Source organism: Peromyscus eremicus, chromosome 4, assembly GCF_949786415.1.
Source record: "Peromyscus eremicus chromosome 4, PerEre_H2_v1, whole genome shotgun sequence".
Lineage (NCBI taxonomy): Eukaryota > Metazoa > Chordata > Mammalia > Rodentia > Cricetidae > Peromyscus > Peromyscus eremicus.
In genome coordinates this window covers 106,642,937-106,779,966 of record NC_081419.1, presented here as the reverse complement: position 1 = coordinate 106,779,966, position 137,030 = coordinate 106,642,937, and the positions used below count along the sequence as shown (strand labels likewise).

At 45.0% G+C, this 137,030-nt stretch overlaps 1 protein-coding gene and 1 pseudogene across 3 annotated transcripts; one reads left to right on the top strand and one right to left on the bottom strand.

Annotated features, from left to right (window-relative positions):
• Window positions 1–21,545: 21,545 nt before the first annotated feature.
• Shld1 (shieldin complex subunit 1) lies at window positions 21,546–96,927 on the bottom strand. 3 transcript variants are annotated; one of them, XM_059261479.1, is made up of 3 exons: window positions 96,587–96,927; window positions 89,328–89,500; window positions 21,546–22,300 (listed from the first exon to the last, which is right to left on the bottom strand). In XM_059261479.1, exons 2-3 carry the CDS (start codon window positions 89,494–89,496, stop codon window positions 21,858–21,860), a joined length of 612 nt encoding a protein of 203 aa, XP_059117462.1. In that variant the 5' UTR covers window positions 89,497–89,500; window positions 96,587–96,927; the 3' UTR covers window positions 21,546–21,857. The 3 variants fall into 3 exon arrangements, with proteins under 3 accessions (XP_059117462.1, XP_059117461.1, XP_059117463.1); XM_059261478.1 differs by having other exon boundaries at window positions 96,674–96,927; XM_059261480.1 differs by lacking the exon at window positions 96,587–96,927 and adding an exon at window positions 94,481–94,521.
• Window positions 96,928–107,262: 10,335 nt separating this feature from the next.
• LOC131907870 (ubiquitin-conjugating enzyme E2 S-like) lies at window positions 107,263–116,320 on the top strand (annotated as a pseudogene).
• The last annotated feature ends 20,710 nt before the right edge of the window (window positions 116,321–137,030 follow it).

Sequence of the window (137,030 nt, the reverse complement as noted above, 5' to 3'; positions counted from 1 at the left end):
GCCTCCCAAGTGCTGGGATTAAAGGCATGCACCCCCACCGCCTGGCCTTCATCTTTCCTTCTTGCAAACCTAATGGTTAAGTCATTACCTTCTTTTACACGTAAGGACACCAAGGGACTGGGAAGTTAAGCACCTTGTTTAAGACCTCCCCCCAGGTTTAAACAAGAAAGCTGATATTTCAAAGAACCCATTAGCTTGCAGCACCCACATCCGTCTTTCTGTTTCCTCACCTGGATGGTATGCTTTCCTGTGTGGTAAGGAGCCACCTCAACAATGCAATGGAATAGATAATAGGACAGTAATTGAATATTAAAACAACCTGCTCCTCCTCCTCCTCCTCCTCCTCCTCCTCCTCCTCCTCCTTCTTTATAGACAGGGTTTCTCTGTGTAGCCCTGGCTGTCCTGGAACTCACTAGGTAGACTAAGATGGCCTCCTCACAAAGATCTGCCTGTCTGCCTCCTGAGTGCTAGGATTAAAGGTGTACCATTAAACCTGGCCAAAATGCCCACTATAAATGTACTAGTTGAAGTGAGGAGTGATTTTAATTTGTGAATTCCTTATTCTTCCTGTTTACAAAACATAGCTTACTTACAGGATATGATTTTCTCCTTTTATTACTAAATCTTTTAATTTCTAACATAAAATGCTACTATTTTGCCTGTTTGTTTTTTCTTTTGACAGAGTCTCCCTGTGTCTCGGGTGTCTTTTCTGTTTCTGTAATAACATAAAGAAAACAGGAAGAGGACATTTGAGGACTTTAGATGTTCAATGTCCCTCAAAGATGATGTGATAAAGACTGGTAAATGAATCACTTAGGAGGTAGCACTAGTGGGTCCTACCAAAAGGAACCTGCTGTGGGATGTTCTGTATGGCAAATGTGTTGCTAATTAGTCAATAAATAAAACACTGATTGGCCATTGGCTAGGCAGGAAGTATAGGCGGGACAAGGAAGAGAATAAAGCTGGGAAGTGGAAGGCTGAGTCAGGAGACACTGCCAGCCACCACCATGACAAGCCACATATGAAGATCCTGGTAAGCCACGAGCCACGTGGCAAGGTATAGATTAATGGAAATGGATTAATATAAGCTGTAAGAACAGTTAGCAAGAAGCCTGCCACGGCCATACAGTTTGTAAGTAATATTTGGGTCTGAGTGGCTGTGGGACTGGCGGGTGACAGAGATTTGTCCTGACTGTGGGCCAGGCAGGAAAACTCAAGCTACTAAGAAAGAAAGGGCTTATTCTATCTCACAGCTCCAGGCTGCAGTCCATCATGGGGGAAGTCAACAAAGACACCGGGAGCTTGAGGCTGCCAGTCACATCACCTCCAGTCCGAAGAGGCCAGCGAGTGCATACATGCTTGCTGCTCAGCTCTCCATCCTTTATTCAGTCCAGGCCCCAGTTCATGAAATGGCTCCACCCACATCCAGAGTGGGTCTTCCCACCTCAATTAATCCAATAAAAAAGTTCTTCACAGGCACTGCCCATCTCCCGGGTGAATCTAAATTTTGTCACACCGATGACACTAACCATCATGCAGGCTCTCTTTGAACTAGAAATCCTCCTGCCTCTGCCTCCCAAATGCTGAGATTACGGGAGGATGCCAACATACTCAGCTTTTAATTCTTTCTTCTAAATTGCAGTATTAGAATCCTTTGATTTGTGATTTTTAAGTCTCTGGGGCCTGAAGTTGAAGCTCCTGGGAACAAGAATTCCTGGAAAGAAGCTGTGTCTGACAAGGCTGATTGATTAAAACCACAGTGATGTAGAGAGGGTGGAATATTCCTAATCCAGAGCCAAATTATCTGGGGGCATTTTTAGCCCCCTCAGCCATTTATTGGCCTCCTTTGTACATGACCTAACATCTTTTGTGACCATTAGTACATCCTTTGTAATGTGTGAACAGACCCTTAGTTCCTACAAGTCAAAGGGCTAAGAATGTTGTCAGGCAGCGTCTCACCAACGAAACACCTGACAGCAATGACATTGCTGTTTCATTGGAACATGGTTTGGGGACACTCAGTTCTTGTTCTTGGGCCACTGTCGCTCAGATTTAGCTCCAAACTAAACCATCCCTTTTTATCCATTTGCAGTGAGCTGTTTCTGTCACCGATGGTGCTTAGCAACAGGAATCGATTTCTCTTTGGTCTGTACCATATTGTAGCGTTCGATGTAAAAATGAAAAACTGCCAGCCTGCAGGCCAATCCGGATTCTCCAGTGGGATATGCCTGGCATGTGCTGACTGGCTGTTGCGTTTGAATCCAAGCCTTTGGTTGTGATTTGCACTGGTGTTTTGCCACGCTCAGCCTCTCCACGGCCTTACACCATACAGGTCCTATGGCTACCACTCTCACGCCCTTTCTTCGTGTCTCTGAAGAGAATGTCTGACAATTTTCCTCACTCTTGCAGAAATGCATTTGTTGTTTTGATTTGCTTCGAATCCAGGTAGGAGACATATTAGCTCATGCCTCGGGGTGAGAGAGTTCATTCCGTACAACTGCATTCATCCTCCACCCTAAAGCCAGCACAGAGGTGACTGAAGTTTTGTTGGTGGGAAAGTGGAAATCACTGGGGCTTTATCTGAATCGACCTGCATGGTGTAAGGCCATGGAGAGGCTGAGCACAGCAAAACACCAGTGCAAATCACAACCAAAGGCATGTGGGGGCGGGGGGGGGGGGGGGGGGGGCCTGCGGATTTTGGGCAGTCAGAGCTCAGAACGGGAGAGAGAACATTTCAGGGTTTCCAGGCCCACGAACCACCATCTTAGTTCCTTGTACCTCAAAAGAAATGAGGAAACAGAACTAGGTAAAGGAAAATGAATTTATTTCCAGTTGGTCCATACTGGGGAGAGTAAGACTCTCTCTACCTTTCTTGCAGAAGCATTACAATTTTACAGAAAAGATTAAACAAAAGCTGGAAGTATGTACATGCTTAGTTAACACAAATTGCTGGAGCTGTGTGAGTGACAGCTGTTCCCTCAAGGCCCTTCCCCCAGCCAGGGCTTTAGCCTTTTCCTTCCCCTGTGTGGTTTGAAGGTCCATTGTTTTAGGATCCTTGCTTCAGAAACACTGATGTGCTCATGAGCAGTGACTGTGAGAAAATTCCTTGCAGCACTAATTGGACAAATTTTTTGAAAACTTACCGTTTTTTTAAAATTATGGGTGTGTGTGTGTGTGTGTGTGTGTGTGTGTGTGTGTGTGTGTGTGTGTTGTCTGGTATCCATGGAAACCAGAGGTGTCAGATTACCCTGGAGCTATAGGCAGTTTTGAGCCTTCTGATGGGGGTGCTGTGTAGTGGGTAGCCATTCCAGCTTTGATCTGGAAGTTCCAACCCCCATTGAGGCTTTGGTAACTGTCACGCCTACGTGACAAGGCGGGGCCAAGAGAGGGCCCTGAAGACCCGAGATCTGGATGCGCTGGCTCTCTTGGTCCCTGGAGTCTGGACGCTGTAGGTAGACCGAGCAGAGTTCTCCAGAGAACACCGCCGGACAGCGCCACGCCTTTCCCAGACTCTGTAAACTATCCATTCACTTGTAAGTTACCCCACAAAATAAACCTCCCTTTTAACTACGTGGAGTGGCCTTAATAATTTCACCGATATCTGGTGATAGAATAGAACTTGGGTCCTCTGCAGGAGTGGTACTTGATCTCTGCACCATCTCCTGAACCAGCCCCTGTACAGTTTTTTAATAGACTATCTTCTATCTACTCTTTGACCACTTCATATATGTAAACAATGAATCTTGATCATAGGCAACTCTAATCGCCTTCCACTCCTGAAGGAACCCCAACTCCCTCCTTTGACTCCTCCGGGCACCCTAACCTGTCCCCCATTTCATGTCATCTCCTTTTTGTTGTTGTTGTTAATCACCCTTTGAGTCCAATTATGAAGATAATCAATAAAATCCTAGCTGCCTGTTGGAATGTCGAATGGCCTTGTAGGCTTGGTCTTTTGCAGGTCGGCACTGATAGAGATGTTGTGGGGTCTGTGCATCTTGTTCCGGATGGTACTAATGCTAGGGTTCAAAGGGCATCACTAAAGAGGATCCAGGTTGTTGTGTCCTACAACAAAGACTTGGACAGAGGCACATAGATCATATCCAGCAAAGTGAAAGGGTTGATAAGAACGGATCCACTTCCGAGGGAGAGAGTGGCCCAAAGGGATTTCAGCAGCTCAGCTGGCCCTCTCTACAGAACTGAGGCCTTTCACATGTTTCATGAGTGGAGGCTTTGGACTCATCTGTACAGCCTAGGTTTCTCTGCGCAGGCCATGTCACATGCTGTTCTACATATTTCCCATGACTCACTAACAACTCAAATATCCACCCAGAAGTCTGAGTTTTAGTATTACAATGAGCCAGGTCACCTTCAGATACTGGAGTGCTTCTATGCCTGAGTCAGTGGTGGGTCTCTGTGAGGTTGGGAGCAGTCCAGCCTTCCTCTTTGACAGCTGTAAAAAAACCTCTAATTTAATTGATGTTGTTGTTGTTGTTGGTGGTGGAGGTGGTGGAGGTGGTGGAGGTGGTGGTGGTGGAGGTGGTGGTGGTGGTGGAGGAGGTGGTGGTGGTGGTGGTGGAGGTGGTGGTGGTGGTGGTGGTGGAGGTGGTGGTGGTGGAGGTGGTGGTGGAGGTGGTGGTGGTGGTGGTGGTGGTGGTGGTGGTGGTGGTGGTGGTGGAGGTGGTGGTGGTGGAGGTGGTGGTGGTGGTGGTGGTGGTGGTGGTGGTGGTGGAGGTGGTGGTGGTGGTGGTGGTGGTGGTGGTGGTGGAGGAGGTGGTGGTGGTGGTGGTGTGTGTGTTCAGTGACTTGTGGGGCACTTGTGGAGGTCAGAGGATAACTTTCAGGAGTTGGTTCTCCCCTTTCACTGTGGGTTCCAAGGATCAAACTCAGGTCATCAGGCTGTATGGTCACTGGCCCTGCTGCCTTGTTTTGATCACATGCTAATTTTGTGAGGTTTTGCACAAAGCCTTCCAGACTTCACACTCTGCTCCACTCTTCTGTCTCATCACCGTATTATAAATGCATTTTATTGGTCCTGCTGCTAATTGGGAGTAATTCTTCCAAATAAAGTAAATATTAGTAACTTTATTCTTTACATAGTATAATATAGTAGACCCTAAGAGTGGGTCCTAAGAAATGCCAGCTTTGGAAGCAAAAAACTCCCATAAATGGATTATTTTATGTGATTTTTTTGTATTGCTGTCAAGTTCCTGGGTTAGAGTAAATGTTGGATTATTTAAAATTCCTCAGTAACTTTTGGTGGCATTTGTGATGTTTGGATGTTTGCCATAGACCATAGTTCTTCACAAATACTACCAAACAGAATATTGCTTATTTATATTTTTTAAAAATTAAAAAAAAACATACAGCAATGAAAAAGAATTTCTGAGCTGGGCATGGTAGCGAACAACTTTAATCCCAGCACTCGGGAGACAGAGGCAGTCAGAACTCTGAGTTCGAGGGTAGCCTGGTTTATGTAGTGAGTTTCAGGTCAGGGCTACGAAAAGAGACCCTATCTTTAAAAAAAAAAAAAAAAAAGAAAGAAAGAAAGAAATTAAAGAAAAACCAAAAGAGGAAATAAAGAATTTCTGGCTTCTTCTGAGCCCTAAAGATGAATATTGATTGAGAATTTTGAAAAACAAAAACACAGTAAGGACAAAAAGGGTTAATCTATTTTGAAACTGTGCCTAGAGGCAGCCTTGTCTGGGAGTAAACATGATGGTCTCCAAGAGGCCCCAGGTATCTAAAAGGAAGCAGAGTTACAACACACAGCAGACACCGGTGCAGAAGCCTTGGATCTGCCCCTTTCTGGTCCCTTGTTCTCAGTTTCACCCACAGGCATCACTCTCCTTCTGTCTTGGCTGACAAGTCAGCTCATCAAGGAAGGATGCTTCAGGGGAAGACAGCAACCCTTGGCTGCTGTGCCACGCAGGAAATGCCAGCTTTGGAAGTTTGTTGGTTTTGTTAACTTCTGTGAGGCCCAAGGATTCTAGGTGAAGCTGTGGTTCCTGCAGCTTCCCATACAACCACTGCATGCCTTTAATCCAGGCTACTTTGGGCTAGAGCAAGATCCTTTCCTCCACTGGGACAAACGGTGAGACAATTGTGTCTGCACCAGGTGCACTCTCAGTCCTGAGAGGCTGTCCAGCAAAGAGGATGTGTAAGATGAGCACCTGCACGCTTACGCTCTCACGTCTATCCTGAGATCTGCCTCTCTCCATTGCCTAGCCTGAGATTACAGACCTATGCTACTACACTTGGCTTTTATGCGGACGCACACTGGGGAGCTGAACTCAAGTCCTCCTGCTTTACAGTAACCATTCACCCACTGAGTCAACTCCTCAGTCCCTAGTACAGTTTCCACTCAAAGCATAGGTTAGCTTCATAAAAACTGTGATGATTTAAAAATCCAAGTTATTATAAATAGATGTATGTGGGTTGTCCTGGCTAGTTTTATGTCAACCTGACACATGCTAGAGTCATCTGAAAGGAGGGAACTTCAATTGAGAAAATGCCTGTATAAGATCCATCTGTAGGACATTTTCTTTCTTCTTCTTCTTCTTCTTCTTCTTATTATTATTATTATTATTATTATTATTATATTTATTTTTCTATCATACAATACATCCCAACCTCAGCCTCCCTCCCCTCCTCCCAGCCCCACCCAGAACTCTCCCAGATCCACTGCTTCTGTTTCCATGCAGAAAAAAGAGCAGGTTTCCCAGTGATATCAATTGAACTCAGCATAACAAGATGCAATAACTAGGCATAATACTCTCATATCCAGGTTGGATGAGGCAACCCAGTAGGAGGAAATAGGTCTCACAAGCAGGGAAAAGAGTCAGAAACACCCCCACTCCCATCCCAAGCTGAAGAACAAGCATGTACATAGCGAGCCTGGTGCAGACCCATACAGGCTCCATGGTTGCCGTTTCAGTCTCTGTGAGCCCCTATGAACCCTGCTTAGCTGATTCTGTGGGCCGTGTTCTCCTGGTGTCCTCGACCCCTTTGGCTCCTATGATTCTTCCTGCCCCGCTTCTGTAGAGTTCACTTCTGGCAGACTTCTTGCTAGCTAGCTCTTATAACTTAACCCATTTCTATTAATCTATGTTTTGCCACGTGTTCTGTGGCTTTCCAGCTGGCTGGCATGTTGTTCCTTGGTGGGTAGGCTGGTGTCTCAATCCAGACTCCTCCTTTCTCTTTCCTGTCTCTCTCCTTGGATTTCCTCCCTGCCTCTAAGCTGCCTTGCCATAGGCCAAAGCAGCTTATTTATTAACCAATGGGAACAACATATATTTTCACAGCGTACAGAAAGACATCCCCCAGCACTTTTATGTGGCATTTGTTTAACTCTGTAAAGCTGTGTTACTTTGCCTGTCTAAAACACCTGATTGGTTTAATAAAGAGCTGAACAGCCAATAGCAAGGCAGAGAAAGGATAGGCAGGGCTGCCAGGCAGAAAGAATAAATAGGAGGAGAAATCTAGGCTTAAGGAAAGATCAAGGAGGAGTGAGAAAAGGAGGAGAGAAGGACACTAGGGGCCAGCCACACAGCCACACAGCCACACAGCCACACAGCCACACAGCCACACAGCCAGCCATGGAGTAAGAAGGAAAGATGTATAGAATAAAGAAAGGAGCCCGGCAGTGATGGCGCACGCCTTTAATCCCAGCACTCGAGAGGCAGAGCCAGGTGGATCTCTGTGAGTTTGAGGCCAGCATGGTCTACAGAGCAAGATCCAGGACAGGACAGGCTCCAAAACTACATAGAGAAACCCTGTCTCAAAAAAAAAAAAAAGAAAAAGAAAGAAAGAAAGAAAGAAAGGTAAAAAGCCCAGAGGCAAAACATAGTTAAAGAGAAATGGGGTAATTTAAGTTTCAAAAGCTTGCTAGAAACAAGCCAAGCTATGTCTGGGCATTCATTATTAAGAATAAGTCTCTGTGTATTTATTTGGGAGCTCTGTGGCAGGCCCCCATAGAGTAAAAAAAACAAACAAACCACACACCACCCCACTCCTCCCCACACTGCATGTTCTTACTTTCTGCCCTGGCTGCCAGACTCTCCCAAGAGGATTCATTTCTAGCTCCCACTTGCTTGGTAACATCTTGGCTTCCAGTCCCCATCTCAGTGCCTCATCTCTGTGCGAAGAAAAACTACTTTCATTTGAGTTTGCTCCCTGGGGTCTGTTTCTGAGAGGAACATAAACTGGACTCACTGGCGCTGAAGGTCTTTCTAGTTCATTGTTTTACACCTCGCAATCCACTGAGGCAGTCAGAAAGCAAAGGAGACCGTATCTGCCAAACACTGATCTCAACCCCGGAAATTCAAGGGCACCTTTCCCAGTAACAGCAAAGCTCTGAGCCTTCCAGAACTGCGCTCACAGGGTCAGCTGCGGCCTCATATTACTGAACCACACACCCCTATCTTCCATGATGGAATCTGAGAGCTATCAGAAATACTCTGAAGTGCAGAGGCAGAATCCTTGCCTCAACACATCTAAGTTCCAAGTCTGCCCTGATCCTGTCTGGAGGGGCTAGCAGCCTGTCATACTTTCATGAGCAACTCTGAGCACCAACAGAACCCCGGAGAAGAGATTTTAATGCTCACATTGAGGTTTAAGCGAAGTCAAGTAGATAGATACATTGTGCTTGGGTTTCCTTTAGAATTGGGCCAGGTGACAGTAAGGGTGTCACCAATACACACAAAGAAATTGTTCCCTCTTCAGTGAGGTTACAGCCTTTGCAAACTTGGCATTCAAAAGACTGCTGCTTGTCTGGGGACAGAATGCATCAGGAAAGACGATGATAAGGAATGCCTTAATGGGTAGCGACTGTAGGCTCTGTTCGCCAAATTCAAGTGGCAGGACTTTTCATTTAGTTTACTACTCCACAGAGGAGGGCAAGAGCCAGGGACATCCTATCTGGAGTGTCTCTGAAGTGTGCCTTTGGCTGTGTCCCTGCTGTCCAAGCATTCACGTATCTTACCTGTTTTTAGAAACCTGGCATCCGTCCTTCTGGCTGATTCCTTTAGCAACTCGTGGTCCTTCTATTAAAGTCAGCCAGCGTTAGTTTCTCCCCACAAAACCCAGAACCTCTACTGACAGGGAATCCATAGCCCATAATCCAGCCTCATCTGGGCTCTTGTGCAGGAAGGATGTAGGTAGTGGTGGGGTCCTTTGCTCCCTCTCCTTTAGGGGTCTCTTCTGCTTAGTTTATGTTCCTGTTCTAAAGTTCTCTGATTGCACATGCTATGCTGGCCAGTTGAGATTCACAGCTAACGTAGTCAATGGTGATGGGAAGAATGGGATAGGAAAGAAACATCCTTGTGTAAAAACCAGTGAGATTTGGTCCAGAGCAAACCTTACAGTGTCCTAAGTCATTATGTGTGTGCATAGGGTGAAAGATGTGAATATACCTGGAGAACATTGCTTTGGTGTCAAGGCCAAGAAAGATCTCGGTTCATAAAATGTTCACAGGTGACTACACCATGGAGATGATAACAGTTTGAGAGGGCCCAGCACTCTTACACACATGGCAGTCTATGTTCTGTAGCTCATTTGTTGGGGACCAGCCCCCTCCTTTTACTGGGCTCCTATGAGGAGAAAGGCATAAGGAATGAGTAGATAGAAAGATAGCTTTAGGGGGACCTGGATCAAAGTCCACTAGCCCCTTCTGGCTCTTCAAAAGGGCTCTTCATAGGAATGCCAAGGGGTGGAGCAAAAGGCCTCCCCATGCTAGATCAAAGCACACTGCACATCCGAGTACAGACCCTTCCAAACACCTGAACCTTTCACGTGGTCAATCCATCCCCTTATGCAGTCCTGCTGGGTAAAGCAAGCTCAGATCTCACTAAGAAACCCCTCTGGGCTCCCACACTCATTAACATAAATGGGATGTGGGACTTCATGGACAGGAAGTCATTTGTTTTCTGGTCTTCTCATAAGGGAGGGAAAAAGTCACACTGTAGTAAAATGCAGGGGAAAAAAAGGTTAGAAAAATTATGGATCAGGAAATCTTTTTTGGTTGATGGTAAGCCATTTATTTGGAAAGTGGTTTCAAATAGATTTTTTAAAATGTAAAAATCCAAAGATTTATTTTGTTAAGTATTTATGTGTGTTTCTCTGTGTCTGTGGAGACCAGAGGGGTGGAGATCCCTGAGAGCTGGAGTTATAGGTGGTTGTGAATCATCAGCTATGGGTGCTGGGAACTGAACCCAGGTCCTTTGCAACAGCAGCAAGAGCTCTGAACCACCGAGCCATCTCTCCATCCCTCAGTACAGTTTTGAAAAGAAAGGAAGACTATCTCTGGGGTAATATTCAATTGGGGAAAATTGAATATGGGCAAATGACTAGCTGATGTCAAGGAACTGACTGTTTCCTTGGGAATATTAGTGGTATTGTGGTTGAAAAAGAGAAGGAAACTGGGTGAGGTGGTACACACATGTAATCAGAGCACTCAAGGCAGGGTGGTCAGAAGTTCAAGGATATCTTCAGCTACATACCAAGTTTGAGGCTAGCCTGGGCTATATGAGACCCTATCTTCCACACCCAAAAGCTTTATCATAGGATATATCTGCTAAACTTACTTTGCAAGAGAACAATGCCTCGGATTTGTTACAAAGCACACTGGTGAAGGGCTGCATTATATCTTGGTAGATAACCTGCCTCCAGCCCCACAAGAACCAGGTGTAGTAGTGCAGGCCTGTTATCCCAAATTAGGGGCTAGCCTGGGTTTCATAAGGAGTTCCAGGGCCACTGAGGCTACATGGAGTGACTTTGTATCAAAACACAAAACAAACAAACAAAACAAAACAAAAAGAAACAAACCCTCAACCTGTCAATAAATATATATTAAACATTACATTTCAAATGTATATGTTTTAAATTCATATGTTTACATCTAAACATAGAGTATATGCACACACACACACACGCATATATATATATATATGCGTGTGTGTGTGTGTGTGTGTGTGTGTGTGTGTTTGTATACAGACACATGAAAATTTCAAGTAAAATAGCATAGAAGTGCTCCGTAGAGTCCACAGCTGACATAGCGATTATATTTACTGATTCAAGTCAAGCCTTTGGTTTTACAAAAGAAGTTTTTGGTAAACAAGCAGCAATTTGCTGGAGAATGAGCTTGGTAAGTGCGTATTATATAACTCTCAGATTATACAACCAACTGCTTTAGGCCACAGATCCTGCGAGATGCTGCTTCTGTTTCCATTGCGCTCAACCCAGGGCTGCAGAGTAAATGATGTTTAATAAACGTGGGCTAATGGACTAAACTCAGGAAATGAATTGTTATGAAGAGCAGTTTAATTTTCCATGCACTTACTCCATGCCGTTCAATCAATCTGAAAAAGCAGTCTCCCAGATCCACCCACTCTGGAAATTCATCAGTGGATTTGGAGCTGTGCTGATGTCCTCACTTGGCAAAGGCAGAAACGAGGGCCGGAGGGGTCACAGGACATCCTGTTGTTAATGGCATGTTGCTACCTCACGCCCGCAGTTGGACCACTCCTGCTGCCATGCTGGCATTCAAAGGGCACAAACCTGCTCTAGCTGCTTGCTCTTAGCTTTGAGTGTCTGTGGTCTCAGCTAAGAATAGAAAGAAGTTGTTGGAATGCTTCCCCCATGAGGCTGAACAGGAGACATGAATATAAAATTCATATTCTGATTCACTTTTGCTGTCTCCGGTCCCTGCCTGGTGTTAGCAGGGTAGGGAAGGGAAGAAATGTGCATGAGCTAAGAGCTGAAAGATGCCCTGCCTTGTAGGATCATTGTAGCTAAGCACTTAGGTAGAGCCTTGGTGATGGGGAAGGAAGAGAACGGCTTTGGGGGTTCAGGTCCAAAAGGCAGAGAAAATAGAGAATAACTGGGTTGGATCCGGCATGGCCTTCCCCTTGTTGACGTTCAGGGGCTTGGGAGGCCTCTGTCAGGGAATATTTGGAATGTCCCTGTGTAGGTTGGACAGAGAAGGAGGGAGGATGAGAGAGCCGTGGCGGGCTTAAGGAGATGAAAATTTGAAACAGGTGCTGGTCATTGGAAAGAGAAGGCAAATGCAAGAGTCTGTGGGGTTTCTGTTCTGTTTTCTTTGTTTTTGTTGTTTTAGATTTAAAAAAAAATCCTTCCTATCCTTTATGGAAGATTCTTTCAAAAATGGCATTTGATGAATCATGTCTCTGTATTCATGTTCTTCCATAGTCCTTTCTCACAATGCCTCTGAACTTGACCATGTACCTTATGTCAGCCTATGAGGCATTGGTAAATATGATGCAAGGAGAGGCATAAAGAATGCGTTGTGTGGCCAGGCGGTGGTGGCACATGCCTTTAATCCCAGCACTTGGGAAGTAGAGCCAGGGGGATCTCTGTGAGTTCGAGGCCAGCCTGGTCTACAGAGTGAGATCCAGATGGTTTGGTCAGCAGCTGGACCCAACAGATATAGACATGCATGTAAGGTCATCTCAGAGTGCCCAGCACTAGTGGATCTGCCAGGTGGACAAAACTACCAGAGCAGCCACCAAATAGCTGCTTAGCCAATCCTGACGTAACTTCATGACCCTTAAAAATTTTTTTTTTGAGACAGGGTCTATGTAGCCCAGGTTGGTTTTGAACTCTCCACCTTCCTTCTTCAGACTCCTGAGTGCTGGGGTTGCTGGTGAGCACTACCTAATAATGCCTGGCTCTTCATTGTTAGATTGCATTTATTTATTATTATTACTTTATGTGTGTGTGCACACCCGCCATGTCCTGTGTGTGGAGATCAGAAAACAACTTTGGGAAGTGGCTTCTCTCCTTTCACCTTTATGTGGGCTCCAGGCTTGAACTCAGCCAGCCAGATGTGCACGGCCAGTGCTTACCTACTGAGCCATCTCTCAGGCCTTCTTCAGTTCTTTTTTTTTTTTTTTTTTTGGTTTTTCAAGACAGGGTTTCTCTGTGTAATTTTGGTGCCTGTCCTGGATCTCGCTCTGTAGCCCAGGCTGGCCTTGAACTCACAGAGATCCACCTGTCTCTGCCTCCCAAGTGCTGGGATTAAAGGTGTGCGCCACCACCGCCGCCGGGCTTAGTTCTTTAAACTGAATTTTAAATTTTGTTATACGTGTATGTTATCTGTAGCTGTGAGAAATAACAGATATCCTGCATATTCTTTACTCCATTTCCCTCGCTGGCTTCATCATGCAAAACTATAGTATAATATCACAACTAGGCTATTGCTGTTAGTAGATGACGTGGGTCAGATTTCTCCATTTGCCTTGTGCCCACCCTTTTATCGTACGACAGTTCAACTAGCGCACAGTGATGTTGGTGATTTGAAAGGTTTACTCAATTTTATTTATAATTTTGAAGAATCGACTTCTAGTTTCATTGTCTATTGTTTCCTAGTCTAGTTTCTGTTGCTGGGATAAAAACCCTAACCAAAGGCAGCCTGGGCCAGGAAAGGATTTCCTTAACTTACAGGTCCATCAACACAGGAAGTCAAGGCAGAAACCTGGAGGCAGGAACTGAAGAAGGAACTGTGGAGGGATGCTGCTTCCCTGGCTTGCTTTCTTATACAGCCTAAGCCCCCCTGCCCACAGATGGCACTGTCCACAGTGGGCTGGGTCCTCCCACATCAATCAATAATCGAGAAAATGCCCTGCAGACACGTGCACAGGCCAATCTGATGGAGGCAATTCCTCAATTGAGATCCCCTCTCCTATATATATGGGGAGGTTTGTGTCAAGTTGACCAAAAAATAAATAAATAAATAAAATAAAATAAAAAAATCATGTGCATATGCACACACACACACTCACACTCACACCCCTTGTTGATGTTCATGTTTTTACTGGTTCCTGTCCTTATTTGTAGCTCCGATTCTCTGCTTCCTTTAGATGTATTTTGCTTTTCTGGAGGCACAAACTCAAGATTCTGGTTTTGCTTTCTTCATTTCTAATGTAAGTACTTACTTCTGTGAACTCCCCACTCAGCACTGTGGTAATTGCACCCTACTGTTAATTTTCATTTTCTTCTGTCCTCTTTCTTCCCTTTGAGAATTTGTCCTTGGTTTGTGGGTTACCAGTATCTTGTTTCTTTAGGAGTGGGCTGTCAAATTTCCAATGTTTGAAGATAATCTGATGTCTTCTGTTGGTTCCCAGCTTGACTCCATGATGGAGGCTGTTTAGAAAGTCGTGCTGGGCTTTGAGGATGAAAAAAGTCCAGTTATCAAGGGAGATGGCTGCTGGTCATGGTCATGGCTGAGGCTGTGGAGCTTGGGTAGAAAGGACTATGGAAGTGTTCAGTGTGAAACAAAGGGGTCCCTCACACTTCCACTGCACCGTGTATCTTATAAAGAGTTTGGGGCACTATTTGTAAGCATATACACTGAACATTCATTGAGCTTTAGATGCCTCATGAAGCCTGAGACAAAGCAATGGCCCACTAGTTTGAAAACTTAGACCCCTGGATGCTGAGTGACTTGCACAGTGAGAGGAACAAATCTCAAACCTAGGCCTTCTTCTCTCCATATTCCAATGCCATATTAGATCATACCTCCTTCCTGGGTTTAGACAGTGGAAGCTGAGGGAAGAGGAGGAGGTGGACAGAGAAAACTATGATTAAATGAGGGGCTTGGTGGGGGTCATTTATTTTAATGGATGGGCTGCATGCACAGGCATTTGTTTGTTTGTTTGTTTGTTTGTTTGTTTGTTTGTTTGTTTGTTTTAAGAAGCAGACCTGTAACTGCACAGTAGAAAATGAAGCAGGAAAGCCAGCAGGCTGGGGATGTTGGATGGGAGGCAGAGGCCAAGGCAGGCACTATCACATCCTTGCTACCAGGGATAATAGCACACTTTCCACCAAAATGTTTCCTCACAGCTCCCATAGCACCTTGCAGCGGGCACTGAAGATCTCATGGGAGGACTTGTGAAGGCAACTGGAAGACTCCCATGGTTTAACATGCACGAATTACAGTCTCATGAGCTAGCCCAGGGAGTTCCAGGCATCTGACAGTAGGCTCCAGGGCTGAAGGAAAGCAGGGAGCGGCCAGGGATGCTAAGTCTGTGTCTTCTGCGAATGCACCACCCACGGAGATGACATGTACAAAGATTTGCTTGGAATGATTTGAGAGTTCTTGCAAAAGCACTATCGCTGGTGCACAGCTCCCAGGGACTTGAGGCTAAAGCACTGAGAGAATGAGGCCAACGCGTTCCACACACTCGGGTGGACCTTCCCTGGGCCACAAGCGTATCTTCCAAGAGAATGGTTTATACCAATGTGACCTTACTGACAAGGATGAGTTTTCCCATGCATAGGGAACATGTTTTCCACATGGGAGAAAGCAGAGTCTGAGAGTTGGATGCTATAAATAATTGTGGGGGTGGGGAAGGAAAAGGAAAGCAATAAACAGGTGTGCTGAGCCCAGATGTGGCAGAAGAGAAGCCTCGATGTTTATTGGAGTCTACACAACCCTCCAACATGCTAATGAGGCTGATGTGACCTGCTTCATTTCACTTCTACTAAAATATTTTGAGGTTATTGCGTTCTGACATTTTATACATAAACCCTTTCCAGACACCTCTAAAGCACGGGGACATGTTTCTACATCTCGTTTGGTAAGTAGAAATGTGTGAGCACTGTGTTTTACAGATAGAGTGGGCTAGGCATGGTGAAGGTGAGGTATAGTGACCTTCAAACCATGTTGCCTTATGTGTCTGTGGTGTGATTAAGTCCACAATGCTGTGGTAGTACAGAAAGGAACCCCTCCCAGTGGTTCAGGGAGGTGAAGAGAAGTATAGAAGGAATGAATGGTCTGCAAAGGTCTGCCTTAGGGAAGGACTCTTAAAGGGGAAGTAGTTGCATTTTAGGAAGGCCATTAGGAACAAAGGGCAGCATCCCAGACCAGGGAGTTAAGTATGGACGTGAGACCATCTTAAAAACTGTTAGTTCTCTGTGCTTCTTGAAGCAGACACAGTGAGAACTCAACCATACTATCTTAAACCATGTTGGCCACGGGGGTGGCATGTGGCAGAGGCCACCACTGACTGCCTCTGTTTCTCATGTGTTTATTTAGTTACAAAGGTGATGTACACTTTCATATTAGAGTGTCTGCCCCTCAACTTTTTCCTTTTACTGAAATAATAAGATAAACAAAAATTAACACATCATAATTGGACAAAACAAACAGAAGGAAAAGAGCCCAGGAGAAGGCCCAAGAAAAAGAGACCTGCTCATTTCCATGCACAAGAATCTCATAAAGACAACAAACTGGAAGACATAAAACATAATGCAAAGGACTTATAAGGTTAAAAAGAAGGGGGGGAGAAAATTAATATATAACTAAAATAAAATAAAAACAGTAAGACAAAATTAAAAAAAAAAAAAAGAGCCCTGACCCATTATGAGACAAGTTATCTCCACAGATGCTGTTGAGTTCTTCTGCTGGCATCTACTGCTGCGCACGCAGCCTACACTTCAGAGTAGTTTGTTTCCCCAGTGAGACGCCATTGGAAGAAATTCAATTTTCCATTGTAAGTGGTTACCAATTGGAGATTACTTCTGGGTTAGGGATGGGGCATGTGTTCACTTCTCCTTTCAGCTCTAGGACTCCTACGGAGCAGATCCCTGAAGGCCCTGTGCATGCCGCCTCGGTCTCTGAGTTTGTGTGTGCATGTTCATGTTGATTTTGAAGGCCTTGTTTTCTTGGTGTCCCCCATCCCCTCTGGCTCTTACATTCTTTCTGTCTCCTCTTCCACTACCCCCTCAATTTTTATGTGTGTGACTATAACCTCATGATTTTGCTGTCTTCATAACAAAGTTAGCTTAGAATTGGATTGCTGGCCCCTTTATTCCCGTTTCATCACCTCCCAGTTCAAACTGCAGCAAGTACCTGTTAGAGTGAGAAATCCACAGAGTCTAATAAATGAGCAAAGGAATTTATTAGGGGTTAACTCACTATAGCACGGTATTTATCATAGGGCCTGGGAAAGCCGAGCTATGTCCCACACTGATCTTCTTCCTGGTCCAAGATCTGCCTGGTCAGTCCCAACATCCAAACCACAAGGGAGCAAAGAGAGCTCTGCATATGTACATCCTAGGTCTTAAGGGTCCCTCCCCCTCCCAGCAGTCACGCCCCGGGGGCATATACTTCAAGGTCATAGGCAGATGTAGCAGTTACCTGCTACCTCACTAGGGGTGGTGCCTCAAGGTCATAACTAGAACAGCTACCCCCTACAACCTGTTGAGCCATTCTTGCCCGGCCAGAAGATGTATGGTTTTTAGACAATTTCATCAAAATTTCTTTGAGCTTTTTAGGGTTTTCTTTTTTAAAAGCAATTCTTAGAAAGATTTCCCCATTCCAAGAAATCCCTCTCTCTCCATATGGGTTACATATATATCTCTCACACTTTTATGATTTAGATTTTTTTACCCTGAACCCATCTAGAATACATTTTGATATAAGAAGTAAGATAGGGAACCCATCTTTTTATTTTGACTCTCCCTCTCCCAAAGTAGGGAGTCCATCATTCCAAAACCATTGCTGACAGCTGTCTTTGTCTTACATTTTCTTTTCTTCTTCCTATGTTGGTGATGAACTGTTATAGAATATTATTTTAAGGTGTGTTACTTTAAGGTGTGTTACTTTTGTTTATGTTGCATTTGTTTAACTCTGTGAAGCTGTGTTACTGTGCCTGTCTAAGACACTGAATGGTTTAATGAAGAACTGAATGGCCAATAGCATGGCAGGAGAAAGGATAGGTGGGGCTGGCAGGCAGAGAGAATATATAGGAGGAGAAATCTGAGAGGAGAAGTAGCCAGAGATGGAGGAGGACATCAGGGGCCAGCCACCTAGCTACACAGCAAGCCACAGAGTAAGAGTAAGATTTATAGAAGTAAGAGAACGGGAAAAGTCCAAAGGCAAAAGGCAGATGATAAGTTAAGGAAAGCTGGCAAGAAACAAGGCAAGCTAAGGCTGGGCATTTATAATTAATAAGCCTCCATGTGTGATTTATTTGGGAGCTGGATTGTGGGCCCCACAAAAAAATCTAAAAAACCAACAACAACGATGAACCTAGGACCATGTGCATGTTATGTAAGTGGTCTACACCAAACTACATCCCCAGCCATGCCTAATTTGAAATGCCATCTTCATCTTGTATTTAATTTGCATATCTGCTTATCTTAGTTAGGGTTTCTACTGCTATGAAGAGACACCATGACCACAACTCTAATAAAGAAAATATTTAATTGAGGTGGCAGCTTACAGTTCAGTTACAGTCTGTTATCATCATGGCAGGGAGCTTGGCAGCTTATAGGCAGACATGGTGCTGGCTACATCTTGATCAGAAGGCAACAGAAAGTGGACTGTCTCACTGGGCATGGCTTGAGCATATAGGAGACCTCAAAGTCAGCCTCCACAGTGACACACGAATATAGAATATTAACAAGACCTCTAACAAGACCACACGAACTCCAACAAAGCCACACCTCCTAATAGTGCCACTCCCTATGGGGGCCATTTTCTTCCAAACCACCACACTGCTTATATATATTTACGGATTCAATCCTTTTCTTTGATGTGTCTATTGTTTCATTGGTACTGCTTCAATTACTAGACAGAAATTGTTTTCCTTTTTGATAAGGCTTGTCTTTTAAATTGTCTGGCCCTTTATGCATGCTTTTCTTTTTAAAACAACTTTCACTGTGGCATAGAGAGGCACAGGTAGCTTGAAACATGGATGTATTCTGCACTCCTCTACTCCACCCTGTAGCTGCCCACAACCCCTTTCCTAGAATAGTCTATTCTACTGTATCTTGGACTTCAGTGATTTGGGAGCACACCATATTTTTAACTTCTGATGCATCTGGTATCACCTATTCTATGATTAATTTTTATTAAATCAGCCTTTTACATTTTAAGTACTTATGTTAAACTAACCCAAAGTTATGTAAAACCATGGATTACTTGTAGTATCTGTATTGTGCTAGCATATTGAACAGGATAGGTTAGCAACAAAAGAAACATTGTGTATGTGTTTATTCAGATTGTGTGCTACCAGCACCCTGAGAAAACTGGTCAGTACCAATTGCTCTCAGCAGCTCTATAGATGGAATCCTTCCCTTAGCAGGCACCCCCGGGCTGACGAATCTTGTATCTCAAGGAAGATTCTGGTTGTACAGGTGGGTTCAGCCTGTGAGAATTACTGAGAATTCAGATATAGGATGTATGCACTTTTGTGTGTAACTGTGATCCAATACAACATTAAAAAAAAAACTTTACAAGTTTAAAAAGAATTGCTGTTTTTGTGCTGTTTTGAAATTACTGATAATATAATCGGCCACATGTTCGCTAAAAGAAATCACTGAGGCTTGGGTATAACTTAGTAGAGGATGCAGGCTGAGCAAGTGTGGGCTCCCAGGTTTCAATCCTGAGCATGAGTCATCTGGAGACACAGGCCAATAACCTGAGCACAGGCCATGAACCTCAGATTCAGCTAGCAGTTCTCATCTTCAGGATTTGATGTTTCTGGAACAAAGTGACCCTCACAAAGGCTCTGTGGTTCTGGAAAACATCACAGATGATATCGTAAGTCCCCTCACAATGTTCATGGGATGATAAGATGTCATGAACTTACCCTCAGTGCTGAAATGAGAAATACTGCCAAAGGCCTGGGCTGCAGTATTCTTACCTTAGTCTTTATTAAAGGTTCACAGAGATAAATGGAAAATGCCTCTCTATCCTCACAGAAATCAAATTAAGGGGCAAGACCACAGGGAATCAAATGTCTTGTACTGGCCTGTCACAAACACTTACTCAGATCTAAGCGAACACACACCAGGGCAACCCTGGCTTTTACTCTCCCACGTTCTCGACTGTCAGGGGCTTCCTGTCACCAAACACCTCAGTACTGATCTCAGTGAAGCTCAGACATTCTCTGATATTAAAATCTCCCTTCCAAATAGAAGTCACTACTTCCCAACACAAAGATTCAAATAGCTTTTTTGCTGTCCTTTAAAAACAAGCATAGAATAACCCAGATTCCCTCCGTTGATAGCCATGGAGACGAATTGTGAGTAACCCTGCAGCTGGGTAATTTTCACCCTTCTTCAAGGGTGGCGACTGGTATGCTTCAAGTTAAAACAATAAAACCAGCAACCTTCACATCTAACCTGCAGGTTTGGGTTTGAAATTGCACCAGTTTCATGATTACTGGAAGGACTGTTGAACAGGAGGGAGCATTAGATGATGCCCGTGAGAGGGAAAGCTGAGCCCCGTTTGTGAGCACCTCCCAAGGTCCTATTCACACGATTTCCTACCGTGTGGAACCCCCTCCACATGTGCCTTGACATTTCCATGTAGAAGTCTCTCACCTCAGACCATCCCTGAACCGGAAGCCTGCTCACACCAGTACTTCTTTTTAGGTTTCTTTCCCTTCAAGAGTCCCCAGGAGACTCTCCAATGTACTGACTTTTAGTGTGTACTTGTTGGCTGCCCCATTTGCATAATCCACTTTCTAAAAAGCTTTGGAGTCTCATGCCAATTAAACTTCACCTCAGGTTTCTCAAAGAATCTAACTGCACAGTGTTGCCAACTTTTGCTATTCCTCCAAACGAGGGAAATAAGCCTTTCTACTGATGTAATTTGCTTGAAGAACTCCGTGAGACTTCCAATTACTGTTTCAGAGTTCCTGGTGCCAGCTGACGTCATTCTCAAACTGGGGCTCAGGACGCAACCCGCAGAGTGGAGCATCTGCCAGTGTAAGCCTGAACTGGCTATTTACAGAGCTCCCCGTCAGGCTGTGCACCTGCCTGGAGGACAGGCACAGGTGACAGCAGAGCCCTGCTCTGGGCAAGCATGTGCACTGCAGCTCGGGGTGCTGGAGGCAAGAACAGGGCAGGAATGAGGGGCAAGCCTTCAGGATGACAGGGTGCTGGCGGTGGACGGAGTGCGGAAGTAACACAGAGAGGGAAAAGCTGCCCGGCAAAGCATTCCTTATTCCGTGTAAGCACAAATCGGCAAGGTCACACGGTGCCACCCTTACATGTCAGTCCTGTGCTCCCACATCCTGAGTGGATGGTCCAGCGCTGTCTCCTCACCTTCCACCCTGCAATCTAGTGGAGATGAAAAAGCCCCTTTGTGTGTGAATTTTAGCTTTGTGGATGGTCCAAATGTTCCTTCTCCACTGTCAATATAGACAGGGAATTCTGGTTTTGGAGAGGAGCCAAAGGTATGATTAAGATGTAACATGGAAGTGTTTTTATGTCTGTACATTGCTTCAGGCCAATCACTTGGTCCCCATTTACAACTCTGTATAATTGTTACCCTTGATTCAGCACAGAAATGTGTATCCTCAAAACACTCATCTCCCAGAAGCCTATGCTCTGAGGCTTGTTCTCCCAGGAGTAGACTGGTGCAGATATAAAGGTTTATTAAGAAAAGACCCCAGAGGCACAGGAGGTGAGTGGGAGAAGGGATGAGCCAAGCGAGGAAGTGATTTCCTGCTGAAGTCCCAGCCCTGGCCTGGACCCCAGGAGAGCACTCTGGAACACAGACTGAGGCAAGGAAGTGATTGCCTGCCGAAGTCCCAGCCCTGGCCTGGACCCCAGGAGAGCACTCTGGAACACAGACTGAGGCAAGGAAGCTGGGCTGGGACTCAATCCTAGTTGAGTCAGTAGCAGCCTTGGCCAAGGTGAGTGGTAGGATGGTACATCTATAGGTTTACTGGCTCCATCACCAGGTTGCTGGTGCCAGCCTCTACCTGCAAAGCTTGTAGCTAATGGCTGGAAACAGGAAGCTGCCAGGAGACCCCCTCAGGGACTCTGAGTGCCAAGTTACAGCATTTCCCCTCCAGCCTTGCCGACTTTCACACAGGCATCAGCTATGAGTCTTTCATGATGGTCTGCTTCAAGAGGAAACGAATGACCTCTCTTGACAGTCCTGGGGTGGGCTCTTGGTCCTCCACCGAGCTGCCTTCTTGCTCCAGAGGGTAGAAGCGGGTTTCCCTGGAATGCCGCTGTAAGACAGAGCAGCCATCCCGGTTGAAGATAACTCGGGCCATCTGGAAACTGCGGAGAGCATACTTTTGGCTCTCCTGGCCCTCGAGTTCAGAGATTGTCTGAGACAGGCACTGACACACAGGTACAGAGAGCTGATCCCCAGAGCCCGGCAGTGGATGGGCAAATGCTTCATAGAATCTGTCCAGCGATTTCCGAAGTCCATCCTCCTCTTCCCCGGTCTCCAACTGGCCTTTCACAGAAGGATCAAGCCGGAAGTTCTCAGAGTCCCAGGAGCCCTTTTGCTCAGTGCTTAGAGAACTGCTACCTGCAAGACAAAACGCATCCCAGTGCTCAAACAGGCAGCCAAAGCTACCGGAAACTGGGCTGGTGAGGTGGCTCAGTGGGTAAAGGTCTTTGCTGCACCAACCTAATGACCTGAGGTGGATCTCCAGAACCAAAGTGAAGGTGGAAGGGGAGAACTGACTTCTGCAAGATGTCCTCTGACCGCCACACACACATGGTGGAATGTACTTCCTACAATCTCTCTCTCTCTCTCTCTCTCTCTCTCTCTCTCTCTCTCTCTCTCTCTCTCCTCTCTCTCTCTCTCTCTCTCTCTCTCTCTCTCTCTCTCTCTCTCTCACACACACACACACACACACACACACACACACACACACAAAGTAATTTTTTTAAGACCAGAAAGCAAACCAACAGCACAAACGCCTCTCTTCAGCTCAACACACTTACTACCCCCAAGACACTGATGACCGCAGAATCAACTGATTTCAGAAGCAGTTCCCATCATCCTCAGGTTATGCCACATGTGGATCAGGAGTTCTTTTTCTTTTTCTCTTTTATGTGTGTGTGGGTTGTGTGTGCATGCTTGCCTGTGCAACACCAGCATGCAGTGCCTAATGAGACCAGAGGAGGGCGTCAGACCCCCAGAACTGTGGCTTTGGTGGAGTAGGTGTGGCCTTATTGGAGGAAGTGTGTCACTGGGGGGGTGGGCTTTGAGCTTTCAGAAGCTCAAGCCAGGCCCAGTCTCTCTCTCTCTTGCTGCTGCCTGTGGATCCAGATTAGAACTCTCAGCTACCTCTCTGGCACCATATCTGCCTGTGTACCACCATGCTTCCCACCATGAAGATGATGGACTAAATTTCTGAACTTGTAAGCCAGTCCCAATCAAATGTTTTCCTTTATAAGTCATGTGTCTCTTCACGGCAATAGAAACCCTAACTAAGACATGGAGTTACAGATGGTTATGAGATGCCATGTGGGTGCTAAAAAGTGAACCTGAGTCCTCTGGAAAAGCAGCCAGTGCTCTTAACCACTGAGCCATCTTTCAGCTTAGATCAGTTCTTAGCCTGGGATTCAGACTCGTGGAGACTGAAAAAAAAAAAAAATCCTATCATTACTACCTTCCACCTGAAATTTAGCATTTCCTTCTATGATGAATGTAATTCATAAAGAACAGCATTTGCAGCAGCCTCTGTGGATAAGGGAGTGGGGGCTTCTAAAGACCATGGACTACTCTTTAATCCACCTAATTATGGCATTTCACACCAGCCTCAACAGAGCAAGACACACTGCTTTGACATTACCAGCTATTAACCCCAATACTAGGTGTTGTCTATGCATTTATTTAAAAGTATATTTTGATATAGAAATAAGTTTTTCTGTGTCCTACCCAGCCATGAAGTCCCTCAGCTACTAATAAAATAATCACTCAGAAGCTTATATTAATTATAACTGCTTGGCCATTAGCTCAGGCTTTTTATTGACTAGCTCTTACACTTAATTTAGCCCATAATTCTTATCTATGTTTAGCCACATGGCTTGGTACCTTTTCTCAGTTCTGCCTTGTCATCTTGCTTCCTCTGTGTCTGGCTGGCGACTCCTGACTCAGCCCTTCCTCTTCCCAGAATTTTCTTTGTCTGCTTACCCCACCTATACTTCCTGCCTGACTATTGGCCAATCAGCATTTTATTAAACCAGTGTACAAAAGCATTATCCCACAGCAATATTTCACCATTCATTTGTTTTTTTATAAATGTTTTTATATAGTAGTCACTGATTGTGTGTGTGTATGTGTGTGTGTGTGTGTGTGTGTGTGTGTGTGTGTGTTCACATGTGGAGGTCAGAGGACAACCCACAGAGGTCAATTTTCTCCTTCTAACATGTGGGGCCCAGCGATCGAACCCAGGTTGTCAGGCTTGGTTACCAGTTTTCTTTCCTATTAGTGAATTCAGGCAAAGATTATGCACAAATAACGCTCTATATCCTGCGCTCCTCAGTCACAGAGAAGGGAGGGAGGAAGGAAGACAAGAACAGAAAGTTAAGGAAATGTCCCTTCCCTCTGCTAGGGCCAGCACTTTGGCCAGTCATCCTCCCTGAGTTCCTCCCAGCAACCCCATCCCTGGGCAGAAGCTCGTGGGCGGCTAAAAAGGGAGAGAGGCAGATGCTGGCCTTTCTAGTCCAGATGTCAGAAACACAGGGGGGATGACTTTCCAGCTTGTGTTCTTCGTAAGTGCCAAGTTCATACAAACCAAGAAAAGACTGATAACTACAGGAGACAAGCCAACCGACAGCAACAGGAAGTTTAGACCTGGACACAAAGCACATTTTGGGACAACTGGAGCGTTACGAACGAGGGCTGTGGGTTAGATGGTTTGTTAAGGTGTGGCTGCCAACTTCCCGATAGTGACAGCTTGATTTTGTCATGTAGGAGATTGTCTCAGTTTGTGGGATAATTAGGAATGATAGGCATCAGGTTAGAGTTTACTCCCAAATAATTCCTGAGGGCTAGGGATGTGGCTTGGTTGGTAGAGTGCTTGCCTAACATGTACAAAGACCAGTTCTGTCCTCCACTACCCTAGTCTGATGGTACACCCACGTAATCCCAGCATTTAGAGGTGGAGGCAGGGAGGTTAGAAATTCAGGGTCATCCTCAGCTTCACAGTCAGTCTGAGGTCCGCCTGGAGTACGAGAAACCCCATCTTAGAAAAATCAAAACAACAATAGCAAAAACCAAACAAACAAGAACCCCCAACATAAATAATGCATGACAACAGTTCTCTGTATTCTAAGTTTTAAAGCAAACCTTGAGCGGGAACCACTAACATTTCCTACTTTAAACAACTAAAAAAAATAAAAGGCCAGATATTAGCAAGTCAATGTCCTATAGATGTTTTTGCTATTAAAAGGTAGAGAAGGGAGGTGTGGGAGCCACAGTGGTAGAGTGAGGAGTCCCTTGATGTTTGCCCCCACAGATAATTGCTGCTCGCTGGGAAGGCAGAGGATGCGGGTAAGTGTTGGTGGGAAGGATGGCAGAGCAAGGAGATTCCCAGAAGACACTGGGAAATTCCTGACCCTTCCCACCCGAAGCTTCACTCTCAGAGTGAACATGGCACGTCCTCTCAGTAACTGCCCAGTATACCCGACGTACAGGTTCATGTTTTCACGCGCATTTGTTTTTACTAGTCACACGTGTGGCTGTTTGGTTTGCATATACCGTCTGCATATGTGGGTGGTGATGAGGTCAAAAGGCATTGGAACCCCTGGATCTGGAGTTACAGATGGTTACGAACCAGCATGTGGGTGCTGGGAATTGAACCTGAGTCCTCTGCAAAAGCAGCCAGTGTTCTTAACTGCTGGGCCATCTCTCCAGCCTGGTACTATGAGGTGTCTACAAAAGAACCTAAAGACTGGCTCATCCCCTGTGTTTTTCATGCAAATGTCAAGCAGACTGCGATTTATCTTCAAAGAAACAACCTCTCCTCTCGCAAAGGAACAAAGACATATGGCTGGAGTCTATTCAGCTTGTCAGGTCTGTGAATGCTGCCTCCAGGCTGTCCAGCCTCTGATTCGCCTTCAAATGTGCTTTGGGGCAAACACACCCTTCTCTCTCATCATGCAGCTGCTCTGGCCTTTGGGATGCCACTGGGTCCCTTGGCAGCAAGTGAAGCTGTCACTTCTCTCCTGATGTCCTGGGTGTGGGACAACAGCGATCTTCTTAGCGCCTCTCATTGGTGTACCCTTATGTTCGAACACTACCTCGTCTACTTGTGGATATAGCACAGATTTAGGGCTCTCAATCGGGAACAGTAATACCTGCACTATGGAGAGTCAGGGGCGTAATTACAAAATGTTACTTATATTAAGTGGTTACATCTATATTATTTAAATATAATATTTAGCCATATTACATTTAACCCTGATACTGAGTAGGATCAAGGATATAAACATCCTACAGTGTCTAGGACAGTCCCATGTGGAAAAGGTGCTGGTGATGTCCCCAGTAGCCTGCTCCTTCCAAAGAATGGATTGTGGGATGAATGGACCCACTGTACAACAGCATGTCAATCTGTCTTGAGAACTCTATGTTACCTTTATTATGAATCCCCCTTCCTGTTGGTACACAGTCATATGGTGCATTTTCCTTTCTAGACTATGAACTAGTGATTTTTATTATTGTTGTTAGTCTTAGCAGGAACAAATAATTCTGTGCTATTTAAATTATGTGAAACTTTTTTTATTTTAAAGTCTTAAAAATTTTATTTATTAATTAATTAATTTGTGTGTGTGTGTGTGTGTGTGTGTGTGTGTTTATGTGCAAGAGCAGGACTGAATACACTGTCTCCATGGATAACATCATCATTTGAAGTATATTAGATACTACTGCCGGAAAATGTGGGACCCTGCTCTGGGGTGCTACACCTCTCTGTTCTGGACTTTAAACCCTTTTCTTTTCTTTATTCTCTTACTAGCCACCTCCTGGAGGAGTGACCAGGATCACTGAATGAATGAAACTGGGTGCTATCTCCAGCCGAGCCCTACAAGCCCTGAGGAAGGTCTGATGGACACTCACACTGTCTGCAGCATTACCTGGCTTCTTCCCTGGCCCTGACTGCATCCATCCTCCTTATGACCCCTGCATGTGGGGTTCCTCTGCATGTAAGCTGGTCCATTTGTTCGTTGCTATGACAAGTACCGAAGGAAGATTACTTAAAGGAGAAAAGGTTCGTTTTGGCTCAGAGTTCCAGTCTCCTGGCTCCGTTGCCATGGGCGGAGTATGACAGCAACAAGTGAGTGGCAGAGGAGGCTGCTTACCTCACCACAGCCAGGAACCAGAGGGGAGGTAGGAAGGGACCATGGCCAAGACACACTTAAAGGCATCCCCAGCCCCCACCCACTACAGCAAGTTCCACCTTCCACAGTTCCACTACCAGCCAACAGATGATTCAAAATTTACATTTCTCTACAGATTTAACAGTTCACTGGGTCACAGCTCTCATGATCTAATTGTCTCTGGAAATGCCCTCACAGACACACCCAGAGATGTCTTTCACTAAAGAGGTGTGCTTTACTACTGTGGCTGAATGAGAAATGCCATACATTTAAACACTCGTCCCCAGTTGGTAGCACTGTTCCGGGAGATTATAGACCTTTTAGGGGGTGGAGCCTTGCTGGGGGATAGTGAGAGAATTATCATTTTTAAATCAAAGGTAGTTAGTCTGGCAAAGACAAACTTACTGAACCCAAATCTTCCTCTTTCTCTGTGTTTCTATCAGCCAATCATAACAGATTGTGAAGTCAAGCGCCTGCCAATGGGATGGGAGGCAGTCACCATCCATGTTGTGAGGGGAGGGGAATCTTTGTAAGCACCACGGCCAGCACAGTAATGATCTGTGGGACGCAAAAACGTAGTTCTCTGTTCAACATGACTCAGTAGCTGGTGTTGGCTCAAACTTCGAGAGTCTGACTTCAAGTCGTTTGTTCTAGGCAGATTTAAGCACAGTACAATTTGAAAAAAGTTTCCTGGTGATAACTGACTCAATCCCATGTACACAATAAAGCTTAAGACATGACTACATTGAAACTCTTTGTAAAGTACAAGTGACATCTTCCATAAAGATAGGTTCTGTAGATTGAGAAAATAGTCTCAAGGTAAGGGTCTGGGGGAGGGTCCAGTGTGGTCTGGCCACACAGACAGTACAAGGGTCACCAGGCTATTAACCACATCCCCAGACTTCTGCACAGAAAACAGGTTACCTATCTTTCCCTTTGCAGAGACAATGCCGTGTTTTTAACATTCCTGGTCCCCCTAGTGCTTATCTGTGGGCACAAGGACCTGCATGCCTCTTACACTATGTCAGGGATAAAGGGCGGGAGCCACGCTGCCCTGGTGTGTTGCTAGCTTTAGGTTTCGGTGTACCATTTTTCAAGATGAATTACACTTTCACTTTGTATGTTCCTTTGTGCAACACGGAGATTATTTATTCTTTGTCTAACAACGGGCTAGAATCTCCCCACTTCTGTTCGTTCTCTCAGCTTCCTGCTCCTGCCACCATGGGCCCACCACAGTGGACTCACCCCTCTGGAACCACAGACCAAATTAAAGGCTCTGGTCTATAAGCTGCTCTTGGTCATGGCGTTTTATCATTGCAACCAAAAGGTACCCAATGTAGGTGCTTTCCTCCCTAAGTTCCTCTAGGTGTCAAGATTAACTGTCCCAGAACACAAGCCTGATTTCAAATGGACATGTGTGGGAAATTATCCTGTGGGGGAGAGGTGGAGAATACTGATGAACAGTGATTCAGCCAACCACATCTTCCCACAGTGTATTATTTAAAACCTCATTTCCCAGTTTTATAAGAGCCAAAATGGAAGCAAAAGTGTCAACTGTTCCAGGAACACTGGCCAGTGAGGAACCAAGCAGGCACTCAGAGTAGGACTCAGCTTGGTTCGTGGAGGGTTGGGTCCAAACTAACGCTTTGTAGAAGTCCAGCACCAATCCAGAGCTGCTTACAGCTTTTATAGGTTGTTAGATAACAGTGTCAAAACTCCTGTTCACGGGACCATCTGAAGGTGGAAATTTCCATCACCACTTAGACACAATTGCAGGAACAAATATTCCAGGGAGCAGTTAAAACATCCCTTCTTAGCAAACAGGATCTGTGGGTTGACCAGATAGATATAGTAATCATTTCTCAAGGCAGTTTCTTGCAAGTGTTTTGTCTTATCTACTATTCTATTGCTGTGAAGAGACACGGTGACCAAGGCAATTCTTAAAGTGTTTAGCTGGAGCTTGCTAACAGTTTTAGAGGGTGAATCTATGATCACTATGGCAGGAAGCAGACAGGCATGGTGCTGAAGCAGTAGGTGAGAGCTTTATATCCTGATCTGTAGGCAGCAGGCAGAGAGAAAAGACAATGGGTCTAGCATGGGCTTTTCAAATCTCAAAGCCCACCCCCTCCTCCCCAGTTACACACCTCTTCCAACAAGGCCACACCTCCTAATCCTTCCCAAACAGTTTCACCAACTGCAGACCAAGGATTTAAATATACGTGCTTATGGGGGACCATTCTCATTCAAGCCACCATACATTTACCTTCCCAAGATAAGAGTAAGGGGTGTTAAGAAGCTAGCAGAGCTCAGCACATTTAACCATTTCAGAAGTAAAACTTTAACTCATTCTATTCCTACACACTCCTATAGTTTCTAGGCAAGGATTGTTAATAGGCTGTCATTATACAGAGTAGGAATGTAATTTTGTTAGTTGCATATATAAGGTTTATTAAGATGTATGTACTTGTACATACATACATCTGGTTTTGTGTGTCAACTTGGCACAAGCTAGAGTCATCAGAGAGGAAGGAGCCTCAGTTGAGGAAATGCTTCCATGAGATTTAGCACAAGGAATTTTCTCAATTAGTGATCAGTGGGGGAGGACCCAGCCCATGGTAGGTGGTGCCATCCCTGGGCTGCTGGTCCTGAGTTTTGTAAGAAAGTAGGCTGAGTAAGCCATGGGAAGCAAGCCAGTAAGCAGCTCCCTTCCATGGCCTCTGCATCAGCTCCTGCCTCCAGGATCCTGCCCTCCTTGAGTTGCTGTCCTGACTTCCTTCAACAATGAACAGCAGTATAGAAATGTAAGCTGAGGCCGGGCGTGGTGGCGCACGCCTTTAATCCCAGCACTCAGGAGGCAGAGCCAGGTGGATCTCTGTGAGTTCGAGGCCAGCCTGGTCTCCAAAGTGAGTTCCAGGAAAGGCGCAAAGCTACACAGAGAAATCCTGTCTCAGAAAAAAAAAAAAAAAAAGAAATGTAAGCTGAACAAATCCTTTCCTCCCAAACTTGCTTTTTGGTCATGGTGTTTCGTTGCAGCAATAGAAACCTTAGTTAAAACATGTATGGTGCCCACAGACGGTTTTCTGGTGAAGCTTGTTGGGTTTGGTCTCTCTCACTGAATCCCAGACAGTCATCCTTCTTTTCCCTTCACAGTGGACAGCTCTGGGGCTCCCTTGCTGTCCTTCTGAAAACCGCTGGAAAGGATGGCTCCTAGTCACTCTATCAGCATCCTGAGTCCTCTTTCTAGTTTGTCCCCCACCCCCACATTAACAACACCTGCACTGGAATTTAAAGGAACTTATATTCTACCATATTAATAAAGTGAATCATAAAAAAATGAACAAGCCTGAGGCTCCTTCATGCCTAGCAACCCTGCCACCCACAGTTTATACGTTTTGGGATTTGCAACAGTTCCTTTCAAAAACGAAATCACAAAGAGGGTGTGTGGATATCAAGATATTGAATCCAAATTACCATTTCACAAGGAGTATGGCTGCCTCTGGGTCAGGCGCTTTTGAAGCTAGGCAGTCTCTGTGGGTGCTTGTTGATATCTGAACGCCAAAGCTGGATGAATCATCCAGAGGGAAATGGCATATGCTGCCACCCCTCATCTTAATGACGAGCAGACGCAATGCTCAAAGGACAGAGTCCTGTAACAGGCCACCGCTGAGGACGGCAGTGAGAGCTGGAAAAAGCCAAAGAATGTGTGCACAGATAAAGCCTCATGTCAGGGCAAAGGCAACTGAACCCCACCAGTGTTCTGAATTGTAAATTATCTGGGGAAATTATGTATTAACCCTAAGAAACTAAAATGTTCTAGGGCTGCACAGATGGCTCAGTGGGTCAAAGAGCTTGCTGTCTAAACCCGATGGCCTGATTTTGATCCATGGATCCTGTGGTGCAAGGAGATGAGCTGCTCCCAAAAGCTATCCTCTGAACTCTGCATGCATGTACATATGTGCATGCATGTACACACACACACACACACACAGACACACACACAAACACACACAGAGACACTTACACAGACACACACAGAGACAGACACACAAACACACAGACAGACACACACAGACACACACATACAGACACACACACAGAGACAGACACACAAACACACAGACAGACACACACACACACACACACACACACACACACACACACACACTCTCACATGCATGTTTGTTCCTGTGAGAAATGGGTTTTGTTTGTTTTTTTCAAATATAATTAGCCCAGCAAGGAATCCCTGAAAAATGTAACCTTAGCTGAATATGGTGGCACACTGAAATCCTGTCTCAAAAGAAAAAAAATGCTCCCCCAGATGGTTTTAACTTTCACTCCAGGGGCTGAAGAGATGGCTCAGCAGTTAAGCGCACTGGCTGCTCTTCTCAAGGGCCCTAGTTCAGCTCCCAGCACCCACACAGTGGCTCACAACCACCTGTAACTTAGTTCTAGAGGATTTGGCGCCCTCTTCTGGCCTCTGCCTGCACTGCAGGCACATGATACACAAACATACACATAAAATAAAAAACACATCTTCAAACTTTCATATCAGGGGATAGCTCAAAGCCTGGCTTGGGCAGTAGGGACCACTTGTGAGCAGAAAAGAAAAGCAAGTGATTGGGATCCTAGAGTTTTTTGTTTTGTGAGACACGTTCTCATGTTGCCTCAGCTTGAACTACCATGCCCACTTTATGCTGTCCTGGGGCATGAATCCAAGGCTTCTCAAATGCTAGGCAAGCACTCTACCAACAACTATACCCCAGCTCCAACACTGCTACCCTGATTATGACTTCTCTTCAGCAGAGTCAGGTTAAATGTGAACTGCTAATTAAGATAATGCTTGAAGCTTTAACCTTAATTATAAAACAAAAAGAGGTTTTGTTTTTGTTTTTTTTTTTGTTTTTGTTTTTGTTTTTTTAATTCAAAATGTGTTTATTTCCAAAGGATACAAGACTTCTCTCCTGGGAACCAAGCCACTGTTTCTCTCTGTGTGTGTTCTTTTTTTTTTTTTTTTTTTTTGGTTATTTGGTTATTTGCCTGTAACATTTAAAACATTTTGTGTATACTACTAAGTGTTCTAAATCATTTTTAATTTTTTTTAAAATTTTTATTTTGCAATACAATTCAGTTCTACATATCAGCCACAGATTCCCTTGTTCTCCCCCCTCCCGCCCCCCTCACCTTCCCCCCAGCCCGCCCCCCATTCCAATCTCCTCCAGGGCAAAGCCTTCCCCACAGACTGAGATCAACCTGGTGGACTCAGTCCAGGTAGGTCCAGTCCCCTCCTCCCAGGCCAAGCCAAGCGACCCTGCATAGGACCCGGTGCCACTGCCTGGATGCCTCCCAAACAGATCAGGCCAATCAACTGTCTCACCCACTCAGAGGGCCTGATCCAGTTGGTGACCCCTCAGCAATTGGTTCATATTTCATGTGTTTGGCTATTTGTCTCTGTGCTTTATCCGACCTTGGTCTCAACAATTCTCTCTCATATAAACCCTCCTCATTCTCGCTAATTGGACTCCCAGAGATCCACCTGGGGCCTAGTCATGGATCTCTGCATCCAGATCCCTCAGTAGTTGGATGAGGTTTCTAGCACGACAATTAGGGTGTTTGGCCATCCCATCACCAGAGTAGGTCAGTTCGGACTGTCTCTCGACCATTGCCAGCAGTCTGTTGTGGGGGTATCTTTGTGGATTTCTGTGGGCCTCTCTAGCACTTTGTTTCTTCCTATTCTCATGTGGTCTTCATTTACCATGGTCTCCTATTCCTTGTTCTCCCTCTCTGTTGTTGATCCAGCTGGGATCTCCCACTCACCCAAGCTCTCTTTCCCTCGACCCTCGCCCTTCACTACCCCCACTCATGTCCAGGCTGTTCATGTAGATCTCATTCCATTTCTCTGTCATTGGGCGATCCCTGTGTCTTTCTTGGGGTCCTGTTTTCCAGGTAGCCTGCCTGGTGATGTGAGTAGCAGTCCAGTCATCCTTGTTCCACATCTAGTATCCTGTTATGAGTGAGTACATACCATGTTTGTCTTTCTGAGTCTGGGACACTTCACTCTGGATGATTTTTTCTAGATCCATCCATTTGTCTGCAAACCTCATGATGTTATTGTTTTTCTCTGCTGAGTAGTATTCCATTGTGTATATGTACCACATTTTGTTTATCCATTCTTCAGTTGAAGGGCATCTAGGTTGTTTCCATGTTCTGGCTATTACAAACAATGCTGATATGAACATAGCTGAACAAGTGCTCTTGTGGTGTGGTTGAGCATTCCTTGGGTATATGCCCAAGAGTGGTATAGCTGGATCTTGGGGGAGATGGATTCCCAATTTTCTAAGAAATCGCCATATTGATTTCCAAAGTGGTTGTACAAGCTTGCATTCCCACCAGCAGTGGAGGAGAGTTCCCCTAGCTCCACATCCTCTCCAGCATAAGGTGTCTTCAGTGTTTTTGATCTTAGCCATTCTGACAGGCGTAAGGTGGTATCTCAGAGTTGTTTTGATTTGCATTTCCCTGATGATTAGATTTATAAATGGTTGCCCTGCAAGGTGGATTTCCATTCTGGCCTTGTAAAAGTTCATGGTCAAAGATCTGGAACCAGAATGCCTCTGTCCTGACAGAAGAGATGCTTGTAAATTTAGGAGGCATGTGACCTTTAGCAAGTCACCCAGCATCTTTGAATCTCATGTTTCCACCTATACAGTAACAGCCTATAACCTAGACAACAGGACTGCTGTAAGCACTGAGTGAGCTATTAACATAAAGCCTAGAACATATGAAGTGCTCCAGAACTAAAAGATACTTTGTGACTATTGCCATAGTAACAAGAGCAGAACCCACAGCAGTTATTACAACTGAAAATCAGGGAGTTTGTCATTTAACATCTGGGATTTTAAAAGGTAAATTGCACATGCCACGTTCATCTTCTAGGCAGATAGATGCTATGGTAAGGAAAGGTATCCTTGTAGATGCTGGCCCATGCTATGAAGGGATGAGTCACAGGAACATTGCCCAGCTCCCCGCAGGAGGACTGTGGCTACTGACAGGTCTCAAGAGCACCCACTGCAAAGCAATCGTGATCCCAGTGTGGGTGGAAACAGCAGGTGCCTTGGTGTGTGGGAGAGTCACACACAGAAGCCTAGGCTGGCGGAGCCCTCCAGCTGTCCCCAAGACACTTCCCCCACGAGACCCCAGGAGGACCAGCACCATAGTGGGTGAGACCAAGATGGTTGTGAGGAGGTTACCTGTTTCAACCCCAGCAGCAATCTCTGTTTTTGTGCTCCCAGGAGTTCATATGGGGTACAGTAATAGTCCAGGCAGTTCGGAGTTTAATTAGAGCCCGCCAGGAAGCAAGACACACTCATTAGAAAGAGAGTGGCCTGCAGAGAGGCTCGGCGGAGAAAAGTGCTCGCAGCTTTTGCAGAGGAGCTGAGTTCAGGTTCTTGTACTCATGCTGAACAGATCACAACAGCTTGTGCTCCAGCTGCAGAGGGCCTGATGCCTTCTTCCGGCCTCAGAGAGCAGACGGACAGATGGACAGACACACACACAATGAATGAATGAATGAATAAATGAATGAATGAATAGGAAAAAGTGGGTTGAGCAGAGAGGCAACAGACTCCATCTTGGCAGGTATGATGGCAGGTATGATGTCAACTTGCCAGGGCCAAGGAAGTAAGCCTCTGGACACACTATCAGAGGTTATCTTAAAAAAAAAAATTAAAGATTAACTTTTATGTACATGAGTGTTTCCTGCATGTATATATATGCACTACAGGTGTGTCTGGTGCCTACGGAGGTAAGAAGAGGGCACCAGAGTCCCTGACATGGGAGTTAGAGACAGTTGTGAACCGCGTGTGGGTGCTGGGAACTGACCCTGAGTCCTCTCCAAGAGCAGTAAGGAGTCATGTCTCCCGAACTGGGAGGGATTATGTGGATTAGGTCGCAGCATTTCCTGGGCCGGGCCCTGGGCCGCATAAGCAGGAGGGCGCTGTCTGAATGTCAGCACCGCTGGCCTCTTCCTGACCACGGGCACACTGGGAGCAGCTGCTTTAAGTCCCGCTTCCAGGACTTCCCTGTCATGATGGTTTGCATCCCAGAAGCCTTCCTTCTCTAAGGCGCTTTTATGGGCGTAGATTACCGCAGCAACAGGAAAGGGACCCGGCAGCACACAGGGCATGCTCTGTTCTCACTGTGGCTCCGGGGCCCCTCTGCCTCCCCCACGAGGCAAAAAAGCTCTAGTTCACAGGCCTGCTGATGACTCAGAACTGTGTGGAGAGTTAAATTTAAACAAGCTCAATCAGAGTGGGAAATACAGACTCCTCGGCCCCTCCTCCCTCCACTCACCTGCAAATCCAAGGAAGCTTCTAGCCCTCCCTTCTGCACCACGGAAGTTGTGGAAAAGCCCCAGGCAGAATTAAAACTTACATAATTCAACCCAGGAAGAAAGCATTGTAGTCAGCAGAGAAGCAAGTTCAAGCCAAGACTCTAAATGACAGAGGACACGGGCTACAAGGAGATCGATCTACAGGGGACTGGGATGTATGTGTGTTAAAAATGTTCCTCCCACGGCTTATGTTGTTGTGTGTTTTAATGAGGTCTTACTATATTGCCAAAGCTGGTCTCAAACTCACTGGCTGGAGTTATTGTGCTGCTTCAGCCTAAGACAATGGGCGAGAGCCACTTTCACTTTGTGTGTGTGTGTGTGTGTGTGTGTGTGTGTGTGTGTGTGTGTGTGTAGGTTGATGTCAGGTGTCTTACTTGATCACTCTACACCTTATTATTTGAGGCAGCGTCACTCACTGAATACGGAAGTATGAATTTGCCAGGCTTGTGGGACAGTGATCTGGAGGGATCTGCCTGTCTCTATTCTCCTCCCCACACTGGGCAGGGGTGACAGGTGCCACTGTACCTAGACGTGGATGCTGTGACTCTGAACTCAGGTCCTCACGCTTGCCTGGAAGGAGAGAATCAACTCCTTTTGAAAGCTGTCCTCGGACCCCCACATGGGCATTGAGACACGTGTGTGAATGTGTACTTGCACACACCAAAATAAACAATGTTAAGAATGAATAGGTAAGCAAGAAAAAGAACAAAGAACATGTCCAACTGTAGAAAAATTACAACAAATACCTCAGCAAATGGCTAAGACTGGACACAACTGGAAGGAGAATTTAAAAACGGACGTCATAGTTGAAGGCATCACTTAGAATTCGCTAGAGAGACGCAAAGGAGACAAAGCTGAATGCTAGGTAAGCGAAGGTGGGAGTCGAGCACGCATCGAACGGAATTCCTGAAAGGGACCGCGAGACGGAGACCGGCAACACAGGGTTAAAGACGGGGGATTTTAGAACTGATCAAAAAAAAGTCCGTAAGTTTAACAATCACAGTGGTTTATAAGCAGGAGAAATAAAAGGAAATCTATTGACAGGCATGAGGTAAAACTGTAGGCTACTGAAGTTAAAGATAAAAACCCTGAACCAACCCAAAGAAAAGACATACACCCATAAATGACAGTACTTTAGTTGGATGAGATATACACACAGCATCAATGTAAGCAAGAAGGCATCGGGATAACACCTTCAAGATTCTACCAGAATAGCTACCGGGGCTGGGGATGTAGCTCTGTTGGTAGAGTGCTTGCCTAGACTCCACAAAGCCCTGAGTTCAATCCTTAGAACTACATAAAACCAGACATGGTGGTCCATGCCTATAATCACAGCTCCTGGGAGGTGGAGGCAGGAGAATTCAGCTACATAATGAGTCTGAGGCCAGACTGGGCTACACGAGACCCAGTTTCAAATTAATAATAATAGGAACAACTACCACCACCAACAACCAACCTAAAGTGCCTCAGAATTAAGAAAGTTGACATATCAGTTTCTTAACTGACCATCAATAAAATGATTTCTGGTCAAAGTCAGATTGCATTTATATCCTGTTGGGTAATGGCCTCAGGTCATGACGAATTAAGTCAGACTGTACTGGGCAATAGTCTCAAGCCATAAAGAATTGTTGAGCACAGGCTGACTGTTCCAGTTCACCTATAGAAACAATATGTCTGGGAGACAAAAGCAACTCACCATGCTCCCAGTCAAACCACAAAAATAGCTGTGATTTCCTGGTTGGTATCTCTATCTCTATTTCTCTATCTCTATCTATCTCTATCATCTATATCTCTATTTACCTATATATCCTCAGCCCCTCTAAATGAATTCAGTTTTCATCCTGCAGAAAGGTTGGGGCCCCTCACTGCTACAATAACTCAGTCTCAGCCTGTTGAGATGGAGTCTGTCAGCTTCTCTGCCTCACTTTTCTTACATTTCTGGAGCTCAGTCTCTGAGAGTTTAAAGAAAGACAGCATTCTCTCTCCCTCCCTGAGCATTTACGGACAGTTAATGGTTGCTAGGAAGGGGTTCATGAGGACCCACTACTCCCTGAGGATCTATAGGCAGCTAATGGCTGCTGGGGAAGGGAGAGATGGAGGGAGGAGGGAGGGAGGGAGGGAGGGAGGAAGGGAGGGTGGTGTGGCCACTGGTAAGGTGCCTGTACTTCTGTAGATGACTTCTCACCCATGCTCCAGTAAGCGACCCTAATGACACTCACCCAAACAGACAAGTGGACAAGCAAAAACAGACAAGAAAGGGGGCAAGCTGGGAGGAGAGAAGAGGTGAGTGGAGGGAGGTAAGAGAGTAGTAGGGTTGGATATGCTCAAAATACACTACCTATGAGTATAAAAATGTCATAATAAAACCCATTATTATATATAATTAATACATGCTAAGAAACATTTAAGAACTAAAAGGACAATGTTCATATCAGTTTATAGAGATACTTTCCCTGGAGGGAGAAGAGAGGGCTACATGGAATTCTATTTCTTTGGTGACATGAGTCTGTTTAATTCAACACAGTGGTCCAAGCCTCCAGCCCTAGAATTTCATCCCAGATGTGATCATCTTCAAAGCATCATTCTCCTCCATTCTAACTGTTTCTGAAAGTGTTGCTCTACAATAAACAGGTAGTAGAATATCATCCAACTTCAAAGCTGGTCCAGGTTCATTTTCATGTGAAAATGTAAACACTTTTGTTGTTTTGCGAATGATATTTTCCTCTGTGTAATTCATTTGCTTTATAAACAGTTACTAACATTATCTCCCTCACTCAGCTGAGGTGGCCTCTGCACTGCAGGGCCCACGAACCACACTATCTAATCAAAGCACTGTGGTGGTGGTGGGGGGATAATTAATTGTTCTTTCTCGTGGCATTCTCTTTGAAAAGATCATGCAAAGAAGGCCTATAACTCAGTTTGCAGAAAGTAAGCTTTCTTTAACAATGAACTATGTTAGCCAGGCGGTGGTGGTGCACGCCTTTAATCCCAGCACTTCGGAGGCAGAGGCAGGCAGATTTCTGTGAGTTCGAGGCCAGCCTGGGCTACAGAGTGAGTTCCAGGAAAGGTTCCAAAGCTACACAGAGAAACCCTGCCTCAAAAAACAAGCAAACAAACAGAAACAAAAAAAACAAAAAAAATTAACTATGTTAATCGTAGGAATATATAAAGAAGCAGAGGCCATGTATCGTGAAGTCACAACTGCTACCATTCACTGGTTTACTGATGTTTTAAAATTGTCTGTTGCCTAAGTGTGACAAGGCAAGGCAGAGCAGAGGCTCCTCCATCTTGTATTCTTGCTGAGGCCATTTCAGGCTTAACTAGAATTTGATCTCCTTGATGGAGAATCCCATGGAAAATTACCCAACTCTATTCTAGAAACCAAAGGTCAGGATGCCCTTGCTAACTTATCTTAGCTTCTGTTAAAACTGCTTCCTTCTGTGAAGCCCCTGCAGCTAGAACATGGTTTCTGCCTTTAAAAAAAACCCATGTTCTGGGTATTTGCGGCTACACCCAGGTCCCTGAACACTTGGGTGTGGTCCCAGCCAACTGGAATAAAAATATTCAATTGGCTATAAATTGTGTCTGAGTGGTTATCGCTGGGAGGCTCCCTGTAACATAAGGTCATACTTAAGTTAATTGCACTTCACATATAAATACACAACCTAAAAAATAAATAAATAAATAAATAAAACAAAACTTAAAGAGGGCAATAAAGAAGAAAAATAGGAAAAAATGATTTAATTATAGTGGTCATTCTGGATCACAGCAATAACAAAAACTCTAATGGTAAAAATTAGCTCCTAAAAAGAGTCCCCAAACCTAGTCACACAATCCATTTTTTATTAATAGTTTCATTTTTCTGTATCTTGTTCTGGGTCATAGTTATATGGGACTATACAAATACTGAACTGTAATGCTTAACATTTGTGTACTTTACTGTTAGGTAAAATGTATCTCAACTTGAAATATACCTGCACACACACACACACACACACACACACACACACACACACAGCAACCTTTCCTCAGAATGAATGTTGAGCACATTTAGGGGGGCTGGGGAGATAGAGAAACAGAGATAGAGATGTCTCGGGCACACTACAGAAAGTAAGCACATTGAAGAGTCACAAATTGTGCTCATGTTCAGCTAAGTTGGTAACCACTAACCTACGGTAACCAGAGCACATCTTAACTAAAACACACACTGGGAAATGTTTATTTCCACAAGGGCTAAGTGAGTAGGTGAGTGGATGAACCAACAAATGAGTACCTGTGCCGCAGGAACACCACGGGCTGAGGCTTCAGAAAAAGCCCCAGGAACTAAGCCAGTGAGAACTCGTGCCAGATGATTTAAGAGTTTACTTGCCTCACCTTATGAAGTCTTGCCTGTGCTTTATAGCCTTGGTCCTCCAGAGTGGGTGAGTGGGTATTTGGGGAGTCCTCAGTCACTGGGGACATACCCTTGAGGAATATTTTAGAACCCAGCCAGCCTCTCACTGCTTCTCGACTTCCTGGCTCAAGCTGTAAACTATTTGTCTCACTATGTATTTTCACCGTGGAACACCACCCCTGCCAGAGTCCCAAAGCCACCTTGCACTGGAACCTCCAGAAGCATGACCCAAACAGGACTTTTCTCTTTTTAACTTAGTTGCTTCAGGTATTTGTTATAACGATGCAAAGCCGACTAACAGAAATCTCATAAAAACCCTATGAGGAAAGTTGACTGTTCTTTGCAAACAACACGTATCACTGTAGCTACTTTAAGGAAAAAGACATAAGATGGTTGAGACAGCTGAGACGTTGTTGGGAGAGCAGCAGAAAGACCATAGGCTGACCCCTAGGAATGACTCCTCGACCATTCAGCAGAACTGGACAGTCAATGGGGCTGCTGCTTCACTGCTAGGAACCTAGAGAATTCAGAAGCTGCTGTTACAGATGTTGGCTCCAAACCATCACAGTTGCTACAACAACCGGAAAGCCTCCCAGTGAGGAAGCTGTCCGCTGACTCAGGAAGTGCTCAATTACAGCACTAACTCCAGAACCATGCAACCTCTGCTCTATTCACACCCATTCCAAACCAAAGTCTCATACACCATTTCTCTTCCTGTGTATTCTAGGTCTGAATTCAGAGGTCTATGGGACTATGTCCGGTTGGTATATCTTAGCTTTAAACAGCTAAGGAGTAGACTATGCCCTGTGGAGATTGCTGCTGCTTACCTCAGCCTTGTCTTGGTTTGAAAACTCTGTAAATACGCCCCTCTCTTATATCTCTAGGACTTTTGCTAGGGTATGAACTTTGTCTCAAGAGCTGTAAGACTATAGTGTAAACTTTCTGTACCTCAGGATTTGTAAGTTCACTGGGTATGGTTAAAATTTTTATAAGATCTGTAAAAAAAGCTAGCTTAAAACTTGTAACAAGGGGTTGACAGTTTAAAATCTACAGCATGCCAATAGGTAACTTGGATTCAATGCTTGTTTAGGAAAACAGATTTTTTGTTGTTGTTGTTGTTAAAGGGGGTATACACCGAATGGGCTCACCTTGGAGTAAACAGCAATCATGTGGCCTGTCACCATCTTTGCTGATCACCTCCTCAGGATGGAAGCAACCATATGGCTGGCAGCCACCTTTACTAAGGTTAAAGAGAGAACATGCCATGTGATTTTACCACCATCTTAAGATGACCACGTGGTATAAACCAATTAAAGCAACATCCATAAAACTTCCTAGTCCTACTGAGCACTCCGCTTATATCTCCTTTTTAGACTAAGAAGGCAACAGCGGTCTCCAAGGTATTTTGGATTAGGATGGATTTTTGTATGATAATTTTTGTCCTGAGATTAAAAATAATAGCTGGGGATAAAACCACGAACAAGGTTTATGAAAAACAGGACTTAAAAACAACATATGCTTGATGAATAAGGTATTAAAGCTGCACCCACATGCACTTGCGTGCAAGGATTAAAAATGGAAACAGGAGCTTTGCAGGAGGGGGAACAACGCAGGCAACTCTTTAGCTTTGTGATGTTCTTTGAGAGAACACCTGAGCAACCAGAAAACCATGGCGTCAGCTGAAGAGGCCGTGGTAATGAGACACGGGAGTAAAAGGGGTTTAGTGATTTTTATTCTTCAACCCAGGCAACAGAAATGAAGTTTTGTTTACTGTGTTCAGTAATGGTTTGCTCTTTTGAAAAAGGCTGAGTTACTGAGGGAAACACAGAAATAATTTTTTAAAAGTCTTTTAAGAAAGCCAAGGAAATATTTATGTAAATAGTTATATAATTATGGAAATAGTTAGTAAATCTATCTAGGTCAATGAATGGTTTCCCAGCAGGAAAAACCGATTACTGTCCTTGGAAATGCCAGTGTGAAAAACAGATCCTCTGGATGTCAGCTTTCTCTCAGAATAGTGTCAGAATGTTTGTCCTTGAATGTCCTCAAACTGCAGAGTCTGCAAATGTCACTGGTTGATATATGCAGCAATTCCAGTAATTTTGCCAATTCTAGTTTTCACTATAAGTAGAGTTGTGGCCAGATATAAATCTGAGCTAACAGGATGCACCAACACAGGACCCAGAGGACTAGGCCCGAGAGACCCACAGAAGAAAGGTCAAGGCAGGAAGAAGAGGAGTTGAAAGAGCTGTCTCATGGGAGAAATCAGCTCAGGTCACCTCCAGGAGAGCAGGGACAGGCTCATCTCATGACTAGAAAGTCAGAGGGCTCAGGCTTGGCTCCTCTGTATTTCCTGGGGGCACAAAATATGCTTGAAGTATCCGACGCTGAACCCACAGAGAGCCGGGATCTGATGTCCTGGAGTTGAATCTCCAGGGTCCCTGTGTTAGAGTCATCCACCTCCACACTGTGATTAAAACAGAAACAGAAACTCATTTAGCCTGATGGATTCCTGGCCATTCACAGGTGTCTCTGTGTCCATTAGGAGAACACAAAAGAGCAGGAAATAGAGACTCCTAAGTTTAACAGCTTTGTTTAAAAAAAAAAAGAAAACAGAAAAAAAAAGAAAAGAAAAGAAGATGGAGAAAATGTGGAAGAGGAAGAGGAAGAAGAAGAAGAAAAAGAAGAAGAAGAGGAGGAGGAAGAGGAGGAGGAGGAGGAGGAGGAGGAGGAGGAGGAGGAGGAAGAAGAAGAAGAAGAAGAAGAAGAAGAAGAAGAAGAAGAAGAACAACAACAACAACAACAACAACAACTGCTCCTCCTTCCCTCTCCCCACCCCTTCCCCTTTTCCTTCTTTTGTAAATCAGACAAGAAGGCCTTTCTGGTAGGAACAGGACAGGACTCAGATGAGCCAATTCTACCTCCCGGCTTAGGGCTGCTTGCCTCTGGTCAGGTTTTGATGCCAACCTGACAGTTACCAGCAGGGGCTGTCATCCCTAGTGGGGTCCTCTGATTTAAAATATGACTTAGGGAAGACCAGCAGGTTTAATTTTATGAGACGGATCTAGCCAGGGTTTTGGACAGACTGAGATAGCAGACATCAGTATTATACTAGGTGAAGGATAACAGAGACTCAAGGAGCAGATGAACCATCAAGGATGAGAAGGGATAAAAGAGGAGTTAGGAGTAAGAGGTGGAGTGGGGGGGGGGTGTTAGGGCCACAGCTGTGAGAATCAGAAACTGAGGTACTAATTGTTTTAATTGAGGGGAAAATGCAATAGGAAATACAATATTCCTATCTTGTAGTGCAGCAAGACAGTGGCCCAAGCAGTCTGGCAAAGAGCCTAGAGATCAGTGGTTTTCACCTTCCTACTGCTGTGACCCTTTAATACAGCCCCTCACGTTGTGGTGACCCCAACCGTAAAAATTATTTTCGTTTGCTACTCCATAACTCTAAATCTGCTGCTGTTATGAACTGTAATGTAAATGTCTGATATGTGACCCACAGGTTGAGAGCCACTGTTACAGACTCTCTCTCCTTAGCTAAGGTCTACTCAGGTTCATGAAACCGACTTGTAGATGTATGCCTGACCACTATGTCTTTCTATCTTTGTTAAGCTTTAGCTATTTACAAAAACTGAGTCATATAAAAAACTGGCATTTTGTCAATGTACATTATAAAAGGATCATAAAAATGAGGTTCCCAGTCTCTCTGTGGACTGTATTTATGGTTTAGAGTTTATTTTGATGCTAGAGGATCTTCAATTAAATCTTCAATTCAAAATTTTAAAGCCAAAACTTAACAGAAATAAAACTATAAAATCCTAATTTTATAAAAGCTACTAATTTGTAAACTGTTAAAGATAATTAAGACACGCAAGTTAATGATCAGTCATGGTTTTTTGTTTTGTTTTGTTTTCAAAACAGGGTCTCTCTGTGTAGCTCTGGCTGTTCTGGAACTAGCTCTGTAGACCAAGGTAGCCTTGAATTCACAGAGATCCACCTGCCTCTGCCTCCTGAGTGCTGGGATTAAAGGCGTGCACCACCACTGCCTGGTTAGGTTAGTCATTTTATAACTGATCAGTTCTTTAACGTCCTCAGAACTATGCTTGTAGTCATACTAAGCACAAACGTAATTCATTTACAGACAAACTTTAGCCTTCCATATGTTTTCAAGGTTATGCCAGAAGCAAGTAACTAAAAACAGTAAAGTTTTTTTTAAATCAGATATACTTAATAGATTAGATGATGGCCCTCAAACCCCTTAGAGAGAGCTACTGAATATGGAATTCAGGTATTTATTAAAAAAGGCTTCCTCTGATAGACAAAAATATCAACTTCTGGTAGCAGCAGCTGAAGCTACCTCCAAGAAAATGGGCAACAACAGACTCCACCTGGAGCTTACTTCAAGTGTGGTAATGCTGACGACTGAGCAATACACTGCCCCATGCCTCTCCCATCGTCAGGGTCCTGCCCAAACAGTGGACATTGTCAGGTTGACTGCTCTATTCTGCCTTGCCAAGGTAAGTCAGTTCTCCCAAGTTCTTCCTCCACAGGAAAAAAAAAACCTCTCAGACCTCCAGGTCCCACAGCCAAAGGCTGATGCTGCCCTCTGTGACAGATGAAGACAGGTGACCGCTGCCCCCAACAAAGCCATCGAGATCACCATGGAGGCGCCCAGGAGGCTGTCCAGGTAATGGGGTAAGTCTCTGTCACTTTAACTGATACAGAGGCATTGGATTTATACTTCCTGCTCAAACTTTTCTTTCTCGGATCTCTGTGATGGTGTTGCTAGCAGGCTGTAGCTTTCTAGTTTAGCCGCAGCAAGCCAACCGTAGGCAGCCCCTCCATGCAAGGCTGCAGCTGCCTGGTCAGTCCATTTCACACGAAAAAAATCAGCACTTGCTTCTCCTACAGCTAGTAGGTCTCCTGCTGAGATGGGCAGACTCAGACAGGTTCACCTCACCCACAGGCTTCACATTGAAAAAGATAACAGGCATCAATGTGAAAACCAACTCAAGCTTTGTTACTGACTCAAAATTTACTTTTTACTATTCCATTATCTAAAAGAACTTGCTTTTCAATGACTGCTCTCAGTAATCAACCAACTATGTTTCATGTTAAATGACTGAATGAAAATGTTTAAAGTTTACGTAAGTTATGAGGGTCTAAGGAAAAGATTCAAGGTATATAAATGTAAGTTGTGAGGGTCTAAAGAAATGTTAGAGGTGTGTAAATGCAAGTTATAAAGGCCTGAGGAATTTATTTAAGGTATGTGAAAAATGATACACAATATTAAGACTTCAAAAGTTCAGAATCTTAACACTAGTCAATGGAGTTCTGAACAGGTATGAATCTAGCCTTGTTAAAACACTGGCTACTATTATAGTCACGGGCTCAAAATTTCACATTTCCTTTGGTCATTTTCTAAATGTAGACTTAAAAGTGCTTCTCACTGTGCTGAAAATATCTCTGTCCTATATGTGGATATGGATATAAATATAGATATATTTCCAGGCCTCTGAACAGAGGAAAGAGTGTTTATGCTTTTAACCTAGACTATTCTTTTAGTCTTCCAGTTGTTGACATGGCTCAAAGGTGTGAGTCTACTCCAGCTGTTTACAGACTCTTGTTAACTGCTGACTCTACAGTGAAGATTTCAGAGCAGATAACAAACAGTGGTAATGCTACGTATCAGAAATTTTTATCTCTTTTTGTAAACTTTAAAAAATTCATGTACACTTCAGGGAGTCACAACATGGACCCACCTGTCACAGGTCAAACAGACTCCAGATAAGTGCTCCTGTCGGTCAACAGCTTAAGCTTTCCCACCTTCTGCCTATCCCTGAGGATGGGCTTCTCCTTCCCTTAAGCTCCTTAACTTTACCCTCGGTCCCAGTAGATTTCCAATCAGCTGACAGTGACTTTCCAGGAATCAGCTGTGGTCTGCAAACTGCTCCAAGTGGCCCTGCAGAACTGGTGAGCCCTGGACTTGCTAAAAGCTGATGTAAACCAGTACAGCCAATGTGATTGCTCTGTCTTTTCAGGCTAGGTCCGTGAACCAGAGGCTTCTGAAAAATATCCCCCTACCATTGCCTGAATTCCCTCCCCTTCCCAGCCTTTGACCGGCATTCTAGCCTTTCTGAGCCCCAACATTGATGTCCTAATTTCAGCTGAGAAGCAGTTACAGAAGAGAGTATGTTACCCCTTATCATCAGCCAAAGGCTGCAATGTTAGGTCCAAAGGAAACTGGTTCTCCCACCAAAAGGAATCACTTCCCTTATTTCTGGGAGAAGGGACAAATGGCAACCTGTGGTCCTTTTAGCATACCAAAGCTCATGTTGGCTTTCAGGCTCCTACAGAATCACAAGTGTAGCTAAAGTTTTCCTGTGTTGGGCGCCATTTGTGGCTGGAAGTTTTCCTGTATCCCAGCCTGCCAGCAGTCAGGACAAATCTCTCCCACTTGAGTCCCCAAGTAAACACACAGAGGCTTATATTAATTATAACTGCTTGGCCATTAGCTCAGGCTTCCTACTGACTAGCTCTTACATTTAAACTCAGTCCATTTTTGTTAAACTATATGTCGCCACATTTTCCATGGCTTTACCTGTATGCCATTACATGCTGCTCCCTACACGGTGGGCTGGTGTCTCCTCTGCTTTCTTCCTGTCTCTCTAGTTAGAATGAATGTCCCGCCTAACCTTATTCTGCATCATCATTGGCCAAACAGCTTTATTTATCAACCAATCAGAGCAACACATACTCATAAAATACAGAATGACATCCCAATCACACAATTATAAAACTTACAGAAAGGGCTATCAAGATGGGAACTGGAATGTGATTGTATAGCATATTTCACAGTTACCAATCTTTACCTGGGTAAAAAAAAAAAAAAAAAAAAGGTGTTTACTTTTCTCTGTCTTGCTATTTTATGCATCCTAATGCTAATTTGTAGATGTCACTGTCTACTCCTTTGTATCTCCCCTGGCCAATCAGAAGAAAAAGACACTATAGATACCAGGGGCCCTAAATTTAAACTCCCTAAACTATGAGCCAATGACTTGATTTATTCTCCAAGGACCAGTGGAAAATGTAGTGGGCTACTGATCTATAGTTATGCTATCTCATTAAAGTATTCCTAAGAATACTTGAAATGCTAAAACTATCTTGGGTAAACTGGTCTCTGGCCACTTAGACCAGCCATAAATTCCTAGGGTAAAAGAGTCTCTGGATCAGCCATAAATTCCTATACAATGTGTCCTTGACCTAACAGTCATGAGAACAGCCCAACTGCTTAACTGCCATCTCTCTGCTTCTATAAATAATGCTTGCTTGCTGCAGATGTCCAAAGCTGCCTTGGACATGTCACAATGCAGTTTTTGCCTTTAAAAACACGAATAATTGGAGGTTGAGGCTGCTTCCTGCTACTCTGCCTGGGACAGATAAATAAATGATAAAGACTCCACACAACTTATTTGGCATCTTGGGGTTTTTTCTCTTCAGATACCCCATAACAGGCCAAGATATGAGTTCTCAGTTGTTCCTGCCTCCATGCCTTCACTCCACCACCATGGACTCTAACCCTCTGAAACCATAAGCTCAAGTAAACACTGTCTTGTATAAGTTGCCTTGGACAAGGCACTTTGTCATAGCAATAGAAAAGTAACTATATAAAAATTGGTACCAGGGACTGGGCTATTGCTGTGACAGACCTGGCCATGTGGCTTTAGGGAGGAATGTGGAAGACTTTGGGACTTTGAACTAGAAAAGCAGTTAAATGCTATAAGCAGAACTTAATAGGCCATCTTAGTTGGAGCTTAGAAGACAGTAGTGCTGAGAGAATATGGACTATGGAGGTCCAGATCCAGAGATTTCAGAAAGGAACAATACTAGCAACTGGCTAGAGACCATTTGACAGAAAATGTGGCTGCCTTCTGCCATTTTCCTAAGAATTTTCCTGAGACTAAATTGAAAGGCAAAGGATTAATCTCTTTGGCAGAGGAGATTTCAAGACAGACTAATATTGACTCTGTCATGTGGTTATTATGATCACTCTTATACACAGGTCTACAATGAAAAAGAGCAAATGGAGCAAAAAGAAATACAAAAATATACAGATAGAGGAGAAATAACGCACCAGGAGATTTAATATTAGAACCAAGGTTTGTGCTGAAAGAGATGAGAAAATTAAGGAGATACCTGATTGAAATGGAATAAAGGCAAGGGGTGACCTCAGAGCAAGACCCCACCCAGCTAAGTTCCAACTTGTGAAAGGAAAAGGCCCGAGGAATGTTCTGCTCCTATAAACAGCAAACAAGCTAAGTGTTGTGGCACATATTGTAATCCCAGCACTCAGGAGGCAGAGGCAAGCATGTCTCTGTGAGTTCAAGGCCAGCCTGATCTATATAGTGAGTTTCAGAATAGCCAGGGTTGAATAGTGAGACCCTGTTTCAAAACAAAACAAAACTCCAACAAACAAAAAATGCTTCAAATGTGAATCAAGATAGCCATGCTCTACACCAGATGGGCAGCAGAACCTGGCAGTGTTGTTCATGTGGGTCTAGCTTTAGACCATGAAGGCTACACTAGTAACGGAGTTGTGGAATCATCCTCTAGTTAAGGAGAGCCCCTGAGGCCAGGTGTGTGGCAGGGGAGGCCCTGCACAGAGGCCCTAAGAGGCCATTACATGAAGCTTTGAAGCATGAGTTGTAGCAGAGACCCCAAGATGCTGGAGATGCCAGAATCATAGATTATCTGCCAAGGAGAGCTGCACACAGTGTGTGTAATCAGCCCGGGAGACAGAAGTATGCTACAGGCAGCAAAACTGGAGGGGCAGAGCCATCTAAACCCTCTGATGTCAGACATGGAGCTACAGAATTTGGAGCTTGCTCTGACAGATTTCCATCTTGCTTTGGTCCAGTATTGCCTCACTATGCCCCCATTTCTCCTTCGTCCATTTTGGAATGGTAAGGTATATTCTGTGCTATTGAATGTTGGAAGTGTAACTTGACTTTTTATTTTACTGAAGATTGCAATTAAGAGATTGACTTGAGTCTCAGAAGATACTTGGATTTGAGACTTTTTTTTTTTTTTTTTTTTTTTTTTTTGAGACAGGGCTTCTCTGTGTAACAGTCCTAGCTGACCTGGAACTTGATTTGTAGACCAGGCTGACCTCAAACTCATAGAGATCCACCTGCCTTTGCTTCCCAAATGCTGGGATGAAAGGCATGTGCCACCACTACCCAACTGGACTTGAGACATTTAAACTGTGTTGAGACTGAAAGACTATGGGGACTTTTGAAGTTGGACTAAATGTATTTTGCATTATGACATGGCTACAAGCCTATGGGGACCAGGGTGTGGAATGTGATGATTTGAATGAGAATGACCCCACAGCCTCGTATGTTTGAATACTTGGTCCCTAGTTGGTAAAACTCTTTAGGAAGGATTAGGAGGTGTGGCCTTGCTGAAGGAGGTGTGTCACTGGTAACAGGCTTGAGGCTTCAAAAGACTCCTGACATTCCCAGTGTATCCTCTTTGCTTCCTTCTTGTGGATCAAGATGTGAGCTAGCAGCTGTTCCATGCCCTTGGTCTGTCATCATGGACTCCAACCATCTGAAACTCTAAGCCCAATTAAACACTTTCTTTTATAAGTTGCCTTAGTCATGGTGTTTTGGTCACAGCAATAGCAATGTAACTAACACATACGTGGACAGCACAAATTGGACTAGATGGATTATTAAAAAAAAGATGAAATTGGGAGTGGGTGGGATGAGGGGTAGATCTAGAAGGAACCATAGGAAAGAGGGAGTGAGTATGATCAAAATGAGTAATAGGAAATTTTTAATTAATAAAAACATCATATTGTTAAAAGCAAATGCATTGTTAAAAGCAAAAACAGTATGTTGTTAAAAGCAAATACAGTGTGGCATACACCTTTAATCCCAGTACTTGGGAAGCAGAGGCAGATGGATTTCTGTGACTTCAAGGTCAGCCTGGTCTACAGAGAAAGTTCCAGGACATCCAAGGTTACACAGAGAAACCCTGTCTTGAAAAACCAAATAAATAAGTAAATAAATAATAGATTCATTTATTCAGTTGCTAGAGAGTAACTGTGGTGGTTTGAATAGCCCCGGTAGGCTCACAGGCAGTGGTACTATTGGGAGGTGTGGCCTTATGGGAGTAGGCGTGGCCTTGTTGGAGGAAGTGTGTCACTGGGGGATGGGCTTTATGGTTTCAGATGCTTGAGTCAGGCCCAGTGTCTCTCTCTTCCTGCTGCCGATTGATCTGGATGTAGAACTCTCAGCTACCTCTCCAGCACCATGTCTGCCTGTGTTCAGCTATGCTTCCCACAATGACAGGAATGGACTAAACCTCTGAACTGTAAGTCAGCCCCAATTAAATGTTTTCCTTTATAAAATTTGCCGTGGTTATAGTGTCCCTTCACAGCAACAGAAACCCAAATAAGACAGTAACTTGGTGGTAGACCACTTGCTTACATGTACAAGGTCTTGGGTTAGTTAAATCCCCAACACCACCACAAACAAACACTTGTTTGACGACATGAGACTTGTAAGTGGTACAGCCAGGGTTTAAACTGAAAAGACAGTAGAAAGCAGGCATGAGAACAATACTATAGCATATAGGCAAGCACACAAGTCACTTTCCAGCATGACACACAGACTTCTGCTTAGATCACTATTCGCTGTGCGCAATACTGATATTACCTCTAGGAATTCAGTCTTGCAGTTTCTCATCTTCAAACTTAAAAATATTAATTTCCTTGACCATTTCTGGTTTTGATCTAGAAGTGTTCTTAAATGTCTTGGAGAAAGCAGATAGAGGAGTGGGTGGAAGTGCTGAAACTCTAGGATTAATATCACACCCAGGCTATGCTCAGTACAAATTAAAATCACCGCAGGTTTTTCTCTTCTTTTTGGGATTGGGGGAGGGGGAGGTGCAGGGCAGGAAAGTAGTGCTGATGACTGAACTCCGGGCCTTCGAAATGTTAGGTGGGTATTTTATCAAGTTATAGCCTCACTCTCTTATTTCAGGTCTTTCTAATGGAGCACCTTACTGATTCTACACTTGCCAATTAGCTTGGTAAACTATGCTGGATCTAAAAGAAAGATCATTATTTAGGTTCTGCTTGGAAAGGTAACTACAATTTAGAGCTTACAGACAGGGGAACCTTGAGAGAGCAAGGCCTGCTGTGCAGCTCTGTTCCCGGGAACTGTTTTTCACACAGCCCTACTCTGTTTGCTCTTGAATGTTCTGTCTGCTCTCTCCATCTCTCTGTCTCTATCCATCTGTCTGCCTACCTGCATTCATCTGTCCATACCATCCATGTCTCTATGACAAAACTATCAGACTAAACCATCAAACTGTGTTTACCCAAACACCGCTGCCTATAACTAAGGTTGTCTCCCACAGTCTCACACATCTGAACACTTGGCCCCCAGTTGGTGGCACTCTTTGGGAGGTTTAAGTGGCGCAGCCTTGCTAGAGGAAGTATGTCACTGGCTTTGAGACGAAAAGCCTTGGTCTCTCTCTGCCTCCTGCTTGCCACTAAAGATGTGAGCTCTCAGCTTCTTACTCCCACTGCATGTCACACTTCCCTGCCATGACAGACATGGTGTCCCTCTGGAAGCATAAACCAAATAAACCCTTCTAGACGTTGCTTGGTCATGGTGTTTTGTCATAGCAACAGAAAAGTAACTAATACAAGCGGTGAAGAATGATAGGGGTGAGTTTGCATACAGAGAATGGAAATGTCAAATGCTCTGCACACAAGGAAACACGTCAACTATTTTAAAAGACAATTTGTCAACAGAGATCCTTATGGAGGCACAGGAAAGAGAAAATGTTTGATTAGAAATGAGAAGTCATAGATTGTAAGTCTGCCAGTTGGGGAAGGTAAATGTTTGCTGAAGATTATACACATGGGAAAGATAACATCATCAAGTCTAAAGTAATTAAAAAACCCAATTTAATATGACAGCTTTACTCAATTTTAATAAAGCTACAGCCTCAACAACCATGAGCCACAGTCCAATCTGTCTCCATGGCACAGAGAGAAATAACAACCGTCTTTAGCATGGTTTCCAGTGAGGCAAACCTGAGTTAATTACTCCCAAAGTAAGTGGACACAGACTGGGTTCAGAAAATGAGCCTGGCCTACAAGCTCATTTCCACATGCTGGAGAAACTTCCTAGTAACCAAACATGCATCAAACTCTTACCGGGACGTGTCCAGAAGAAGGGCCATCAAAAGGCAAATTTTAATTAATGACTAATTTTTAGTTTTGTTGACATAGTGATTGCTTGTAAATTTTGAAAGAAGAGACTAAGAGTCCTGTGCTGAAGAGCAATGGCTCCCCATCCCTTCTGTGTCCCCCACAGTCACCACTGCAACTTACTGCTTTAGTTTTTCAGATCTTTATGTCTAATCAATGCTCTCAAGGTAACACAACAGTTGTGGACATCACCTGTTTGTCCCCTACTCAGGTAGGGGAGAACTTGAGCCTCGGGCAGAGGGAACGGCTTCCCTTCCGAATTCTCTAAGTACAGTCACATCAATTTCATTAAGGTAGTATTCAGTGTTTATATTGTAACTCTACAAAAATTGATCTTGTACATTCTTGTTTCTCTTCTGTGTTTGCTCTGATTTTACACAGGGTCTCATTATGTAGCCCCAGCTAACCTGGAACGCACTGTGTAGACCAGGCTGGCCTGGAACCCACATAGATCCACCTGCCTCTGCCTCTGCCTCCCAAGTGCAGGGATTAAAGGTGTGTGTGTGCCCGATTTATCTGCTGTGCTTATAGCTTACTCAACTACCCAATCCTGCACTAACCTCTCAGTACGATTTTCCTGTTAAGCAACTGGGAGAAACCCTCACTTTCTCAGCCCCTGCCCCCACCCTAGAACCTTCTACCCCCATACTCCAACCTGCTTGATTCTCTGCCCCATTCTGGTTTTTGGTGTTTTGTTTTTGCAGATTTCTCCATCTCCTTAATGGTCTCTGCTTCTTCATATTCCTCTTTTCTTACTATACTTTGGTCACCACAGCTCTAAATTTTCTAATAGGGGACTTCCTGGAATGGCTGAGTCTGTATGGGGGGAGGGGCATTAAAATGCTAATTGGAAGCTCTCACATGGATAGAACTCATAGATAGATCCTCCCACCACCTGATCAGCCAGATAGGAAGGTTCAGGGTCCTCTTTCTGGAGAGAGCACTTAACCAGAGACCAAAATACGAGGGAGAGCAGTGCAAAGAAGAGGTCAGGCAGGTTACAGACAGAGGGAAGGTAAAGGAACAGTCCTGAAACAGGAAGAGGGGAGCCAAGATGGAAGGCGGCCTCTGCAGCCGGAGCCGTGGGAACAAGGACTAGCAGGTCCGAGTGAAGGCAGTTCTAGATCATGAAAAGCAGTTTTTACAGGCCTGGGCAGGGACATTTACAAAGTCAAAAATTAAAATATTCTGTAATACTTTATCAAAGGAATCCAAATTATTTTTACAATATTTTACATCAGACATAGAAAAATCACCTCTAATTTCCTCCTGGTTAATCAGACAGGGTAACAGTTACATGGAATTTTCTACAGTGTTCATTCAACCTAATGAAGAGTCTGAAAAAAAATAATTTATAAACACACTAGAAACTCCCTCAATAAGTCTCCACAGGCATATATCAGCTACACCAAGGAAGCAGCTCATATTGCTGAGAAAAAAAAAAAAAAAAACACAAAAAAAACCCCAAAGTAACAGAGGCAGAGGCAGCCTGATTTCTTGAGGCCAGCCTAGTCTACACAGCAAGCTCCCTAGCCAAGGCTATATAATGAGACTCTGTCAAAAAAAAAAAAAAAAAAAAAAGCCCCTAAACCAGCTAGTAGTTGGAATAGGGTTGGGGGTTGAGAATGAATCAAATTTTCAACTCGGGCACTGTAAGGTCGGGAACCAAAGTTTCGTTTCACCCTAACCATCACTTTAGCACACGGGACAAATGCAGAATCCCGTTGCCAGGCCACATGCTCTTACTACGAAGCCACGGAAGAAAAGGAAGTGAATCCTGTGGTTTACAAGCTCAGGGATGAGAACTACTTCATTCACACGGGATTCTGCAGCTTTTCCTGCACAACACTGCAGAGAAGTTCCATTTGTCAGTGCCACACTGAACAGTCACAGAGACCAGAGAGCTCCAGAGCCTCGGCCCTCAATGTCTGTAACCTCGAGTGACTCAGAATTGGCTCTAAGAGCCGTTTGGGACCTTCCTCCACCAGCCACCCTGCTGAAAGCCCCAGGAGTCGTATACTGCCAGACATGTTCCTGAGTCTCCTGTTCCTTGTTTTCTCCACCCAAGGCCTCTGGTGCTACTTGAGAACACTATGGCCAGTGCTCATCCTGTGGATCGCCATCCTCAACTCACCAAGGGAGCTGGCTGGTCCCCACCAGGCCCCACTGCACTCAGTGCACAGACTCAGTAGGTTATTTTGTCTGTATTCCTCAGGTTGTCATTTCCTGGAAACAAGGACCCTGTCCTAGCTACAATGTTTAAGAGAGTGAGGAAGAATGAATGAATGTACTGCCTGGGTTTTTAATGTTAAAGGAAAACCCCAAATAACCATCCACACAAGCAGCAGTGAGAACCTGGAAGCTGGTAGTGGGGTGGGAGGCAAATGTCCGGTCCTAGCTCAGTCCCTAGCTAGTTCTTTGGCTTCTGAACCTGCCTTCTCCACCTGCATTCTCTCACACACAAAAAGGGTGATTTGAGTTCCTAAGTTGTAGAATAAATAGCAGGATGCTTGGGTCTGTGGGTGTGTGTCTCTTCAAGTTCATATGTCGAAATCCTATAGTAGGTGATGGTGCTGGGACCTTTGGGGAGTGATGAAGCCATAGGGGAGGAGCCTTTATTGGTGACATATTAGTGACTTTATAAAGGAGAGCTCAGACAGCCCTTTCCACTGACTAAAGACATAGCTCTGAGCCAGAGACCAGGTCCTCATCATACACCAAATCTGCTGGCCCCTTGGCCTTGGACTTGTCAGCCTCCAGAACTGTAAGCAATAGACTTCCTTTTATTTACAAACTATTTAGTCTATGGTATTTTATTATAGCCATCCAAACAGCTAAGGCATGCTGTTGAACACATTGAACTGGTCTGTTTACAGTGGACTTCTACCCGCAGGGTTAGAGAAAGTTGGGCTGGGTTGATAAAGAGAAGTGCTACTAAGGACTGGCTAACTGTGGACTCCAGGGATTTTGTTTTTCTTGGTTTTGTTGAGACACGGTCTCATATAGTCCAGGCTGCCCCTGAACTCCTGACTTTCCTGCTGGGATTCCAGGCATTTGTCACTCCAGCTTTGATCTGTGGAAGTTTTTTTTGTTTTTGTTTTTGTTTTTTAATTACCATCATCCTTCCTACCACACTCTGTAGATGTTTTTCATCAACTTTTTAAAGAGAGAAGACTATTTCACTCAAAATGTTAGGCAAATTAGAAAGGAGCCAAGCGCAGTAACCTTGGGGTGTTTCGTGATTGTATCACTAGACAGGTGGTCCCTTTCCTGGTTTTCTGAGGAAAGTTCCAAAGTGCAAACAAACAAACAAAGGCTGAGAAGATGGCTGGGTGAGGAAAGGCTCCTCCCATGCAAGCATAAGGACCTAAGTTGGAATCCCCAGCACCATGTAAAAACAAAACAAAAACCAGCTGAGCGTGGCTTTGCATGCCTGTGACCTGAGCACTGGAGGCAGAATAAGGCAGACAATGGGCCTCAGGTTCACTGCGAGGCCCTGTTTCAAGGCAATGAGGTGGACAGTGCTGGAGACTCTGATACCCTCCTCTGACCCCCACATGTGTGCACACGTGCATGCCTACACACTTACGTGCATGAACCAATACACACACACACACACACACACACACACACACACACACACACGGCCTTTAAAATTTTCTGAAGAGAAAGACTCAGAGTCAGATCCTCTGCTGCAGGAAGTCCTCCATACACCTCCTTCCTGCAGGAAGCTGCACCTGAACTGAGAGGTCTGTGCGCTGAGAAACTGAATGCCCACTGCCTTCCTAACCAGTGCAGTAGCAACCCCAGGACTGCAAACTGGCCCTCCAGTAGGTGCTATAATACAGAGTTAGAGGAGATGACATACAAATATCCCCTGCAGCTGTCTCCTCAGTACCTAGGACAGAGGAGTACCTCAGGTGGAGTTCCCAAAGGGAAGACTTGGGGAAGGGGGTGCAGTCAACTGGGCAGTGGCCAGGGGCTCTACAAAGTAGAGATGATAAAGGTGCCAGTAGAAGCTGCTTCCCCTTCGCATTTTTTAAGGAACTCTTTGTGCCAGGAGGCGGTGGCGCACGCCTTTGATCCCAGCACTCGGCCAGCCTGGTCTACATAATGAGATCCAGGACAGGCACCAAAACTACACAGAGAAACCATGTCTCGAAAAAAAAAAAAAGAAAGAAAGAAAGAGACTCTTCGCTGTCCCTCTCTCAGCACACGCTCCATTATAGCAACTCAGCAGGGTACTGATTTAGATGACTCTGTTCAGGATGGACAGTAACTCACAGCTACACATTTAAACAGAGACTATCACACCACCCTAACCCAGAGCAGAACAAACAAAACAATGCACTCATAAGGTTCGAGAGGACAGCCATCAGTGCTGTGGGCTCCTAGGGTTGTCCGCACACTTCAGAAGCCTAAAGAGGAAGAGGAAGCTCATAGGAGTCTGGTAGGGAAAACCTGAAGGAAGTCAAGGAAAGACACCTAAGAGCCTGAATCAGAACTGTCTTAGGAGCCCATTTTAGGAGGCAAAAACGAGTTCAAAGAGTGTAGGTTGTGTGTGCCTACAAGCACTCAGGCTGGGAACTCCATGGCCACAGAGTGGGGCCACACTAGTCATACTATGCCAGCAGCTACTGTGATTCTAGAAATGTGGAGGTCACTGCAACTACCTAGAAATCCAGGCAGAATCTAAAAAGGAAAAAATCTTAAGATTCAAGGTCAAGTGCCCAGGAAGCATGGAGTTTTAAAGGCTGGAAGTTCTTAAAGTGTACACACATGCACATACACACACACACACACACACACACACACACACACAGAGGGTTCCACTAAAGTAAAGTAAAGGGGTCCTAATGAGGGTGGGAGAGAAGAAAGAGAAGGTAACCCTGAAAACATAAAACAGTGAGTGTTTTCTCTCATGTATGGAAGCTCAATTGAACTATAATATATATATTTATCTGTATAACGTAATAGCAGAAGGATGATATTTTGGGGGAGGAAGTCGTCCCACAAGGAGGAGGGATGGGGAAGGGACAGGCATACACAAGAAAGTTACAATGATGAAAATGCCCCAGAGAAACTCCACTCTGTACACTAACAATATTAAAACAACAACAAAACACCAATGCGGGATCAGTGCTGGAGGTCTGCAGCTCAGTGGTGTGCCTAGCACGGGCAAGGTGTAGATTTCATTTCCAGCACTGACTGGGAAAAAAGCTCTCAGCTCCATGGCTGCGTCCAAGAAGATGGTAGAAGAGATTTAGAATAAAAACAATAGCAAACAGTGTGGTTCTATTCGGAAGAATTGTAAGTCTCTTTGTTTCTTACATTTATTATTTAGGAAGACGTGTGTGTGTGTGTGTGTGTGTGTGTGTGTGTGTGTGTGTGTGTGTGTGATGTCCCGTATGTGTATGCAGAGTACAACTTGTAGGAGTCCTCTCCTTCCACGTGGGCTCCAGAGGTTGGACCCGGGTCCTCAGGATTGACAGTAAGGGCCACTCAGCTATCTTGGCAGCCCTCTGTCTTTTTCTTTTTTTAATTTGGAGAATGTGATGGACACTAGCCAGGGTAATCTCAAGAATGTAAGAAGTGGCTAGGAGCTAGAGTTCTGTGTTACACTGTATTGGCTTTTGAGGAGTCCAAATGCTTGAGTCACAGTCTCAGGGAACCCTGTGTATGGAGAAAGGAAAATGGAATTGGCAACACTCAGTGTCCACTCTCCTCAAGAAGCCTTAGAAAGGAGAGTTGGGGCCAGGAGGTAGTGGTAGTGGTTCACATCTTTAATCCCAGCACTTGGGAGAGAGGCATGCCGATCTCTGAGTTTGAGTCCAGCCTAGTCTACAGAGTGAGTTCCAGGACAGTCAGGGCTACACAGAGAAACCCTGTCTCAAACTGCAGCCCCATAAAAAAAGAAGAAGAAAAGAAAGTAGAGTTGGGCATGATGGGCACAGGCTTGTAATTCCAGAACTCAGGAGGCAACCGTGAAGACTGTGAGTTTAAGGCTAGCCTGGGCTACTTAGGAACCACACACACACACACACACACACACACACACACACACACACACACACACACACGAGAAAGACATGAAGATAGAAGGTGAGGAGTTGGACAGGGCGGAGGCGCAAGAGCAATGGTATAATAGGAATTGCAAGAAAAGAAAATAGACAAAAAGGAACAGGAACTCCCCACTGCGTAGAAAGATTACAGGTGTTTATCTTCCTCTTTGGGGCTTCTGCATATTTCCTGGTCTTTTACAATGAATGTGCAAACCAGAAACCTGTGGAAGAGAGAGACCGACTGACTAGCAGAGAGGTGTCACAGGGATTCATCCAACGAGACGGAGAAAGGGCAGCAAGAGCGTCGCCTGTTTCTTCAAGTCAGCAGTGAAGCGCTTGTCAGGTGTTCAACGCCTCAGTGCCTGAGGTGGGCGGGGAAGTGACAGGGGAGACAAGTGGCTTCAACGAACTCTCAGTCACAAAATAAGAAAAAGAAACGGAAAGGGCTAGCACACTGCTGACTGCTCAACCTGTCGTTTTTACAGTGGCCTAATCACAGACTGCAGAACCCAGGAGACAGAGGTGCCCGGGAGAATGCACAGAACTAAGATGGCTGTGGACAGGCCTGTAATCCCAGCACTTGGTAAAGGGCAGACAGGAGGATCAGGAGTTCAAGGTCCCCTGACTATAGAGCAAGTTTGAGGACAGCCTGGGCTACATGAGACCCTGGCTTTGACATTACACCAAGACTCTGGAGTCAGTCAAATAAAATAAAGACTGGATACGTTCTTGGGATTCTGGAAGAGTCCCAAGGCCTCTTCCACTCTTGGCAAAGAATAAAGCTGCATCTGGAGACAGCGCAAGCCCCTTAACTTTACATAAGCAAGCTTTAAATGGTCCCTGAGCTGGCTTTACCTCATGAAGCAGCAGAGCACCTGGAGTCAAGCACACCCTTCTTTAAGTGACCGCACTGCCACACTGTCACACTGACCTTTTAAAACTTCCATTAAACTATAATATATACAGAATCATCACAATCGCTACTGGTTTCCACAAACTGAACACATCTAGAATAATTAGCTCAGAGGTCAAGGACTCAAGAACCCCAGACCATCACAGTGCACCCCTCTATTTATAATCTTTTTAGGGGTTACAACCACCCTGACTTCCATCACCTACATCACTTTGTGTTTTTAAAAAGTACTATTGCCGGGCGGTGGTGGCACACGCCTTTAATCCCAGCACTCAGGAGGCAGAGGCAGGCGGATCTCTGTGAGTTCGAGGCCAGCCTGGGCTACCAAGTGAGTTCCAGGAAAGGCGCAAAGCTACACAGAGAAACCCTGTCTCAAAAAAACCAAAATAAATAAATAAATAAATAAATGAATAAATAAATAAATAAATGAAAAGTACTATTATTTTCATTTATTTGTGTGTGGTTGCATGCCACGTGTATGTGTGGGTGCCCACAGAGGCCAGAAGAAGTCACCAGAGTCCCTGGAGCTGGAGTTAAGGGTGGCTGTGAGCCTCCTGTCTTGATGTGGGTGGTTGGAACGGAACCTGGGTCTTCTGCAAGAGTAGCAGGTGCTCCAGAGCCCTCAATCACCCCATACTATACTACTGTCTTTCTGACTTATAAACAGGAAGTCACACAGGATGTGCTCTTTGGGGTCTGAGTTCTTTCACCTATCACTGGTGATAGGTGACAGTCATTCATGTTCATGTTGTGTACTGTGATAACGTTATTGGGTAAGGATATTGCCAGCAATCCACAGAGTCTGCTTAATGGGCAAAGGAATTTATTAGAGAAGGGAAACTCATGATACACAACCGAGGAATTATTGCAGGGCCCTGGAAGGCTGAGGCACAATCCCAAGCTGTTCTTTCACCTGGTCTGCCTCCAGCATCCAAAACCACGAGAGAGGCCATGTACTGCAACCCAGGTCTTAAGGGTCCTGAGCGGCCATGCCCCAGGGACATGTACTTCAAGGTCATAGGCAGGTGTCACCGTTATCTGCTACCTCACTAGGGGCAGTGCTTCAAGGTCATAGCTAGAACAGCTACCCACTATACAATGTACACATTTTCAATGAAGAATCACCACTGATGGTCTATTTCAGCTGGAGGAGCTCCTGGGGGGGGGTTCCGGTTATCATCATCAGTGCTGCTGACTGTCAGTGGAGTATTTCTATGAACATATAGTGCGTTCCTTTTAGGGATGTGCCTGACAGTACAAGGACTGTGCTCCTGGGTACACACACGCTCAGCTTTTACAGATACTGCACACAAGGAGGGTAGGTTCTCTGTGAACTGAGGCCTGGCTCTTCTCCTCCTGCCTGCATCCTAACAATGCTATCTTATGCCAGGATTTCATTCTTCATTCTCTGGGCCCTGTGTGAAAGCAGAAGGTGAGACAGGACTCCACACGCTTGTCCTCTGACCTCCACAAGCATGCCATGGGCCACACATGTGCTTCCCCCATACCCTACTTTACACACACACACACACACACACACACACACACACACACACACAGAGTAATAAATTAATAAATAAAATAAATATCCTCAAGCTAGGCATGGTGGCTCATGCCTGTAATGTCAGCACACCAGAAGCTGAAGTAGACGGACCACCAAGAGTCCATGGCCCCTCAGACTAGTGAGTTCCAGGTCAGCCTCGGCTAGAGCAGGAACACTGCCTCACAAAACAGAAGCACAAAAGAAACAAGGAAAGTTCCCTTCACAGATATTCCTTAAGCTTCTTTTTTTTTTCCCTAAAGAAGAGGCCATTGACCAAGAAGGGCAGAAGAAAAAATACTGCAATTAAAAGCAAATTATAAGGACAAGCTGCTGAGTAAAACACAATATATAATTGCAATGAACTCAAATCAAATGATCCACATGAACCCAACCACTCACTGGTAAACGAATGAAAAGAACTTAGGGTTGAGCTTTTCATAGCGTCTGCCACCAACGCCACACGTCAGCTTAGGTGACCAGGCCGTCAAGAGGTAATTAGTTTGTGGCAGATGCACCAGTGGAAGCCGCTGCAACAGGGCTCATTAGGACCATCTGCTCGCTTTATTTTTCCAGAGTTTCACCTTATATAATCCTCCCAGTCCCTTCAAGCTAATTGCCTTTTGCTTTTATATTTGATCAGTATCTGTTCCTAATATGCTCAGTTTATGAGCTTCACAGGGCTCTGCTATCTCAAAATGCCTGTCCAATTTCCTTTCCAGAAGCTTCTTTCAGAGTGTTAGGCCTGGGGGAAATGGCAGATGAAGAGATTACTAGGCCATGTAGGGCTTAAATAAATTAAGGATTCGAGCCTATGTTGCTGCTTCCTGTTTCCCAAAGTAATCTTTTTTCAGGTTATTAAACATCATCTATGACCTTTAAAAAGGATTGCCCTGGGTCATTAATAATAAAACCCAGCACAATAGTGAATAATATAAAATGATGTCAATGTTCAATGATAGACCTAAAGCCTATGTACATATACTCAAAATTACTAAATAGGCTTGAGGTGGTCCAAATTATAACCGAATATATTATACTTAGCACCACAAACTAAGAAACTACAGCTAAAACCAGGCATGGTGGCACACACCTTTAACCCCAGCACTTGGGAGCAGAGGCCAGCCTGGTCTACAGAGTGAGTTCCGGGACAGCTAGGGCTATACAGAGAAGCTCTAACTCAGATCAAAAACAAAGTAAAAAAAGGAAACTAATTGCAATAGACAAATGAGGACCAGTGAGAGGCTCAATGGATAATGGTGCTTACCGGGAAGGCCCGGTGACCTAACTCAATCCCTGGAACGGGGATAGGACCGGTTCCGAAAGTTGTCCTCTGACACTGTGTGCGTCATAGAACACACACACACACACACACACACACACACACACACACACACACATACACACACACACACACCCCAAAGAAAATAATTTTTCAAACAGACAAATAGGAAATATAAATGAAAGTCCTTATGAATGACTTGTTATGGTCCATAGCTGTTCTAAGACCTGCAGACTCCATGACAAGCAACACAAACATGGCTTCTGCCCCGATGCCCTCTGGAAAGATCTAGAGGGGACATGGCTGAAATTAAATGTGGATGTTAGGGAGGGTATGAAGAATAAACCGATTACACAGGACATGTAATACAGTTAGTAAGTAATAAAAATGCTGGGGACTCCACTGTTCCATTCTTAGCTAGGTAACGAGCTTGCTATTTATCTCCAGTGTTATCCGCTTCTAACCTTCTTTACATTTGGGGAGACCACCTGCCCATTTATTCAGGCAACTTTGGGGCACCATAAAGGATGATCTAATATAGAGTAGAGTTCTCAGGAGGATCAGCAAGGTCAACACATAAAGTATACCTAGTGAGGTCATACATAGTCATTTGGCTATCATGGCACCTTACTGGAGGCGGCAGGGGGTGGGGTGGGGAGGTGGGTCTGCAGAAATGAGACTAGTTGGGGTGGTTATTCCCGACTGGTTATTTTCCCAGACTAAAACGGTAGGAAATTCTGGGAAAGGAAACAGGCATGAACGGTGTAAGAGATGCAGAGGTCATGACATAGTGAGCAGCCCACAGACCTCCAAGTTGTAGAAGGAGAGACACAAGGGTCCCCCAAACAGTCTGGCTACTTGCTAGCTGTGCAGAAGACAGCTGGGAAAATCTTGCTATCCTATACAAACTCTGCCTCCAAGACAAGAAATAACTGTACATGGGCAGCTGGGTAGCAGTAATTCTCAACTAATAACCACATCCAAGTAAGTTGCTGGAGACAGGAGGATGGGGGCTCAAAGTCATCCTCAGCTACATAGAGGATTCAAAGCCAGCCTCGGCTGCATGAACCTCTCTCTCAAAACAAACAGACAAATAAATTATGATTAGCTCTGCTATAAAATCATGGTTATGTTCCTAAGGAACCTCACAACATTAAGAAACATTAAAAATATCTATTCAACATGGAAAGGACAGCTGAGGCTGTAGACAAAACTGGGTAATTTTTCCTGTAGGAGCTCAACAATCAAGAGTTGGATTTTGCTACGTATAATAAATGGCTTGACCCCAGACTAACAAGAGAATCAAAAGAAAAACCTAGACAGCCGGAAAAAGTAGCCTGCAGTCAGCTCACAGCCACAAACAGCAAAGCAAAGCCTCCTTGCCAGCCAGTGTCTGGCCTCTGGCTGCCTTCCACACCCTCCTCGGTGTGCCCAGGTCATGAATAGCCCTTCCTTCCTTCAGGCCCAGGCTCCCTCTGGGTGTCCCTTCAAGCCCTATGGGTGCAGAAAACCCTCACTCAATCAGTTCATAATCGCCAGTGCTCGCTATACGAATTTCTGAAATGCTAATTAGTCATTTGGTTAAGGTCTCTTGCAGCAGATAAGATCATGAAAACAGCATTCTGTTAAAAGTGGACTACTTGTGATGTAATGGCCCCATGGCACATCCTGCTATTTGTTTTAAATGGCATCTTGCCATCTTATCCCAGGCTGCCTTTGAGCCCAGCCAGCATGCCTATTAATATCAGAAATAACTTCCCCAGCAAGAACTCCCCCCTCCCTTAAGGAGAAAGACAGGAAGGAAAACTGCTCCCTAGTCACAACCATAGCTTTCTCATTTGCACCATGGGCTGCCAAATGTGCCAGTTCAGCCAAGACTGTAATGAGGAATCTAGTAATGAGCTCTAAGAAACGTTGCCAGAGGCCTTTGCCTCCTAGTGGGTGTGGGTGTGGGCGTGAGATAACAGTGCTGGCTGTACTGATGGCCTGACCTCATGCTGCTGTCTCCCAGAATGGCCTCATACTGTGTCCCATGCACAGGAGCAGGACTGGAGGAACAGTCTATTTCTGCATTGTTCGCTCACTGTCAAAGGCATGTTACCATGACTACATGAACACTCAGCTTTTCCGTGCAAGTGGACAGCTGGCAGGTAACACTTGTCAATCAGTGATGACCCATAGAGTCACTTTAACAGGTGCTAAGACAAACAGGTGCAAACTGTTGATTTGTTTTCAAGGAACACACCTTTAAAAGGTACTTTCCAAGGAGATGATTAGGCAAGCATCCGTGGGATTTGCAAGGAAGGTTAAGGTCTCCAGTGACTGCAGCACCATCTATACAACTCACAAGAATCAAAACACTGTAGAGCTGAGAAACGTCAATATGAGGGTCCAGAGAGGCCATCAAAATGTAAGGGTCCCCCAAGAAACTGGAGAAAGCAAACCTCAATGTCTATGGTTGAAAACTGGGCATTTGCGGAGGCTGAGAGAGGCTCAGCAGTTAACAGTGGTCTCTGCCCAACCCTGAGGGCTGCAGTACAGATCCCAGCACCACGAGGCAGCTCACAGAAAACCAGACATTTTGTTGTTAAATTGTTCCAGAAGTCCCCTTTAAAATCTCAGCCAGGGTGATGGTTCACGTCTTTAATCCCAGCATTCAAGCAGCAGAGACACCAGGTACAGAGTGAGTTCCAGGCCTGCCGAGCTACACAGTGAATCCCTGTCGGGAAAAACAAAACAAACAGAACAAAAAAAAAAGAAAGCTCCACCTTCTGATGACAAGGTGGGCACCCAGGAAGTCTGCTTTTCCGCCTGCCACTCCACGCTGACTGTGCCAAGGCAGCTAGCTCTGTGCTGTGGGCAGGACTTCTCTTGGAGTCTTCAGTGGTGGCTAGTGGAGAGGACAGAAGGGAGTTACATCTTGTCCTGTCCATCACAAGCACCAGCTCTGAGAGAGTTTCCCTGGTCACATCCCACTGTGTGTACTTTCAAAGAGCTAGAGAGTATTTCCAGCCAAGGTTGGTCCCACGTCTTCTCCTCTGGACCGTAGTCAGAAATGACATGCGCTCCTGCAATCCGTGGCCCATTAAAGAGATCTTGCCCACTTCTCCATGTTCCTTCTTGTTTTGATTTCATGAATAATGACAAGATCTGGGAGCCACGTGATGGAAGGAATTTGGGTTCCCAAGGGGCTGCTTGGAGGAAAGCCCCTTGCTGATCTGATCGCCTGCTTAGGAGGTTTACACAGTCAAGAAATACATTTCTATTCTCTTCTTTTTTAAAAAATAAAAGTAAAAAAGTGAGGTGTGGTGCACCACAGGGATGGCTCAGTGGTTAAGGACACTTGTTGCTCTTCAGAGGGCCTGAGGTCTGTTCCCAGCACCTACATCGGGCGGCTCACAACTGCCTGTAACTCCAGCTCCAGGGGAACTGACACCCTCTTCTGGCCTCTGTGGATACTTTCATATACATGACATTGATTCTAGCATGCATGTTTGTATGCACACGCGCGCACGCGCACACACACACACACACACACACACACACACACACACACACCAAAGTAAATCAATAAAAATTAAGTGTGATATTTAAACTCTATTCCCAGGAAATTGACTATCTTAGATATTGTTCCATTGCTGTGAAGAAACAACATCATCAGGGCAGCTTATAGAAGGAAGCATTTCATTGGGAGCTTGGTCACAGTTTCAGAGGCTGAGTCCATGATCATCACGGCAGGGAACCAGGGAACATGGTGATGGGCAGGCAGTCATGGCACGGGAGCAGTAGCTGAGAACTCACATCTGATCCACTAATTGCAGGCAGAGTCAGCAGGAGACTGGGCCTGCCTGGCATGGGCTTCTGAAGCCTTAAAACCCAGCCCCAGCGACACACCTCCTCCAACAAGACCATCTCCTAATCCTCTCCAACAGTTCCACTGACTGGGGACCAAACATTCAAACGCATGAGCCTATGGGGGCCACTCTCATTCAAACCACCTAGTTATCAAGGAGCAATCAAATATGTCATTGTAAAAAAGCGTGCAGTTGAGAGCCCAGAAATCTACTAACAGGTTTGGGGAGACAGTTCGGCTGGCACAGTACAGTCATGAGGACCTGATTATAACCCCCAGAACCTACTCAAAGATGCTCGGCATGAGTACACACTTGTAATCCCAGTGCTGGAAGGTGGAGACAGGAGGATTGCTGAGGCTCACTGGAGCTTAAATTTAGCCTAAACAGTGAGCTTCAGCCCAATGAGAGATCCATCTCAAAGGACTTGGATAGTATTTCTAAGGACCTTGTCCAAGACTGTCTACTGGCCCGCACATATATGTGCACACAGGTGTATACATACTCATTCACATACATGAATACACACATACAATTTTTTTAAAAATCCACTAGCAGATTTCTCTGAACATACATTCTAGAAAAAGACAAAACGGTGGGAACAGTAAAAAGAAACGGTTGCTAGAGGCTGAGGGTGAAGGAGAGGACTGGAAGGGCGAATGGGCAGAGGAAAGATTTCCAGGATGATCAAGCTCCTCTGGGTGACCTGGCTGCGGTCTGATGTGAACTACCTCCTACAGGCCCCTTGTCTAAATGCCTGATGCTCTGCTGGTAGCAAGCACTGTTCTGGATGGTTGTGGGTGCTCAGGGTGAGCCCTGGCTGGGAGAAACAGTTGCCAGGGGAGTCACTGGCCTCTGAAGGTCATCCTTGCTCTCGCTCTCCTCTCTCCACCCGGCCCCTCATTCCCTGTGAAGAACAGCCTTCACCACAGTGCCCTGCTTTCCATGAGAATCGAATCAAGCTCACGGGCCCAAGCAACCATGGACAGAAACACCTCAAATCATGAGCCACAATCAAGTCTTCCCCTCTTACGTTCTTTTTGATCAATATTTGGTCACAGTAAAGAGAAAGTTAGCTAACATGTGGTTGAAATAAACCACTTTACATGTATCCCAGTCCACAGGCTGTACCACACCTAGTGAACACACCTGTGACCTGTGCACTCTGCTGACTGTAAAAAGCATGCCACTGTGGTGGGGAGCGCTGTGCATGTGTGAGGGAGCATGTATATGGGAACTCTCTGTGCTTCCAATTGTGTTATGAATGTAAAGTGCTCTAAGAATGAAGTGCTTTTATTTTCATTTTTAAAATTCATCAAATAAAGATAACAGATTAATAACAGTCTTGTAAAAAGCCATTGGGCTGTTAGGAAAGTTCATCTCCTTTATTTAAAACAGGCCTTTCCACGATGGGAATGCTCTTCATGAGTCACCCAATGTGGTGGTCACTAGCCCACGTACTCTTAGAGCACCTGAAGTACGGCCACTGTGACTAAAGCCTCGGATTTTAGATTTAAGTGGCCTTATATAACTAGTAGGTACCATACTGGATAGACTTCCCCAGAACCTCACGGTTCTCCAGCTCAGCATGGAAACTGGATGACCCAAATTCTATTTCTGAGACCTGGCATACAGCATATCATCTACATTTCCAATCTCTAAAATTCAGGAAAGAGGCAACACTTGGTACTTCAGCATCCTCCGGCCCAGACAACAAGTCTCCAGTGAACCCCAGGGGAGGTGTGCCGACGTGCCCCAGACTAGAAATCTCCCTGTGCAGGTTGATACGGGGTAAAATGGAATAATCGTGCTTATGGCTGTTTAGTATGTGTGCATTTCAGAGAAATTTTCTTTAAATGCTGCCCAAATCACTTCCGTGTTTAGTGGCAACATGGTGTGTGAAGACACTCCTGGCGTGGGACCGTGTGGAAGGTGGCGTCACTTTAACTCCAGTGAGTGGTGTGGCATGTAGTGGTAACACCATGCTTGGCAATGTCCTGTGCTGACAATATGTGCAATGCAGAATGCTTATTGTCTTATCAGAGGAGATATTCTCAAAACAAAAACTTAAAAAGCTAAAAAAATTAATACAGCATTAAAGTAAAGCAATAACTCTTCTATTTTTAAAAACTATGGAATGCTTGATAATTTGCATGGCTTGTGCAGGAGTCATGCTAATCTCTTTATCGTTGCAAAAGAGAGCACTAATTTTTCTATTTTAAACATTTTGAAGGGCTGGTGAAATAGCGAAGCGGGCTGAGGAACCTGCTTCCAGCCTGGTGGCCCGAGTTCAATGCCTGCAACCCACACACCGGAAGGCGAGACCTACCTTCCCCAGGACGTCTTCGGACCTCCTACACACATACAGTGTGCACACCACAAGGAAAGAGAAATGTATTACAATAAAACTCTTTTGAAAAGTCATTGACTGAAATACACACACATCATTATTTATGATAATTTGAAAATTAGATTGCAGGTTTTTCTTAAGAAGTCAAAATGTGGTGACATATAAATGTGAAAACTCAGGGTTGGAAAGATACCTCAGCAGTTAAGAGCACTGGTTGCTCTTCCAGAGGACCCGAGTTTACAAAACTCACACTGGGTGGCTTACAACTGTCTATAACTTCAGTCACAAGGGATCCAATCCTCTTCTGGCCTCTGTGAGCATCAGGTACTCACATGGTGCATAGATGTACACATAGGTACAACATCCATATACAGAAAATAAAAATAAACCTTAAAAAAAGGAGGAGGATTGAAGGTCAGCAGGGATACTTGAGACTCTGTCTCAAAAAACCAACCAAACAAAAACAGTCACAGACTCCAGTCAATCCATGGGGGCTCTGGAGGGGATTGAGGTGTAATGTTGGTGACAAGGAGGCAGGGAAGAGGATTGGACAGGAGCAGAGACCACTCACTGTGACGGCTGGAGGCAGAAGGGGCCAGGTAGCAGGGAAGGAGGAAGTTGTTTCATTTTTCTCGATAAAATGAGAAGGAAGCAGGCAGAACCCTAGGAAACTCACAGCAGGGCTTCCTCTGGAGCTGACAGCAGCCAGCCTCAGACTGGACACGAGGGGGCGCCAGAGCGCAGCGGGAAGCCCACAGCCTGAGACCTGGCCGGGTCACAGCAATGTAGCAGCCAGGAGGGAGCAAAAAAGGTCACATCCCCAGAGATCAGCAGCAGGAAGAGAAATGCCTGAAAAGCAGTGCGGCCTGTCCATTCAATTTCAGCTTTTCTAGAGACCCCTTCCTCCTCGGTGAGAAAATGCTAATTCCTCAGAAGGAAAAATAAACCAAGAAAAACTTCACCCCTCTCCCCTCCCTTTGGTTTGTGGCTTCTTGTGTTTCATTAAATTTGCATTGAAAAACAATGTTTTTGTTTTTGTTGTTGTTGTTGTTTTTGTTTTTGTTTTGTTTGGTTGGGTTTTGGGGGGGGTTTTGTTTTTTGTTTTGGTTTTTTTTTTTTTTTTTTTTTTTTTTTTTGGAGACAGGGTTGAACTATGTATACCTGGCTGGCCTCAGACTTATAGAGACCCACTTGCCTCTGCCTCCCAAGGGCTGGAATTAAAGGCATGTGCGACCACGCCCGGCCTAAATTCTGATTTTTTTTTTTAAATCAACACAACACCTGTGCAAACATTTTACACAGAGTCTTACTACCTTCAGCTACACAACACTCCCAGACCCTCATCTCATACCCTCTGCCTTCTGTGGTTTTGCAGGTATAACCTTAGGGTTTAAACAATCCTTGCAGTTCCTGGCATCTGAGGTCAAGAAGGATTCAAGGATTCACCGAACGCTTATCATACTCCACCAGAGACAGACTGATACCAAAGATGGGTACTGTGGCTAAGCAAAGCTAGGGCTGGAAATAACAGATCACCTACGACATCGACAAATTCTTCTATAATCAGAATATGTGGACTTTAAAATAAGTGTGCACGGACTTGAAATGGGAAGAAAACAATGGTGTGCCTGAGGGGAGGAGTGATGGGAAGGGAGAGACACATAGGTCGATCCAGTCGGCAAAAATAAGCAAGAACAAGGGCAATCAACACGAAGGGCAAGCCACAGCACGCAGGCGCACCGCTGTGCTCTGCAGCCCGGCTCAGAGGGAAGCTTGTCTGCACCCACCCCCACCCCACCCCCAAACCCCCACCCCTGCACAAAAAGCTATGCCTCCTGATCTGTAAATACTGACATTGGGTCTTCTTTTGGAAGAGGGGGAAGATTACATGAGACAATACATTGCCCTTGGCTATATAACAAGTTCAAAGTCAGGCTTGGCTACATGAATGTAGATTAAACTTTAATCTACATTCTCAGGGCAGAAGGACGCCTCCATGGTTATGAGCACTTGTTGCTCCAGCAGAGGACCCAGGTTCAGTTCCCAGCACCCACACAGTGGTTCATAACCATCTGTGACTCCAGTTCCAGGAGATCCAACGCCCACTTACACTTGCCCATGTTTGTACTTTCTCCTCTGCTACAGAAAACTGGCATTTTAATCACAGAACTCACTTGATAGGCTAAGAAAATGCACCCATTTACTTTCTTGGTTTTTTTTTTTTTTTTTAAACACTTATTTATTTTGTGTGTGAGGTAAGAGGATAATGTTGTGAAGTCAATTTTCTTCTCCTATGTGGGTTCTGGGGATTGAATTCCAATCGTGAGGCTTGGTGGCAAACTCCTTTGCCTGCCTGAACCATCTCCTGGTCCTCAATTTACTTTCCTAATACCAGACAGATTTGTCCACATATGTTAAAGCTCTTTCCTTAGAAAATAAAAATGTTAGAGCAATCTATACATACCATTAAAAGGCAAACAAAGAAAGGAGAAAAGATGAGACACGCAGTGTCTCACTGAATCCTCATAGCAACTATATAGCTATCAGAAATGCTCATTCTACGGAGGAGAGAAGTGTGGGTGAGAGTTACCCGCCATGGGTCACAGGCAGAGAGAGGCAACAGAAGTTAATACAAGTCTTCAGCTCCCAGACATATCCATTTCTCTGCTATGCTGTTGCTGGTGAGACATCAGCTCAGCATCAGCACCCTAAGGTGTCAGATATCAACTCAGCATCAGTACCCTTAGTGTCAGAGATACCAGCTCAGCATCAGTACCCTTAGTGTTAGAGATACCAGCTCAGCATCAGTACCCTTAATGTCAGAGATATCTGCTCAGCATCAGTACCCTTAGTGTCAGAGATACCAGCTCAGCATCAGTACCTTCAGTGTCAGAGATACCAGCTCAGCATCAGTACCTTCAGTGTCAGAGATACCAGCTCAGCATCAGTACCTTCAGTGTCAGAGATACCAGCTCAGCATCAGTACCTTCAGTGTCAGAGATACCAGCTCAGCATCAGTACTTTCAGTGTCAGAGATACCAGCTCAGCATCAGTACCCTTAATGTCAGAGATACCAGCTCAGCATCAGTACCCTTAGTGTCAGAGAAGATTGCAAGAGGAATCTGCAGCAGCTGAGTTTTTGTCCAGTTTGTGACAAGAAGCCTTTCTAGAGGTGCTGTGGTTAGTTTTCGTCAACTTGACACAAGCTAGGGTCATTTGAGAAGAGGGAAATTCAATGAGAAAATGCCTCCATCAGATAGACCTATAGGCAAACCTGTGGGGCATTTTCTTGATAAATGATTGATATGGGGTTTCTTATTAGTAGTTGATGTGGGAGGGCCCAGACCACTATGTGCGTTGCCCTCCCTTGGCAGTGGTCCTGGAAGGACTTATAAAAGACTTCTAAAGAAAGCAGGCCAAGTGAGCATGAGAAGCAAGCCAGTACAGCAGTCCTCCATGGCCTCTGCTTCAGCTCCTGCCCTGACTCCCCTCAGGTTCACTGTGACCTAGATGTTGTAAGATGGAATAAACCCTTTCCTCTACAGGCTAGTTTTAGTCATGGTGTTTATCACAGCAACAGGGAAGTTACCTAGGACAGAGAGCATGAGATTTCTTTGTGGGGAGGACAGGCCTACACTCTCCGATTCCCCTGTCTTGTGACCTACTGAGATCACAGGAAGAAGATGCTCTGAAGACCTCTGTCCTAAAACTGTCACAGAGACTATGGCCTGGGGCATTTTCTAAGCTGTGATCTCTGTGTCTTTAATTAGAGAGGAATAAGCCCTTTCTTGCCTCTCTTCCTGCTTTCTGTGTGGCTCAGGCTCAGGAAGGGTCTATTTAAAGTGTCTGTGCAAATGAACTGGTGTTGCCGGCCACTGCTGAAGTCAAAACAGAGGTGTGTGATGTCTTATTAGGCCATTGGAACTGCTTGGAGTTAGATGTCCAGATTCAAAGTATAAGATGATCCAAAATGCAGGATATCTGCAGACTAGACAAGGATTTGATGATGGGCCCATGTGTCTGCTGGTATAGCACTCCAAAAGCACAAGTTGGACAGAGCATCTATGTGCACTACTGCCCACCTTCACCCCGCCCCCCAAACACATTTGTAATGGCAGTGACGACAGTTTTAAGACTTACAGAGTCACTGTAGACGACGCAGGCGAATGCTCCCATTCACATGCACACAGAAACAATTACGTAGCTCCTGAAGGTCTTGCAGCTAACTGAAGTGACATTGAGCTCAGAACACCTATCTGCTAATTGCTGCCTCCCTTAATGCCAGCATCGCTCCACCACAGTATCCGTTACCTTAGCTACTTAAATAAAACATTTTTGACAAAAGTGCAGTACGAAGATACGCAAAAAAAAAAAAAAAAAATCCTTCCACCATAAGATTACTTAATTGCTATGTGTCATAACTCTAGTTTTGCTACTGTTATAAATCATAATGTAAATACCTGATATGCAACTCCCAAGGGGTCGTGACCCCCAGGTTAAGAACTGCTTGTCTACACTATGGTTCATAGTCATTTCACAGACATGCATAGGTTTCCTACCTTTGTACAAACAGGGACAACCAGACCCTTTCTCTTCAGCTACACTGTTTAGTTCTGCACTAATTTTTAAAAGCTGTCATTTTAATCACTGATAAATACAATTTTGGAAAGAGAAGACCGCCCCCGGCACTTCTCACCTCCTCTTATGAGAAGTTGCAAATTGCAACTCCCCCTCTGCGCATGCCACTGAGTGTACCACAGCTCTGTCCCCGCGCCACGGCAACTCAAAAACAAAAACAAAAGGGCACCCCAAGTTCCTGTGTGGGGTGTTAATTTGATGTTCTAAAACAAAGTTTTCACCAGAATTAGCTTCGCGCAAAACTGAATTCTAAACACACACACACACACACACACACACACACACACACACACACACACGTGGGATGTGTTCATGTGGGTGAATGCACATGTGGGCACATATATACACATGTGGGATGTGGATGTGTTCATGTGGATGAATGCACATATGTGCACATATACACACATGTGGGATGTGTTCATGTGGGTGAATGCACATGTGGGCACGTATACACACATGTGGGATGTGGATGTGTTCATGCGGTATATGCACATCTGGGCACATATACACACATGTGGGATGTGGATGTGTTTATGTGATATATGCACACCTGGGCACATATACACACATGTGGGATGTGTTCATGTGGGTGAATGCACATGTAGGCACATACACACATGTGCATGGGTGTGAAGGCAGAGACCAACACTGGCTGTCTTCTGATTATTCACCCCAGACTTCATTATTTTTATCTAGGCGTGTGTGTTTATGTCTAGGGCCATGGGGCCATGGGTACAGGTGCCCATGGAGCCAGAAGGGTCATCAGATCTGGAGCTGGAGTTCCAGGTTCTGACTGCCTGACATGGGGTCCTGGAACTGACTCCAGTCCTCCGTAAGAGCAGCAAGTGTTCCTAACCGCTAAGCCAAGGTCTCTAGCCGAGCTGGCTGGCTAATGAGCGCCAGGGGCCCACTGTGACCCCACCCCAGCACTGGCACGACAAATGTGTTCAATGCAGCTGGCTTTACCTGGGTCCTGGGCTCTCCCCTTGCATAGCAGCCATGTCACTGAGGAAGCCATCTCGATAGTACCAATTCTCCCCTTTCAGAGAGAATGCTTTCATTAGCTACACTGACCTAGAACTTATGGCAATCCTCCTGCTTCAGCTTTTCAAGTGCTTTTTTTTTTTCTAAGTAAAACTTTATTATTAAAAACTGCTGTGGCCGGGCGGTGGTGGCGCACGCCTTTAATCCCAGCACTCGGGAGGCAGAGCCAGGCGGACCTCTGTGAGTTCGAGGCCAGCCTGGGCTACCAAGTGAGTTCCAGAAAAGGTGCAAAGCTACACAGAGAAACCCTGTCTCGAAAAACCAAAAAAAAAAAAACTGCTGTGGGGCCAGGTGGTGGTGGTTCATGACTTTAATCCCAGCATTTGGGAGGCAGAGCCAAGCTGATCTCTATGAGTTCGAAGCCAGCCTGGTCTACAAAGCAAGATCCAGGACAGGCACCAAAATTACAGAGAAACCCTGTCTTGAAAACAAAAAAAAAAAAAACAAAAACAAAAAACACTGCTGTGGTTCAGGATTTTAATCCCAGACCGGGGGGGGGGGGGGGGGGGGGGCCGCATCTGTGATCAAATCTCTGTGAGTTCAAGGCCAGCTTGGTCTACAGAGAGAGTTCCAAAAACAAACAAACAAACAAAACAACAAAACAACAAACACTGCTGTGAGGCTGGAGAGATGGCTAACTGGTTAAGAGCACTGTCCGCTCTTGCAGAGGACTGGGTTTGATTTCCAGCACCCACATGGTGACTCACAACCATCTTTCACCCCAGTTCTGGGGAATCCAAAGCCCTCTTCTGATCTCTGAGGGCACCAGGCATGCACACAGTGTACATACATACATGCGGATGAAACATTCATACACACACAATAAAATAAATAAACCTAAAAACACATACACACACAAAACTGCCAGGCATGGTGGCTCATGCCTGTAATCCCAGTGCTTGTGGGGCTGAAGCAGGAAGATTGCTGTGGATTTCAGGCCAGCTTGAACTATCCAGTGAGATCCCATCTAAACACAAGCAGGGGGGCTGAGATAGCTTGGGAGATAAATAAAGCCTCATGACCTGTGCTGGATCCCTGGGACCCACATGTTGGAAAGAGAATTGACTCCTGTAAGTTGCCTCTGACTTCCACGCGCACACCTCACCCCACACATATAAATAAGTCACTGTATTTGAAAAGCAAACAAACAAAAACCTAACTCAGGCTGGGGATACAGCTCAGTGGCACAGTGCTTGCCTAGCATACATAAGAGCCTGGATTTGATTCCAAGCAACACAAAACATACAAACAACAAAACCAGCCTAACTTTATCACAAATGCCATGACTATCATACATACATACACCCAAGTAAAGGCCTCTCTCCCAAATCTAGCAGAAGTAATTCTATAATAGAAAAACTCGGACAGCTAATGAACCCAGTTCTACCTTTTAAGAAGCATAAATTCTGTCTTCTCTCTCTCTCCTTCCTTCCAAGCACAAGTTCTCTTTCTTTTTTCCTCTTCCTCTCTGTTGTTTTTGTGGTGCTGGGGATCAAAGCCAGGGACCAAACACACGATAGGCAAGTGCTGATCTACTGAGTTGTACCCCCAGCATCCTCGGAAGCATGTGCTCTGAGGCTTGAGCTACATTCCCCTAAAGGAACTTGAGGGGTACCTTTCCAACGCTGTTAAAATAATCCCTGGAAGCATGGCTTAGCCAGTCAGGAGTGTTCTACAAAAACAGCATAGGAGAACTGGGGTGCATGTTATTTCCAGAAGTCAGGAATGTGTATTACACTTCCGAATTTAATTTTGTTGTTGGTGGTGGTGGTTTTCAAGACAGGGTCTCACTATGTAGGTTTGGCTGTCCTGAACCAAATTTAATTAAAAACAAAGTGACATCACTGTGCCAATTTTATCTTATTTTGGTTTTTTTGAGACGGGGTTTTTCTGTGAAACAGTCCTAGCTGTCCTGGAACTCACTTTGTAGACCAGGCTGGCCTCAAACTCACTGAGATCTGTCTGCCTCTGCCTCCCAAGTGCTGGGACTAAAGGTGTGCACCACCACCACCTGGCCTGTGCCAATTTTAAATCATAATTCAATATAACCAACATGGGCAAGAGTTGTCCACAGCCCAACACAGAGGGCACACAAAGTAAAGGCCAGGACGAGGGCCAGCCCTTCAGAGCTCCAGCTTTAAGTGGAGAGTACTGCCCTGTCACGAGGCCACCAGCAGACTAATTTTCTGATTAATGTGATCATGAAGAAACAATTCAAGGGAGAAAAGAGTAAAGGCTTACAGGCCAGGCCCTTACTATCAAGGACAAAAAGCAAGTGTTAAAGAGACACCGTATATCATCTTAGTGGCGAGGGTAGAGACAGAAGGCCGGCAGCCATCATGGCCACCACTCCGCGCTTTCCCTAACCCTAAGTTCCCCAGTTAATACCCACTGGACACGCAGAAACAAAAACTCATATAGAAGGAAGAAATATTGGTGTCTTGGCTGATCTACACACCATCAGGCAAGATGGCTGAAGTCAAGTCAACTTTCCTATCACCCTGCAATGATGTAGTAATGCTGTGTCAGTGACCGGAAGCAGACAAGAGTACCTGGGAGCCAGCAAGGTGGCTCATGCCTATAATCTTAGCCCTTGGGAGGCGTAGGCAGGAGGATTACAACAAATTCAAGGCCAGCTTTAGCTACAAAGTGAGTGACAGCCCAGCCGGTACTATGTGAGACTTCGTCTCCAAAGCCAAAGAAAGTCCCAAAGCCCCTGGAACAACACTGTTATGCTACTTCTATCCAAAGTCCACTGTTGGAGTCTGCAGAGGTGGCTCAGTGGTTAACAGTACTGGCTTTTCATCCAGAGGACACAGGTTTGATTCCCAACAGCCACAGAGATTCACAAACAAGCCCATCACCCTCTTGTGGCCTCCCCAGACATTGCATGCACACAGTACAATTGACATTCATGCTGGAAAAACACCCAGACACATAAATAATAATTATAGTAATAATAACAATAATAAATAATTCTGTTTCACGCCCCCCATGGGTTTCAGCTCATAGGTTTGAGAACCACTGCCTTAAAACCTCAGAGGCCACTTCCTCCCACTCAGAGAGGAATGAAGGTCACCAGGCCCAGCCACCAGTCTGCCATACTAAGCTCACTTCTGTCTGATTCCAAATTTGACACAAGTTCAAACATTTATATTCCTATTTTGTCTGTCTCAGTTTTCTTTTACTCTTCCAAAAATATTAACAGCCAAGCATGGTGATGCATGCAATCTCAACACCGAGGAGGCTGAGGCAGAGGGATGGAGTTTGAAGTCAGCCAGGTCTATATAGTAAGTTCTAGGCCAGCCTGGGTGATATAGTGAAACCACTTAAAAAAAAAAAAAAGAAAGAAAGAAAAGGTATACACTTCCCCAGCACCAGGGAAGTGGAGGCAGTAAAACCAGGAGTTCAAGGCCAGCTGGGTATGGTAGCACAAATCTTGGGAAGCAGAGGCAGACACTGATCTCTGTAAGTTCGAGGTCAGGCTGGTCTACAGAGTAAATTACAGGATAGCCAGAACTACAAAAGAGAGAAGCCCTGTCAAAAAATAGTTCACGTTCAAGGCCATCCTTGGCTACTTAGTGAATTCAAGGCTAGGCTGGGCTATGTGGGATGTGGTGTGGGAAGAGAGAGACAAATACACACTTCCAGAGAGACCTAATTTCTTTCTTCTCTCTCTCTCTCTCTCTCTCTCTCTCTCTCTCTCTCTCTCTCTCTCTCTCTGAGGTTTGTGTGGGTGTGCATACACTTGCAGAGGCCGGAGGAGGATGCTGGGTGTCTTCTTTCTCTCTGACTTGTTCCCTGGAGACAGACCCTGGGGCTTGTTGTTTTGGTTGGGGTGCCAGGCCAGCAAGCCCTGGGGTCCTCCTGTCTGTGCCTCCTACAACTCTGGGGTCACTGGTGAGTGTGGCCATGCTCTGCTTTTTCCATGGGTGCTAGGGTCAAGCTCTGCTCTCCAAGGTGCCACCTTCTCAGCCCATTCTTTGTTGTTTGTTCTAGTATTTTAAGATGGGACTTACTGTGTAGCCCAGGCTAGCCTTGAATTCAAAAGGAAATGGAAGTTGTAACTTTAAGAATTCTGAGACCGGCTAGAGAGATGGCTCGGTGGTTAAGAATGTATATTACTCATGAAGAGGGCCTGAGTCCAGTTCCCAACACCCACATCAGGCAGCTCACAACCTCCTGTAACTCCAGCTCCAGGGATCTGATGCCCTCTTCTGGACTCCACATACATACATAATGACACTGGGAACTGTAAGACGAATTAGCTTCTCAGGTTTTAGCCTAAGACATCCATCTTAAAAACCAAATCTCTGAAAAATGTTTAATTTTACTTCTAGTAGACAGCTTCTACGAAGAATACAAGAGAGGGGCTGGATGTGTGTCTTAATGGTAGAACTCTTGCCTCGAATGCACCAGGTCCTGAGTTCAATCCCCAGGGTTGTGTGTGTGTGTGTGTGTGTGTGTGTGTGTTGGGGGTGAGGTGGGGAGGGTAGACTTAATCAGAGCAGAGAATAACACATTTAAATGCTGCCCTGCTCCCCCCCCCCCCCATACACTGAGGCTCAGAACTATGTGGACAGCAACCACAAGAGGGCAGTAAAGTCACACAGTGCCAAGTCCAGGGCAGCAGTTTGGGTATTACTGAATAAAAACTGGGGAATAATTGTAGCCAATTCCACCCAAACTGGTCTCCTGAAGCGGCAGCAGCCTTGCTGTTCATAGTACATAACTTCAACTTTGTACTCACACCATGCTTTACTTAATTCTCTAATCACCACTTTTCAAAAAAAAAATCTTTGTGAAATCCCAGCTTGGTGGCTCATACTTGCAATCCCAGAACATGGGAGGAAGAGGCAGGGGGATCACAAGTTTGAAGCCAGTTTGAGCTACACAGCAAGACCACATCTCAAAAAAATAAAATGTTAGAAAAAGGTGAGAAAGAGAGATCTTGGAAAACCAACTATATAACGTGCTGGGAAGAAACGGGTGCCTTTGTTTTCTCAGCATTTCCTTAAATTTGCTGCTCAACTGTATCATTTTATAAACAGGAGAAGATGCAAAGTGCTAGAATGTGATAGAAATGGTTATCTTTGGGAAAATAGATGAGATCGCTCAGCAGTGAAAGTGCTCGTCATTAAAAACAAAGATTGTTTCAGAAAGTGATGACTACAGAGTGTAAGTTAAGCACAGTGTGAGTACAAGTTGAAGAGGTGACGGAGTGGGTCTGGTCCTTGGACCCCACACAGGAAGGTGAGGACTTTTAATTTTTTTTTAAGACTTTTAAATTTTTTTTATTTATTTATTTATTTATTTATTTATTTATTTATTTATTTTTGAGACAGGGTTTAATGATTTACACCAGGCTGGCCTTGAAATCAGGGATCCGTCTGCCTCAGACTCCCACGTGCTCACACATGGCTACCCCAAGGGTTTTCAACAGACCTATGAAGGCCCCAAAAGCTGGAGAGCACAGTTATGGGGACAGGAGCTGGGAAAGCAGACGTGTCTATTCTGTAGGCTGGAAAGGAAGTCCAGAGCTTGTCCATATATGGCAACCTGACTGATAAATAGGGCGGTCACCCTGCCTGGGATGGACAGAGGGGGCTGATGGAGGAAGAGGTGCTATACCCAGGCCTTGAAGGAGGAATCGTGTTTGTGTATTTGTGTGTTTGTATGTGTGTCTGCCTCTGTGTCTGTGGTGTGTGTGTGTGTGTGTGTGTGTGTATGTGCCTGTGTGTGTCAAGTGGTGTGTATCTGTGTTTATGTGTTTGTGTGTGTGTGGTGGGTTTGTGTATGTGGGGTGTGTGTGTTATATGGGGGTGTATGTGTCTGTATCTGCCTGCATGTTTGTGTGTTGTGTGGGATGTACATGTGTCTGTATCTGCCTGTGTGTTTGTGTGTTTGTGTGTGTTTGTGTAAGGTGTGTGTGTGTGTGTGTGTGTGTGTGTGTGTGTGTGCCAGAGGATAGCCTTGGGTATTGCTCTTGAGAAGGCATCCATTTTAGAGTCTTTTAGTTGGGTCTCTTACTAGTCTAGAACTCACTGAATAGGCTGAGCTAGCAGGCCAGTGAGTCCCGGGAATCTGAGTGTTCCCCACCTCCCAAACCCTGGGAGTACACGTGTGTGCCACCACGTCTAGCTTTTCTTTTTCGATGTGTGAGAACTGACTTTGAAAGTTTTCTTCTGACTTCCATATGCAAGTGTACCCATGCTCAGACACACACCATATATAAACTAAATAAATAAATTCTGGAACATCTTTAAAAGCAAGCTGGGTAGTGGTGGTGCATGCCTTTAATCCCAGCATTTGGAAGGTAGAGGCAGGAGGATCTCTGTGAGTAGGAGGCTAGCCGGGTCTACAGAGTGAGTTCCAGGACAGTCAAGGCTACATAGTGAGACCCTGTCTCAAAACGAAACAAAACATCTTTAAAAGCAATCTTTAGAGGTATCCTTGAGTCTATAATTGTATGTACTTATTAGGAAATATTTGCTGAATTGAGAAACGATTCCTGGGGTGGGAAGATGGTTCAGTGGGTAGAGGTCCTTGCAGAGGACCCACTCTAGACAGCTCACAACCATCTATTACTTCAGACCCAGGGGAATCTCATACCTTTGGCCTTCACAGGCACACACATATACATATCCACACTTAGACAAAGACATATATTTTAATAATAAAAATTAAACCTTAAAGAAATAAATGAAATGAATGAAACAATCCCCTCAAAGCGTGGTGGCATAAGCCTATAATCCCAGCACTTGGGAGGCTGTGGACAGAGGATTTGGAACTCAAGACCAACGTAAGCAACACAGAGAGATAATGTTTCAAAGAAACAGCCCAGCAGGGCATGAGTCTTTAATCCCAGCACTTAAGAAACAAATCTCTGTGTGTTCGAGGCCAGCCCTGTCTATATAGTGAGTTCCCAGACAGCTAGGGATACACAGTGAGACCTTGTCTCAAAGTAAATAAAATAAATAAACTCTCTCCTAAGAACATATATGGATCAGATCCCACTCTGTAACATGATATACCCTTAAAACTGTTCTGTTTCCTACCATGCTCATTCTGTTTTGATATTTTATTTTGTTTATGTATTAATTTCATTTCTTTATGGAGTTGGTTCTCTCTTCACACTGTGTGGGTTCCTGGGATCAAATTCAAGTCATCAGACCTAATTGTCTTTACCATAACACCTTTACCTGTGGGGACATCTCACTATATAGCCCAAGCTGGCTTTGTTGTGGAATATTACTTTAACTATGTAAAGGTGTGTTACAGTTGTTTATGCTGCATTTGTTTAATTATAAAAAGACATGTTGCTGTTTCACCTTGCCTGCCTAAGCCACCCAAATGGTCTGATAAAAAGCTGAATGACCAATAGCTAGGCAGGAGAGGGATAGGCTGGACTATTGGGCAGACAGAATAAGTAGGAGGAAGAATCTAGGCTTGAGAAGAGAGCAAAGAACAAGGGAGAAAGAGAAAGAGATGCCCGGGGCCAGCCCGCCAGGCAGCCGCCAGCCAGCCAGACACGGAGGAAGCAGGAAAAACAGGACATACAGAATGAAAGAAAGGTAAAAAGCCTCGAGGCAAAACATAGACGAAGAGAAACAGGTTACATTAAGTTATAAGAGCTAGTGGGACGAGCATAAGCTAAGGGCGAGCATTCATAACTAATAGTAAGTCTCTGTCATGATTTGAGAGCTGGTTGGTGGCCCAAAAGAAAGCCTGCTACAGGCCTTGAATTCACTATGTAGTTCAGGCTAGTTTCAAAATCTTCATGGCAGAAGAGGCTGTGGGATCCGCTGGAACTGGAATTAGACAGTTGCAAGCTGCCATGTGGGTGCTGGGAATTGAATCCAAATCAGAAGAGCAGCCAGTGCCCCTAACCACTGAGCCACCTCTCCAGCCCTTCTTTCCTTTAAATCTTAACAAGTTTCATTTATTCAGTCCAGCAACCTTCCTAAATACCAGGTGCTGCCCCGAGAAGCTACTCACGGGTCAAGGCCCAGGTTGGCAGACGGCAGCTGTGTGGTGACTGCCAGTCAAGCATAGGGAACCCAGAAGTGAACACAAAAGCATTTACTCTTAAAAGCTGTGCTCCAGGAAGCACGTCAGCAGCAGTGTGCAAAAACTCCAGGGAGGAGGACCCTGGACGAACAGCTCAGTGGTGACATTTGCCTAAAATACAAAGGCCTGGGCTGGAACCTAGGCACCAAAGAGCAACTTCAAAGGACAAAGGACCAATAGTTCTAGATGCCAGGGAAAAAATGTCTTCTGGGTAAAATAAGGGCTTCACTCATTCCAGCCAACACCCAGAACTGAAACTTCTGACTGTTTCTTTTCCGGTTTTGACCTAAGACCGTGGCTCCTGCTTAAAGTACCACTGAACTGGGAAGCCAATGTCTTCTCCACAGCTGGTCTCCACAGAGCAGAGCTGGGAAGGATAGTAATGAGTGTGCGTGTGCGTGCGTGCATGCGTGCGCGCGCGTGTGTGTCAAGTGAGGCAGGAGGCATGGTTGGCCCCTGAGAAGTACTGGCATTGGAAGGCAGTTAGCAGAAAGGAGCCGGGAAGGGGTAACTAACTGCAAGTGCTTAAGGCTTAGCCCTTCACAGCCCGTCCTTACACCCATGTTTGTGTTTCTTTAAAGTTCTGCCTTTGAGGTCAGCTTGACCCAGATTTGAGTCTCAGCATTCCAGCACTTTAAATAAAATCGCAACACCGGCTTCTCCAAGGCTGTTTCCTCAGCGGTAACACGGAGGTTAGAACAGGACTTACTTCTTTGGGGGTGATTCTAAGATCAAAAGGAACAACACGCTGGGGTGCACAGTGCTAGAGCACTCGCCTAGCATGCTGGAAGCCCTGGGTTTGCTGTCTAGCAGCAACAGCAACAACAAAAACCACACACACACACACACACATACACACACACACACACACACACACACACACACACACACACAAACCCTATGACACAGCACCTACAGAGTAGGTATACAATAAGGAATAGATGTTCACTGCCTTCCCTTATTAACTCTTGTGAATTAGGCACAGTATCAGTTCACTACATCAGTCAAGTCTTTTCCTGCATGCAGGAAGACAGAGCTGAACAAGTCCTGAACGTAAGCTCACTCGCAGGAGCCCGTGAGGAAAGCCGCTGAGTCAGCAGGCAGCCACTCTGCCCACAGGCCCTGCAGCTAAGCGCCTGCAGCCTGTCTGGTGTCGGGAGCCCGGCTTGTTTTTCAGATCTGCTCAGATTTCCTTTTTGGACTGTTATCCCCCACAGATGGCACTGAAACTCAAAAAGGAGGAACAGAGGAGGACATCACAGGCAGAAGCAGCATCCCCGAGCCTTTCAAGAACGATTAAACCATCACCACCTCCAATGACTACCTGATAGGAGCTGCCATTCGGAACTCTAAAATACACAGCTCTAAGCGTATTTTATTCTATTTATTTATTTATTTATTTATTTATTCTATTTATTTATTTAGCAACAGGGTCTTACTGTGTAGCTCTGGCTGGCCTGAAGTTGCTATGTAGACCAGGCCGACCTTGAACTCACAGAGATCTGCCTGACACAGGATTGTACATGCACACACATGTGTAGGTGTGTGCATGCACACACACGTAAGCACTAGCATACACAAGCACTTGCCCATGTGTGCACATGTGTAGGTTGAAGGTTGACATCTGGTGTTTTCCTTAATTGCTCTCTACCTAAGTTTTTAAAGTTATATTTTCATAGTCTGTGTAGTGTGTGTGTGTGTGTGTGTGTGTGTGTGTGTGTGTGTGTGTAACAGTTCTTTCATATAAAGGTGTGGGCCACCATACCTGGCTTTAAGTGTATTTTAAAAGGGACAAGGAATTGAAAGTTAAAGTCATCTGCAAGATGGCCAACCAGGAAACAGTTTCCAGACTGCTAGTGACTTTGGGCAGTTTTGCACCCGAAGATTCAGCTTCCCCATGTGGGAATGAGGTTAGGTGGGCTGGGTGGTTTTCAAACTCCATATGGAAAACTCCTCTTCAGATGAGTGCTTGCCTGATGACCCACAGTAGAAATAATCTAACAGAAGCGTGCCAAGATGGGAGGCTAGGATACCATCCCTCCCAAGCCTCAGCCTGCAGTTCCCAAAGGAATGTCCACAGCAGGCTTGACAACCACCATCCCTGTAACATACCCCACCCCACCCCACCCCCACCCCCGCACTCAGGAGGCTTAGGCAGGAAGATCGTGAGTTTGAGGCCAGTCTGGTCTGCATAGTGAGACTACAGCTCATAAAAGCAGAAATAAAGGAGGGAGGGAGGGAGGGAGGGAAGGAGGGAGGGAGGGAGAGCAGCAGCCCATAAATCCCACCACTCTGCAATCCCACCGCCCTCAATCCCACACTTTACTGTCAACCTCCAGGCAGAACCACAGGGCCTTCTACCAGTAGAGGGCAGAGTTCAAAATCCTGTTAACAAACTGAACCTTCCTTCTAGTTGGCTAAACGTGCAAGGAGAGGGAGGGAAGGGGGTGGGGACATGAGAGAGCCAACACTGGAATGTTCTGCCATACACAATAACCAAATTTCTCAAATAAAAGCCACCAGGGCATGTGATGGAAACCCATTTTGTTTCCAGTCATGTCTCAGAGAATCAGTTTACAATCACTGCTTTATTCTTTCCTTTCCGTGCTGTATCCTGGAGGGGAAATGGAGGGGGAAGGGAGGAGAAGGGGAAGGGTGTCATTAGCCAGTAGGTTAGATATTGCTTATATCTTCATCAAAATAATTCTTTGACATCATTGGCATGTCTACCATACAGCCTGACTTTTAACTTAAAAGAGAAATGACACAGGATTGTGTGTGTGTGTGTGTGTGTGTGTCATACACAAGCACTTGCCCATGTGTGCACATGTGTAGGCCAAAAGTTGACATCTGGTGTTTTCCTTAATTGCTCTCTACCTAAGTTTTAAAGTTTTATTTTGTTTCATAGTCTGTGTAGTGTGTGTGTGTGTGTGTGTGTGTGTGTGTGTGTGTGTGTGAGTTCTTTCATATAAGTGCAAGTGCACACAGTGCTGGGGAAGAGTGTCAGATCCCTTGGAGCCGGGGTGACTGTGGCTAAGAGCTCCCTGACATGGTGCTGGGAACAGAACTTGGGTGGGTGCTTTTAATTCATGACCCCTCCCTCCAGCCCCTCCCACCTTATCTTGTGAGTCTGAACCTGGGGGCTTACCATCTTGGCTACTCTGGCTGGCAAGTGAGGCCCCAGGACCTGCCTGTCTTGGACCCCTCCGGTGGTTACAGACATCAGCCACCACAGCCTGCTTTCACGTGGGGGCTGCGAACCTGAGAACCCAGGCCTTCAAGCTTGCTCAGCAAGTACTTTACCCACGAGCTATCTCCCCAGCCCCAAATCTAGAATTTTACAATTATTATGTAACTTCTATGAAGTACTGACTGTAAGACCTTTTGTTTCATTATGGGAACAGAGTTTTATAGAATTACAAAGAGATACCATGTGAATTATAAACAGGATAAAGCATATTTACCTATTCTTAAATATTAAATTATCTGGCTACCTTTGAAGACTGGATGTTGACTCCCCCCCCACCCTCAAAACAACCCAAGGGACATTAAAGCACTGTTAAAGTTTATAGCCACCTGCCAGCAGAGGCCTTTAATCATCAAAGACTTATTGTGCTGAACACTCAGGCTTGCTGTCTGCATTCCAGTTCCCAGCACTGTTCTCAGACAAAAGTTCTAGTCTGAGGACAGCGCCCAGATCTCCTCCACCCGTCTTGCCTCGTCTAAACAACTGCAGAGAAACCCTCTGTTCTGTGTCAGAACGCACTGCTAGTCTCTGCAGGACAGAGGTTCCATGGGCCCTGGGAAGATAAGCTACAGGACCCACCTGGTCACCCAGCCACAACAGAACACAGAGGACCGTGCCCTAAGAAACCTCGTGACCTTGCCTTTGAGATATTTAAGGAGACAGTTCACCCCCTAATATGGCTCTTGGTTTCCCTTTAGTCCTGCAGCCAGGACAGCGAGTACCTAACAGGCAAGGAGTTGAGTCCATTGCCACATCTGAAGTCAAGGGTGATGGGTGGATCCCATTCAACAGCCCAGGGAGTGAACTGGAGCTGATCCAGGAGGGAGACCACCCCAAGAGGGAATCAGGAAGCTCCGGCTCTAAGGCTTGGCTCAGCCTCAAACAGGAGTCCAGGATTAGATGATGAGAAGGCCCAGAGGTCTGTGGTCAGCGCCGTGTGCCTCTGCAGCCTCACACTGCTGCTGTGTCGGTTGTTTGGAACAAACAACGCAGCTAGCACATTACAGAAGAGCTTGGGGCTGTTGGCAGCGAAGAAGCACAATCTCAGAGCGATTCACACACTAGGATGGAAATGTGTCCCAGGAAGACCTTGGCAGCACAGAGTCTTCTGCTTATCTACCGGGACAGGCACGGGGAGGAGATTCGTGACCCTATGCCTGTGTGAGGCAATGGTTGTTTACTTCAACAGCACTTCCTGAGAAGTGGCTAACTGGTAACCTCAGGACAGGCACATGGCTATGGCGGCAGACAAACGCCCAGCCTATCCTGCTTTTGTATACCAGACTGGAACAAAAGAAACTTTTGAGGTTTTTCTGGCTTATTCCTGGGATTCTTACAACCCATTAGTTTCTTGGAAAGTGCTCCAGACTCATGCTATTGCTTCTAATAGCCTCCTCCAGGGCATGAACAGTGCTGTGTGATTAGACACATCCAGTGAGGTAGGAAGGCTCCATCAGTTTGCCTCCTAGACATGACCACGGGCATCTGTGCCAGGGTAGGCTTCATCCCATGGGTAGATGGGGTGGTGGCACGTGCCTGGGGAGGAGGAACAATTGAGTGATGAAGAAGTGGAGAGGGCTCCGGCTCTGTGGGTCCCTGTATCAGGTGGGTTTGGAGAGGCAACACCTTGGGTCCATCCACCACTGTGTGCAGGCTCAGGATTCCTGGCTTGCTTGCTGCAGGTATGACTGCCTGGAGTGGGTGCCCTACTCCATTACTGTGTACTCTACTCTTTGGCCAACTCATGCCTGGATTTCAATTGGAGATGTTCATGAAGAGTTATTTTGATGGAATTCTAACACATCTTTCTTAGTTTTCTGGTGTTGGATTGAACCTGGGGCCTTGAGCATTGCCAGGCAAGTGCTATACCACTGAGCCCTCAGTTCATGACCAGACTCTCATAGTCAGCTCCTGGATCCTATCTGACTTAATACCAGGGAGACGAGGTACTCACTTCACTCTCAGACCTCCATCCCAAGCCCCCACCATACCCTGCCAGCTCTTCATGGCTGACTATTTGGAGCCAAGCACAAGCCACATGAAGAGTCAAGCTTCCTTCCTGAGTACATACTGGTGCTATAGACCACTGCAGAGCTACCCCAGTGACTGTCCAGTCGGAATACTCCTCGGAAGAGGAATTTCCCAACCACACAGGGCAGGAAACACACAAACCAACACCTGGTTGGCTTAGGAACTGGAGGTGTTAAGAATCTGGGCTAGAACAGCAGCTGTGGGAACAGCATCTGTGGGAACAGCATCTGTGGGGACGCTCTGGAGATCAAAGCAAAGGCAAGCCCGGATCTGAGCAGACAATGGTCCAGAGTTGTCAGAACAGGGTGGAACCACTGGCAGCAATCTGCTGAAGGGCTACAAGGGGAAAAGCCACAACAGCAGCTACCTACGGACATGCAGATAGGAGGGTATGGACTCAACATGGAAACATAAAAACAGGCTCCTATACGGAAACTGCAGGCAGCTGGGCAAGGCAGCAGGTGCTGACATTCCAGCACTCCGCAGGCAGAGTGAGGAGGACCAGGAGTTCAAGTCTAGCCTCCTCCCCATAGCAAGCTCCACTGTACAGCAAGCTCCATTGCACGAGACCCCATGGAGCCAGGGGTGGTGGCACATACCTTTAATCCCAGTACTCAGAAGGCAGACACAGGTGGGTTTCCATGAGATCAAGGCTAGTCTAAGCCAATCCTGGTCTACATAGCAAGTTCAGGCCAACAACTGGTACGTTTAAATTCTGAATCCAGGTTTGTGGACTATAGATTGGATAATTAATGAGCAAGAGATGGGCTTTCCAGCTCGATAATTATTAGCCTTAAATTATCAACTTCTGCAATCCAGTCAGGAAAACTGATAGAAAGAATCTCATTTAAATCCAGAGCTGAGGGGCTGGTAAGATGGCTCAGAAGGTAAAGGTGCTTGCTTCAAACCTGATGACCTGAGTTCAATCCCTGGGGCCCATATAGTGAAAGTAGAAAATGGATTCCTGCCAGCTGTCCTCACCTGCACACATGTGCCACGGCAAGCACACAGTAGCCTGCACTGCTGTTCTCTATCATCCTCATCACCCACAGTATACAGTGCTCACACTGCTGTTCTCTATCATCCTCATCACCCACAGTATACAGTGCTCACACTGCTGTTCTCTACCATCCTCACCACCCACAGTATACAGTGCCCACACTGCTGTTCTCTACCATCCTCATCACCCACAGTATACAGTGCCCACACTGCTGTTCTCTATCATCCTCATCACCCACAGTATACAGTGCCCACACTGCTGTTCTCTATCATCCTCATCACCCACAGAACACAATGCTCACACTGCTGTTCTCTACCATCCTCATCACCCACAGTATACAGTGCTCACACTGCTGTTCTCTACCATCCTCATCACCTACAGTATACAGTGCTCACACTGCTGTTCTCTATCATCTTCATCATTCACAGTATGCAGTGCTCACACTGCTGTTCTCTATCATCCTCATCATTCACAGTATACAGTGCTCACACTGCTGTTCTCTACCATCCTCATCACCCACAGTATACAGTGCCCACACTGCTGTTCTCTATCATCCTCATCACCCACAGTATACAGTGCCCACACTGCTGTTCTGCTCACACTGCTGTTCTCTATCATCTTCATCACCCACAGTATACAGTGCCCACACTGCTGTTCTCTATCATCCTCATCACCCACAGTATACAGTGCTCACACTGCTGTTTTCTGCAGTCTTAAAAAGAACAAAGCACAATTTCACCCTCTTGTCAAACTGAGTATTCCTCCTGCCTCAGAGCACATCTGGACAGAGATCAGAAAGGGGCCCAGGAAGGAATAACAAAACACTTGCTTCCCTTCTGGTCCTCTTTGTCTAGACACACTATGTTTGGATCACCCCAAACTCTGAGTTCCCTCAAGGAAGGACCTGGGCATTCACCTCTGCATCCCCAGTTTCTATACACCCCCCTGTTACTCTGGGAGGCTTCTTTGAAGGCCTTCTCCACAGCTTTTCTGGGTAAAGTGTTTTTTCTAGGTAAGGTACAAGCTTACTCCTTCTGGGTGGACAAACAGAACTACCATTCGCCTGTGTCTCTGACAGTTGTTTTCGTAAAGTTAGTTTGATTCAAACTCTGCTTCTTACCTGGATCAGCAGTCAAAGAACAAGGGAAAGCCTGGGATTCCAGGGAACCCAGAGACTTGCTGCTGGCTCCCTGGGATGCTTCATGACCTCTGAGGTCGGATGCTGTCGGTAGATCCAAGGTGCAGCTTTCCACTGACTGGCTGCTGGGTGTGTCTGCCTGGGGTTCCATCGGCCTGCAAGGCAAAGGCGAACAATCCACATCACAAGCTGTGCAGCAAGAGCTACCCTTGACTACAGCCTGAGGAGTCCTGAAGACCAGCCACTCTCTTCCCCTAAGACATGGGGTTTCTTCTCCTTTGACCCAGTGTTTGGGCGCCAAGTTCCCTTAACTGTGAGACAATGCTTAGCTTCAGCCAGGAGCTAAGCATGACGGCAAACAGCTGTAATTCCAAAACTCAGGAGGCTGACATAGAAGGATTGCAAGTTTGAGGGCAGCCTGGGCTAAGCAGCAAGACTGCCTCAAAACAAACGCACGGTAACAACAGCAGCAACATATAAACATAATTTCAGCTGGGAAAGGAGGCTGAATGTTGGAACATGGTAAGAGCACTAGCTGTGCTTCCAGAGGACCTGGGTTCAATTCCAGCACCCACATGGTGGCTCACAAAACTAAAACCATTTGTAACTCCAGTTCCAGGGGAACTGGTCTAAGAGCAGTTCATGAATGTGGTACACATATACACATAAAAATAAATTTAAAACACCCATATACAAAATAATAATAATAATAAAATTAAAAAACAAATAAACCAAGAAAACCCTAGTGTTTCCCTTCCTGGTTTTGAACCCGTGGGGTACCGGATTCTCCACGCGAAGTCCCCTGCAGCACACCCACCCCTGTCCATCTCTCTCAGGAGTTGCTCACAGCAATCAGCTTTATAGTAGCCAGTACCCAACGCTAGGTTGTCGCAAGCCTCCATGCACCATCCAGAGGTTGTACGTGCACAGTCTCGCTTGCACACTTAGTAGCTGGAAAGCAGAGGGGCTGACAGGACCGGAGCCTGTTCAGTGCTGGCCACAGGCAATCCCAGGAGCCACAGAGACTCACACCCTGCAGTGGTCTAAGTAATGGAGGAGGCTGTTTGAGATAGGCCTATGAGTCAAGAGTAAGGGAGATTAAGAACACAGTTAAAGCTGGGAGGTGGTGCACACTGTTAATCCCAACATTCGGGAAGCAGAGGCAGGTGGATTACTGTGAGTTCAAGGCCAGCTTGGTCTCAGAGTTAGTGCCAGGATAGCCAGGGCTACATATAGAAACCCTGTCTCAAACAACTGAAAAACTAAAGAAACAAAACAAAACAAACAAACAAACAAAAAACAAGAACTAAAAGGAGACCAGAACTTAATAACTGAATGAAAGGAGAAAGGTATTAAGGAGGACTGGAAGTCAATTAGAAGAGACAGTTTGTGTGCCATGGCTGTGTTATCAAGGGAGTCAAGAGAAGATAAGAGAGTTTTGGAAGAAAGCATTATTTCAAATCAAGGAATACTACACAGCTGTTAGAATGATAGAACTAACAACAACAAAAAAGAATAAAATGGTAGAACCTGAAAGATCTCAAAGACATACGTTTAATGGAAGAGGCAATTTCAGCATAATATGAGCAGTGTAACAAGGCCAGATCACCTTTGTCAAGTGTATAGTAGATCTGACCCCTAGGCCAAGTGCTTCACCTCCAGTGACCCCCTGGAGCAGATATTCCTGTCATTACCCTCATTCACAGTTAGACACAGACAAGGCAGGAAGCACACAAAGCTGCCCAAAGAAACACATGAAAAGCTGCTCCCACTGAATGAGCCCAGCTTGAAGGTCCCCAGCCTCCCGAGTCTGAGCAGCCCCAGGGCTGATCAGGCAAAGGCAGCACGTGTACAAACCAACGCAGCCACCTGGCAAGGACACCCAGTCACAGGCTTCAGACACTTGCTCAGGCAGAGGATCAGCCCAGGTATCAGCTGATCATTCCTAAAAGGAGTGGAAAGATAAGGTTCCCCAAAACAGAACATCCTGTCTCTCCGCCTCTCCGCAGGCGTTCTAACAGCTAAGCAACCTTGCAGCTTCAGCTGGGGCCTCTGCCTGGCATCTCTGGCTTCAGCTTCGGTTACATAACCTCGGGCAGGAGGCTTGTGGAAGGAGTGAAAGGTCACAGATGAGACCGATAGATTCTGCCTGCCTTCAACGAACATCAAACTGATGTTATTAATGAAAGGGATCCCTGATGTGATAGTTTTGCTTTGGGTTTTGAATCGCTTGCGTTAAAGCCCCCAAATTCCAAGCTGAGCACTGTGCCAAAACAAAGTGAAAAACCCTGCGGAAGGCAGAATCCTTCACTTTATAAAGTAAGTATATGCACGTCTGCTTCTAAACACACTGTCTGAGAGTCAGTGACTGCGCACAGGAGAAAGCAATGAGACAGGAAAAGAGGGGATTGAACCCCGGTCCTCAGCACACCAGGCATGTGCCTTACCATGAAACTACACTCCTAGCCCTACATAATGAACTTACATAGTTCCTCTTCTGAAAAAAAGAAGGAAAGACAGACAAGGAGAAAAGATGGCACAAGAATACCATCCACATTAACACCACAAGAAAACCACAATCCTGTGTCACAAACACACATACAGGAGTCCTCCACAGAACATCAACAGTGTACACGAAGGCTATGGCTCCAGACTGGAGGTGTGGCTCTGATATACTCAGAGGGCCTGTGCACCCTCTCACAGTCCCCTCCCCCCGGCCTACAAACACACCAATATTTCAGGACTAGATGGAACTAACCCCAAAAATGCAAAATTACTTTATGTTAAAAATCATTTTATTCATTCTTTTGGTTTGTTTATTTTTTAGACAGAGTTTCGTGTATCTGGGGCTGGCTTTGAACTTGCTGTGTACCTGAGTATGACATTGAACTTCTGATTCTCTTATTTCCACCTCTGACATGTTGGGGTTACAGGTGTGTTCCTGGTTTGTGTGGCAAATCCAAGGCTTTGTTGATGTTAAGTGATCAGTCTACTAACTCTACTAACGGAGCTACATCCTCAGCCCTCAGAGATATTTTAACCTCTGCCAATCCATCTGTATATCCCATTAATAATACAGGATAAACCCACAATAGATACATGTAAACTTTTGACAAATACCATTACTCAACAAGCTAGGAATGGAAAGTATCTTCTTCAACCTTATAAAAAGTGGTTTTGAAAATCCATAGTAAGGATGGTCAGTAAGGCCAGCTAAATGCTTTCTTCTTGAAATCAGGAGCAAAACAGGGATGTCTAAGCTTATCATTTCTGGTCAGTGTTGTGCTGGAAGTTTTAGATGGCACAATTAGACAAGAAAATGAAATGAAAGGTGTCCAGATTGGAAAGAGAACCACAAAATTATCCCCATTAACAGGACACAGGAGCAGGGGATGCAGCTTGATGGTAAAGCACTTGCCTAGCAAGGACCAGTCTCTGGGTTCAACCTCAGGGCAAAAACCAAAACAAACCCAGAAGACATGATCTTATTCAAAAAACCTTAAGGAATCCACAAAATAAATTAAAAAATAAACAAGTTACACAAGGTTGCAAGATTCAACCAACACACACATACAATCACTTATATTTACATACATTAGTAACCAACAACCTCAAAGGTGAATTAGAACCCATTTACAAAAGCATAGAAATGAGCTGGGTAGTGGTGGCGCATGCCTTTAATCACAGCACTCGGGAGGCAGAGCCAGGCGGATCTCTGTGAGTTTGAGGCCTGCCTGGTCTACAGAGCGAGATCCAGGACAGGCACCAAAATTACATGGAGAAATCCTATCTCAGAAAAACAAACAACAACAACAAAAAACACATAGAAATAAAATAGGACTGTATTAAGTAAGCTTAAGGAAGACATTCCGTGTTCATGCATCAGAAGAAGCCAGTATCGTAAGATGGTACTATTCACCAGGGGTGGTGGCATATGCCTTTAGTCCCAGCAAAGGCAGGCCCATCTCCTTGAGTCTGAAGCCAGCTGACCTCATAGAAAGTTCCTGTCCAGTCATGGCTACATAGTAAGACCCTGTTCTGAAGAGAAATAAAACAAAATAAGATAAAATAAAATAAATGATGCTATTCGAGCCTAAACTAACCTAAAAAAACAACAGAAATCAGTGCAAGCCAGATGTGGTCGCACACTCTTGTGATCCCAGTGTCTGGGGACACACAAGCAGGAGGACTTTGAATTCGGGGCCAGCCTGGACTATTGTAGCAAGACGTTGTCTCAAAAGGCCAAACGAAAGAAACCTCTATAGTAATGAACCATAGTAGTGGCACAAAGACATTGAAAGAGAATAGTTACCCCGAAGAAAAATCACACTGATAGGCAGTTGGAGGAGTGCTTTGGAAAATACTTAGGAAGGTCTTGATCAACAGAAAAATAAAAATATGCAATAGATTTCCAAACAGTTATGCATTTTTTAGCATTAAAGGAATGCAATTCTCTCAAGTCCCAAATAAGCCTTACAAATCCCTGGCCAAAGAAGCTAGTCACAAACTGTTTGATTCCGTTTTACAGCATGCAAATTAGACAACCATAGAGACAGTACTCTGGTCACAGCCCAGGACTGGGGTGGGGGCAGGTGGTGGGCAGAGCGAGATGCTCCGGGTTCAGGACTATGTTCCTCAGAACTTTTCTTTGGGGTGATGAAAATAGTCCAAGGTTGTGATAACTTGTAGTTTACAGTTTAGACTTCATGAAAACATCCAGTTACAATATGGCTGTTTAAAATTATATTAGACCTGGGCCTGTTTATCCCAGCAGAGGCAGAAAGATCTGTTAACTCCAGACCAAACTGATCCACACAGTGAGTTTCAGGACAGCCAGGGCTATGCAGACAGAGACCCTGTCTCAAAACGCAAAACCAACAAGACAACAATAATTTAAAATGTTAAAATAGAAAAATAATTGGAACTAATCCTTTTCCCCCCACTGCTAAATTCCAGAGCCAGGTAAGAAGGGCACGGTGGGCGGGGCTTGGGCGGAGGGGCCGGGCAACCTCTTGGAATGAAGTGTCGCGAGAATCGCTCCTCCCTTCCCTCCTCGTTTCCCTGCTCCCTTCCCAAGACACTCCAGAATGGAGAAAACCGGCAGAGATTCCTCCTCCAGGCCCCGTGTCACTCACCCCACGACAGCAAGAGCCCGGAACCGGAAGCGCCGGCTCCATCTTTGTTGTGGAAAAAGCGAGGTTTAAAAGGAAGTAGTCTTTGCTGAGGTCAGAAAAGGGCAAAGCAAAGCAGCTGCGGCCATCTTAACTGAGGGCATTTGCCTGTCCCCCTGCAGCATGCGGGTCATCTGGGCAATTTCCAGTTGCTGTTAAGTGCGCTTGGTGGGCACCAAAGGAACTGGAAAACTGTTAGCATGAAAAATGTCTTTAAAAGAATGTAAAAAAGAAGAAAACTAGCCTTGGAAGTCCACTCTGAACCCCAGCCCTAGGGAGGAGGTTGAGTGAGTCAGGAAGATCATGATCTCTAAGGCCAACAAGATTCTCTCAAACAGCATGAAAGAAACTATTTTAATATTGTTGCATGGATTCTATACAGGCTAGAATTTCAGAGCCACGCAAAAAGACAAGAAGGGGACTGACTATTGAAAGATAAAATTCGAGGGGCTGAGGATATGGCTTAGCCACAGAGCATGCGAACTCTTTCTTATCTGGGTAAGTGAGGTCCTAAATTCAATCTCTAATACCTCCACCCCCTCTCAAAAAGGAAACAATCAGAACAAACCAGCCTAGAGCTGCACAAGAGTCCTAGAGCAGTGTGGGTCTGCTTACAGGGAGACAGAAAGAAAAGCCCACGTTCTAGGGTACTGTCTTTATAGGTTTGAACAAAGGGGATTGCATTTCTCCACTGACCGTGGTCACCTGGAACTGTTGAGAAAGCAAGCTTGTCTCCCAGCTCATCTTAAGTGGCACTTAGGACAACAGACTCCATTTTGGTTTGGTCCTGGCCACTGGGCCAGTCTAGTCTAAAACAATCTGCTTAACTAGACTGAGGACAGTTTTCTCCCCACTGTGTTCTTGGAGTCCTATATATTCACAGCCTCTTTTGGATGAGACCCCACACATTAGAAGTCCTGCCCTTTAGAGAAATGTCTTTAAAAAATGGTGTGCTCAAGGGTCTAGAGAGATGGTTTAGCAGTTAAGAGCACTGGCTGCACTTCCAGAGGACCTGGGTTCAGTTCCCAGCATCCACATGGCAGCTAACAACCTTTTGTAAACCCAGGATTAGGGGATCCAGTGCCCTCTTTTGGTCTCCCAAGGCACATGCATGGTGCACAGACATACATGCAAGCAAAACACCCATACACATAACATTTAAAATAGTTTTAAAAATAGCGCTTGAACCCATTGTGGTGTGCATGTCTTTAAAATCCATCACGCAGACGGGCGGTGGTGACGCACACCTTTAATCCCAGCACTCAGGAGGCAGAGCCAGGTGGATCTCTCTCTGTGAGTTCCAGGCCAGCCTGATCTACAGAGTGAGTTCCAGGAAAGGCGCCAAAGCTACACAGAGAAACCCTGTCTCGAAGAAGAAGAAAAAAAAATCTACCACTCAAGAGGCAGAAGCAGGCTGTTCTGTATGAATTCAAGGCTATCTGAGTCTAATTATCTATTCCAGGCAGCCAGGGATAGATAATGAGACCCTGTCTCCAAAAGGAAAAAGAAAAAAAAGCAGAAGAAGCAAATAGTGCTTGAGATTTGGACATTCAAACACTACATACTGTGAAAATGTGTACAAACGTAAAGACCTCCTCACTACCACCCCCGGCCCTCCACCTACACACTGATTATATGTTTCTTTTAAATACTCCATGCTTGTTCTTTCTCAACCTGAATTTTTCTTCATCACAGCTTCATTCCTTATTAACATTCTTCTCTCCCTTCTGGTCTTTGTGATATTTCAGACCTCAGCTTTAGAGAGTTCTCCCTCCAGGAACCTCCTCTGGCTCGTCCAATGGGAGTTAACTGTTCCTCCCAGGAGACCTTACTTTCATCTACTTATCCCTTTAAATTCTTTTGCTCTTTCTTCATTTCCCACAGAACAGTGACTGTCTCTGGGGCGAGGACCAGGTCTATGTTTTGCACACCTCTCTCCAGACCCCAGTTCAGTGACTCAGGTTGATATGCTGCTGTGGTCAGGAATGGGTGACTAGTCCCTCCCCGGGTGGCTTTTTTTTTCCCATCCACACCTGACTCAGCAATTACGCTCAGACATGACTTTCTCACCTGTTCTCGGTGAAGCAAAAACGTGCAGCCTTTTGCCATTATCACCTTCGTTTGGAAAACAATTCATGCGTCTACTTTGCCACTCACGTATTTTGATGCCATTTTTCCATGGTGAGGCTTGCTTCTCCTGTGGTGCTTCCTGGAGCAAAGTTCTGAAGTCTAGATGATGCTGTTTACCCTGTAGCCTGCTCCTGACCATACTCTTCCACCACTTCCCGGGCACCAGAAATGAAAACTGATTGAAGTGGCCATCAAAGCAAAATCTTAAGTTGAGTATAGTGCATGTCCCAGCACTCAAAAGGCTGAAGTGAGAGAATGACTTGAGACTCGCCTGGAGCATTCTGTCTCCAAACAGAAAAGGGAAAACCACAATGAATCTTAAGAATCGGCAAAATAGGGTGTGTTGGTTAAGTGTGGTGGTGTAGGCCTGTAATCTCAGCATTTAGAAGGCTGAAGCAGGAGGAGTGAGAGTTCCAGGCCAGCCTGGGCTACATCATGAGAGTTACAGATGGTTGTGAGATACCATGTGGGTGCTGGGAATCAAAGGAGGGTCCTCTACCAGAGCAACCAGTGCTCTTAACCACTCATCCATCTCTCTAGCCCTGCTCCCCAGTTCTTTTGCCATTGTTTATAGAAAGGCTATATAAGTTGAGTTACATCACAGTTTTATACTTGTATGTTTTTATTTTTAGTTATTATGTATGTATGTGTATGTGAGTATGGGTTTGTGCACTTGAGTGTAGTGCCTGAGAATGTCAGAAAACAGAGTCAGATGCCCTGGAACTGGATTACAGGTGGCTGTGAGCTGCCTGATGTGGGTGCTGGGAAATGGACTTAGGTCCTCTTATAGAGCAGTACATGCTCTTGACCACTGAGTCATCTCTCAAGCTGCTGTATTTGTATTTTATGACTAATTATCTGCCAAAAGCTAAGCCACCTACTCCAGCCAAGTGTCTTTCAGCAGGGAAAAAAAAAATCATTTAGCTGAAAGACCAAAATAGCTCTTTCAAAACAGGGTGAGGTCCTTTGAAACTATCTTATCTCTGTGTCATGTTGAACTTTGACCTACCTAATTACTCTCATTTGTGAAATTAGCCTTAAGAAAGGGGAAAGGAAATGTGGTGATATATTGCTTGTAATCTAAGAAATAAAAGCTTGCCTGAAGATCAGAGGACAGAGCTGGCCACAGAGTTAGCCAGAGCGGTCAGGCAGTGGTGGCACACACCTTTAATTCCAGCACTAGTGATCACACACCTTTAATCCCAGCACTAGGAAGGGTGAGGCAGGAAGTGATATGGCTGGGCAGAGAAAGGACTATAAGGCAGAAGACAGGAACTCGGGTCTTTTCAGGCTCTTGCAGGCTGAAGAGTCGTTAAGAGGTGGCTGCTCTGCTTCTCTGATCTTTCAACTTTCACCCTGATATCTGGCTCTGGGTTTTTATTAAGACCAATTAGGATTCATGCACCAATAAAAGTTCAAGGGTCAAGTAATAATGAATCTGAAAGCATATTATTGCTGTTTCAATCTTGTGATAATGTAAGGAGATAATTAGATAATAAGTTGACACTTAAACTACTGTGAAAGAGACTGAGGTTCCCAGCTAGATGTATAGATCTCTGAAAGTAGTTCAAGTTTTATTTCCCAGTGGATTCTCAGCACGTGGTGTCTAAGTCAGCAGCACCTTAAATATTTGTAAGTGACAAAAGGTTGGACTGTGAAAGTGAGAAGAATTACTAACACAAATCTAGTCAAGTGGCAAATACTCTGAAAACATTCTATACTGGCAGAAACTACAGTTCATTTCCTGGCACCCAAGGCTGTGAGGCCATAGCAAGTAGTGAGCCTATTGCAGATTCTGATGGCTAATAACCGATTATCAACTTAAGAGGATCTAGAGTCACCTAATGAGAAGCCTCTGGGCAAGCCTGGGAGGAATCTCCTATGCTTATTCATTGGGGCGGGAAGATCCACCTTAACTGTGTACTATTCCATGGACTGGACTCACAGACTGAACACAGAGGAGGAAGTGGGCTAGCACCCATCACGATGCTCTGCTCCCTGGCTATAGATGCATGTGCTGCACCTGCTGCTGTGTTTTTTCCAGCTGTGCTGGACTGTACACTTGGGAACTGTCAGTCAAAATAAACCTTTCCTCCCTTAATTTGGTTCTTGTCAAATATTTTGCACTTAAAAAAAAAGTAATTAATATGATGATACTAGGGGCAGACATATCTAATCTATGTCCCAGAGCTACCCCCAGATATCTATGTTGAAGAGAGAAGCAAGCAAGTACCTTGGACATGGAGTTGAGAGTTTCAGCCTGAACTCTGGCTCTCTTGCTGACAATTGTATGACTGTAGCTACTGAACCTCTCTGAGCCTTGAGTTTATTATCATCTAGAAGAAAAAAATCCTGAGAGAGCTAGCTGTATCATTTATTACCAGTCCTCTGTGTAATGGGAAAGTGTAGGGCTTATCTGAAGTCCTGGCTGGAGTAGTATATGAGGCTGAGCCATCTCAGCTGACCACCTTGAAATTGTCCTGAGCCGTTTGTAATCAGCAGTTGTAGCTGATCTTTGGATGGTGTTTGTCAGCTTAGTGGTATTATCACAGTCCAGGTGGAATCATTATTGTGGTGCCCCATCATCCTTTTGGAGCTTCAAAGGTCACTGTTAGAAATGGTCACAGTTAGCAGGGCGGTGGTGGCGCACACCTTTAATCCCAGCACTCGGGAGGCAGAGGCAGGCGGATCTTTGTGAGTTTGAGGCCAGCCTGGTCTACAGGGGGAGATCCAGGAAAGGCGCAAAGCTACACAGAGAAACCCTGTCTCAAAAAACCAAAAAAAAAAAAAAAAAAAAAAAAAAAAGAAAAAAAAAGAAAAGAAAAGAAAAGAAATGGTCATAGTTCACTGCAGAAAACTTAAACATTTAAAATGTCACATGCAGCAGATCTTGGAGAGGTTAAAGGACCACAATTTGTTAAGTACATCTGGGGTACACAAGCTTAATTCCTAGTTATCTGATACAGATTTAAGCTCAAAATCATGTACAGGAGGCTAGATGAAGACTTTCTAGAATTAGTACTCTATATGACACCATTAATATCACAACAGAAAGTTTAAATACATATATATATTAATCTTATAAATTTTGAGATAATATTTATACCTTATGAAAAGTTTTAAAGAGTCAAAACCAAAGGATTATGAGATTAGTGGTAATAGAATAGTCCCTTAGTTTTGGTTTTTCTTCTGTCCCATATCAGGTGGCTCTTCTGACATTTTGGATTTTCCTTTAACAAGCTTGCTTGTGTTTAGAGAAGAAGAGAGCCACGCTCCAACTCCAAAGCCGCTTTGATTTTTAATTGAACTGGGACTACAAAAAGACCATCTGTCTTATTTGTCTGTAGAGAACAGCAGAAACAAACATTTGGGAAGGTTTAGGAAATTTTATCCTGTTGGAAATGGGATATATCATTAAACCAATTTACTCTTTTTCTTGGTACATTTTCTCTGGATGATTCGTCCTTTTTCTTCACATGTCTCATTTGTCCAGTGGTCTTCAGATTCTTTAGTTGGATGCTTTTATTCTCTTGGAAAGAAAAAAAAACCCTGCTCCAACCCTAATTTTGGGAGTTTCCCTTTTTGGCAAGTTATGTCTGATCTAATGAAAGGCATTTGTTAGTCTTATAAATTAGCTTAGATTGAATGGCCATACTGTGTGATGAACTATCACCTCTTCTAATGAAGAGGTCCCTCCTATTCGAATCTGATCTTTATCAATTTTGATGGTATCTATAGCTTTTTTTTTCTCCTGTGGAAACAAAAGCAAAAACTCTTCCCCAAGCCAGGTGGTGGTGGCACATGCCTTTAATCCCAGCACTTGGGAGGCAGAGGCAGGCAGATCTCTGTCAGTTCAAGGCCAGCCTGGTCTACAGAGCGAGATCCAGGACAGCTAGGGCTGTTACACAGAGATACCCTGTCTTGCAAAACAAACAAACAAACAAACAAACCCCCACCATTTCCCCCACGTAACACATATCCTGGTTTCCATTCTGAGGCCAACACATCTTTGAAGTCTACAGGCTTATTTAATTCAGCAGTTCTTTCTCCTAATGTCCCTTTGCAGCTGTCATTCCTTGATCCAAAAGGGCTGAGACCCTCTCTAAGCCCTACCCTACTACTACCTGTGTCTCTCCATCTATCCTCAGTCCTCCAAAACCTCTATGGTTAATTTTGGTCAGCTAGTAGCTATCTCTGCCCTCTGATTCAAAGCAAACTTTATTGTCAGTCTCTGGAGTGACAGCATGTGATCAAAATGTCATATAATAGTCCCACCAGGAAGTCACACAACAGATATTGACAAGGTTGTGGGAATAAATGGAATTCTTGCATAACACAGCATTGGTAGGAATATAAATTAATCCAATCAGTACAGAAAACTGTGCTAGGGTTCCACCAAAATTCCAGAGCAGCCATATGATGCAGCAATTGTACTACAGTTATTTACTCAAGGAAATGAAATCAATGTCTATCTCAAAAAGATGTCTGTACTCCCATGTTTATCCTAGCTCTCTTCACAACTGCCAAGAAATGGGAACAACCTAAGTGTCCATCAATGGATGAATGGGTTTTTTTTAAGGTACATATGCCGTTAAAAACAATAGAATTCTATCATTTGCAACCGCATTGTTATAGCTGGAAGACATTACATTACGGCAAGTAAGTCAAGCATACAAAGACAAATAACCTCATGATCTCATATGTGCAACCCACATAGTTATCACAGGGAAGGCAGTATGGCGGTTAGCAGGGGCTAGGAGTGGTGGTGGCAGTCAAAGTCGACAGTAAAAGCATTTCAGTTAGATAGGAAGAATCAGGCAAGGAAGGGATTTACCATACAGCATGCTGACTACAACTAATGATATGTTGTATCCTTAGGAGATGCTGAGGTAAGTATAAAGTGTCCTCACCACAAATGGTACCTGTGTGAGGGAGTACGTATATAACTTAGCTAGATTGAGTCATCCCACTGTGTAATATATACTTAAAAACATGGTGATATACATATCATTTTGTCAATTAAAACTATATATAGTATAGAAATATGTCTCAGTTGAAATATAATTTGTTCTTTAGAGACAGGGTCTCTCTCTAGTGCGGGTTGGAACTCACTGTGTAGCCCAGGCTGACTTCAAACCCACAGCAAACCTTTGGTCTCAGCTTCCCAAGAGCTGTACTTTCAGATGTGAGTCACCACCTCTGGTTCTTTCTCTGATAACCACTTGCCTTATAATCACAGGCTTTCTTTTTCTTCTGGTGCTGCTTCGGCCCTTGTACGTCCTAGGCAGACTACTATTGATCCTCATCTCCAGCCCTTAAAATGTGGGAGGGGGAGCGAAGTGTGTATGTTTACACATACACATGTGCACACAGATAAATTTTGCATTGAGAAGGGGTCTCATTGTGTAGGACTAGCGGTCCTGGAATTCATTGTGTAGAACAAGCTGGCCTGTAATTTACAGAGATCCACCTGCATCTACCTCCTGAGAGTTGGAATTAAAGAACTGTGCCACTGTGCCTGGATGATATATATATATATATATATATATATATATATATCATATATATTTAAATATTGGTTCTGAATGTGAGAAAAAATATGTGAGGCTGGGCATGATGGTATACATCTTTAATCCCAGCCAGGGATACATAGTGAGACCCTATCTCAGAGAGATGAGGGAGGCAGCATTTGTCTTTCTGAATCTTATTATTTGATTTAATATGATTCCCAGTTGTGTCCATTTTCTGTAGTATCAGGAGTTCATCTTTCTTTTCTTTTTCTTTTGGGGTTCTCTCCATATAGCCCTGGATATCCTGGAACTAAGTAGACTAGACTAGGTTGACCTCGAACTCACAGAGATCTGTCTGCCTCTGTAACCTGAGTGCTGAGAGTAAAGGCATGTACCACCACACCCAGCCCATTTTTCTTTGTAGCTATATATCATTTCCATTTTGTATATATGCTGAATTTTCTTTATCCATTCTCCTGATGATAAACATCTAGACTGTCTCTTTGAAGCAGGGTCTTTCAGAGTAGCTCAGCCTGTTTTGGAAGTTACTGTATAGCCTAGACTTCTCTGGATCTTTGGATCCTACTACCTCACCCTCCTGAGTACTGGGATTAAAGGCTCCTGGCCCCAGGAACAGATGCCTTTCAGTGATGTACTCAAGATAGGCCTCACTGCATAGATTAAGCTAGTACGCAAGGAACCCAAGAGACCTTGCCAAGAACTACTGGCTTTATCAGTAATGTTTGAGTCTCTAACTGATTCTGCTGTCATTACCTTTAACAAGGACCTTCGGAGACGAGAAAAGACAGCACTCCATGCTGGTTGACGCATGGGCTCATCTACTCCAAAATGACTAGCAACAAATGGTTTACTCCCCTCCCTGCCCCTCCTCCTCTTCCTCCCCTCCTCTCTCCTCTCCTTCCCTCTGTCCTTTTACCCCCCCCCCCTTTGCCCTCCCCTCCTCTCCTACAGCTTACCTGGTGGTGTGGTGAGGGCTGAGCACTTCTAATTCTTAGCTAAGGGTAGCATTTCTGGGAATCCCAGGAAGGGCCGAGTAACAAATCACAGCATTTGCAATGTGCTCAGAAGTTTCCTTGAGTTGTGCCCTTTTTTCGCTTTGTTTTGTTTTCTAGTTCTGGCCCCCGGGAGCTCCTTGAAGTCCCTGCATCAAACCCAGCCGGTACGAGTGGAATGGGAATTTGATGACCCAAGCCTTGAACGTGCAGTCCTCCTCCCTCAGCCTCCTGAGTAGCTGGGATTCTAAGGCCATGCCATCAGGCTCAGATCTCAGTTGTTTTCTTTAGTTAAAACTTACTCGTAATTTATTTTTGAGTCAGCCATGGTAGTTTGTGCCTGTAATTCCAGTACTTCGGAGGTGGGTGTGGTGGTATTTTACTTGTACTGAAATGTGATTTTAATTGTATGTTAATAAATAAAGTTGCCTGGGGGTCAGAGTTTTAGAGCCATAGCAAGTGCGTGGCAGTGGTGGCGCACGCCTTTAAGGACCTGGAGGGCAGTACATATAGGCAGTGACAAAACAGTCACGTGTTTAGGTTTACAACCAATGAGAAGGCAGAACAGCTAGACTATATAAAGACATACACACAGGAAGTAGGTCTCTTTCGGAGAGCTCTCTTGGCTGAAGCAGGATCGCTGAAGCAGGAAGGGTAAGGCTCTTAGTTCTGACCTCTTGGCTTTCTTCTCTGAATCGGCTCTGTGTTTCTTATTTAATAAGACGGTTGGTTACATCTACAGGTGGAACCAAGAAAAAGCGTTCAGGGCAATCCCCAGCTACATGGTGAGTGAAGTTGAGGCCAGCCAGAGCTACATAAGACCCTGACTCAAAAAAAAACTAACTCTAAAAGCGGGAATGGTAACCGAATCAGCTTTCCATCACAGAGACAAAGCAGCTGAGCTGATGAGTCGGCTTAAAGGAAGAAGGGTTCCTTTTGGCTCCTGATTTCAGAGCTTCCGTTCATGGTTACTTGGCCCTGCGGCTTCTGGGCCAGTGGCCATTACATGGCTGAAGGGACAGAAGAAGCAGGGCCAGCTTCCCCTCAAATGCAAACCCTCAGTGGCTGAACTTCCTTCTAGGCTCCACCCCCGAAGGTCCACCATCCCTAACTGCCAGCAAGTCTTTAGAGGCCTTTAGGTAACATTCGAGAGCTAGCATATAAATCAGGTGTAGTAGTAATGTCAGCGGTAGCTAACATATAAATCAGGCGGTGCACATGCCTGTAATCCAGCACCCATGAGAGGGAGACAGGAAGACCTCGAGTTCAAGGTCAGCCTGGGCGACACAGCAAGACGCCGTCCCAGAAAGAAAATAAGCAGTCAAGCAAACAGCAAGATCTAAACTATAGCAATTTGGTTCTTGGGAGGATAATAATGCTCCTCGCAGTTTATATATATTATCTGTTTAAGTTGAGCCTCCTGGTCTTCAGTTTTCTAGGTAGCCAAGAACAACCCTGAATTTCTGACTCTCTTACTTCTGCTTCCTGAGTACTAGGATTATAGGATTGCATCACTGTACCTGGGCAACTTAATGAGGACTTCTCATAAAATAAAATGCTGGAGAGATGGCGGCTCAAAGAATCAAGACACTTGATACCAGGCCTGATGGCCTGAGTTCAATCTCTGGGACCCATATGATGGAGTGTCTTAGTCAATGCTCCATTGCTGTGAAGAGACACCATGACCACGGCAACTCTTATAAAAGAAAACATTTAATTGGGGCTGGCTTACAGTTTGGAGGTTTAGTCCATTATTATCATGGCAAGGAGCATTGTGGCATGCAGGCAGACATGGTGCTGGAGAAGGAGCTGAGAGTTCTACGTCTGGATCCACAGGCAGCAGGAAGAGAGAGACTCTGGGCTTGGAATGGGTTTTTTAAAACCCAAAGCCTACACCCCTGGTGCCACACTTCCTTCAACAAGGCCATACCTCCTAATCCTTTTCAAATAGTGCTATTCCCTGATGACTAAGCATTCAAATGTATGAGCCTATGGGGGTTGTTCTTACTCAAATCACCATATGGAGGGAGAAAACCAACTCCCCTAAGTTGTCCTCTGACTTCTGTATGCACACTGTAGCATATCTGTGTGTGTGTGTGTGTGTGTGTGTGTGTGTGTGTGTATATATATATATATATATATATATATATATATATATATATATGCACAAAGGAGGCCTGGGGGCGTGGCTCTATGGTGGTGTGCTTGCCTAACTTTCATGAGCCCCTGTCTCCCAACATTGCTAAGCCAGGGTATATTAAATTAATGAATTATTTTCTGTATATTTTTTAAAGTTTCTAAAGTAGACAGAGCAAGCAGTCCTCACCGAGATATCTATGTCCCAAATCCTTCATGCATTTTGTTATTTTGTTTTATCTTTCCCACCCGCCTGCATGCATTTTAGAAGCATAATTTGTGTGTGCCATATTAACCCCAGTGTCAGTGTCTCATGCTACAGTGTCTTGCTTAAAGGGCAACAAAGGAAAAATCACTAATAAAATCTAAGCGAGGAGAAATATGTAATTAAGACACTCACATGCCTTCTAGCCCATTGATGTAGAAAAGAAAAAAAAAACCTGCCCTGGGCTCATTATCTAAAATTGGCTCTCTCTGTTGTGGACAACTGCACAGACTCAGGAGAGAGCCAAAGTGCTAAGGGCATGTCTGAGATGCTGCTCCAGGTCTACCGTTCCTGTGGCTGCTACCTCACCTGGTCAATAAAAAGGAGGTAATACAACCTACCTGGCCTCATAGCCGACATCATAATAGAGAGTGAGACCCACCATGCTGTGCACATCCCGCAAGGGACTGTCTTGACTGTTGGTTAAATTGGTGCTGCTCGTGGCCATGCCAGCGGAGGAGAGTGCTGATCGGAAGAATCACAAGCCATGGTTATCTTTCTAGAGCTTTATTGGGGGTGGGGGGAGAGAGAGAGAGAGAGAGAGAGAGAGAGAGAGAGAGAGAGAGAGAAACAGAGAGAGAGAAACAGAGAGAGAGAAACAGAGAGAGAGAAACAGAGAGACCATGCAGAGGAAAGAGAATGGAAGGAGAGAGTGCAGAAAAAAAGAAGGGGGGAGAGAGGACAGATGGAAGGAAGGAGCGGAAAGGAAAGAGAGGGACGCACAGAGGGCCCACCCACTTTTTAGGCTGGGATGCCGTTGCAGGCTGATGATGTAATTAAGGACCAAATCCTTACATCCCAGACTTTCGCTTATTATAAAAAAAGCACGTAGATGGGACTAGGGGCGTCGTTCCTCTCAAAAACTGCTTCCAGCTGACTTTTAGACATCGGTTGGCTCTGGGGGGAATGGAGAAGGGGAGTTTTCTGAGGTAGACAGGTGTTGTGGAATCTGTCTGTCATCTGTTTGCTCTGTAGACATGTATCCCTCTTGGCTGTGGCTGGGAACTTTTTGTTTGACAAGATGCTGGTGACACAGAAAAAAACTTAGAGAGATAAAAGAATCATTCTTATTTTATGTTGACATTTATCTGAGGTAGATCCGGCCTGTCCCTATGGATTTTGAAACATGTTAAGCTTTATCAGAGACAGATTATTTTAAAGCACCTGTTTCCTTTACTATTTTGGTGGGTGGAGTTAAGGTGAGTTAGGGCTAGTCAGTAGAAGCCACTCAAGCCCACCCATTTGAGCCTGCCCACTGCCAGCAGAAGTCAGACAGAAAAGGTTGCACGTGGCAGACGCAGAAGTGGGGAAGGAGAAGGGTTTAGCGCTTTAGCAGAAAGCTTGGAGATAAAGTAACTCTTATTTGCCCGTTTGCTGGCAGAAGTTCCCACGATGCTGTTATGTGGCCAGGTTTACCAGTGCCCACCCCTATCCGCCAATGTAGGTGGTAAATGTATCCGCCCCTTTGTCTCATGGCTGTAGCCGAGAGAAAAATAAAAAATTAAAATAACAAACCGGGATCAGACTACAACCTTGGGCGTCCCCAAAGAGTGGAGAGAGAGAGAGAGAGAGATCTATGAATCAGCTCAAGTCACCGTCCCTCTTCGTCAAGGGAAGGTGAAGGCTCAGCTGTACTGCAGTTGGTCCGCTGTTGAACCCTAGACACCATTTACCCCCTTGTCAGGAGCGAAAATGTGCCTGCCGTTGCCAGTACAGCCCGAGGACAACCCCCGGGGTGTCCGTCGCAAAGAATATAGCCCAGACTACAGCCTCGAGAACTGCAGCCTCACTCACTGTGAAGAATCATGGCGGTAGTGGAAACTGTGTAGGGGCCCAGCGGAGGCGACCCCAGGGACACGCAGACTTGTGGTCTCGCTGGATGGGGGAGGAGGCGGCAAGCGGCAGCGGTCACAGCAGGTCCTCGGTGTTCAGTGGTGTATCCGAGTCTGAACGGCACCAATGTTGGTTAAACGGCGGGTGCAGCCCGTGGCAGCCATGCCGACAGAGGAGAGTGCTGGAGGAGAGTCACAGCCATAGTTACCTTTTCAGAGCTTTATTGGGAGAGGGGGGAAGAGGGGGGGAAAGAAGGGGGAGAGAGAGCGAGGGAGAGAGAGGACAGACAGAAGGAAGGAGTCGAAAGGAAGGAGAAGAAAGGGACGCACAGAGGGCCCACCCGCTTTTTAGGCTGGGACGCCGTCACAGGCTGATGGCGTAATTAAGGACAAAATCCTTACACTGACTGCTCCCTTTTCTCTGAAACATACTTACATGCTGTCTCCTCACAGCTTCTATTATAAAGAACTGTCATCAGTAAGTGCAAATGCCTTAAACTGGAGAATTTCTCCACAACACAGGAGCCAAAGCGTCTGAAGTTTTCACAGAAAGGAGCCCACCTCTCAAGAGAATGGTTAATAGAAATCACAGTGGCTCTTGTTTAGAACCAGCTGTCTGCATTAGGCCCCAATCCAGGCTAACAAGCTAAATGCAGTCAGTTCATATGTGTTTGTGTTCCAGTCACCAAGATGTAACTAACCAGGAAGTCCTTGATCTGATCTTCCAAGAAATCCAGATGAGGCAGCTCACAGTCACATGAAAAGATGACCTTCAGGAGCCTGGTACTGTCTCCAGACAGTTCTTCCGCCTACCTCGCCTCACAAGGAGCCTCACAAGGAAAACAATGAGCAACCTATGTTCGTCCTTGGTCTCTGCTTCCTACTGCCCTCTTCCCACCCAGGAAACCAACTTCGGCCTGCCTCACAGTCTACTTCAGGGGTTCTCAATCTGTGGGTTGCGACCCCATGGGGCTGAATGACCCTTTCACAGTGGGTCAAAGATTAGATATCCTGCATAGCAGATATTTATATTATGGTTCATAACAGTAACAAAATTACAGTTATGAAATAACCATAAAAATAATTTTATGGCTGGGGGTCACCACAACATGAGGAACTGTATTATAAGGTCGCAGCATTAGGAAGGTTGAGAACCACTGCTCTACTCTATGGAATGAAGCTCTTCAAAGCAAAATGTTGGAATTTAGTCCTTTGACAAGGAGTGCTACCCACCCATCAGGTGACTTGAATAGCCCCAAGTGGGACATCCTGAGTCACAGTGCCCTCATCACCACACACATTGAAGTGCTCCTCTTAGAAATATATTCCTTTGCCACGTGTGGAGGTGCATACCTATAAGCCAAGAATTCAGGAGACTGAGGCAGGAGGATCACAAATTTGAGGCCAATCTGGGTGACATAGCCAGTTTCAGGCTAGATTGAACTACACAGACAGACCTCTTCTCAAAACACTGAAAAGGAAAAAGTAACGCAATACATTGTATTCAATCCTATACAGTCCTTCACAATGAAACAAAAACAAACAGTTCTCTCTACACACACACACACACACACACACACACACACACACACACACAGCAAAAAAAAAAAAAAAAAAAAAAGGAAAAGGAAAAGCAGAAGGCCCATGCGTTAACCACCAGATCTGACCATTTAGATCCCAACCCAAGATGTCTTACACAAACATCTGGACCCTACCACGAGTTGTTACCAGGGTGTCACCTGGTTGTTAGGATCAGAGGCAACTTGGCCACCTGTCTTCAACAGCTCTTGAAGAGACAAGTAAGTGAAAATCAGAGAAAGGAGATTTATTCGGTGTGGCCACTTTAGGAAGAGGAACAAATAAAGAGGTCCAGAGTCAAGGTGTGTCAAAAAGGCACAGGCCATCCTTTTAAAGGGTTCTTAGGTGGAGGAGAGAGGAATGAGGAAATATTAGGTAGAAAGATAGACCTAGACAACGAGGAGAAAGAGACACAGGATAACTTCCGTGGATGGGGGAAGCCTGGATCAGTACCCAGTCAGCCTAAGCTTCAGTCAAAAGGGCTTTTTATAATATGCCAAGGGGAGCGGCAAAAGACCTCCCCCTTGCAAGATCAAAGCACACCACCTAGCCAAGTTTAGACCCTTCCAAACACCTGGTAACCATGCCCCTGGCCAAATCATCCATTATGCAGCCCTGCTAGGTAAAGCAAGCTCAGAGTCTCTGACCCTGAGTAAGGTCTCACTAGATAGCCTCTGTGGGCCTCCACAGTCTCTAAATGTACTAACTCTGCTTTTTGGCTTTTATAGTTCCGACTCTGGCTAACTGTTCTTATTAACTGAAGTATGTCAACCCAGATCATGTTTATTTGTGTGCTTAAAAGCTCACCCGAGAAAGGCTGGCTTTTTATTGGCTTAAACCCATGTCTGAACAGCCTTCTCAGGTGAATACCCGACAATACTCTCAACTCTAAGCACTGACAGACATCCTGATCCTGTATCTCAAACAAAAAGAGCCAGGCTGAGATTCTGCTTTCCACCTTCAAAGACACTTTCTCCCATCCCCAAACAGGAGTTTCCCAGAAGACAAAAGCTACCAATCAAAGATCTGGGGGACTCTCCAGCATCACTTCTCACCTGAACTAGAGGCCCTAGAGGCTCACAACACCTCAGCTTTCTCAGAAGGACCAGACTTCCCACATCTTTACACCCAAGAACTGTCGTTTTGTTTGTTTATGATTTTGAGATAGGCTCTCACTGTATAGCCCAGGCTAACCTGCAATTCCCAATCCTATCTCAGCCTCCCAAAAGCTAAGACTGTAGATGTATACTGTACCTCTATGACCAAGTTCTTTCCTTGTTTGCTTCTTTTTTTTTTTTTTTTTGGTAGGAGGAGAGGCTGGGGTTCAAACCCAAGGTCTTACACATTCTAGGGCAGCACTCTATAACTGAGGTACATGCCCGGCCTTGGTTGTTGTTTGGTGGTGGTTGTTGTATTTTTCCCTTTTAATTATATATTTTTCATAGAGAACAAGTGAGTATTCTGCTATGACTAAAAGCAAGAGGTCCTGATGACGTTATCCGCATTCTTCCTCACTCTGTAATATACCAGCCTCTAAGCTCCAGTCCCCTCCAGCCTTGAACTCAAAATGGCTTTCATTAAAGAAAACTGTTTTTGTTGTTGAGAATAGAGTGTTTATCCTAGGCTGGCCCCAAAGTCATGATCCTCCTGCCTCAGCCTACTGAGTGCTGAAATTACAGGTATGTGCCACTTCATCTGGCTTATAGCCAAAAACTGCTAGTGTATCTTTTAATCTGAGGATGGAAAGGACTGTGGCATAGTTCAGTGGTAGAACATGTGCTTAGCGTGTTTGAGACCCTAGGTTCCATCCTCGGCACCAAATGAAAGCAAATGGCCTCAAGTTGGGTGATAAGAAGACCTTCTGAACTGCAAGCGCGCACAGATAGACTGTGCTCACTGCCCAGAGGTAAACACCTCCCAGCTCACCCCTTTGGAAACCAGAGAGTAATAGATTAGGACTCTCCTCTGAGCAAGAGTTTAGTCACCCCACAATGGTATAAAATGAAGGGAAAACATGTCCTAGGGCTGGGAAGGTAACTCAGTGGACAGAGCACTTGCCCAGCACACAGGAAGCTCTGCAGTTGAGTCCCCGAGTACTGTATAATCCAGGTGTGGTGGTACTCACCTGTAATCTTAGTACTTAGGGTACTGAGGCAGGAGGATTAGAAGTTCAAAGTCATCCTCAACTACTTAGTGAGTTAGAAGCTAGTCTGGGCTACATGAGCCCAAGTTTCAGGAAGGAAGGAGGGGGAGGAAAGGAAGGAAGGAGGAAAGAAGGGAGGGAGGAAAGGAGGAAGGGAGGGAGGGAGAGGGGAAGAGAGGAAGGGAGGGGGAAGAGAGGAGAGACATTTGCTAATCCCATGTGACAAGACAAGCTTGTCCTTGGCCTTGCTACTCTCTTTCTGACTGCCCTCGGAGTCTCTGGGCTTCTCTCCCTCCCCTCACCTGCCATTGCTGACATGCTTTCCTTGACAACTTTAATGAGATGGAGCTAATATTTTTAATACAAATTAAGATGTTTCTTACTAGCCACCCCCTTAGTTTTCACTCCTCCTTGATCTATGGAGAAAAGGTCTCACAGAGATGGCTGAATAGAAGAGACGCCTTTTCTGAGAAGATGATAAATGCCGAAGCCAAACAACCCAGTCCTTGAGAACTAACAGGAGAAAGCCACTCTTGGGGTACAATGCCTTCTTCATCAATTTTGTTGTTTCCACCAGTTGCTCACACTCAACAGAGTCTGGTCATCTTCCAGGTCTTGCACACGTCCCTGATAGCATATGTATAGTAAAAACATTACAATTCATAACATAGAGTAGTCTCGAACATGAGCTGAGGGGTCTCAGGCAGCTTTCCTCAGTGGTGCATGGTGTGACAGCATGCACGTTCCCAAGCATGAAGAGCTGTGTCCCCACGCAAGGCTGCTTTGAACCAATTAGGGCTTTGTAATCAGCTCTCTGGCCAACCTTTCCCATGTTGTCTTTAGCTGTTCGTTGGTGTTCATGAGATTGCTTCAGGATCAGCTCATCTTTTTTCAGAGCTTCTAATTTCCCCTATTGCTAAGAACTCCCTAATCTCCACCTGTGGATCAAAGACTTTAGCGGCTCTCACTGGCACCAACTACTGTGGCACAGTCATCTGCTCGTTCATCTGGAGCTCAGTGTCTATATTTGCTTTTCTGTTTATCTTTGTCCAACTGTTTTTTTTTTTTTTTTTTTTGGTTTTTCGAGACAGGGTTTCTCTGTGTAGCTTTGCGCCTTTCCTGGGACTCACTTGGTAGCCCAGGCTGGCCTCGAACTCACAGAGATCCGCCTGGCTCTGCCTCCCGAGTGCTGGGATTAAAGGCATGCGCCACCACCGCCCAGCTGTCCAACTGTTTTTAAGACAGGGTCTCACTGTGTAGACCAGGCTGGTCTTGAACTCACAGATCCACCTGCCTCTGAATTGCTAAAATTTCTTTCCTTGGGGAGAGATGTAAACAATGTCTGCTCCTCCTCCTAAGGTCCCAATGGCAAACTGAGGTATGATTCCACCAAAGTTCATGGGGGTGGGGGGAGGGGAATTACTGAGTTTATTAGGCTTATTACAGAGTAGTGGGTGAGGGGTTATGGTCAGGAGCACAGGTGGTGTCCTTGGGAATGATGACTTCCCCACGAGTTCATAGTTGGAACCTCTTCTCATTCTTCCCCACTCCTATCCTCTAGCCTCTCCCAGAGACCCTGGAGCCTGGTGTATTAAGGCAGAATTACATACAACTGCCCAGGAGGGGGACGTGATGATCTTCAGGGAGCAGGCCCAGATGGACTCTTGACAATGGAGGCAGTTCGGCTCACAGAACAGTTCTGTCCAACACTCAGCCTCCTGGGTGCCGAGGTTAAAGACCACCATGCCTAGCTAGCATTGTTTTTTTGAGATGAGGTTTTGGGCAGCCCAAGCTGGCCTTGAACTCACGATGTAGCTGAAGCTACACTGAGCTAGTCCGTGGCCCGCCCAGAATGGAAGAACCCTGCAGGCTGTGACTGCTTCTCATCTTCTCCTTAGTGACACAATTGTGCTCTTAGTCATGGTATTTATAAACAATACACTAACATCCCAAGCTGTGGGCTTACAAGTTTAAGAACTTGTATTTCTTTAAAAAGATTTCATTTTTAATTGTGGAGGGGAGGGCAAGGTATATGCGTGTGAGTATAGGTGACTGGAGACCAGAGACACCTATACTGGATCTCCTGGAGCTGGAGTTACAGACAGTTATGAAATGCCTAATGTGGTTGCTGGGAACCAAATTCAGGTCCTCTGGAAGAGCACTACAAAACCACTGATTTGTCTCTCTGAGCCCCCAGAAATTATATTTATAATAAACTTCCTGAGACTACTGATTATTGGCAAATTACTTTTAAGAACCATCAGCACAGAGTTTTCTAACTATTTTTCTCAGCTTATTTTTATTTTATTTATTATTTGTTTGCTGTTTTGTTTTGTTTTCTGAGACAGGGTTTCTCTGTGTAGCCCTGGCAGTCCTGGAACTCTATGTAGACGGTGTTTTTCTTAGTTTATGATGACAGCTGCCTTCCCTTCCTTAATTAAGTGGCTCTCAAACATTAGTGGATGAGCCCCTGGAGAACTTGTTAAAACATAGCTCTACAGCCAAGGAAAATGGCCAATGCCTGTCATCTCAGCGTTTGGAAGGGGAAAGCAGAACAATCAGTAATTCAAGGCCAACCTTGGCCACACAGAAACTTCAAGGCCAACCTGGGAGTTCTGTTTGGTGTTTTGTCAACTTGACCCAAACTCAGGTCATCTGGGAAGGGGAAAACTCAATTGAGAAAAGGCCTCTACCAGGTCGAGCACCTCTGTGGGGCATTGTCTTGATTAACAATGAGGTGGGAGGGCCCGGCCCACTTAGTGTAGGAGTGCCACCCCTGGGATGGTTGTCCTGGGCTGTTTTAAAAAGCAGTCTGAGAAGGCCAAGGAGAGCAAACCAGTAAGCACCGATCCTCCATGGCCTCTGCTTCAGATCCTCCTCCAGGTTCCTGCCTTGAGTTCCTGCCTGACTTCCCTCAGTGATGGAGTGTGACTTGGGAGTTGTAAGCTGAAATAAACCCTTTCCTCCCCAAGTTGCTTTTTGGTCATGGTGTTTTATCACTGCAAAAAGAGAGCGAACTAGAACTGTGAGCTACATGAGGCCCTGTCTGAACAAAACCAAACCCAAATATAAAATAACTCCCACCCCCTTATCTCCGGCTTCCATTCCCAGAGGCTCCCATTCTGTGGGTTTAAGGATATGTTTGTAACAAGCTCTCAGGTAACACTGGTGTCGCCTGTTTTACCACACTTGGGGCATCTCAGCCTTAGCACAGGCTCACGTGGCCTTAACCCTGTTGACACTGAGCCATGTTTATCAGGGAGCAGGCCTGTGTGCTACAGGATGGGTAGCGGTATCTCTGCTCACTAGATGCCAGCATTGACAGACCTTTCAGATATCCCCACGTGTCTTCTGGAGAGTGACTGAGAGCTACTAATGTGAGACAAGCCCTTAATAACAATCCTCTTTAGCCTCCACATCCCATCAGAGCAAAACCCTGTTTCCGTATCCACAGTGCCATGTGTAGGCCACCAGGTTCCTGCTGAGGAATGAGGGATCTAAGGGAGGTGAAGCCCATTGATGATTTTCTCCGATCCCTTTCTTGGGGGTTTTGTCTCATCATGATAAAGCGTAAGAAGGATCTTCCTGCTACCACCAGGAAAAACAGGTTCCCAGCCTTCTCTGGCCAGGAACACAGAGACTGTCGGCATTACATTATCAGCCTCCCTTCTTTGTTCAGAAGAGCTGGTTCCCTGTGGGGAATTACATCAATGATCCCACACAGGGAAAAGGAACAGGGCTTACTTTCCCAGGGAAGAGTGTGGGGTGATGTTGGATTCCCCACCCAAGCCACACCCATACCACTCTACCCAGGAGAAAAAAACGCAGATGGGTCTAGCGTCTGCCTTCTCAGATGCTTGGGGGCCCTGGCAGGACGAGCTTTGGGACAGTCTGGGGAGATTGAGTGGCAGTGAGGGTCTCAATGAGCTGGCCTGGGTCACCGAGCTTGTGGCCCCTCTAGACTGCAGAAGCATGCAGGCGGTGCCTCTCCTTCTAGGCTTCTCTGTGCCTCTACAGTACACGGCTGTCCCCTTGTCACCATGCTCTAAAAACAGCACAACCCAAACACTGCAGGGTGAGCATTTTAGAAACTGGGAAACTGTAGGAAGAAAAATATTTTTGGCTTCCCCATCAACAGCATGATGCTGACGGTTGCTCTCTGCAGCCATGCACAATAATAGCAAAGGCCAGGAGCTAAGGATTTGGGGACCACGACAGCAAGTCAGGGGGTTTGTGGAAACTGCCCCACAATCGATCCCTGCTCTTGCCTGGGCTCCTGGCTACTGCCATGTATCTCTAAATCTAGAGCAGCTCGGTGAGGCGCCACTGTCCTATCTAAGATAATTAGAGAATAAACTGTCCCTTTCTGGGTTGTCCCAGATCAAACAGAAACACCTTGCATTTGTGCCAACCAGGTCTTCAGGCCAAGTTTTATGGATGCTGCAGGGTAGTTGACGTCTTGCTCACTGACCTGTGGGGGAGATTACCTCTCATCATACTTTCAGGACTGTGAGGAGATTCTTACAAGAAGTGGAGTGGAGTAGGACTTTCCAGCTCACGGACAGTGTGGGTGTGTTTTTATGGTGTTTTCCTGGATTAATTGACTCTTTGATGGGCTGGGATAAAATCTGACGGAGCTAGCCGGTGCAGCTAAGCAGGTGTAGCCTTTCGAGCATTTTGCGGCAGGAGTAGAAGGTAGTGGGCCAAGGGGGAACCTCACTGGGGCCACGGCAGCCAGCAGTTGGAACCACCCCTCCTCTGGCCGGAGGTCAGAGGAGTGCAGGAACTCCACTAGAGAATCTATCTTCTCACATTATCCACCTGGTGTACAAGGAGGAGACAACACGGACTTTGGACGCACCTGCTGGCGTTAAGGTCTTCCCCAAAGAGGAGGAGGTCCTCACCGACCTGCAAGTCACCATTCAGGGCTGTGAGGAGAATCTCTGTGCCAGAGCTCTGTTCAGTATGAAGCTCCTACTGGGCAAAGACTTGGCCTCCCCACCCAAGGCCTACTCTCTAAGCCCTTCCACCCAAATGTGGGTGCCAATAGTAAGATCTGTGACAACATGTTCAAAGGGACTGGGTGGCTGAGGTGGGCATCGACATGTGCTGCTGACCAAGTGCCTACTGATGCACCCTAACCTAGAGTCTGTGCCCAAGAAGGAGGGCACTGCTTTTGGAGAGCTATGAAGAATAGCCTGTCAGTGGCCCATCTGGTATGCAAGCAGCCCCCGATGCTGGAGGGCTGAGCTACCTGCGATCTGAGCATGGTGCTGTAGCCTCCTCCACTGAATCTAGGACCCCAGGAATCTAGGAGGAGCCAAAGATCCCGTGGTGAAAAAGCACACAGGCTAGCAAAAGTAAGCAGCCAAGAAAATGTCCAACCGAGGCCAGCACTGAGGAGTCTGTAGGGGGCTCTTCTTCCTTCCTTCCTTCTGTTCTGTCCCCTCCCATGGTGTCTAAGTTATTTCATTTACGGCTGGCGTGGGAGAAGAGGAGCACCTGAACCTGGATTTGTTTGTCTAAATAAATCTGGAAAAGAAAATAAACAAAAAGGACAGAGATAGCTTGTAAGACAGAGAGGAAACTAATAGACAGCTTCAGCATGGAGGGAGCTGAGTACAGGGTCTCCCTGCAGATTGGCTTTCTCTGCTCTTGCTCACATGGTACTTATGACGCTGCCCCTCCTGCAGGTTCCACCCAGTGTCCCCTCTATCTGACACAAGACTTTAGGCAGAGAGAACCTGAAAAACTCAGCTGGGGTCAGGTGTGCAGCTTGGGTCAGCCAGCTCTGAGGACAAGCAAGGCTCATCTATCCTGAGGAGAAGGGAACAAGGGACACAGCTGTCTAGGCTGGTTCCCCCAGGGGCAGATTTGAATCAGGGATCTGAGCACTTGTTCATCTGGGAAGAAACGTGTAATGGTTAATCTTGATTGTCAACTTGATGGGCTTTAGAAGCACCATGGAAACAAATCTCTGAGCATGTCTGAGAGACTATCTAAATCAGGGTAACTGAGGTGAGCAGACCCACTCTCCACATGGGTTCGTGTTGTTCTGTGGGTTGGGAACTCAGACTGAATCAAATGGGGAAGATGAGCACAAGCATGTATCCCCGCTTCCTGCCTGGATGCAATGAGACCATCTGCCACCTGCTCCTCCTGCTCCTGGCCCCAGCTCTCTGCCTTGACGGACTGCACCCTTCAACCGTGAGCCAAAATCAACCCTGTCTTGTGTAAGTTGCCTTTGTCAGGCATTTCATCGCAGCAATGAGACAAATCACTAAAACAATGCCAAAGGCAGCCTTACCATTGTCACTCCCCTTCATTACTGGTTGGGACTCTTCATATGCCAGGTCTCACCCAAAAGGCAAGGAAGCCTGATGCTCGCCAGCCTCCCTGGAGCAAATGAACCCAAAGGCAAATGGAAGGCCTTTCTTGAACCTTGAGTAGAAGGAAGTAATGAGAGTAAGGAGTCACAGCCACCAGCAGCTGCAAAATGCCACGAAATGGATGAACTCTCAGAACCTCCAGAGGGAAGCTGCTTTGCTGACACACTGGGTCAACCCAGCAACACTGAGGCTGAACTTCTGGCCTCCGAGCATATTGAAATAAAAGGCAAGCAGTTCCTGGCCCAGAATACTCTGGTGAAAGTGTCTGGCTGGCAGCATGGATCGCTCTTGGTGTGAGGGAAACTTCACAACTGTATTTCCAGAGTGAGATGGTCTAAGAGACACTGATATATTTTACCTTCCTTTTACATCTGTGTTTTGGCTGACTTTCTTTTGAAATGAGAATGTATTTGTCAGAGTCAGAAATGCATAATACTCTGGCAGCCCAGGTGTAAGGCCAGTTAAAGGACCACATCAAAGAGCTAAAGAAAAATAGCGAGTATTCAGAAGCACCGGGGGACCTGCCCATCAGCTCCATCTTCTTGCATGCACACATGCACAGTAAATAAGGAACCACGAAAAGCTATGCTGGACTTGTCTGTTCCTGGTTCACAAGAAGGAAGGATGTCCACACCCATACAGATAAACACTGTTCAAGAAAGAAGCTGTCAGCCGGGCAGTGTGGCGCACGCCTTTAATCCCAGCACTCAGGAGGCAAAACCAGGTGGATCTCTGTGAGTTTGAGGCCAGCCTGGTCTACAGAGCGAGATTCAGGACAGGCACCAAAACTATGTGGAGAAACCCTGTCTCAAAAAAACAAAAAAACAAAAAAACAAAACAAAACAAAACAAAAAAAAAGAACGAAAGAAAGAAAGAAACTGTCTATTGAGCTTAAGCTAGATCTTTATTGGGTTTTCAAGTATAGGTTGTTAACTCACAATAAAGCTTCCTAGCTGAATTTGTAATTCTTTTCCTACACCTTGGATGCCTTTAGTGGAATGATGATATTCAACAACCATCATGAGATTCTTTAAGAATATATCATATGGTCCGCCGGGCGGTGGTGGCGCACGCCTTTAATCCCAGCACTCGGGAGGCAGAGCCAGGCGGATCTCTGTGAGTTCGAGGCCAGCCTGGACTACCAAGTGAGTTCCAGGAAAGGCGCAAAGCTACACAGAGAAACCCTGTCTCGAAAAACCAAAAAAAAAAAAAAAAAAAAAAAAAAAAGAATATATCATATGAAACATTGCACACTGTATAAGTTATAATAGCAACTCTAGGGGCTGGAGAGATTGCTCCAGAGAGTTAGGAGCACCAACTACTCTTCCAAAGGACCTGGGTTCTATACCCAGCACCACCATGGTGGATCACAGTAGGCTGTAACTCTAGTCCAGGGTATCCATTGGCCTCTTCTGGCCTCCATGGACATGGCAGGCATATGGTATATGGGCATACATTCAGGCAAACACCCATACAGATAAAAATAATAGTAACTATATAATAATATTACTAATTATTTGGCTGTTTTCTAGATAATGTTGATGGACACATGAACGCTATGTACAACATGTTATTGGATGTTATTTCTAAATTATTTAGGAGAAATAAATCATATTTTAAGTATTCCATAAGAACATTATTATTAGAAATCTTGTAATAAGCTGGGCATGGTGGTACACACTTTTAATCCCAGTACTCAGGGAGCAGAGGCAGATGGATCTCTGTGAGTTCCAGTCCAGCCTAGTCTACATAGTGAGTTCCAGGACAGCCAAGGCTATGTAGAGAACCCGTCTCAAAACAAAACAAAACAAAACTTGTAATAAATACATTTTAAGTGAAATAAAAGGGAATTTTTTTACCTTCTTAGCACCAATTTGAAAAATCAATTCATTCCATTAAAATATTTGTATTAATTATTTGAGAATTTTATAAAATGTATTTTGAAATATCTAGGGAAAAAAACAAAAAAACAAACAGACAAAAAACCCTCTAAACATCAATCAAGAAAACAAACATCCCAATTTAAAAATGGGACAAGGAACTAAACAGAGAATTCTTAAAAGATGAAATGCAAATGGCTGAGAAACATGTTTTAATGTGTTCAATACCTTTAGCAATTAGGGAAATGCAAATTAAACTCCAGTGAGATTTCCCCAGCCAGATTGACCAAGATTAAAACAAAACAAAACAAAAACACAGGATGACAAATGCTGGCAAGGATATGGGGAAAGAGGAACGCTTATTCACGGTTGATGGGAGCGCAAACTGGCGCGGCCACTGTGGAAACTGGTGTGGAGGTTCCTCAGAAAGCTATACATGGATCTGGCACATGATTCAGCCAAGCCCCTCTTGGGCATATACCCAAAGGACTCTATATCCTACTACAGAGAAACTTGTTTGTTCGTGTTTATAGCAGCTCTATTCACAAAAGCCAGAAAATGGAAACAACCTAGATATCCATCAGCCGATGAATGGATACTGAAAATGTGGAGCATTTACACAATGCAGTATTATTCAGCTGTTGAGAAAAAAAGAAGAGATTATGAAATTTACAGGTAAGCAGATGGAGCTGGAAACAATCCTGGGTAAGGTAGCCCAGACCCAGAAGGACAATGTTGCATGTTTTCTCTCATTTGTGTTTTCTGGCTTTAATCTTTAGATACATGTGTTCTATTGGCACAGCACCTCCACTGAGCTCCAGGATGGAGGTGTCTTTAAAAAGGATTGAAAAAAAGAAAAAACACATCTAAGGCCATCAAGATGGCTTAGCAGGTAACAGTGTCTGTGGCCTAATGGTCTGAATTTGATCCTCAGACCCCACATGGTGGAAGACGAACCTGCTGTGGTGTGTGTACTTCCACACCTATTTTTACTTCCACACATATCCTTACTTCCACACATATCCTTACTTCCACACATATCCTTACTTCCACACATATCCTTACTTCCATACATATCCTTACTTCCACACATATCCTTACTTACATACATATCCTTACTTACATACATATCCTTACTTACATACATATCCTTACTTACATACATTACATATCCTTACTTACATACATGTCCTTACTTCCACACATATCCTTACTTACATACATATCCTTACTTACATACATATCCTTATTTCCATACATATCCTTACTTACATACATATCCTTACTTACATACATGTCCTTACTTACATACATTACATATCCTTACTTACATACATGTCCTTACTTCCACACATATCCTTACTTACATACATATCCTTACTTACATACATATCCTTATTTCCATACATATCCTTACTTACATACATATCCTTACTTACATACATGTCCTTACTTCCACACATATCCTTACTTACATACATATCCTTACTTACATACATATCCTTACTTACATACAAAATAAATAGTGTTATAAAAACACGAAACGTCCCGGTGTTACAGAAAACAATTCCTAAGTCAATTCATAAAAGCAGTACCCTGAGCTGGAGCCCCAGCATTACCTAAGTCCCAGAGATATGGATATGGTATGTTTGCGGGGGCATATTTCTGCCTGCCATATTGTTATTAGGGTCATTCTCCTGACAGTACAACATAGACACTCTATGAAGAACGATCTCTCTCGGTCTACTCATACACAGAGTTAGGTGCTGCCAACAGCAGAAGAGAGAGGCTGAGAAATGTCTTTGGACTGCTGCAAAACGGGAAAAATAATCCGTTCAGACAGAAACTTTGGTTCTCAGAGGAGAAGGAGCGTGGGCATTAGGACCACATCAGATCCAGGGTGGCTATTGCATTTCCTGCTCTGTTGATACTCGGCTTTCTCCTAAGACTCGCTGCTGTTAGCCTGAGCAAGCCTCCTCTCCCTTTCAAGTCTTCACTCCATTTTCCTTGAATTGGACCAAGTCTCGGGGTCCAATGAGAGCACATGGTTATCGAGGTGTAGCTCTTTATCAACAATCCTTACTTTTCTGGGCTGGTTCTATATTAACAAAGGATTGTTTTGTACTCTTACAGTGTATAGAGGAAGGATTTGTTTTAAACTTATTCAAACTGTACAAACAGATCCAAAAGGCTAGAGTCGTTTTTATTCTTACAGTACTCGAGAAAAATGAACACATATTTTATACCCAATGATGCTCCTCACCTTGCAGTTCCCCGAGGTAACACATGCCTTCTTCCTTATCTTAGAAGTGACTGACAATTCTCCCATCCAGAGATGTCAAAGGCTTCTGCCTCCCTGAACTGGGTGGGCTGTGATTATGGTGGAAGGGACATGATGTGACTTCCAAGGCCAGAATGTAAGGAAGCATTCCTCTCCTCGGGCTCTCTGGAGAAAGTCGTTCCCTCACCAGCCTCTCATGCCTTGTGAGGAAGCTCAGGGATGCTGTGAGCTGCTGTACTAGCCAACAACCCAGCTGAGTTCTTAGCCAACAGCCGGGAAGCACTACTACCATGGGACGGGATGCTCGGGTGATATTTGTCAGTGGATGCTGTTTGAGGCTTCTCAGATGAGACCCAGGCACCATGCAGTAGGGGTAAACTGTCCTTCTGTGCTCTTGCAATCTCCTGGCCAATGGGATGCACAATCACATAAAATGGCGGCGGTTGTTTTAGGAGTTGTTTTTGGTGTGGCAATAGTAGCTAGTATTCTGGCATATGTAAGTACTAAAAGACAGAAGGCTTTTTTATTTTATTTATTTATTACTTTGGACAGAGCCTTACTAGGTAGCCCAGGCTAGCCCTAAACTTGCACCCCCGCTTCCAGCTTCTGAGTGCTGGAGTCATAGGCATGTGCCACCATGTCTTGCTTTGGCAGACATGTTTACCAGGGAGCACAACAGCCATAGCAAGATGCCTGAATCATACCAGTTTTTTCTAACCTATTTATTTCTTTTCGTATTCATTACATTTATTCTTTGACAATTTCATACATTTATATAACGCGTTCTAATTATTCTCTGCAACAGTCTCTTTTCCCTCCCTCTCATCTCTCCCACTCCTTCCCCCTTCCAAATCCCATTCCTAAATTCATGTCATTTTGTGTCATGTGACTTGCTGCATTTTACCAGGGCTGTCTGTGTGACCATGATTGTGGAACTATCCACTGGAGCTCAGTAGGCTCACCAGTGTGTACAGAGCTGAGTACAATGATTCCTCCTCTCCCAGAACCTACAATGGCCAACAGCTCAGCAGTCAGGGGTAAGGTGCAGAGCTCCACCCACTCCTGTGGCTGACTGTTGTCAGGTGACTCCTGTGGAGGCCCAGTACAGATAACGTCAGCTGATGTGAGTTCATGTTTTCAATGGCTGCCATGCCCAGAAGACTGCAGTTTCTGGCACTTGTATTCTTCCATTCCCTCTGTCTTGGTGCTCACTGAACCTTATAGGGAGTAGTAGAAAAATCTTCTGTAGAGCTGAGTCCTCAACCATCACTTACCATGTTGGAAAGCCACAGTCTCTTCATTCACCTGTTTACTGCAAAGAGAGAAATCAATATGGCGGTTTCTCAGAAAATTGGGAATCAATCTACCTCAAGACCCAGCTATACCAATTTGGGGCATATACCCAAAGGATGCTCAATCATACCACAAGGACACTTGCTCAGCTATGTTCATAGCAGCATTATTCATAATAGCCAGAACCTGGAAACAACCTAGATGTCCCTCAATTAAAGAATGGATAAAGAAAATGTGGTACATTTACACAACGGGGTATTGTTCAGCTGTTAAAAACAATGACATCAGGAAATTTGCAGGCAAATGGATGGAACTAGAAAAAAATTGTCCTGAGTGAGGTAACCCAACGCAGAATGACAAACATGGTATGTACTCAGTCCTAAGTGGATATTAGACGTAAAGCAAAGGATAACCATGCTACAATCCACAGCCCCAGAGAGGCTAGATAACAAGGAGGGCCCAAAGAGGGAAGCATGGATTTCCCTGGGAAGAGGAAATAGAAGAGATCTCCTGGGTAAACTAGGGACAGGTAGGGATGAGAACATGGGGAATTGGGTTGGGAGTGGGATGGAAGGGGAGAGTAATGAAAGAGATGTCTTGATGGGGTGGCATTTCATGGTCAGGAAGAAACCTGGTGCAAGGGGAACTCCCACAAATCTACAAGGATGTCCCCAGCCAAGACTCCTAGCAATAGTGGAGAGGTAGCCTGAACTGGCCATCCCCTGTAATCAGATTGGTGACTGCCCTAATTATCATCAGAGAGCCTTTGTCCAGTAACTGATAGAAGCAGAATCAGAGATCTACAGCCAAGCACTGGGCCGAGCTCTGGGAATCCTGTTGAAGACAGGGAGGAAGGATTGTAGGAGCAAGGGGGATCAAGGTCATCACAAGGGATGATGCGGCAACTAACCTTGGGGTCATAGGAACTCGCAGACACTGAACCGACAGCTAATGAGCCCTCATGGGACCGACTTAGACTCTTTACATAGGTGAGACAGTTGTATAGCTTGGTCTTCTGTGGGACTCCTAGCAGTGGGAGCGGAGCCTGTCCCTGATGCTTTGGCAGGCTTTTAGAAACCTATTTCTCATACTGGGTTGCCTTACTAAGCCTTAATATGAGGGGAGGAGCTTAGTTCTATCTCAACTTGATATGCCATGCTTTGTTAACACCCATGGGAGGCCTGCCCCTTTCTGAACAGACACAAGAGGAGTGGATTCTGGGGGTGGAGGTAGTGGAGGGAGGGGAAATCGGTCAGGATATAAAATAAATTTAATTTAAAAAAAGGCTGAAAGTAGCATTTATCCAATTTATTTCTTCAATTTTATTATGTTTATTATATATATGGGCCTGTGTGTGCCATGGTTTGCATGGAGGGGTCAGAAGACAATTTGCTGGAGTCATTTTTTCCTTCTAAAATGTAAGTTCAGGTCCCCAGGATTGATAGCAAGCACCTTTACCCAAAGACCTAACTCACTGCTCCTCAACTAATTTTCTTTGGAGACTGGAAGAGGGCATTAGATGCCCTAGAACTGGAGTTACAGATGGGTATAAGCTGCCATGTGGGTGCTGGTAACTGAGCCTGGGTTCCCTGAAAGAGCAGAAAGTGCTCCCAACTGCTAGGCCATCTCTCCAGCCTCCCAAGTACTTCCACCCTGGCAATCGAATGAAGGGCAGCCTTTTCTCTTTCCTCCAGTGAAATTTGTCTTTTCCAAGCAGTTGTTGTGATCTAAATCCAAATACTATAACGTTTATGAACCTCCTAGAGCAATGGTTCTCAACCTGTAGGTTGTGTCCCCTCTGGGAGTTGCCTAAAACCATTTGAAAACACAGATCTTTACATTACGCTTCACAACAGTAGCAAAAGTACAGTTATGAAGCAGCAGCTTATGGTTGGGGATCGCCACAGCGTGAGGAACTGCATTAAAGGGTCACAGCACTAGGAAGGTTGAGAACCACTGTCATGGAACCTTTATCTTAACACGTGTTTTTGAAAAATGCGGCCAATAAGGCAATAAAGCAAGAAGGGGACAGAGCTTGAGAGAGAACGTGTAAGTTGTCTCCTGGCAGAGCTGGGCTTGAACCAGTACTCAGCATGTCCTGGAGTCTGATCTCAAGGACAAGGACCCAGACCTGAGCAGGAGAACAGAACAGCTGATTTGACTTTTCCTGTGTTTCCCCATCCAGAAGAGCAGTGATACACCGTCCAATGGAACCTTTTCTAAGGGAATTTTCTCTTCAATTTTGCTACAGAGGTCGCTTCCCTCTCTCCCTTCCTTCTTTGTGATTTTTGTTTTGTTTTGTTTGAAGTAGGGCCTCACTTTGTAGCCCAGTCTGGGCTTGAATTCACCATAATCTTCATTTCTCGGTTTCCCAAATGCTAAGTTTATTAGCCAGCTAGTCTCCCTCTATCTCCTCCCTCTCTCCCTCCCTCCCTCCTTCCTTTTCTGACAGGACCCTGCTGGAAGCCAGCCTGGCTTGGTACTCACAATCCCTTCTTGCTTTCTCCTCAGTATCTGTGCCACTTGGCCTGCCCTGGCATGAACGAAGCCTTCTTCAGTCATTTGCCCACACTTCAAAAATATCTGTCATCTTAGACCTTAGAAATAATGCTTTCCTGATGAGTGTTTTGTGAGATCAGTACTATGGAGGAAAGTATTTATTCTGTGCTCTGGCAAATATTTGTGTTGGCCCTGTTAAAAGGAAGGATAATAAGGACAGGATGTATGTGATGAATATTGGGGTGGGACAGATGGTTGAGTTAATCAGTCTTTAAAAAAGTGTAGTACCCAAGAGCTTGTTCGTTCTTTTGTGTTCTTTGAGAGTCCTTTGTTTTGTTTGACACAGAGTTTCTCTGTGTGTCCCTGGCTGTCCTGGAACTCTGTAGGCCAGTCTGGCCTCGAACTCAGAGATCTACCTGCCTCTGAGCTACACCACTCTCCCGCACCATGCCCCCGAACCAAGTGCTGGGATTAAAGCATGTGCCACCACCATCCTTTTTGGTATTATTTACATTTTCCTTTATCTGATTGTTTGGATGCACGAGTGTGTATGGAAGTTAGAGAACAACTCTGGGGAGTGTTTCTTTCCTTTCACTGGAGGTTCGTAGGATCAAACTCAGGTCATCAGGTGTTTGAAGCAAGGGCTTTTATTCACTGAGCCAGAGCCATCTTGCCGTGTGTGTGTGTGTGTGTGTGTGTGTGTGTGTGTGTGTATGTGTGTGCTCATATATACCAGCCTCACTGATCCTTCTGTTTCTACCTCCCAGTCATGTACTACCATGCCCAGCTATTATTACTATTACTACCATTTTTTTGTTTTGCTTTGCTTTTGAAGGCAGGTTTGTACTCTGTGGCCTAAGCTAGCTTTGAACCCATGGTGATTCTCCTGCTTCAGACTCCCAGGGACTGAGATTGCAGTGTGACATGAGTCCTAGATGGAAATTCCTTTAGAGTGTGATACAGAGAACTGGTTTTTAAAGCAACGCCTCTTGAATAGTTTTGTATATCAGGTATTTATGTTAACTGTTAAATGTTGTTTGTTATTATTAGTGTGTGTGCCTGACCGAGCGGAAGTGCTTGAGAGCCACGGCATACCCGGGCATGTCAGAGACGGCATTGGGGAGTCAGGCCTCTCCTTCCACCATGAGTTTTAGGTGTGAACTCAGGCTGTCAGATTTGTGAAGCAAGAACTTCTACCCACTGAGCCATCTTGCCAGCCCTAGCTCTTTTTTTTTTTTTTTTTTTTTTTGAGACAGGGTTTCTCTGTGTAGCTTTGCGCCTTTCCTGGAACTCACTCTGTAGCCCAGGCTGGCCTCGAACTCGCAGAGATCCGCCTGGCTCTGGCTCCCGAGTGCTGGGATTAAAGGCGTGCGCCACCACCACCCGGCTCTTTTTTTTTTTTTTTTTTTTTTTTTTTAAGAGTAGCTATTTGTTTAGAATGTTACTGTTTTTGATTTGGGGTTTTGTTGTTTGTTTGCTTACTTGCTTTGTTTGTGAGGTAGGGACTCACTCAGCACATTAGGCCTCAGCTTCTGTATGAAGCTGGGGATAATCTTGAACTTCTGACCCTCCTGCCTCTACATCCCAAGTGCTGGGTTACAGACAAGAGTCACCATGCCGGTTTCTGTGATCTGGAGGTTGAACCCAGGATTTCATTCCTTCTAGGCAGGCACTGTACCACTCAGCCTCATGCCAGCCCCCCCCCCCAAAAACTGGGCGACCAAACTCTCGGAGCATTTGGTCCCTACTCTGGGATCTCCACCACTGGTCAATAATTAGAAGCAATGATTCTAATCTTTTGGACTTCATTCTGATCTGAAGAGAATTAGGACACATTGCTTGGGGAAAGCTGTTCTTGGAACGACTATGACTAAGATCCATGTTCCATTAGACCTGGTATGCACAAGAGTCTACAACCCAGTAGTCTGTTTTCAAAAGTTATCACAACTTCTAAAATGAACTCCAGTACAGCAATCATACCAGAAACGGGTAAACGCAGCTAACTTTTTACGAAGATCTGGAGCAAAGTGAGAGGCTTTCATTAGTGACCAAGATATAGGCCACCGTTCCATCTCTCTATAGCTCTGTTTCTAACTTTGCAGAACATCATCAATGGTGGCTATGCATTTATTGTCAAAGTTAAGTGATAATTATGGCGTACATTCAGTTCACCCATATTTGTTATCGACATTAGTTGTCATGACTACAGCATCTGCCTAAGCACCTCCTGTTCCTCTACATCATCCTCCCATCTAGAACGGAATTGAGTTTTGAATTCGGGCTTAGCTATGTAAATTGTTTCGTCTAATGCAATGTTCACAAATAGGATGCAAAGCAAGGCTTGAAAATGTTTATGTATTGGGCTCATCTGTTGCTGAAAGTTCTTCTAACATGGGAACAAGCCCATATTCTGTCACCCTCCATCTCTTTCATGGGTCTTCCCTGGCCACCCTGTGCTAGAATTAGACTGTCATCCTGATCAATGCATATGATGAATATGCTGGAGATTTTCTGGTGTTTCTTTCCTTTTTGTTTTGTTTGTTTGTTTGTTTTTGAGACATAGTCTTACTCTGTAGCCCAGGCTAGCCTCAAAAGTGCTGGGATAACAACAGATGTGAGCCAACACACCTGGGGCTTGTTCCCGGTATCTGAAATTTGTCCTGCCAGATCCAATCTTTGCCTTTCCCATTCTATCCTGGGTCCTAGATGCTGATCTCTGTGGTCTGCTTCAATGGGCCCCACCCACTGGCTTCCCTTTTGGATTCAGTCAAGAATGGTTCTGGCTGAGGAGAGTAAGACTATAGACTTGGTCTTCTGAAGTTCTCCCTACAGAGTTCTGTAGCCTGGCTGTGTCCTGTTGGGAGCAGAACCACACAGAGGTCACCACTTTCTTTACCTGTAATTGTGGGTGCCCATCATGCCTTCAGACTTAGGGTATACACAGCTCCCCGCTCTTGCTAGCCCCATTGCACTGCAACATCCATAATGGTTGCCCTTCACCATCACACTCTGTTGTAAAAGGCCTATGAGATTCTCAACCACCTCATTTGCACGTGATACTAGTTTTGTGCTGGGAAAGAATCAGGAGACTGAGAGACACATTGTTTAAAGGAAACTCTGCTATCTCTAAAAGACATTCAGATTTGTGCCAACCATTGGTTTAGATCATCTAGGATTCCAGAAACCTTTGCCATCAGAATGCACTGTGCACCTTTTGACAAGAGGTCATCTATATGGTTTTCAATTTTGAATGGACCATATAATCCCAATTCCCTCCCAAACTAAAAACTGCCATCTCTCAAGAGGTCAAGCCTCAGAATTAAATAACACTTGGCTCTTTCCTCGTCCAAGTACAGCATGTTACCAAGGCTGACAAACTCCAGAAGCCCTTTCCTGCTGAATTGCCACATGATGGACTTAGATGACCCATCCTTTCCTGACCTTTCTCCCAGATCTGCCTCTAGGTCCCTGCCTCCTGGCATGAAATCTTCAGTGGCTTGGCCAGGGGTGAGTATCAATCTGGCCTGGGCTTTTTTCTGTGGCATTTAGATAACATAACACTTGAACCTTCAGATTTGCTGCTCCTGTAGATCCCTAGCATGACCATACACTTTCCATGACATCTTAAGGTGTCTGGGGCTCTTGAAGAAAGCAAAGAGAAAGGAGAACTACTTTTAACATTTATGTGTTGGACCTTTCTTAGGAGCTATTCCAGTTACCATTGTTGCATTAAAAGGTGCCACCAAAGTATAATAGCCTAAGACAACCACTTAATTCTACTGGAAAGTATTGTTCATCAAGGTTTCTGGCAGGAGGGAGTGGGAACGATTTGTCTATCCTTCATGGTATCTGGACCTCAGCTAGGAAGACTTGGAGCTTGAGGGGACTTGACAGATGGTGACTGGAATCATACGTAGTTTGTTTGCTTTGGTTGCAAGACAGAAATCAAGCTGGAAATGACATGAAAACTTCCTCCCTGATGGCTAGGTTTCATAGTGTCAAGAAGTTCTGTGCAAGTCTTTTGGAGCAGAAAAGACATCAATGGTATATCTGCAGCCAACCCTGCATGCCAAAATACTGACCTACCAGGTAAGATGTGCTCACAGGTGCAATAGTGGCGTAAAGGTTATAGGTGTAACCAAATAGTTTTGGATTGGATTGGAGGCCTGCTCCACAGGAGGAAATTCAGACCTGGTACTATAACCAGGTCAAAAGTCCATGAGTCAAGAGGTCACAGGCCCTAAGGAGGAACCTACCATTGTTGTTTTGCTAAGTGACACGTTGTCAAACTTCTTTCTAAATATGCATGCTTATACCCATAGATTAGTGCTGCTCTCAACCTTGGCCCGAGAAGCTTCTCTCTGCAGTTGTCAACACTAATGCAGACTTAGAACTGGTCAAAGTGCTGAGAAATAAATATTTATTGAGACTTGGTACCAAATTGGATGGCTATATCAACACCTCCATCCCAGGCTCAGGGAACATCTCAGAAGAGAAACAGAAAGAACATAATACTGGAGGGTAAAAAAGTGTTGTGAAATGATGTTTTGGTGATATGACATGACCAGTGCCTACATGAACTCACTAAGGCTTTGACTTCCTTCTCGAGATCAAGTTGACAAGATCAGTCAACCTTTCAGGAGGCAGCACTAATTGGACTCAGTGGATTACTAACAACAACAACAAAAAAAAAGAAAGGATGTAAATGGGGATGGGAAACTATTCTAGGCACCTGAGAGAGTAGGGTGGAGGAATCTGGGTTCCTAGGAAGAGTGGAGGGGGAGTTAGAGTCCATACGATGAAGATGCATTGTTTACACATAGACAATTGACAAAGAATAAGTTAAAAGTTATTCTGTAGATGTAACCAACCGTCTTATTAAAATAAGAAACACAGAACGAATGCAAAGAAGAAAGCTAAGAGATCAGAGCTAAGAGCCTTACCCGCCTGCTGCAGCTAGCCTCTTCAGCCAAGAGACCTCTCCGAAAAGAGACCTACTTCCTGTCTGTTTGTCTTTATATAGACTTTCTGTTCTGCCTTCTCATTGGTTGTAAAACCAACCACATGACTGCCTCGTCACTGTCTGTTGGCTGTATCCTTGAACACACAGAGATCTACCTAGCTCTGCCTACCAAGTGCTGGGATTAGAGGCATGTACCACCACCACCCAGCTTTTGCTATGGCTCTAATAGCTCTGACCCCTGGGCAACTTTATTTATTAACATACAATTAAAATCACATTTCAGTACAAATAAAATACCACCATATTTCTCCTTTTCTATTTTAATAAAAAGAAAAAAGGAAAAAGCTTATAACTAACATAAGAAAAACTACATACAAAAGTACAATAACTATATACAATATATACAAGTAATAAATACCTAAACAATGTCTAGTCCATTTGTATTTGACAAATTCAGAGAAAATAATTCCATTATCTATCCTATTTTGGTAAGTCCGAAATGTACCTAGTTCACTTTCTATCCTAACTAGTCTTCAACTATAACTAACTAATCCTCAACTCCCTCAGAGATCCAAGAAGGAAAATAATATTACCTAACAAAAAATAAAAACAAGAAGTGCATGCAAGCAACTTCCAAAAAATTTGTGAGTTGACAGAAACAGCCAGTTGCCTGGACAATCACCTGAGGTTTCTCCGCAGTGTTGGGGTATCATCTTCAGCCTATAGGCTTAGCGTATCTGACAGACTCATTTGTGAAGTAGAATGTACACAGAGTCAACAGTTCAACCTCACATTGGGTGAGGGCAGTCCATGTACCAGAAACACCTGAATTCCACTAGTGTCCTGTCATGATTCAGGATTTTAAATTCTGGAATTGTTGATATTTTTTTAATTCAGCTGTCCATTCTTCTTGGCTGTGTATATCTGGCTTCATCTCAGCATCCCGTTCTTCTTCACATCCCTCTATTAAATGCCAGTCTACTATTGAGAGGCGTGAGCTTAGTTACTCTTCAAGAATAACTGTTTCAGCTGCTGTTCCACTGCACATCAGAAGCCATTGGCCCACTGCCTGTTCAGCTGCCTTCGAAGAAAATGGCACTGTACCTTTTCCGGATTGCGAAGGCCACTTCAGGGATGGTGCCATATTGTCCTGGCCTCAGAAGATGCCTTTTGATAAAGCCATAACCACACTTGTTTTGGCAAGAATCAGTAGTCCTTTGTTTCATGTCCTGTCTGTCCTGTTTGTAAACAGTTGATTCGAGGATACTTTGTTGTCCAGTGGCTAACTTTTGCCACAATGAAAGTTAACTCCATATGCAGTTTCTTCAATGCCCATATTTTCTCTGAAGTAGATTGGTACTGCCAGGAGCCGACATGTCTCATAGTCATAACAAAAAAGAAAAATTTTCTGAGTTATTAAAACATTTTAAATGCCATATTCTGTAGATCTCTGAAGGGTTTGAAGATGACCTGTCTATCTAAAATATATCTGCTCAATTTTTAAAACATACCTAATATGACTACAAGTTCTATTATAATGTCTAACTACTAACTTTCATTTCTTTATATCCTAATAGTTGGTAATAATAACATTCAAGGATCAGAAAATTGCATTACATTGTTAAATGAATGATATAAGTACAATTAGAAATATACATATAACATTTTCTAACAACATCAATTTCAATATATATAATTTGTATACAATATAAAGCAATCCAATCCGATGTAAAGTATTTAAAACTAGTAATTGTCTTTTTCTTTTCTTTTCTTTTCTTTTCTTTTCTTTTCTTTTTAAACAAGAACCTTAAATCTAATCTCCTTTGCTAAGCACATGACTGCCTCGTTACTGTCTGTTGGCTGTATTCTTGAACACATAGAGATCTACCTAGCTCTGCCTACCAAGTGCTGGGATTAAAGGCGTGCACCACCACCACCCAGCTTTTGCTATGGCTCTAATAGCTCTGACCCCTGGGCAACTTTATTTATTAACATACAATTAAAATCACATTTCAGTACAAATAAAATACCACCATATTATTATACTAAAAAGGGGGAAGGAGCTGGGCTATGGTGGTGCATTCCTTTAATTTCAGCACTCAGAGACAGAGGCAGGTGGATCACTGTGAGTTTGAGGCCAGCTTGGTCTACAGAGTGAGTTCCTGAACAGTCAGGACTATACAGGAAAAACCCACCTTGAAAAAATAATAAATAAAGAAAGGGGGGTCATGGAGAAATGGGTACATGGTTAAGAGCATTTACTGCTCTTGTAGAAGACCCAAGTTCAGTTCCCAGAGCCTACGTGGTGGCTCACAACCATTTGAATTCCAGCTCCAGGAGATTCAATACCCTCTTCTGACCTGCACAGGCATGCACATGGTGCTCATACATACATGCAAGAAAACCATTCATACACATAAAATAAAATAATCTGAAAAAATGGGTATGGTGGTATATACCTATAATACCAGCACACTGGAGATGGAGTCAGGATGATCAGAAGCTCAAGGTCATCTTCAATTACATAGTGAGCTCAAGGTCAACCTGAGATACACAAGTTACTACCTTTGCTCACAAGAAAAAGAATAATATACTTCCATTTTACAGATGAGGAGATAAGAAAAAAGTAGATAAATGAATTTTCCCCAAGAGAATATGGCAAATGTAGGTGTAGATTCTGATCACTGGAACCCATTTACTGTGTCAGGGTTAGAGATGTTGTGTGTGGATTTGTGTCCAGATCAGACTGTTTCTACTAAAAACAAAGCCTATATGTAATCTTTTAAAAATTAACCTTTATTTTATGTGTATGGGTATTCTGCTTGCATGTATGTCTGTGTACGTTGCACTTGCAGTGAAAACATATGCCAGAAGAGGCCATTGGGTCCCCTGGAAATGGAGTTACAGATGGTTGTGAACTACCATGTGGTTGCCAGGAATTGATATGGGAACCTCTGGAAGAGGAACCAGTGCTCTTAACTGCTGAGCTGTCTCTCCAGTCCCAAAGATATATAATCTCAAAAACAAGTTTATGCCTTAGTGCTACTGTATATAAACCTTGATCTCCAATTTTCCATTGGTTTCTTCAGGATAACAATTTGTATCATTTTATCCAAAAATCACAGAATATGCTCTTCTGGAACTTGCAACACTGAAATCAAGAGAGAGATTCTGGGGCTGGAGAGATGGCTCAGCAGTTAAGAGTGTATTCAGTTGTGTTCTTGGGAAGGACCTGAGTTCAGTTCCCAGTACCCACATCAGGCATTCACAGCCATCCATAACTCCAGCTGATGTCTTCTGATGCCTCTGGCCTATAGTCACACACACACACACACACACACACACACACACACAAATAATCTTCAAAAAAAGATATATTCTGTGTCCCCTCTCCATGAAGTATTAGGCTTGTATAGCTATTAAGAGTACAGGAAAAGGATGCTCTGGGGTTTCCAGAGTTAGCTCATAAACACTCCCCCCCCACACACACACACTGGCTCTCACTCAGCTAGATGGAGTCCTGTTGCCCTACCAGGATAATAATGGGTAGGTGTAGAAAAGCTTTGCCAGTGCTGGCAATCCTGGGCCCTTAGAAGCCTAAGACCTAGGAGAAGGACAGGCAGACCCAGAGGCACACAGCTCCACTCTAAAAGTTAGGGGTCTCCTGCTCCAGGCTTTAGAAACTTGGCCTCTCAGCACTCAGGTTGGAGGCTATAGCTCTAGGTTTTAACCACCAGTAGACCTGACCTTAGGGTCCTGGAGAAGTTCCACAAAAGACCACCATCCACATATGCAATCAACAAGAGTGTTTATTACCTCGAGAAAGATTCCAACATGCTGGGGCCGACCATCCTACACAAAGGCAAAATGGTGACAATGACAAGGAGGAGCTCACAGGCTCCTTTTAAGCATAGCTGAAGGTAATTTCCTAAGGCAGTTAGGTCATTTTATCTACAATTGGCTTAAGCAAGTGACAATCATATTAGCACATTCTATTTGGCTAGGGCTAGTCAGGGATTGGTTAAGGCTTTTCTATTTTGGGGCAGGCCTGGACAAAGTCCCAGGCTTTGTCCTTATTTGGTTATTACTTTGATCTTATTGACTGTGGGGGCTGGCTCAGTACCAGGCCTCCTCATCCTTGCCTTTGGAGGTGTAGGAGACTGATTGTCCTTTGTTTGTGGCTCTTCCTCGGAAACTGCTTGCTCAGTCTCAGGAAACTGAAATTGAGGCCTGATCTCTGAGAGGAGACTGAGGCAGCCAGTTATGGAGTCTGCTCTGTCCTCTCACTGGCACTTGGTAGCTCTTGTAATCCTCAGCTTCCAGGAGCAGCAGAGTACAGCATCAGACAGCAGGAAGCAGAAGCAGATGCTGTCTTCTTCCTTCCTCCCCACCCCCTTTCTTTTTTTTTTTTTTTAAGGCATGCACCACCATGCCTGGCAAAGGTTTATTTTATTTTTTTAATTTTTAATTTTAATTTTTTGGTTTTTTGAGACAGGGTTTCTCTGTGTAGCCCTGGCTGTCCTGAAACCTGCTCTGTAGACTAGGCTGGCATTGAACTCACAGAGATCCACCTGCCTCTGCCTCTAGAGTGCTGGGATTAAAGATATGCACCACCACTGCCTCTTTTTTTTTTTTTTTTTTTTTTTTTAGATAGGGTCTCACTATGTAATTTTGGCTGGCCCAGAACTTGCTATATAGATCAGGCTGGTCTCAAACTCACTGCCTGCCTCTGTTTTCTGAGTGCTGGGATCAACGGTATGTGCCCCACACCCAGCAACATAGTGTCTTCTAGTGTAGCTCTTGTTACTGGTTTCAGGTCTTGGGATTCTCTGCTTTCTAGTGACCCGTATTTTAGGCCTAAAATGGGATTCCCATCCCTTAACAAGAACAAGCCTTAGAGCTCTTAGACCTGGCATAGCTGAAAATTTGGACTTCAAGACTTGGAAGTACCATGGAACTCATGGGGAAACTAAAGCAAATTGCTCCTTATATTTAAAGCACTTTAGTCGGCTCCTCATCACTTCTGTGATGGCCAATCTCTGATCACTATTGCTACTGTTGCCACTGACGTTCTGTGTTAACTACTCATCACTACTGCTCCTGTCACCACTGCTGTTCTCTGTGTGTTGACTACTCTCTAGTCACTCTTTCTGCTACTGTAGTTGTACCTCTGCTGCCACTCTGGCCTCCTTGGGTCATGTGAGCAGTTCAACCAGCCATACCAAGAATGAAGATGATTTTAAAAAAGTGGCCAAACAGCCGGGAGGTGGTAGCACACACCTTTAATCCAAGCACTAGGGAGGCAGAGTCAGGCGGATCTCTGTTAGTTCGAGGCCAGCCTGGTCTACAGAGCAAGATCCAGGGCAGGCACCAAAACTACAGAGAGAAATCCTGTCTCGAAAAACAAACAAACAAAAAAGTGGCCAAAAATATCATTGGAGAAAAATTTTTCATTAGCTCTAATGTTGCAATATTGGGGCCAGGGCAGGAAACATGGGATGATGGGTCTTTCTCCCTGGAAGTTCAAAAAAGAAAGTTTCATAGCCTGCTTATGTAGTCATAAAAGGGATGTGACAAGGGTATTTACACCAATCAAAGTAGCACTTCATGCAAATGATAGACTATGTTTACACTAATCATGTCATAGTCCCGAATGCAAATGAAGGAATCCACTTAAATCAATCACAGCTCAGTCTGTACAAATGAAGAACTCTATTTATACCAATCACAATCCTCTTGCTGGGCTACCAGAGAAAGTTCTCCTCCTCTGCCCTGTATGAAAATGGCTACAGAGTCGTCTTGGCTGGAATAGTGCTTTTAGAGCTGGAGTTGCACCTCAGCAGCAAGCAGCTTTAGCTGCTATGTAGCTTCCTCAAGGTGTCTCTGGAGTAGTCAAAGCAGCTGGTGTTGGCACATGAGAAGGCCTGACAAATATTATAACAGGCTCCTAATAACTCCGTTAAGAACTAGGCCTCAGCTCCTGCTCCTTGAAACTGAGCAGGCAGTTTCTGAGCAAGCCGCAAACAAAAGACAATCAATCACCAATGCCCTGACAGCAAAGATGGGGAGAATTACCCGTACTGGGCTGGCCAGCCTCTACAATAGCTCAAGGCAAGAACCAAATAAGGACAGAGCCTAGGACTTGTCCAGGCTTGCCCCCAAATGAAAAAACTGTAGCCTTATCCAGCCCCTGCTAGCCCTAGCCAATTAGAACGTACTAATATTATTGCCACTCGCATAAGCCAATCATATCTGAGATGACCAAATTGTCCCTGAAACTCCCCATAGCTATGATTAAAAGGAGCCTGTGAGCATCTCTTGGGTCACCATTTTGCCTATGTGTCAGATGGTTGGCCCAGCATACTGGTATTTTTGTTCTTAAGATAATTAATAAATGCTCTTGTTGATTGCATACATGGATGGTGGCCTTTTGTAGAACTTCTCCAGGACCCTAGCACACAGATACCATCTAGCTGGCCATTTTGACTGATAGTCTCTTGCTTAAGGCATCCAGGGCACCAAGGAAAAAATAGCTGTCAATTAGAGAGTCAAATAATTTTTGCTCCCAATATGCTAGCCTATTTAAATTTTTAAAAAATGAC

Bases quoted from the DNA above. Each gene is read 5' to 3' on its own strand.
- Shld1 (XM_059261478.1), bottom strand. From the start codon at position 96,696: ATGGAAAAATGGCATCAAAATAC. The intron at 89,501-96,673 runs GTGAGTGGCAAA...TTTGCCTTGCAG, and splicing joins GAAAAATGGCATCAAAATAC to GCCGATGGAACCCCAGGCAG. The intron at 22,301-89,327 runs GTAAGAAGCAGA...TTTGTCTTGCAG, and splicing joins TTCTTTGACTGCTGATCCAG to GTAGCAGTTCTCTAAGCACT.